Source organism: Salarias fasciatus, unplaced genomic scaffold (genome assembly GCF_902148845.1).
Source record: "Salarias fasciatus unplaced genomic scaffold, fSalaFa1.1, whole genome shotgun sequence".
NCBI lineage: Eukaryota > Metazoa > Chordata > Actinopteri > Blenniiformes > Blenniidae > Salarias > Salarias fasciatus.
Genome location: NW_021941253.1, coordinates 1 through 141512, shown reverse-complemented (window position 1 = coordinate 141512; position 141512 = coordinate 1). Strand labels below are relative to the sequence as shown.

The 141512-nt window shown below is 46.4% G+C and overlaps 6 protein-coding genes, 2 long non-coding RNA genes and 1 other non-coding gene across 13 annotated transcripts; 3 read left to right on the top strand and 6 right to left on the bottom strand.

Annotated features, from left to right (window-relative positions):
* Positions 1–68432: 68432 nt before the first annotated feature.
* On the bottom strand, positions 68433–71237 carry LOC115384552 (GTPase IMAP family member 7-like). The gene is made up of 4 exons (XM_030086813.1): positions 71204–71237; positions 70638–71068; positions 68665–68942; positions 68433–68523 (listed from the first exon to the last, which is right to left on the bottom strand). The coding sequence occupies exons 1-4, from the start codon at positions 71235–71237 to the stop codon at positions 68433–68435; spliced, it is 834 nt and encodes a 277-aa protein (XP_029942673.1).
* Positions 71238–80476: 9239 nt separating this feature from the next.
* On the bottom strand, positions 80477–85258 carry LOC115384560 (GTPase IMAP family member 9-like). The gene is made up of 2 exons (XM_030086821.1): positions 85081–85258; positions 80477–82512 (listed from the first exon to the last, which is right to left on the bottom strand). Exons 1-2 carry the CDS (start codon positions 85199–85201, stop codon positions 81416–81418), a joined length of 1218 nt encoding a protein of 405 aa, XP_029942681.1. The 5' UTR covers positions 85202–85258; the 3' UTR covers positions 80477–81415.
* Positions 85259–87192: 1934 nt separating this feature from the next.
* On the bottom strand, positions 87193–89634 carry LOC115384556 (GTPase IMAP family member 4-like). The gene is made up of 2 exons (XM_030086818.1): positions 89547–89634; positions 87193–88643 (listed from the first exon to the last, which is right to left on the bottom strand). The coding sequence occupies exons 1-2, from the start codon at positions 89566–89568 to the stop codon at positions 87625–87627; spliced, it is 1041 nt and encodes a 346-aa protein (XP_029942678.1). The 5' UTR covers positions 89569–89634; the 3' UTR covers positions 87193–87624.
* A 1583-nt stretch (positions 89635–91217) lies between these two features.
* On the bottom strand, positions 91218–98878 carry LOC115384554 (E3 ubiquitin-protein ligase pellino homolog 1-like). 2 transcript variants are annotated; one of them, XM_030086816.1, is made up of 8 exons: positions 98743–98878; positions 97813–97901; positions 94725–94844; positions 93945–94074; positions 93770–93871; positions 93155–93358; positions 92879–93067; positions 91218–92810 (listed from the first exon to the last, which is right to left on the bottom strand). In XM_030086816.1, exons 3-8 carry the CDS (start codon positions 94754–94756, stop codon positions 92232–92234), a joined length of 1236 nt encoding a protein of 411 aa, XP_029942676.1. In that variant the 5' UTR covers positions 94757–94844; positions 97813–97901; positions 98743–98878; the 3' UTR covers positions 91218–92231. The 2 variants fall into 2 exon arrangements, with proteins under 2 accessions (XP_029942676.1, XP_029942677.1); XM_030086817.1 differs by lacking the exon at positions 98743–98878 and having other exon boundaries at positions 97813–98050.
* On the top strand, positions 91393–112831 carry LOC115384558 (uncharacterized). The gene is made up of 3 exons (XR_003930901.1): positions 91393–91403; positions 92176–92188; positions 112752–112831. It is a non-coding gene; the product is annotated as an uncharacterized LOC115384558 (long non-coding RNA).
* On the top strand, positions 103470–108804 carry LOC115384557 (galectin-related protein-like). Of its 3 annotated transcripts, none has more exons than XR_003930900.1 (7): positions 103470–103534; positions 104709–104839; positions 105716–105799; positions 106145–106233; positions 106526–106709; positions 106814–107540; positions 107624–108804. XR_003930900.1 is itself a non-coding variant. In XM_030086819.1 (6 exons), the coding sequence occupies exons 2-6, from the start codon at positions 104804–104806 to the stop codon at positions 106955–106957; spliced, it is 537 nt and encodes a 178-aa protein (XP_029942679.1). In that variant the 5' UTR covers positions 103470–103534; positions 104709–104803; the 3' UTR covers positions 106958–108804. The 3 variants fall into 3 exon arrangements, 1 of the variants encoding a protein (XP_029942679.1); XR_003930899.1 differs by having other exon boundaries at positions 106814–107999; positions 108067–108804; XM_030086819.1 differs by having other exon boundaries at positions 106814–108804.
* On the bottom strand, positions 111769–134503 carry LOC115384553 (E3 ubiquitin-protein ligase DTX1-like). Of its 2 annotated transcripts, none has more exons than XM_030086814.1 (12): positions 134298–134503; positions 132695–132921; positions 122916–123130; positions 121907–122796; positions 117770–117831; positions 117512–117673; positions 117056–117117; positions 116792–116958; positions 116552–116705; positions 114033–114122; positions 113857–113955; positions 111769–113779 (listed from the first exon to the last, which is right to left on the bottom strand). In XM_030086814.1, the coding sequence occupies exons 1-12, from the start codon at positions 134375–134377 to the stop codon at positions 113648–113650; spliced, it is 2340 nt and encodes a 779-aa protein (XP_029942674.1). In that variant the 5' UTR covers positions 134378–134503; the 3' UTR covers positions 111769–113647. The 2 variants fall into 2 exon arrangements, with proteins under 2 accessions (XP_029942674.1, XP_029942675.1); XM_030086815.1 differs by lacking the exon at positions 134298–134503 and adding an exon at positions 133152–133548.
* Positions 134504–137580: 3077 nt separating this feature from the next.
* On the top strand, positions 137581–137652 carry trnat-ugu (transfer RNA threonine (anticodon UGU)). Its single transcript has one exon. It is a non-coding gene; the product is annotated as a tRNA-Thr (tRNA).
* A 2472-nt stretch (positions 137653–140124) lies between these two features.
* On the bottom strand, positions 140125–141157 carry LOC115384559 (uncharacterized). The gene is made up of 2 exons (XR_003930902.1): positions 140773–141157; positions 140125–140663 (listed from the first exon to the last, which is right to left on the bottom strand). It is a non-coding gene; the product is annotated as an uncharacterized LOC115384559 (long non-coding RNA).
* Between the last annotated feature and the right edge of the window lie 355 nt (positions 141158–141512).

Here is a 141512-nt window from a genome sequence, read left to right as displayed (position 1 = left end):
GGCTGCAGTTCGCTTGGCCTGCCGGTACCCGTCAGCTGCTTCTGGAGTCCCGTGAGCCAGCAAGGCTCGATAGGACTCCTTCTTCAGCTTGACGGCAGCCCTTACTTCCGGTGTCCACCACCGGGTTCGGGGGTTGCCGCCACGACAGGCACTGGAGACCTTACGACCACAGCTCCGAGCAGTTGCTTCGACAATGGAGGTGGAGAACATGGTCCTTTCGGACTCAATGTCCCCAGCCTCCCTCGGGACATGAGAGAAGCTCTCCCGGACGTGGGAGTTGAAAGCCATGCTGACAGAGGGTTCCGCCAGACGTTCCCAGCAGACCTTCACAACACGTTTGGGTCTGCCAAGTCTGTCCGGTTTCCTCCTCCGCCAGCGAATCCAACTCACCACCAGGTGGTGATCGGTCGACAGCTCTGCCCCTCTCTTCACCCGAGTGTCCAAAACACGCGGCCGGAGGTCAGATGACACGACAACAAAGTCGATCATCGACCTCCGACATAGGGTGTCCTGGTGCCAAGTGCACTTATGGACACCCCTGTGCTCGAACATGGTGTTCGTTATGGACAAACTGTGACTAGCACAGAAGTCCAATAACAGAACACCACGCGGGTTCAGATCGGGGAGGCCGTGCGATCCAATCACCCCCTTCCAGGTCTCACTGTCGCTGCCCACGTGGGCGTTGAAGTCCCCCAGTAGAACAATGGAGTCCCCAGTCGGAGCACTGTCCAGCACCCCTCCCAGGGACTCCAAGAAGGCCGGGTACTCTGCACTGCTGTTCGGCCCGTAAGCCGAGACAACAGTGAGGCACCTGTCCCCGACCCGAAGGCGCAGGGATGCAACCCTCTCGTTCACTGGGGTGAACTCCAACACATGGGGGCTGAGCTGTGGGGCTACAAGCAAACCCACACCAGCCCGCCGCCTCTCACCGCGGGCAACGCCAGAGAAGTGGAGAGTCCAGCCCTTCTCGAGAGGTTGGGTTCCAGAGCCCAGGCTATGTGTGGAGGTGAGCCCGACTATATCTACCCGGTACCTCTCAACCTCCCTCACAAGCTCGGGCTCGACACTAACAATAGTTGTGATAACAAAATAAAAAGCTATAGTGGGTTACAGGTGAATCCTAAATACAGTTGAATTAACAATGAAGCGGTACATGAGATTAAATTGTGAAAACATGATAATAGTGACATCTAGTGAGAAAATAGAACCAAATATATTAAAAAAAAAAAAAAAGTGGGGACTGAGGGGTTGATGGGGGGTAAAGGATTGGGGTTAGCAGTGGGCAAGGGTGTCAGTCCGGAGGTAAGGGGTTTGTAAAGAATTGAAATAATCTATAAAAGGTTTCCATTTTTGATCAAACTCAGCGGTCTTCCCCTTTACAGAAAATATTTTTTTCCAGTTTAAGAAAAGATGTAACGTCTCTAAGCCAGCGGGCAATTGATGGGGCTTTTGGGGATTTCCATAGGAATAAAATACACCGTCCAGCCAACAGACATGTAAAGGCCAGTATATCTGATTGTAAAGAGCTTATATTAGGTGAAGAGAGTCACATTTTAGAAGGAATTCCAAACCTCATCTAATCAAAGATGTTCTCAGGGAAGCTTTTCATTTTTGTTTTTCTATTTATTATTTTGTTATTTCACTCTTGGGAATGTGAAACCATGAAGCATCAGGTTTAGAAAAGCTTTAATCCAGTGTCCTTCATTCCACTAACCTCTCGTACGGAGGAAACACTGTCCAGGTCAGGAAACGTTCTTTCAGCTCTCCCTGCTCACTCCGCCATCTGGCATCTCTCTCCCAGGAAGCTGAGGCACAACTGCAGTTCCACACTTCACACAGGAGGTCAGAGGTCACGGCGCTTCACAGGGAAGGAGCCCAGTCGCCTTCCTCACACACCCGACCTGGAAGGAGAGCAGAGACACGGAGAATCATGTATCAGCAGAACGGTTCTAATAAGAGAGCAGTTCTGAGGGAAAGAGGAACCAGTGAGAACAACTGCAGCAGAGCTGTTCACCTGTCAACCTGTGGAACAGCTGTGAAGAACAGTTGAAAGTGTGGCGCCCCCGAGTGGTGCCAAACTGAAATGGAATGTGTTTGGTCTGCCCTGAGGAGTTCTCCTCCTCCGCTGGGGGAACAGGTCAGACTTCCTGTCTGGGATCTGTGTTCCACTGCTGCCGGATGTGCGTTTCTGACCTGCGCTGAAGTCTTGATGGTCCTGGTGTCTTCTGAGGCCGACCCACGGCTGGCCTCACTGGGGTTCAGGCTGTCCTCCGTCCGCCACTGGTCCGGCTCGCAGGGTTCAGGTTTCCACTGGTCCAGTGTGATCCACAGGAAAAACCAACCCTCTACACACACACACTGCAGAAAGCATCCATTACAACCTGATCTCTCTGTTCGTCGTCACATCTCAGTTAAATTCATCAAAGCCTCTTTCAGGTTTAACCAATGATTCAGGTTCTAAAAGTCCCTGTGGACTGAACAGGCTCCGTGAACAGCCCGGGACCAACTTCCGGTTTTCTCCAGTTAGTTTCTGGTCCACTTCCTGCTCTGGCGGCGATATGAATCCACATCAACACTTTGAAATATAATGTCGAGGATGCTTTGAAGTTTCAGTAAACGGAGGCTCGTTCTGCTGAGCTCCGTCCTGTTCAGCTTCACACCGTTTCAGGTGGTTTTAACGGCGGACGGAGCTTCCTTGGTCCAGCAGGAGCCAAAACCAAACGGCAGGAAACAGGAGGAGACAGAACAAACAGGATAGAGTCTGTTTAACACTGCTCTATCGCCACGTACATTGTTCTAACACCGCTAATGCTGTTCTAACAACACTGACGCTGTTCTAACATCATTAACACTTGTCTAACACCATTCACGCTGTTCTAACACTGTTCTAACACCAGAAACAATGTTTTAACACTGTTCTCATACCATTAACAACTGTCTAACACCACGAACACTGGTCTAACACATTAACGCTGTTCTAACACCATTAATTCTGTTCCAACACTGTTCGAACACCACAATGTTCTAACACTGTCCTCACACCACAAACGGCGCCACCGATTCAAGCCGAAGAGAAAGCGCCGCAAGACATTGGCTACAACGAGTGATATTGTACTATTCACGCACACCACAGCTGGCCGTCCTCAGCTCATGCTACACGCTATGGAGAGCAGAGAAATCCCCCGATAGTTTCCACATTCAGCCCTGTTCCCCTTCTTGAACATGGTAATGATGTTGGCATCTCTGAGATCAGCAGGGAGTGTTTCGCCCTCCCATATCTTTTGGAATAGATCCAGAAGATTTGGAGTGAGTTCAGCTCCTCCATGTTTGAAGATCTCAGCAGGTATTCCATCAGGGCCAGCCGCCTTGCCTTGCTTGGCCGTCTTAATTGCTTTCCGCAGTTCATTTGTGGTTGGTGGTGGAGCCAGACTTTCCTTTGTCTGGATTTGGGGTATTTTTTCCAGAACATTTTCATTAACTGGGGTTTCTTGGTTGAGTAGCTCGTAGAAGTGCTCGCCCCATCTGGCTTTGATCTGTTCCTTCTCCTTACAGATGGTGCCATCTTTTGCAGCTATGGGTCGTGCTCCGCTGGAAGAAGGTCCATATAGCTTCCGAGTGGCAGCAAAAAATTCCCGGGTGCAGTTCTTGTCAGCCAGGCTTTGGATCTCCTCTGATTTCCTGACCCACCAGTCATTCTTCAGTTTCCTGACTTCTCTCTGCACTTCACATCTGACATTGTGGTATTGACTTCTTTTCTGTTTGTTTCTGTCGTCAGACTGCCAAACTCTGAAAGCTGAGCGCTTTGCATCCATCAGGGCTTTGATCTCTTCATCGTTGTCATCGAACCAATCTTCACTGTGTCTTGCCAGCTTGCCCAGCTCGGTGCTGCATATCTTGGTTATGGCCTCTCAAAGTTCAGTCCAGTTGTTATTCACAGATTCACAATTAATGCACCAACAAGAATTCCGTGTACATTCACTGTATAATGACAAATAAAGTACCCTACCTGTTCTACCACCATTAACACTGTTCTAACATCACAAACACTATTCTAAAACCATTCACGCTGTTCTAAAGCCATTAACGCTGTTCTAAAACTGTTCTAACACCACAAAGTTCTACCACCACAAAAATGTTCTAACACCATTAAGACTGTTCTAACACCATTAACGCTGTTCTAACACTAAAAAATACTGTTTTAACACTGTTTAACGCCACAGACACTGTTCTTACAATATTCACACTTTTGACTATGACTGGCTTACTATTTACAAAGATATTTTCTGAAAAAACACTCAAGAAAGCATTACACAAATCCAAATAAAAGCACTGCGTGTTTAATTTTGCAATCCTGCTGTTAGCAAAATGGCGCCCGTGAGTGTTGCTAACGATTTCTGAGCTGGGAAACAAATCTAAATCGTAACTTAAGACTTCACTTTAGGATTTATTATTGTGAGTCAGTTGGACTGGAGTCCAGAAATCACACCCATTTTCCAGAAAGAGTTATGGTCGCATTGAAAGGGCTCATTGGAGCGCCATTAGCTTTCAATTATGGCTGCTAGCCCCAGAGGGATTTTCACCGCGACAGGCCTCAGTCAGGCTGTGTGTTGACTGCGTCTCACCTGAAGCGCCAGGAGCCTCTCAGGACTGGAATCTCCACGTCTCTGTCTAGATCCTGTCCAGTTGGTGCTGTTCAAGGTAGACATTTCTGCTAGAAAGCTGAATTTCTCCCTCCCAATTCGAAAGTGTGTAGCTATCTGCGCAGGCCATTGAGAAATGAAGCGAAACCAGTTCAAACCAGTTCAAACCAGTTTGTATGACGTCACTCCATACCTGACGGCAAAACGCTGCGTTCACGCTGCAGCGTCTGGAGCCGACGTGCCGACGTAAGCGGCCATCTTGTGGAGGTGTAACTCACTCCGCTGACTGGGGCCGACACGGCGGCCATCTTGTGGAGCTTCCCCTTGCTACCGCAGCACATGAAGTCTGGAGGAATTACATGTTTGAAGAAGAGAAGTGATCAGAAATCCATCGGTTTTCAACTATTATTGAAGATTGTTAAAAACATCAGACATGGAGGACACACAGACATAAATACAACAACCCACACGCAACTGCAGTTGCGTGTGGGTCTCTATCAATTATGAAATACAATTAATTTTGAAGCAATATGTGTCGGCATCAGTCTGCCCCCCAACCCCCAACCCCCTCCCCCTCCCCGTGCCACTGCGCACCACCGCCCTCCTTGCCAACCTCTGCAGTCGCTCGTTATGATAATGATATGACAATGGCAACATGACAATACAGTAAGTAAAATATAAAACCAATCTTAATAAAAATCTCAATCAGCGTGAACACTTTCGGAGTTCCTTTTGTTGTATTTATGTCTGTGTGTCCTCCATGTCTGATGTTTGTAACAATCTTCAATAATAGTTGAAAACCGATGGATTTCTGATCACTTCTCTTCTTCAAACATGTAATTCCTCCAGACTTCATGTGCTGCGGTAGCAAGGGGAAGCTCCACAAGATGGCCGCCGTGTCGGCCCCAGTCAGCGGAGTGAGTTACACCTCCACAAGATGGCCGCCGTGTTGGCCCCAGTCAGCGGAGTGAGTTACACCTCCACAAGATGGCCGCTTGCGTCGCAGACGCTGCAGCGTGAACGCAGCGTCTTGCCGTCAGGTATGGAGTGACGTCATACAAACTGGTTTGAACTGGTTTCGCTTCATTTCTCAATGGCCTGCGCAGATAGCTACACACTTTCGAATTGGGAGGGAGAAATTCAGCTTTCAAGCAGAAATGTCTACCTTGAACAGCACCAACTGGACAGGATCTGGACAGAGACGTGGAGATTCCAGTCCTGAGAGGCTCCTGGCGCTTCAGGTGAGACGCAGTCAACACACAGCCTGACTGAGGCCTGTCGCGGTGAAAATCCCTCTGGGGCTAGCAGCCATAATTGAAAGCTAATAGCTATGGCGCTCCAATGAGCCCTTTCAGTGCAACCATAGCTCTTTCTGGAACATGGGTGTGATTTTTTGGACTCCGGTCCAACTGACTCACAACGATAAATCATAAAGTGAAGTCTTATGTTACGATTTAGATTAATTTCCCAGCTCAGAAAACGTTAGCAACACCCACGGGCGCCATTTTGCTAACAGCAGGATTGCAAAATTAAACACACAGTGCTTTTATTTGGATTTGTGTAATGCTTTCTTGAGTGTTTTTTTCAGAAAATATCTTTGTAAATAGTCAGGTAGTCATGGTCAAAAGTGATAATATTGCAAGAACAGTGTCTGTGGCGTTATACAGTGTTAGAACAGTGTTTTTGGTGTTAAAACAGTGTTTTTGGTGTTAGAGCAGTGTCAAACAGACTCCATCTGTTTTGTTTGTTTTGTCTCCTCCTGGTTCCTGCCGTCTGCTACTTGTTCCTGCCGTTTGGTTCTGGTTCTTGCCATCTGGTTCTGGTTCCTGCCGAGTCCTCCTGGTTCCTGGTGAGTCCTCCTTATTCTTGCTGGTCAGTGGTGTTAGAACAGTGTTTGGAAAGTCTTTGAGTTGTTTGAAAAATATTAGGACAGTTTTCGGTTCATTAGAACAGTGTTAATGTGTTGGAACCGTTTTAGAACAATATGCGTGGCGTTAGAGCAGTGTTAAACAGACTCCATCGGGTTTGTTCTGTCTCCTCCTGGTTCCTGCCATCTGGTTCTGGTTCCTGTCATCTGGTTCTGCTTCTTGCCGTGTTTGTTGTCTTAAAACAGTGTTAGAACAGTGGCAGTGGAGTTAGAATATTGTTAATGTTGCTAGAAGGGTGTCTTTGCTGTTAGAACAGTGTTAGAACCTTGTTTGTGGTTTTAGAACAGTGTTAATGGTGTTAGAACAGTGTTAGAACAGCATCAATGGTGGTAGAACAGTGTTTGTGGTGTTACAACAGTGCTAGAACAGCGTAAATGGTGTTAGAACGAGGGGTGTACGATTTTGACAAATAACCTATTTCTGATTTTTCTGATCAATAATGCGATTGTGATTCGATTTGCGACTTTCACATTTTATACTTTCAAATGCAGAAAAACCGCTAAAATTATGGTAAAAAATACCGTATTGACCCGAATATAAGACGACTCCGATTATAACACGACCCCTATTTTTCAAAGATCATTTTGTGAAAAAAAAAAAAAATTGCTTAAGACAGTAAGGTCACTCATAAAACAACTTTTTATTATACAGTTATTATAAACTCAAAAACTAACAACTGAGATAACAATTCACGAGATACAAAATGAAAAAAATATTACTACAGTATTGAATAAAAAATATTTTCTCTCTCTCAAAATAAGAAACAATGAACAACAAATAAGAAGCCTCAAGGGGTCAAAACTGCATAAATGATGTAAATAACTTTCCAGTGCCTTCAGCTGAATCAGGCTCTGGTGGTGGACATTCCGTCTTTCCGTCTTTCAGTGACGTATTCACTCACCCTTCTATCAGTCTCTCTGAAGCGTCGCTCTCGGGACCACGGAAAGCTTTTCTCTTTTTTTCTGTGCTCTCCAATAAGAACGAGGCTCTGCTCCACCAGACCTCCTGGCAGCTTGGCAGTAGTTTGATGACTCTGCTGCGTTGATCACCATCAGTTTAAAGTTGGTATCATAACTTCGCCTCTGTTGTTTGCTCAGTTGTCCAGCGTTCAGCCCCTTTGTTCCAGATGATCCGCCATTTTTCATCAGATCATTTGATCTCATTTCATCGCTCCACTCGCTCTCTGGTCAGTGATACTTTGGCTCCATCTAGTGGTGCGGATGTGTATTGACCATCTACCGTAAGTCCGCGATTATAACACGACCCCACTTTTGAGGACGCAATTTCTGGAAAAAAACATCGTCTTATATTCGGGCCAATACGGTAATTCTTGTTACTTTTACATGGTCTTGCTCAAGTTTACACATAAAACAACACATAATGTAAACTAACTCGACGAAGCTTCAGGCAGCGGCAGCCAAGACACCACCATGCATGTCCGCATCACGTTTGGAAAAAAAGGGTACGTTCTTTTAATGAAATAAATAACAAAATAATCTAAACTCATTGCATTTGAAATTGTAATTCAACACTGGTCTTGCTTTCATGGTTCCCAGAACATTACTTAGACAACAGTTTTCAATGCGAAATAAATGGAAATTAAAAACCAGAACCGGAAATAGGCACCACTCAGAAACCAACTTCAACTCGCAGAAAAAAAAAAAAAAAAGAAACTCGCCAGCCTCTAAAGATAAAGAGTAAAAAAATAATAGTTGTTGCTGTAATATTCATAGATCGCACTCAGTTTAGTAGTCCTACTGTGGGTCATCCTCCCTCACATTCTTGGGCTGCGCTTCATGTTTTCATGGAGAGAGATGAACCCATCCACATGCTGGATGAAGGCTGAGCTGTCGGGGGATCGGGTGAGAGAGAGAATAACCTACGAATTGTCGGCATTTCTGTTGATCCCCTATTGTGTAGAGGTGAGTCATCAGGTGTTGGTACAAATTAGACATGTTTCCTCTGGATCTGGCTGCTGCACTACGACACAATCTACATTTGGCTCGCTTTTGTTCCACGTGGTTTTTTTCAAACCCAAAATAAGTCCAAACAACTGAACTACAGTTCTTATCTGATACCAGCTGCTCCGCTCCCTCTTCTGTTGCCATCTCAGCCATTTTCACACCGTGATGGAGTCACCCTGAAAACGTTTTGCTCCTCACGACACCGCAAAGCACACATGCAGGGTTTGTTGTCAGCAACCTGACGCTAGTTAGCTGCAACAGTGCAGTGCATACATACTTGCTTCCTATTGTCATTTCTGATTGGCCGGTGGCCTGGAACGCGAGACTCGAATGTTTTGATTGGCGGATAGATCTGTCAATCAAATGCCTGGAAAAACCTCTGCCCTGTGCGGTTCGGTTACCGCGGTAGTTAAAACCTCAATTTCGATGCGGTGTCGGTGATCGTGCAGCCCCAGTTAGAACAGTGGGAATGGTGTTAGAAAAGCGTAGGTGGTGTTACAACAGTTTTTGTGGCGTTAGAACAGTGTTAAACAGACTCCATCTGGTTTGTTCTGTCTCCTCCTGGTTCCTGCATCTGATTCTGGTTCCTGCCAACTGGTTGTGGTTCTTGCCGTGTTTGTGGTCTGAAAACAGTGTTAGAACAGCATGAATGTTGTTAGACAAGTGTTAATGATGTTAGAACAGCGTCAGTGTTGTTAGAACAGCATTAGCGGTGTTAGAACAATGTACGTGGTGGTAGAGCAGTGTTAAACAGACTCCATCCTGTTTGTTCTGTCTCCTCCTGGTTCCTGCCGTGTCCTCCTGTTTCCTGCTGAGTCCTTCTGGTTCCTGCTGAGTCCTCCTGTTTCCTGCTGAGTCCTCCTGGTTCCTGCTGAGTCTACCTGGTTCCTGCTGAGTCCTCCTGTTTCCTGCTGAGTCCACCTGATTCCTGCTGTCTCCTTCTGGTTCCTGCTGAGTCCACCTGGTTCCTGCTGAGTCCACCTGGTTCCTGCTGAGTCCAGCTGGTTCCTGCCGAGTCCTCCTGGTTCCTGCTGAGTCCACCTGGTTCCTGCTGAGTCCACCTGGTTTCTGCTGAGTCCACCTGGTTCCTGCCGAGTCCTTCTGGTTCCTGCTGAGTCCACTTGGTTCCTGCTGAGTCCACCTGGTTCCTGCCGTCTCCACCTGGTTCCTGCTGAGTCTTCCTGGTTCCTGCTGAGTCCACCTGGTTCCTGCCGAGTTCTCCTGGTTCCTGCTGAGTCCACCTGGTTCCTGCCGAGTCCTGCTGGTTCCTGCCGAGTCCTCCTGGTTCCTGCTGAGTCCACCTGGTTCCTATCGAGTCCTCCTGGTTCCTGCCAACTCCTCCTGGTTCCTGCTGAGTCCACCTGGTTCCTGCTGAGTCCACCTGGTTCCTATCGAGTCCTCCTGGTTCCAGCCGAGTCCACCTGGTTCCTATCGAGTCCTCCTGGTTCCTGCCATCTCCTTCTGGTTCCTGGTGAGTCCACTTGGTTCTTGCTGGTCAGTGGTGTTATAGCAGTGTTTGGAAAGTCTTTGGGGTGTTAAAAAGATATTGTGACAGTTTTAGGTACCTTAGAACAGTGTTAATGTGTTAGAACCGTTTTAGAACAATATACGTGGCGTTAGAACAGTGTTAAACAGATTCCATCTGGTTTGTTCTGTCTCCTCCAGGTTTCTGCCATCTGGTTCTGGTTCCTGCCCTCTGATTGTAGTTCTTCATGTGTTTGTGGTGTGAGAACAGTGTTAGAACAGTGTTAATGGTGTTAGAACCCTGTTCGTGGTGTTAGAACAGTGCTCATGGTGTCAGGACAGTGTTAGAACATGGTTTGTGGTGTTAGAACATGGTTTGTGGTGTTAGAACAGTGTTAATGGTGTTAAAACGGTGTTTGTGGTGGTAGAACAGCGTTCATGGTGTTACAACAGTGTTTGATGTGTCAGAACAGCATTAATGGTGTTAGAACATTCTTTGTGGTGTTAGAACAGTGTTAATGGTGGTAGAACAGCGTTAATAGTGGTAGGACAGTGTTCATGGTGTTAGAACAGTGTTTGTGGTCTTAGAACAGTGTTTGTCATGTTAAAACAGTGTAAGAACATTGTTTGTGGTGTTAGAACAGTGTTTGTGGTGTCAGAACAGTGTTTTTGGTGTTAGAACATTGTTTGTGGTGTGAGAACAGTGTTCATGGTGTCAGAACAGTGTTTGTGGTGTTTGGACAGTTTTAGAACAGCATGAGTGGTGTCCAAACAGTGTTTTTGGGGTTAGAACAGCGTTTATTTTGTTAGAGCAGCGTTTATGGTGTTAGAGGAGTGTCAATGGTGTTCAAACAGTGTTTGTTTTGTTAGAACAGTGTTCATGGCGTTAAAACAGTGTTAATAGTGTTAGAAAAGTGTTAATGGTGTTGGAACAGTGTCAGAACATTGTTTGTAGCGTTACAATAGTGTTTGTGGTGTTATTACAGTGTTAATGGTGTTAGAACAGTGTTTGTGGTGCTAGAACAGTGTCAGAACAGTGTTTGTGGCGTTAGAACAGTGTTTATTTTGTTAGAACAGCGTTTGTGGTGTCAGAACAGTGTCAATGGTGTTAAAAAAGTGTTTGTGGTCTTAGAATAGTGTTTGTGGTGTCAGAACAGTGTTTTTGGTGTTAGAACAGCGTTTATTTTGTTAGAACAGCGTTTATTTTGTTAGAATAGTGTTTATGGTGTTAGAGGAGTGTCAATGGTGTTAAAACAGTGTTTGTTTTGTTAGAACAGTGATTGTGGTGTCAGAACAGTGTTCATGGCGTTAAAACAGTGTTAATAGTGTTAGAAAAGTGTTAATGGTGTTGGAACAGTGTCAGAACATTGTTTGTAGTGTTAGAATAGCGTTTGTGGTGTTATTACAGTGTTAACCCCTTAAACTTAGACCGACCCGCCGGCGGGCCGGTCAACTTCTCCCGATCATTTATTAATTATTTTGCATATTCCACAGACGTACTATGTACCGTTAGAAAGCTGATATTCTCATGAATCCGCTGGTATAAACCACTTTCAGATGTGATTACCACAGCGGGTAATATAAACACATTTGTCCAACATACAGCAAATTAAGTAAACAGTGCAACTCACCTTTGGAGGCTCATAACTGATCACAGACGATCCATAATCCAGATAATCCAGCAAAAACTGCCACAGTACAAACGTATGCATCCAGGCAAAGCTAGAAAGTATAGCCTTTTGTCCAAAACATGTCTTGAAATAAGCAAATAATCCAGAATTAGAAGCGCCACCGTGCGCGCACGCGGCGCGTCTGATAATAATCCATTTTTTTATCAGATAAAAACATCCAGACGTCTCTCCCTTGTGCTGAGGATATCCAACATGGCGACTGATCTGTTTCCGTTGTTTATTCGTCATATTTCAACCAATCAAGTGACTCATCCCTCCCTCCGATGGCTAACCAGCCAACCGCTGCCGAAACTGATGGACCCACGTCATCGGTCGTCAGCACTCGTAATCAATGTATTCTGAGCCTATCACGTTGGTAGAAACGTTTCACTGACAGGGCTGGTAGCCAATGAGCTTGCTGAATGGCTGGCTGGCCCGCTGGCGGGGTTTTGTGACTTCTCAGACATCTGCTGAGGGATGCACCTGCTGTCTGTCCCTGCTCCTCTCAGTCTGAGGGCCTTATCCCACACTGAAGCCTATCTGAAGTGATTTTTTGAGTACTTTATGAGTTTTTGGAGTGAAAATAATGTAAAAACAGGCCAAAAACCAACATATACCATTGTACCGAGGGCATCCAGAGGGTATACAGAGGATGTCCAAAATTGACCCCACCGGGGCATAGCAGTACAAATACATGTGTGAAACACTCTTTTCTTGAATTACTGCTCTGACATTTTGACCTGAACTATGTAAGACCCCAGGCTTTAGCAAAACTGTGTTTTCAAGCTCTCACAGTGCTGCCACACTTATTTCCAGGTGTTTTATGAGGGAAAAAATTCAGGCGAGAATGAAATTCATCCTAATTCAGTGTGCTGCAACATAAATAAATCTGTGGCAGTAGCACCTAGAGTAATTCTGACTGCACTGGGTGAAAATACAGGTTGTCAGCTTTCAAATGAGACCCCAACCATGCATGTACTCCAAACAGTTCAAGAACAGCATTCAGTTTACTTTGGGGACGTCTTTAGTTGAACCTTTAGGCGAAAATGGCCCCGAGCTTAAAGGTTTAATGGTGTTAGAACAATCTTTGTGGTGTTAGAACAGTGTCAATGGTGTTCAAACAGTGTTTGTTTTGTTAGAACAGTGTTTGTGGTGTCAGAACAGTGTTCATGGCGTTAAAACAGTGTTAATAGTGTTAGAACAGTGTTAATGGTGTTAGAACAGTGTCAGAACATTGTTTGTGGCGTTACAATAGTGTTTGTGGTGTTGTTACAGTGTTAATGGTGTTAGAACAGTGTTTGTGGTGCTAGAACAGTGTTAGAACAGTGTTTGTGGCGTTAGAACAGTGTTAGGACATTGTCGGCGGTGTTAGAACATTATTTGTGGTGTTAGAACAGCATGAGTGGCGTTCGAACAGTGTTTTTGGTGTTAGAGCAGTGTTTGTGGTGTTGGAACAGTGTTGGTGGTAGAACAGCGTTAATAGTGGTAGAACAGTGTTCATGGTGTTAGAACATTGTTTGTGGTGTTAGAACAGTGTTCATGGTGTTACAACAGCGTTTTGGTGTTAGAACAGTGTTAGAACAGTGTTTGTGCTGTTCGAACAGTGTTTGTGGCGTTAGAACAGTGTTTGTGGTCTTAGAACAGGGTTTGTGGCGTTAGAACAGTGTTAGGACATTGTCGGTCGTGTTAGAACAGTGTTTGTGGTGTTCGAACAGTGTTTGTGGTGTTGGAAGAGTGTTTGTTGTGTTAGGACATTTTTAGAACAGCATGAGTGGTTTTCGAACAATGTTTTTTTTTGTGTTGGAACAGCGTCTGTTTTGTTAGTACAGCGTTAATGGTCTGAGAGCAGCGTTTATGGTGTTAGAACAGTGTCAATGGTGTCAGAAAAGTGTTTGTGGCGTTAGAACAGTGGTAGGACATTGTCGGTCGTGTTAGAACAGTGTTTGTGGTGTTGGAAGAGTGTTAGAACATTATTTGTGGTGTTAGAACAGCATGAGTGGTGTTGGAACAGTGTCTTTGGTGTTAGAACAGTGTTTGTTGTGTTAGGACATTTTTAGAACAGCATGAATGGTTTTCGAACAATGTTTTTTTGTGTTGGAACAGCGTCTGTTTTGTTAGTACAGTGTCAATGGTGTTAGAACAGCGTTAGTGGTAGTAGAACAGCGATAGTGGTGTTAAAGCGGTGTTCATGGATTTAAACATTGTTAATAGTGTTAGAAAAGTGTTACTGGTGTTGGAACAGTGTCAGAACATTGTTTGTAGCGTTAGAATAGCGTTTGTGGTGTTATTACAGTGTTAATGGTGTTAGAACAATCTTTGTGGTGTTAGAACAGTGTTAGGACATTTTTGGTGGTGTTAGAACAGTGTTCATGGTGTTACAACAGCGTTTGTGGTGTTGGAACAGTGTTTGTGGTGTTAGAACAGTGTTTGTGGTGTTAGAACAGTGTTCATGGTGTCAGAACAGTGTTTTTGGGGTTAGAACAGCGTTTATTTTGTTAGAACAGCATTTGTGGTGTCAGAACAGTGTTTTTGGTGTTAGAACAGCGTTTATGGTGTTAGAGGAGTGTCAATGGTGTTCAAACAGTGTTTGTTTTGTTAGAACAGTGTTCATGGCGTTAAAACAGTGTTAATAGTGTTAGAAAAGTGTTAATGGTGTTGGAACAGTGTCAGAACATTGTTTGTAGCGTTACAATAGTGTTTGTGGTGTTATTACAGTGTTAATGGTGTTAGAACAGTGTTTGTGGTGCTAGAACAGTGTCAGAACAGTGTTTGTGGCGTTAGAACAGTGTTTATTTTGTTAGAACAGCGTTTGTGGTGTCAGAACAGTGTCAATGGTGTTAAAAAAGTGTTTGTGGTCTGAGAATAGTGTTTGTGGTGTCAGAACAGTGTTTTTGGTGTTAGAACAGCGTTTATTTTGTTAGAACAGCGTTTATGGTGTTCGAGGAGTGTCAATGGTGTTCAAACAGTGTTTGTTTTGTTAAAACAGTGTTTGTCATGTTAGAAAAGTGTTAGAACATTGTTTGTGGGGTTGGAACAGTGTTTGTGGTGTTAAAACAGTGTTAGAACATTGTTTGTGGTGTTAGAACAGCGTTAATGGTGTTAGAACTGTGTTAATGGTGTTTAAAAAGTGATTGTGGTCTCAGAATAGTCTTTTTGGTGTTACAACAGCATTTATTTTGTTAGTACAGGGTTATTGGTCTGAGAACAGCGTTAATGGTGTTAGAACTGTTAAAACAGTGTTTGTGGTCTTAGAACAGTGTTTGTGGTGTCAGAACAGTGTTTATTTTGTTAGAACAGCGTTTATGGTGTTAGAGGAGTGTCAATGGTGTTAAAACAGTGTTTGTTTTGTTAGAACAGTGATTGTGGTGTCAGAACAGTGTTCATGGCGTTAAAACAGTGTTAATAGTGTTAGAAAAGTGTTAATGGTGTTGGAACAGTGTCAGAACATTGTTTGTAGTGTTAGAATAGCGTTTGTGGTGTTATTACAGTGTTAACCCCTTAAAGTCAGACCGGCCCGCCGGCGGGCCGGTCAACTTGTCCCGATGCATTTATCAATTATTTTGCATATTCCACAGACGTACTATGTACCGTTAGAAAGCTGATATTCTCATGAATCCGCTGGTATAAAGCACTTTCAGATGTGATTACCACAGCGGGTAATATAAACACATTTGTCCAACATACAGCAAATTAAGTAAACAGTGCAACTCACCTTTGGAGGCTCATAACTGATCACAGACGATCCATAATCCAGATAATCCAGCAAAAACTGCCAAAGTACAAACGTATGCATCCAGGCAAAGCTAGAAAGTATAGCCTTTTGTCCAAAACATGTCTTGAAATAAGCAAATAATCCAGAATTAGAAGCGCCACCGTGCGCGCACGCGGCGCGTCTGATAATAATCAATTTTTTTATCAGATAAAAACATCCAGACGTCTCTCCCTTGTGCTGAGGATATCCAACATGGCGACTGATCTGTTTCCGTTGTTTATTCGTCATATTTCAACCAATCAAGTGACTCATCCCTCCCTCCGATGGCTAACCAGCCAACCGCTGCCGAAACTGATGGACCCACGTCATCGGTCGTCAGCACTCGTAATCAATGTATTCTGAGCCAATCACGTCGGTAGAAACGTTTGACTGACAGGGCTGGTAGCCAATGAGCTTGCTGAATGGCTGGCTGGCCCGCTGGCGGGGTTTTGTGACTTCTCAGACATCTGCTGAGGGATGCACCTGCTGTCTGTCCCTGCTCCTCTCAATCTGAGTGCCTTATCCCACACTGAACCCTATCTGAAGTGATTTTTTGAGTACTTTATGAGTTTTTGGAGTGAAAATAATGTAAAAACAGGCCAAAAACCAACATATACCATTGTACCGAGGGCATCCAGAGGGTATACAGAGGATGTCCAAAATATACCCCGCCGGGGCATAGCAGTACAAATACATGTGTGAAACACTCTTTTCTTGAATTACTGCTCTGACATTTTGACCTGAACTATGTAAGACCCCAGGCTTTAGCAAAATTGTGTTTTCAAGCTCTCACAGTGCTGCCACACTTATTTCCAGGTGTTTTATGAGGGAAAAAGTTCAGGCGAGAATGAAATTCATCCTAATTCAGTGTGCTGCAACATAAATAAATCTGTGGCAGTAGCACCTAGAGTAATTCTGACTGCACTGGGTGAAAATACAGGTTGTCAGCTTTCAAATGAGACCCCAACCATGCATGTACTCCAAACAGTTCAAGAACAGCATTCAGTTTACTTTGGGGACGTCTTTAGTTGAACCTTTAGGCGAAAATGGCCCCGAGCTTAAAGGTTTAATGGTGTTAGAAAAATCTTTGTGGTGTTAGAACAGTGTCAATGGTGTTCAAACAGTGTTTGTTTTGTTAGAACAGTGTTTGTGGTGTCAGAACAGTGTTCATGGCGTTAAAACAGTGTTAATAGTGTTAGAACAGTGTTAATGGTGTTAGAACAGTGTCAGAACATTGTTTGTGGCGTTACAATAGTGTTTGTGGTGTTGTTACAGTGTTAATGGTGTTAGAACAGTGTTTGTGGTGCTAGAACAGTGTTAGAACAGTGTTTGTGGCGTTAGAACAGTGTTAGGACATTGTCGGCGGTGTTAGAACATTATTTGTGGTGTTAGAACAGCATGAGTGGCGTTCGAACAGTGTTTTTGGTGTTAGAGCAGTGTTTGTGGTGTTGGAACAGTGTTGGTGGTAGAACAGCGTTAATAGTGGTAGAACAGTGTTCATGGTGTTAGAACATTGTTTGTGGTGTTAGAACAGTGTTCATGGTGTTACAACAACGTTTTGGTGTTAGAACAGTGTTAGAACAGTGTTTGTGCTGTTCGAACAGTGTTTGTGGCGTTAGAACAGTGTTTGTGGTCTTAGAACAGGGTTTGTGGCGTTAGAACAGTGTTAGGACATTGTCGGTCGTGTTAGAACAGTGTTTGTGGTGTTCGAACAGTGTTTGTGGTGTTGGAAGAGTGTTTGTTGTGTTAGGACATTTTTAGAACAGCATGAGTGGTTTTCGAACAATGTTTTTTTTTTGTGTTGGAACAGCGTCTGTTTTGTTAGTACAGCGTTAATGGTCTGAGAGCAGCGTTTATGGTGTTAGAACAGTGTCAATGGTGTCAGAAAAGTGTTTGTGGCGTTAGAACAGTGTTAGGACATTGTCGGTCGTGTTAGAACAGTGTTTGTGGTGTTGGAAGAGTGTTAGAACATTATTTGTGGTGTTAGAACAGCATGAGTGGTGTTCGAACAGTGTCTTTGGTGTCAGAACAGTGTTTGTTGTGTTAGGACAGTTTTAGAACAGCATGAGTGGTGTCCGAACAGTGTTTTTGGGGTTAGAACATCGTTTATTTTGTTGGAACAGCATTTGTGGTGTCAGAACAGTGTCAATGGTGTTAGAACAACGTTTATTTTGTTAGAACAGCGTTTATGGTGTTAGAGGAGTATCAATGGTGTTCAAACAGTGTTTGTTTTGTGAGAGCAGTGTTTGTGGTGTCAGAACAGTGTTCATGGCGTTAAAACAGTTTGTGGTGTCAGAACAGTGTTCATGGCGTTAAAACAGTTTGTGGTGTCAGAACAGTGTTCATGGCGTTAAAACAGTGTTAATAGTGTTAGAACAGTGTTAATGGTGTTAGAACAGTGTCAGAACATTGTTTGTGGCGTTACAATAGTGTTTGTGGTGTTATTACAGTGTTAATGGTGTTAGAACAGTGTTTGTGGTGCTAGAACAATGTCAGAACAGTGTTTGTGGCATTAGAACAGTGTTAGGACATTTTTGGTGGTGTTAGAACATTATTTGTGGTGTTAGAACAGTGTTCATGGTGTTACAACAGCGTTTGTGGTGTTGGAACAGTGTTTGTGGTGTCAGAACAGTGTTTTTGGTGTTAGAAAATTGTTTGTGGTGTTAGAACCGTGTTCATGGTGTCAGAACAGTGTTTCTGGCATTAGAACAGTGTTAGGACATTTTCGGTCGTGTTAGAACAGTGTTTGTGGTGTTAGAACAGTGTTTGTGTTGTTGGAAGAGTGTGAGAACATTATTTGTGGTGTTGGAACAGCATGAGTGGCGTTCGAACAGTGTTTTTGGTGTTAGAACAGCGTTTATTTTGTTAGAACAGCGTTTATGGTGTTAGAGGAGTGTCAATGGTGTTAAAACAGTGTTTGTTTTGTTAGAGCAGTGTTTGTGGTGTTCGAACAGTGTTTGTGGTGTTGGAAGAGTGTTTGTTGTGTTAGGACATTTTTAGAACAGCATGAGTGGTTTTCGAACAATGTTTTTTTTTGTGTTGGAACAGCGTCTGTTTTGTTAGTACAGCGTTAATGGTCTGAGAGCAGCGTTTATGGTGTTAGAACAGTGTCAATGGTGTCAGAAAAGTGTTTGTGGCGTTAGAACAGTGGTAGGACATTGTCGGTCGTGTTAGAACAGTGTTTGTGGTGTTGGAAGAGTGTTAGAACATTATTTGTGGTGTTAGAACAGCATGAGCGGTGTTCGAACAGTGTCTTTGGTGTCAGAACAGTGTTTGTTGTGTTAGGACATTTTTAGAACAGCATGAGTGGTTTTCGAACAATGTTTTTTTGTGTTGGAACAGCGTCTGTTTTGTTCGTACAGTGTCAATGGTGTTAGAACAGCGTTAGTGGTAGTAGAACAGCGATAGTGGTGTTAAAGCGGTGTTCATGGAGTTAAAACATTGTTAATAGTGTTAGAAAAGTGTTATTGGTGTTGGAACAATGTCAGAACATTGTTTGTAGCGTTAGAATAGCGTTTGTGGTGTTATTACAGTGTTAATGGTGTTAGAACAATCTTTGTTGTGTTAGAACAGTGTTAGGACATTTTTGGTGGTGTTAGAACATTATTTGTGGTGTTAGAACAGTGTTCATGGTGTTACAACAGCGTTTGTGGTGTTGGAACAGTGTTTGTGGTGTCAGAACAGTGTTTTTGGTGTTAGAACAGTGTTCATGGTGTCAGAACAGTGTTTTTGGTGTTAGAACATTGTTTGTGGTGGTAGAACAGTGTTCATGGTGTCAAAACAGTGTTTCTGGCGTTAGAACAGTGTTAGGACATTGTCGGTCGTGTTAGAACAGTGTTTGTGGTGTTAGAACAGTGTTTGTGGTGTTGGAAGAGTGTGAGAACGTTATTTGTGGTGTCAGAACAGCATGAGTGGCGTTCGAACAGTGTTTTTGGTGTTAGAGCAGTGTTTGTGGTGTTAGAACAGTGTTTGTGGTGTTAGGACAGTTTTAGAACAGCATGAGTGGTGTCCGAACAGTGTTTTTGGGGTTAGAACAGTGTTTATTTTGTTAGAACAGCGTTTATGGTGTTAGAGGAGTGTCAATGGTGTTCAAACAGTGTTTGTTTTGCTAGAACAGTGTTCATGGTGTCAGAACAGTGTTTTTGGTGTTTGAACATTGTTTGTGGTGGTAGAACAGTGTTCATGGTGTCAGAACAGTGTTTCTGGCATTAGAACAGTGTTTGGACATTGTCGGTCGTGTTAGAACAGTGTTTGTGGTGTTAGGACAGTTTTAGAACAGCATGAGTGGTGTCCGAACAGTGTTTTTGGGGTTAGAACAGCGTTTATTTTGTTGGAACAGCATTTGTGGTGTCAGAACAGTGTCAATGGTGTTAGAACAACGTTTATTTTGTTAGAACAGCGTTTATGGTGTTAGAGGAGTGTCAATGGTGTTCAAACAGTGTTTGTTTTGTGAGAGCAGTGTTTGTGGTGTCAGAACAGTGTTCATGGCGTTAAAACAGTTTGTGGTGTCAGAACAGTGTTCATGGCGTTAAAACAGTTTGTGGTGTCAGAACAGTGTTCATGGCGTTAAAACAGTGTTAATAGTGTTAGAACAGTGTTAATGGTGTTAGAACAGTGTCAGAACATTGTTTGTGGCGTTACAATAGTGTTTGTGGTGTTATTACAGTGTTAATGGTGTTAGAACAGTGTTTGTGGTGCTAGAACAATGTCAGAACAGTGTTTGTGGCATTAGAACAGTGTTAGGACATTTTTGGTGGTGTTAGAACATTATTTGTGGTGTTAGAACAGTGTTCATGGTGTTACAACAGCGTTTGTGGTGTTGGAACAGTGTTTGTGGTGTCAGAACAGTGTTTTTGGTGTTAGAAAATTGTTTGTGGTGTTAGAACCGTGTTCATGGTGTCAGAACAGTGTTTCTGGCATTAGAACAGTGTTAGGACATTTTCGGTCGTGTTAGAACAGTGTTTGTGGTGTTAGAACAGTGTTTGTGTTGTTGGAAGAGTGTGAGAACATTATTTGTGGTGTTAGAACAGCATGAGTGGCGTTCGAACAGTGTTTTTGGTGTTAGAGCAGTGTTTGTGGTGTTAGAACAGTGTTTGTGGTGGTAGAACAGCGTTAATAGTGGTAGAACAGTGTTCATGGTGTTACAACAGCGTTTGTGGTGTTGGAACAGTGTTTGTGGTGTTAGAACAGTGTTTGTGGTGTCAGAACAGTGTTTGTGGCGTTAGAACAGTGTTAGGACATTGTCGGTCGTGTTAGAACAATGTTTGTGGTGTTAGAACAGTTTTAGAACAGCATGAGTGGTGTCCGAACACTGTTTTTGGGGTTAGAACAGCGTTTATTTTGGTTAGAACAGCATTTGTGGTGTCAGAACAGTGTTTGTGGTATTAGAACAGCGTTTATTTTGTTAGAACAGCGTTTATGCTGTTAGAGGAGTGTCAATGGTGTTCAAACAGTGTTTGTTTTGTTAGAGCAGTGTTTGTGGTGTCAGAACAGTGTTCATGGCGTTAAAACAGTGTTAATAGTGTTAGAACAGTGTTAATGGTGTTAGAACAGTGTCAGAACATTGTTTGTGGTGTTACAATAGTGTTTGTGGTGTTATTACAGTGTTAATGGTGTTAGAACAGTGTTTGTGGTGCTCGAACAATGCCAGAACAGTGTTTGTGGCGTTAGAACAGTGTTAGGACATTTTTGGTGGTGTTAGAACATTATTTGTGGTGTTAGAACAGTGTTCATGGTGTTACAACAGCGTTTGTGGTGTTGGAACAGTGTTTGTGGTGTCAGAACAGTGTTTTTGGTGTTAGAACATTGTTTGTGGTGGTAGAACAGTGTTCATGGTGTCAGAACAGTGTTTCTGGCGTTAGAACAGTGTTAGGACATTGTCAGTCGTGTTAGAACAGTGTTTGTGGTGTTAGAACAGTGTTTGTGGTGTCAGAACAGTGTTTGTGGCGTTAGAACAGTGTTAGGACATTGTCGGTCGTGTTAGAACAGTGTTTGTGGTGTTAGGACAGTTTTAGAACAGCATGAGTGGTGTCCGAACAGTGTTTTTGGGGTTAGAACAGCGTTTATTCTGTTGGAACAGCATTTGTGGTGTCAGAACAGTGTCAATGGTGTTAGAACAACGTTTATTTTGTTAGAACAGCGTTTATGGTGTGAGAGGAGTGTCAATGGTGTTCAAACAGTGTTTGTTTTGTTAGAGCAGTGTTTGTGGTGTCAGAACAGTGTTCATGGCGTTAAAACAGTGTTATTAGTGTTAGAAAAGTGTTAATGGTGTTGGAACAGTGTCAGAACATTGTTTGTAGCGTTACAATAGTGTTTGTGGTGTTATTACAGTGTTTGTGGTGTTAGAACAGTGTTTGTGGTGCTAGAACAGTGTCAGAACAGTGTTTGTGGCGTTAGAACAGTGTTTGGACATTGTCGGTGGTGTTAGACCATTATTTGTGGTGTTAGAACAGCATGAGTGGCGTTCGAACAGTGTTTTTGGTGTTAGAGCAGTGTTTGTGGTGTTAGAACAGTGTTTGTGGTGTTAGAACAGTGTTAGTGGTGGTAGAACAGCGTTAATAGTGGTAGAACAGTGTTCCTGTTCTTAGAACATTGTTTGTGCTGTTAGAACAGTGTTCATGGTGTTACAACAGCGTTTGTGGTGTTAGAACAGTGTTTGTTGTGTTAGGACATTTGTAGAACAGCATGAGTGGTTTTCGAACAATGTTTTTTTGTGTTGGAACAGCGTCTGTTTTGTTAGTACATCGTTAATGGTCTGAGAGCAGCGTTTATGGTGTTAGAACAGTGTCAATGGTGTCAGAACAGTGTTTGTGGCGTTAGAACAGTGTTCCTGGTGTTACAACAGCGTTTGTGGTGTTGGAACAGTGTTTGTGGTGTCAGAACAGTGTTTTTGGTGTTAGAACATTGTTTGTGGTGTTAGAACAGTGTTCATGGTGTCAGAACAGTGTTTTTGGTGTTAGAACATTGTTTGTGGTGGTAGAACAGTGTTCATGGTGTCAGAACAGTGTTTCTGGCGTTAGAACAGTGTTAGGACATTGTCGGTCGTGTTAGAACAGTGTTTGTGGTGTTAGAACAGTGTTTGTGGTGTTGGAAGAGTGTGAGAGCATTATTTGTGGTGTTAGAACAGTGTTCATGGTGTCAGAACAGTGTTTTTGGTGTTAGAACATTGTTTGTGGTGGTAGAACAGTGTTCATGGTGTCAGAACAGTGTTTTTGGTGTTAGAACATTGTTTGTGGTGGTAGAACAGTGTTCATGGTGTCAGAACAGTGTTTCTGGCGTTAGAACAGTGTTAGGACATTGTCGGTCGTGTTAGAACAGTGTTTTTGGTGTTAGAGCAGTGTTTGTGGTGTTAGAACAGTGTTTGTGGTGTTAGAACAGTGTTAGTGGTGGTAGAACAGCGTTAATAGTGGTAGAACAGTGTTCATGGTGTTACAACAGCGTTTTTGGTGTTGGAAAAGTGTTTGTGGTGTTAGAACAGTGTTTGTGGTGTTAGAACAGTGTTTGTGGTGTCAGAACAGTGTTTGTGGCGTCAGAACAGTGTTAGGACATTGTCGGTCGTGTTAGAACAGTGTTTGTGGTGTTAGGACCGCTTTAGAACAGCATGAGTGGTGTCCGAACAGTGTTTTTGGGGTTAGAACAGCGTTTATTTTGTTAGAACAGCATTTGTGGTGTCAGAACAGTGTTTGTGGTATTAGAACAGCGTTTATTTTGTTAGAACAGCGTTTATGCTGTTAGAGGAGTGTCAATGGTGTTCAAACAGTGTTTGTTTTGTTAGAGCAGTGTTTGTGGTGTCAGAACAGTGTTCATGGCGTTAAAACAGTGTTACGTAAAGCAGTGTTAGAACAGTGTCTGTGGTGTTAGAACAGTGTTTGTGGTCTTAGAACAGTGTCTCTCATGTTAAAACAGTGTTAGAGCATTGTTTGTGGTGTTAGAACTATATTCATGGTGTCAGAACAGTGTTTTTGGTTTTAGAACAGCGTTAATGGTGTTAAAACAGTGTTTGTGGGGCTGGAACAGTGCGAGAACAGTGTTTGTGGTGTTGAACAGCATGAGTGGTGTTAAAACAGTGTTTGTGATGTTAGAACAGTGTTTTTGGTGTTAGAACAGTGTTAATGGTGGTAAAACAGTGTTAGTGGTGGTAGAACAGCGTTAATAGTGTTAGAACAGTGTTTATTTTGTTAGAACAGTATTTGTGGTGTTAGAACAGTATTAGCAGCTTGGATCCGGGCTCTGTGATGACCGCCGGCTGTCTGGGCTCTGAGGGCCTCTCTGGCCATCTTCTGGCCTTCTCAGGGGTCAAAGGTCATATATGCATGATCACTGTCACCATCACTATCACCATCATATTTGCATGATCACGCTGATCTTCAATCAGTCTTCACACACTTGGTTACCTTGTCTTCTTGCAGTGGTTAGAATAATGGTGATCTGTAGTCGACCTCTCTTGATGCACGCCCCGAGTCTACTACTAGTTACTACTGGCTATGTTCTCAAAAAAAAAAAATAAATAAATAAATAAATATATATATATATATATATATATATATATATACATATATATATATATATATGCACATATATATATACATACATACATACATATATATACATACATACATATATATATGTGTGTGTGTGTGTAGTAGGGGTGTTGAAAAAAATTGATTCGGTGATATATCGCGATATGACGTCTCGGGTTTCTCGCATCGATTCAAAATACGTCAGAATCTGGACGCACTTTGGCTTTTACAACCAGGACGGAGGGACAGATAAGAGCCACGCCATTTGTAAAATGTGCTTTGGAAAAGTCAAATACCGCGGAATCACACCCACCTGCATTTGAGCAGGATGTCCCCATGCAGGACACCCTAAGGACCCCGGGCAGCGGTGTGAGGGACAGGCTGCGTCCCCCCAGGTGTGTGAAGGAGCGTTGCCTCCTCAGCAGGTCCTTCCTCCCTGCTGCTATCAGATTCTACAGCCAGCACTGCTCCAACTAGTCCAAACACACACCACACACTGTTCTAAATGACACTCCTGTGTATTTGTCTTTTCATGTCTCTCACATTTTTCTATAATATTGTACATGTGCCTCTGTCCTATATGTATATTTAAATAATATGTAACTCATATCTGTTATTAATATTATAGTTTACATATATGTTCTGTCTTAAATATACATTTAATTTTTATTTGATTTATATCTGTTAGTGTATATCTGTCATTTCTTTATATCTGTCTGAAACTTATGTTTAAACTATATTTAAATTATGTCATATTTGTATCTGTTATTTAATAATATTTATCCTAAATTTATATTTAATTTTTCTATGTATGGGTGGACCTTGTAAATTCTCATATTTTGCATTTCTTTTCTCTGTGCTGCTTAACATTGCAATTTCCCCCTGTGGGACAAATAAAGGAATTTCAATTCAATTCAGTTCAAGGTTTTACAATGATTGCACTTTATTTTCTCAAAACATGTTACATTATTGAAGGTATATGTAACCTTTATTTTTATTTACTGTTTAAATGAAAAAGTAGCCTGCAACTTGTTTGCTGTTAAATATAGTTGCCTGAGTGCTTCTGTTGCATTTGGGATAAATAAAATGTGTTTCATACAAGTTTTCTCATGAAGTACTACTAGTTTACAAAATAGTTGTTCCTAAAGTATCGCAATAATCGTCATGAACAGTGGTATCGCGATATATCGAATCGTGACCCATGAATCGTGATACGAATCATATCGCCAGATACTCGGCGATACACACCACTAATATATATATATGTGTGTGTATGTATATATATATATATATATATATATATATATATATATATATATATTAGGGGTGGGACTCGATTAAAAAAATTAATTAATTAGGGCCTTTGTAATTAATTAATCTCAATTAATCGCATATCGATATTTGACCCGAGATCAGTGAGAGCCTTTTCTTTTCCTAATGGATTTTGGTATAGTGAATCAATATATACATAAGCTTAAGCAACAAAACACTGTTCATTTTTTCAGCAAGGAAGGAGGAATTTAACCAAGACAAAAAAACCAATACACATTGATTAGTCGAAGTCGCTAGATGAGGTCGTTACCTAATTTGCAATTTACATGTAATTGTAATGGATGCTGTAGGAGAGAGGAATAACGTCATGGGAGAAGCAAAATGTGAGTTAAAAAAACACCCTAAATATGTTTAGAACTACAAATGAATTTTCCTCTGTTGATTCTTGGTTTGTCAGCGAGTGAGCAGCAGCGTATTTGCACACACACGATTCATTTGAAGTGTGGAGGAGTGGTGTGGGTCTCCTCTCTGCTCTGCCTGCAGCAGGGGGCGCTGCTGAGACTGGCCGCCTGTGAGTGCTTTGGGACGGGGGAGGGGCTCACGCAGCACCGCAGCTCATTGAGGACAGCAGCTGCAGAACAAGACGTCCTGTCACGTCTCCAGAGCTCCAGAAAAAGTCGCTAAATTTGTTGCTCGTCGCTTTTGACAAAAAAAGTCGGCAGGAGGCTTTGGAAAGTCGCCAGATTTAACGAGAAAGTCACCAAGCCGGGAGCTGTTTCGTTGTTGTGTCACAGCGAAATATGTCCGGGTGAAACTCGTCCGGTGACAAACGTTCCGCAACAATTTGCGATAATTTTTTTATCGCGTTAAAATTTCTGTAATTAATTAATTGTAACTAACGCGTTAAAGTCACAGCCTTAATATATATATATATATATATATATATATATATATATATATATATACACACACCCCCCTTTATCTCTCTCTCTGTCTCTCCGTCCCGGTCCTGTCCGGCAGCCATGCCGGATGCCAGCTTTAAATAAAGGCAGCAGCAGGAGGAGACTCAGTCTCGTCCTGCTGCTAACAATAAAATCTGTTCGGATAGTAAAAGGCTACAATCATACAATATTGCACGCCCCAACTGGACAAGGAAAAAAAAAAAAAAAAAAAAGAACAGTGTTAGTGGTAGTAGAACAGCGATAGTGGTGTTAAAACAGCATGAGTGGTGTTTAAACAGTGTTTTTGGTGTTAGAACAGCATTTATTTTGTTTTAACAGCGTTTATGGTATTACAACAGCGTTAATGGCGTTAGAACAGTGTTCATGGTGTTAGAACAGTGTTTGTGGTGTTAAAGGAGTGTTAATGGTGTTAAATCAGTGTTTGTTTTGTTAGAACAGCGTTTGTGGTGTTGGGACATTGTTTGTGGCCTTAGAACAGTGTTCATGGTGTTAGGACAGTGTTTGTGGTATTAGAACAGTGTTAGAACAGTGTTTTTGGTGTTAGAACAGTGTTTATTTTGTCAGAACAGTGTTCATGGTCTTAGAACAGCGTTAGTGGTGTCCGAACAGTGTTTTTGGTGTTAGAACAGCATTTATTTTGTTGGAACATTGTTCATCGTCTTAGAACAGCGTTTATGGCGTTAGAATATTCTTTGTGGTGTTAGAACAGTGTCAATGGTGTTAGAACAGTGTTAGAACATTCTTTGTGGTGTTGGAACAGTGTTCATGGCGTTAGAACAGTGTTAATGGTGTTAGAACAGTGTTTGTGGCGTGAGGACAATGTTACTCCCCTCGAGTTCAAAATCAAGCCTCCAAAGTTGTTTGGGTTGAAACGGGCATTTATTGAACACGTTGCTTTGCTTAACCGCCTTCACAATGCCGTCAGAACTGAGAAAACAACAGAAACTGACATCAATAACTTTACACTTCCACATGAAATAAATGAAACAGCAACATGAGATCCAAAAACGAATCTCCAGTCACAAACATTCATCACATAAGCTTTAATACAGGAAAACAAAGGAAAAACTTGTACCTCATTGGCATCATTAAACTCATGAGGGGTAAAGGTGATCCTTAAATGGCTCCTTCCTTAAAGAAAAGACGCTTTTTGTCTTTAAACAAACTTATTGAGCCACCGCCTTCTGCAGACTTCTCCCACACAGCACCGCCTGTCGCTTGAAATGCGTACGCCCTTTAATGTGGTCCGACGAGCAACAGTACACGGAACAAAAAAAAGGTTCCTAATTAATTTACAAGATCCTTTCAACAAAATAAATGAACTTTATCTAAAGGAACTTACGGATTTATTTATTGTGTGTATTTTTAAGCCTCTTTCACCTAAGTGATTGAATAATAAACCAAAAAATATACCAACTGTCTGACGGCAGCTACACACAGTGTTAGAACATTCTTTGTGGTGTTAGAACAGCGTTAGTGGCGTTAGAGGAGTGTTAATGGTGTTAAAACAGTTTGTTTTGTTAGAACAGTGTTAAACAGACTGCATCTGGTTTGTTCCGTCTCCTCCTGGTTCTTGCTGGCCAGTGATGCCAGAACAGTGTTTATTAAAATAAAAAAATTAAAAAAAAAGAACAGTATTTGAGCCATTTTGTGGTGTCAGAACTGTTGGAATCCATCTCCTCCTGGTTCCCGATTTCTCCTTGTTTTTGCCCTCCATTAGACCCCCCCACAGCTGGGTCTGGTCAGGACCCTCCATTAGACCCCCCCACAGCTGGGTCTGGTCAGGACCCTCCATTAGACCCCCCCACAGCTGGGTCTGGTCAGGACCCTCCATTAGACCCCCCCACAGCTGGGTCTGGTCAGGACCCTCCATTAGACCCCTCCAGAGCTGGGTCTGGTCAGGACCCTCCATTAGACCCCCCACAGCTGGGTCTGGTCAGGACCCTCCATTAGACCCCCCACAGCTGGGTCTGGTCAGGACCCTCCATTAGACCCCCACACAGCTGGGTCTGGTCAGGACCCTCCATTAGACTCCCCCACAGCTGGGTCTGGTCAGGACCCTCCATTAGACCCCCCACAGCTGGGTCTGGTCAGGACCCTCCATTAGACCCCCACACAGCTGGGTCTGGTCAGGACCCTCCATTAGACCCCCCACAGCTGGGTCTGGTCAGGACCCTCCATTAGACTCCCCCACAGCTGGGTCTGGTCAGGACCCTCCATTAGACTCCCCCACAGCTGGGTCTGGTCAGGACCCTCCATTAGACCCCCCACAGCTGGGTCTGGTCAGGACCCTCCATTAGACTCCCCCACAGCTGGGTCTGGTCAGGACCCTCCATTAGACCCCCCACAGCTGGGTCTGGTCAGGACCCTCCATTAGACCCCCCACAGCTGGGTCTGGTCAGGACCCTCCATTAGACCCCCACACAGCTGGGTCTGGTCAGGACCCTCCATTAGACCCCCCACAGCTGGGTCTGGTCAGGACCCTCCATTAGACTCCCCCACAGCTGGGTCTGGTCAGGACCCTCCATTAGACCCCCCACAGCTGGGTCTGGTCAGGACCCTCCATTAGACCCCCACACAGCTGGGTCTGGTCAGGACCCTCCATTAGACCCCCCCCAGCTGGGTCTGGTCAGGACCCTCCATTAGACTCCCCCACAGCTGGGTCTGGTCAGGACCCTCCATTAGACTCCCCCACAGCTGGGTCTGGTCAGGACCCTCCATTAGACCCCCGCACAGCTGGGTCTGGTCAGGACCCTCCATTAGACCCCCCACAGCTGGGTCTGGTCAGGACCCTCCATTAGACCCCCCACAGCTGGGTCTGGTCAGGACCCTCCTTTAGACCCCCCCACAGCTGGGTCTGGTCAGGACCCTCCATTAGACCCCTCCAGAGCTGGGTCTGGTCAGGACCCTCCATTAGACCCCCCACAGCTGGGTCTGGTCAGGACCCTCCATTAGACCCCCCCACAGCTGGGTCTGGTCAGGACCCTCCATTAGACCCCCCACAGCTGGGTCTGGTCAGGACCCTCCATTAGACCCCCCACAGCTGGGTCTGGTCAGGACCCTCCATTAGACCCCCACACAGCTGGGTCTGGTCAGGACCCTCCTTTAGACCCCCCCACAGCTGGGTCTGGTCAGGACCCTCCATTAGACTCCCCCACAGCTGGGTCTGGTCAGGACCCTCCATTAGACCCCCGCACAGCTGGGTCTGGTCAGGACCCTCCATTAGACCCCTCCAGAGCTGGGTCTGGTCAGGACCCTCCATTAGACCCCCCACAGCTGGGTCTGGTCAGGACCCTCCATTAGACCCCCCACAGCTGGGTCTGGTCAGGACCCTCCTTTAGACCCCCCAACAGCTGGGTCTGGTCAGGACCCTCCATTAGACCCCCCCACAGCTGGGTCTGGTCAGGACCCTCCATTAGACCCCCCCACAGCTGGGTCTGGTCAGGACCCTCCATTAGACCCCCCACAGCTGGGTCTGGTCAGGACCCTCCATTAGACTCCCCCACAGCTGGGTCTGGTCAGGACCCTCCATTAGACCCCCCCACAGCTGGGTCTGGTCAGGACCCTCCATTAGACCCCCCCACAGCTGGGTCTGGTCAGGACCCTCCATTAGACCCCCCCACAGCTGGGTCTGGTCAGGACCCTCCATTAGACCCCCCACAGCTGGGTCTGGTCAGGACCCTCCATTAGAACCCCCACAGCTGGGTCTGGTCAGGACCCTCCATTAGACCCCCCACAGCTGGGTCTGGTCAGGACCCTCCATTAGACCCCCCTGCAGTGTGAACCCCTCATCACTGACCTGCTCATGTTGTTGTTCCTGGTAAATAAATAAAGAAGTGTAGAACTTTTAAAGCGTGTCATTTTTAACCTTCCTGACGTTTCTGTTTCTGTTGCAGTTTGTTGAATGAGCTCCAGACTTGCTCTGTCGGAGCCTGTTGTGTCTCGGTTCTTCACAGTGGAACACTCGGACGTGTTTACTGAAGAGAGCTGAGCGCTGCTCATGGTGTTTCACTCTGGAATGTGTCAGACTGGTGTAAAGAGCAGACGGAGGACGGAAGGAACACCGGAGAACCGGCAGTGGAACCATCGTCCTGCAGAAAGAGGTGATCGGCTGCTTGATCCTGAGCTCAGTGGCTGAAGGCTGCAGGAGGACCGGAGGCTGCAGACCGGTGGCAGTGACTCAGGAAGCTGCAGAAACACAAACTGGAGCTCATGTTGCTTTCATGAAGTTTAACTCCAGCTCAGAACAGAGAACGTTTTATTACACGGAACCTCTTTTTGTTCCTGATTTGAACAGGTTTGTTCTTTTCAGGCCTTCAGTTGGCAGTTTTGAAATTTCAGCTGTTTTAGCCATTTTACCTCTTTCTGAACAGTTTTCTCTACTTTTTCCTGCAAATTTCATTTTCTTATGTTAGTAATTGGTGACATCTCAGGATTTCTTGGGGTTTTGCTGTTTTGCCCAATTTTACTTGAGCCTTGTTAAAATCCCTTGTGAAGGAAGAGTGACAAATCATGGAATAATTTAAAAATAAAACAGAGTTTTTCAAAGAAGACCACCTTTAGTTTTTCAAACAATGACAAACGTCTAGTGCTGCCAATAAATACTGGCAAGTGAACATTTATACAGTCTGCATGTCTCATAAACCATAAAACCACCATTAAAACGTTTAACTTCAGCATTTAAAATGAACTCAAAATGAAAACTCATTTTAATATAAATGCTGGGAAACATTTTTGTCATGAAACATTCTCAATAAGTACTAAAACCCTTAAACTGAACATACTGGAATCCTTTCATCAGTGACATTCATGAACATGTTTACGTCCACACACTGAAGGACAGCTGGGTGCCAGAACAGCATGCAGAATATGTGGAAACACTCACAGTCGGAGTTAGTTTTGCAGCGGCCGTACCTTGGGAGAAGGTTTCAAGACATTCAGCTGGAGAAACGCTTTCTGAGAAACTTCAAAAGTGTACTTCTGTTGAGCTGAGCAGCTCAGGTTGATGGCATCGATTCGGCCAATGAGAGGAAGGCGAGCCTTTCCACCGCTCTGTGTCCGTCCAGGACGTCCTTCCCTCCGTGGTGATGGACGCTCGGCAGGACTGTGGTCTTCCTCTGCTGCATTTCCAGTGACCAGGACCTCCAAGATGTGTTGTGCAGAGTCTTCTTCACCTCCATCATGTGAAAAACGAGATTCAGGGTTCAGGAGTCATTTAATACACATTTGTGCATGCAGGAGTTAATTCATCATGTTGAAACAACCCAGATAATACAGCTCACACACACAGACTAATTCACTGGCTTAATACTGGGTAAGTATTTAACAACTGATTTTTAAGCTTTTTTTTTTAAATCCTGAAATACTTTTCACATCTTTGTCTGGGTCGCCCCTGGTCTGTGCTGTAATGTGTCAGTTTACACTGAGGCGGCCATGTTTTTTTTTTGCAACAATTATCAAAAACAAAAACCATCCAGGTTGTTTTCAGGACTACTTTACACTTTTAGAATCCTAAACAACTCTTGAGGTTCTTACTCAGTGACCAGCTAATAAGACAAACTCAGATATGTGACTAACAACCCGATACATTCTCTGTTCAAGCATTTCATATTCACAATCTTTTGAAAATCAGAGAAAAATGTGCATCAGCAGCCAAATTAAGCAAGTTCTCTAATGTTAATTTGAACATGTTTTTCCTCATAGCATGTGTGACTTCTCAGCAAATACACTGACACACAAACAGTAGAGTTTTCATTATTATGTCGGAAAATAGAAAGTTACGAAGGTGGGAATAGCAATAAAATCCAAATTTTGAAAACCTATCTTGCAGTATTTCATAAGTTCCTCTTCCGGCTCCCCGAGGAGTTCCATCAGGCATCGCATGACGAGTCCCTTCTGCCTTCAACATGTTGCTGTGAAACAGGGAAGCACATTTACTGCAGAGACCAGGAAACAGCATTTCCAAGCAGATACACATTTTGTGATGCCATCAGCGATGTGTATGAATTCTATTCATTTAGTTTAATCACATTTAATTAGAGACAGAGACATAGACAGAGCGAGGCAGAAGGACAGACTGATAAAGAGACATAAAGGACAGAGAGAGATGGACGGAGGGACACAGACAGACGGAGGGACACAGAGAGACGGAGGGACATATATGGACAGAGGGACAGAAGGATGCAGAAAGAGTGAGTCAGACAGAGAGATGTTCTAATAGTAGGATTCTTTTTTAAAGTAATGTGTCAGCAGAGCAGGGTTCACATCACTCCATCAGAAGATACCTGACATTTACTGTTATCTTTCAGTCAGAGATTCAAGTCTGATGTATTCTCAAAACATCAAATGGGTGAATAGTGATGTGCAGATGAGGCCTCATGAACCACTGTCTTTATTTTCTGAGGCCACTGCATGAGCTATCTGTTCAAGAAATGTTTGAAAACACACTTCATTATCAGTCCTTCAGCCTCTATTTCAAACCAAGAGTGCCATCTAGTGTTGTTAAGAAATAACGACAGCAGTTCAGAAGGCCTCATTTGCACATCACTATTCACCCATTTCATGTTTTCAGAATACATCAGACCTAAACTTCTAACTAAGGGTGATGGAAAAAAGTCGGTATCGGCATCGGCCCTAAAAAATCCATATCAGTCTATCCCCAGTCTGAAGTATTGATTACTGATCCAAAAAATCATTTTTCTGAGTGCATGAGAGAGAGGAGTTCTATAGTCTGAAGGCCACGCACAGGAGAGGTTTCCAGTGCCGCTCTGTGGTGTTCTGGTGATCAGTCTGGTCCTGAATACACTCCTGCCACTGAGCAGCACCTTGTGGACTGGATGGGACACATCGTCCAAGATGACCTGCAGCCTGGACAGTGTCCTCCAGCTTCACTCCAGGTCTCTGGCTCTGCGGATCGGTGTGTTGGCATCAGCTGTCCTCAGCATGCTGCCCAGGACAGCACTGGCCACCACACACAGGGTTGCCAGATCGGACTCTGTTTCCGCCCAAACATGACGTGAAAGCCGCCCAACTCAGGAAAAACCAGCCCAGATGTCAATCGCTGTTGGAACTCATGTTAAAACCATAAAAATCTTATTTATGTCATGAGCACAGAGCTGCAGTGAATAAAGAAAGACAAAAGGCAGAAAAACAGGATCCAAAAACAACAGTCAACACAGATTCTCTTGTCTGCACCGACTCCTCGCAACTGCAAAGACAATGATCCAATGCTAACATGAACCATAACGGTGTGTTTCCACCGGATGCAACGTGAATTTTTTGCGCGATGAGGTTACATACAAAGTCAATGTAATGACGCGATTGTCGCTCAATCTTGAGCGGCGGGCAGCGGACGGCGGTGAGCGTTTCCAGTGAAAAATTGACGTGCACTGCCACTTGGCCCCGCCCACCGCTCGCCGATCGAAGTCCGCCTCTTCATCACTCGTTGCTCATCGCTCCAGTTGAAATTAGCTCGCATCGCTTGCTTGAACTTTTCAAGCCAATTGGCGCCAGGACAGCCTATCAGGATGGAGGTTTTCACGGACGTGCTGACGTAGGGCAGCAGGGCTCCGACTATGCAAAACAGTTGGCGTGATGCCAAGGCGAGCGGCGAGCGGCGTGAGCGATCTCAATTGTTCACTGCTGCTGGTGGAAACCGGGCATCAGCCTGAAGCAGCGCTGGAACTCGCCGTCCAGGCGCAGCTCCTGCAGAAGACGGTGGAACTCAGACCGCCACCGGAGGGCAGCATGCAGCCAGAAGCGACCGCAGCCGGAGCTAACTTCCGCATGCCAAACACAGAGCAGCCATGGTGGTGGGCGGAGCATCTCAATCTCAATCTTTATCTGTAAAAACACTTCTCATATTCATAAAAACAACGCAAAGTGCCGAACAGTAAAAACAGTCATAAGAACAAAAAAGAACAAAAAACCGAACCATCGATCAGTATTCGCCATAGCGCACGTGCGCGCACACACACACACACACACACACACAGCCGGGTGCACACAGGACTGTGGGACCAACAGAAGAATCCTCCCACTGCTGCTGTGCAGGAGACGTGATGAGGAGCTGTGATGTTTCTGCAGGATGTTCTGTGTTGCATATTTGTACCAGCGTGACGCGTCGTGCGAATGAATTCACACACCAGCGATAAAACTCGGGCGTCTAGCGCAGCGCCATTTGTCGTGCGAATGCAGTCGCGTGAAATGCGTCTGGTGGAAACACACCGAGAGAACCAAACACCTCAATCCAACTTCCTGCAGTTAAATTACTAATTAAAAATTACACAGACTGCCTGGCAATAGCTTCTCTCTCTCGCTGAACCTAACCCATGCACACACACATGAATAAAAACACGCACGACACAGAAACCAACCAATCACATCAGTGAATGCAGTGAACTCTAGCCAATCAGAGCCAGAGGAGGCTCATGGCGTTACCATATGGTCAATATGGCTCATCTGTCATGCAGAGTGGCATTGGGGATTTGGAAATGGGTGTAAATAGTTTCTAACAACCCGCCACACGTTGTGAAATCAGCCCAAATGTGATCAACCCGCCCAGTGATGTTTTTTCTAGCCCAACGGGTTCAAAAGAAGCCCAATCTGGCAACACTGACCACAGACTGACAGAACACGCTGAGCAACATCCTGCATCGTCCTGGAGCAGGAAGTGACTGTTGTTCTACCAGAGCCACGGAAAGAGCCTCAGCTCTGCCGCTCATATGGGCCTATTTCAGTTCTATCCAGCAAATATAGTTTTTTTCTAAAATCCTTGCATTACGACTTCAAAAGTTCTCCTGGATATTATCGACACGGACTAAACAGGACTTAGTCAGAATAGATCATTATTGACAGTGTGTGATTACTTCTTAACCATCTGCAGCTGCAAGTCGAATGAGAACTGATGCATCGCAGGATGCAGAAAAGGCGTTTGAACATGTAGCGTGGCAGGACTCGTTTGAGACGATTGGAAGAGTTAATATAGGTCTCAGTTAAACCGGTTTGGTCAAACTCCTTTACAAACACCTAACAGCACAAATACAGACCAACAAAGACATCTCATCCAGATCTGTTCCATCACGCAGCAGGAGACCAGGTCCCAGCTGAGCCACCAGCTGCAGCCGTGAGCTCTAATCAGCCACTCATGTCTCTGTATGCAGACGATATTGTGACTTATCTCCCAAATCCAGAGGAAACATCCCAGCTCTTATAAAAACACTGACAGTATGGTGTATGGTAAAATATCCGGCTATAACATTAATATAAATAACATTGTTGTCTTGTCTCTAAACGCCAAAGCTCAGCCTCCTGGTGCCTTGTTTCAGTGGAGTCCCAGTCATCTTACCGGTCCTGGACGTACAATTTCAAATGAAACACATCATACATTCTCACTTAACTATCTATCATGAATAAAAAAGACAGAGGAGGACTGTAAGAGATGGAATGAGTTTCCACTATCTCTAACTGGGCGGATTATTTGCATTAAAATGAATGTATTACCAAAATATTTAGATCTTTTAGAGATGTTTCCAGTTCCTGTTGCACAGTTATTTTTCAAACAAGGTAATCTTTGCATTACACAGATTATATGGAGGAACAAACCACCCAGGATAAAGATGAGCATACAGCAAAGCCCTCCTGACAAAGGTGGGCTGAACGTCCCCGTTTGGAGCTCTTCTACTGGGCAGCATTAAGGACCTGGCCGCCTGAGAGGAAACAAACTGAGCAGTTAACACTGAAGTCAGTCCCGTATATCAGCTCTGTAATCACCCATACCTACAAGATCTGGCAGCAAATTGGGAAGAAAACAGGCTGTATTCAACCTATCCATAGGAAATCTGCTTTCCAGTCCAATCCCTGCTGACCTGAAGCCCCGAGAGACGACAGCACAAACCAGGGGTTTCAAAAAGATGTCACGACTTTTGGGAATCGGTTTAAAGATGGAACTCTTCAGTCCTCTGAGGAGCTCTCATGGCAGCGTGGGCGACCGCACACCCAGTTTTCAAATACCTCCAGGTACGACACCATGACCTCCGGCAGGGCGGCCGTCTGCAGCCAGCAGCCTCAGATACACCTGTGAGTCAGAAACAAGAAGTGGGGAGTTAATAATCTGTTTTCACTCAGGACCCTCACAGATTACAGGCTGGAAGAACTGAAGGTGGAAGGTAAAAGGAGAGAAGACCCGGAACATCAGTTTGTAGGAGGGGAATGGGAGTCAGTGTTCTAGTAGTCAGCATTTCTCCTCTCATTCCAGACATATAACCACACAACACAAAGTTCCTCACAGAACGTATCTACCCTGGACAGATTACATCAAACAATGCCTCAATACTCCAAGTTCTGCCCCAGATGCTAATCTGTTCCAGGAGCGTTGCTGCCTGTGTTTTGGGCCTGCCCTTGTCTTCATTCTTGCTGGATGACGGGACTTAAACCGTGTTTCATGATGTTATAAGACTTAACGTTCCTGTGGAACCGAGAGTGACGCATATCTACACTGAATGTCAACAAAAACCAAGTCACATTTATCAGAGTTGCCCTTATGCAACTGCGAATTGCCAACAAATGCATGTCTCTGCTGTGGAAAGATGTTTTACCGCCTGAATTTGCGAGAAGGATGAACGAGCTGACGTCATGCAAACTAAGTGAAAAGATGATGCATGATTTGAAGAGTAAACCTGAAGAGTTTCAGAGAATTTGTAGTGGATTTTTAACATATGTGGACTCAGAATCAGCAATACAGTAAACCTTCTACATTAAAATATTAGCTTTGAATGTCAAGTTTAACGTTCTTCTCGCTTCTTTCTCCTTCTATTTTAATTGAGCTTTTTTCCCCTCTGGTTCCAATCTCTCAAATGTAAGATGTGACGTTCTATTCAGTGGCTGTCATTTATTCCCCTTGCATCCTTCAGCAGCAAAGGGTGGAGCTCTCCCTTACATAGACGCCCTCCCTGATGAGGGCGTCTATGTAAGCTGACCTCTGACCCCACCTCGGCGCTGGAGCGTAGCAGCTGCTACAGATAGAAGTGACGTGCAGGAGCTGGTTGGTGGCTTCAGCTCTGTGTCTCAGTCTGAAGACCCGCTCAGCCGCCGCCTGCTTCTGCTGCTTCAGTTCTGATCTGTTCTGCTGTTCTGGTTCTGTCAGCGTCTGCAGGACGTCAGTGCTGGACCGACCTGGCTCTGGATGCTCCTGATCCCATCTCTTCTCCTGACCAGTGTTGGTCATTTTACCTTAAAAAAGTCATGAGTTAGCATTACAAATTACTTCTCCCAAAAAGTAATTCAATTAGTAACTCAGTTACCTTGTTGTTACTGAACAAAGTAACTGACGTTATTTTTCATGTTCTACACATTACCACATTCTATAACATCTATAACATCAAAGATGTTTATATCAACTGACCGAAGAATAAAAACACTTGACACAGTATTTTAGAACATTTGGTATTTATTTCAACTAAATTGCAGCCTGTTAAGAAAACACAAATGTAAACTTCTGGCCATTAAGTAGTGTAGATCTCTGTAACTGTATATCAATCAATCAATCAATCAATTTATTTTTGTATAGCCCAGTATCACAACAACAGCTGCCTCAGAGGCTTCAAGATGTTACATTGGTTGGTAAAAATTTCAAAGATTGACAAAGACTTTGATAATAACAATGAATCACAGTGTAGTGTCCATATAAACAGTCACAGACAGAACAGAGTGAGATGTTGACATCAGACCAATAAACATGGTGGCATGAACAGTCCACAACAGCTCGTCAATGACTGAACTCAGTAATGTTATAATGTTAAAACAATAAAAACAGTGAATAAGCATAATGTTAATATGTCAGATTCACAGTAACGAGACAAAACGAAGCAACCACCGCCTTAGACCCTCACATCCGGTGAGAAAAAACTCCAAAAACAGAGCGGCTCTGTCTTAACCTCGTAGACCAGCCCCGCCCACTCCACGTTTGGATTTCGGAGCTGGGGTGGGTCTGGGGAGGGCTAGGGTTCATGCAGGGGGTGTCGGTTACTCCTTTGACTGCCAGCGCACTTCAGCCAATCAGCGCTTCAAAACAAAAACGTCATCAAAATGCGTTCGCTTCTCTACACGCAAAGACTCATAGGAGTTTCCTTGGAAACAGCGTGGATACTCGTCAGCAAGTCAAGATAATGGCTGAAGCCAGTAGTGTAGAAAGCATAAACGACTTTTGTCTCCTTTGCGAGGACAACTGCCACAAAGAAGGCCGCCTGACACACACGAAGGAGATTTATGGCGGATATGAAAATGTGTTTGACCGTCTGGCGGCGTGTGGACTTTGCTTGGAGCCACAGATCAACAAACCTTTGCACATTTGCCAGAAATGTTTCAGGCAAATTAAAACGATAGAGACAGCGATTGCCACATTGAATGAGTAGAGGGCATCTGAAGGTACTACATCAGAAGCGCAGACGACGCCTTCGACACCACAACAAGGTCAGATGGAAAAGAGACTGAGAGAGTCGCCTTTTAAACAACCTGGACAGCAAAATGATGAAAATACCATGCCTCAACACCCAGTCGCAAGTCTACGCCACCCAAACCCCCGGACAACGCAAGAGGAAAACTGTGGTGAAGGGAAGAAGGTTTAATTTTTTTTTGCCTCTTTCTGACTTTAAGTTTTCCTAGTAGTTATTCCACCCTACCCACCGAGGGTTAAGTGAAACCCTAACCCTAAATGTGATAACTTTTGCCCTATTTCACAATTATGTTTTCTCTATTCTGCAGTTAACCTTGGCCTTCTGAACTTCTGTCATGTGTGCACTGCATGTGGATATTTCTGTGTGTGTGAAAGTAAAAGTCTGTCCCCAGTGAACACCAGCCACCAGGAACTTTGCTGATATCAGAAGTTCCATCTGGTTTGTCTACTTTCTTCTCTATACAGCATTTCCATTTCATTGTGTGTTTGGGAAAAACATATAATTTACACGAGAATAGATTTCTAATAATATCCATCTCTACGTAATTCTAAAGATGCAGCACTGCAAAGAAGGGTCCACATGCGGCTTTTAATGCCTACAAGGAGTTTGTGGATAAAGACACCGAGGCTCTTTTCCTGGCTGCTGTAAGGACTCATTTCAAGCTGAAGGATTTCACAGGTATAACTCATCCATTTATTTGTTTCATTCTAATCGTTTGCCGTGTATTTCAAACATTGTGTGCTTCTTTTTTTTTTTTTGACCATATGTTGACAGAAAGCCCAGATGGATTTGTCCCTGACAACATAAGAAATGAAGATGAAAAGACGACCTGGCTTCATGACAAGGTCGCTGTGGTTGTGGACAACTTCATCAACATCAAACAAAAGTAAATTACTTTGGAGTCCTTAAAACTGCTGTTGATGAGACCCGTTCAAGTGTCTTTACCAGGAACACGATGGTGTTACTGTACAAGGGGGGACCCAAAAGAAACCGGACTGTGGTTATAACTTTTTATTTTTTTATTTTCACATTTAATCAAAACCGTCCCCTTCACAGTCCTCTCCTTCGGCTTGAATCCAGCGCTGCAGCCGGGATTTCCATTGCTCAGAACAGTCAGCATGCTGCTGCGTAATGGTCCCTTTAAGAGCTTCCTTCAATTTTTTTTGCACCTCGTCATCAAATATCCGCCTCTTCAGTTCCGTGATCATTCTTGTGAAGGGACAGAAGTCGCAAGGTGCTAAATTGAGGGGATATGGCGGATGGAGCAGCAGGGCCATGCCGTTTTTCATCAGGAAGTATTTTACCGCAGAGCCCTGTGGGTAAAACACTTCCCAGTCTCCTACAGCGCCGCCGCTTCAGCCTGACCGCCTCCCGGAGCGCCGCAGCAGTGATTTTCTTCCCAAACAGCCTCCATCGTCCTCCAGCTGCTTCAGTTCCTGGCACATGTCCACCCAGCCTGGTTCTGCTCCGTGGTTGAGAGGCGCCGGACCTTTTTCGCATTTTTCGAAGGAGGTGGGACTGTCGTAACATAAACACTGCCTGTGAGCTGCCTGTGTCTTTGGGAGGTGAAATTTTTCACAGTTATGCTCAAGGCTATGCTATAGCGACATGTAATGGCCAAAAGTCTGAAATCATTCTTGGGTTTTTTTTTTTATAACCACACTCCGGTTTCTTTTGGGCCCCCCTCGTATGTACAGATTCTTCAGTGGCATTATATGTCATAACAACAACTTCACAACTGCTCAAGGGCACTTTCAGAAGGCTTATAGTCAACTTGCATTCAATATATAATAATGAGTCTATCACTTTTGTCTTCACAGACACTTCTGTGTCGTATGGAAGGCTGCACCAGGGTCTTCAAGTACCGGAAGCTCGTGACACACATGAAGCGACATCCCACAGCCTCAGCCGTCAACACATCAGCCGTCTGTCCAGACCAGGCGCCAACCTCCGCTCATAAGACATGAAGATAATGCGCAAGTGCAAAAAAGCTGTAATTCCAGAGAGATTCCAGCAGGGGGCGATGAGCCCCGGTCTCATTGGAACCCATTCAAAAATGCCGATTTTCAGAGTGCAAATAAATATATAAAGCACCCGGTTTCAGGACATATTTTGGTCTCTGTCACTAGTTTCTAGAACCTGCTGCTTCACCAGACTCTGATTTTCACATAAATCATCTGTTGATTTTATATTACAAGTTAAAGTTCTGCATATATCGCCCTATCACAGCGCCTCCTCTGTCCACGTGATGTGGTCACGTGACGGGCTGGACCAATCACATTTATATCCGGTTTCAAATATTCAATGTGGAGACGTCCTGCTGGACTCGCTGAAGTCTTCAGAACGGCGGTTGGGAACTCTATAGGTGACATCACGAAAGGTCTGTCCATTTATTTCCAACCTATGGTCCAGACAGCATCCACCAAGGACCGCATGAAAGAACATACTGTCGCAAGGTTAAGCTTTGGCTTTTTTTTTTTTTTTTTTTGCTTGGCTTCCGAGATGCTGTAAGGGAAGGGGGCGGTGAGAGATTATTAAGACTTTACAAAGTGGCCCTGCTGATTTTTAAAGCTTATAACCGCACTCAGTATGCCCTAAGCACTTTATTGTTATCTGTTCAAGTTGGCTACACTCTCTCACCAAAGTTGGCTCACAGCCTCACGTGGAACAGATTCTGGAATGGCAAAGGTGGTAAAAGAAAGAACATCAGCCTTGATTTGCATCTTGAACACATGAACAACTCTTTCAAGTCCTTCCTGGGAGCCTTGGAGTGAACCTGATAGAGACCTGACCAAAGAAGTGACGTTCGAGTTTTTGCAGCGGTTCCCCTTGAAGGACAGCTGATGGAAAGTCATCCTGGGAGAGAATTCACAGCTTTCCCAGGCTTTGAGCAGGACCTCTTGTCCACATTAAACTATCTGCACTTCAGATTGTGGATGAAGGACAAACTGAGAGAGTGGGGTGTAATTCAAAAGTAAAACTACACACTTTTGTGTGCCAACAATATTTCTGGAGTATTTGCTTCCTGCTGAAGAACAGTCCAAAAAATGCAGTACCACCACAAGCTTGCACTGTTGTACATTGTTCATCTCAGTAAATATTGCTTTTGTGTAAATTACTTTTTTTTAGCTTTAAGTATTGTGTACAGATGACTTAACCTATTTGCAATAATGAAAACCAATACTTCAGCACAAAGACGTGCTTGAGTGTGTGTTTGTGTTACAGCTGTTCGATAAATCGAGTTCACATCATGATTTTAATTTTTTAGGTAGTTAGAAGTTTATAAAAACACAATGAGAAGCATTTGAGCTCCAGAGTCTTGTTGGGTGTCGTGTAGTGCTGAATGCAGGTGTTGTGGACAGCTTGCTGTATGTTTCCTTTTCTTTTCCTGTATTTTAACCAGAATGAAAGTGACTTCAGTGAAGAGGAGGCTCCAGATGATGCCTGTGATCCAGAATATGTTCAGGCTCAGAAAGTGACAGGAGATGAGGAACCAATAAACAGCTTGGCGAACTCAACGCTGCAGTTTGCTGAAGAACCTCGTACCTCTATGAACTGTGTCACATGACACCCTTGACCGTCTTCCCCCAACACGGTACCTTCAGCCAGCGTTGTAAGAGCAGGACAAAATGTCTGCTTCACCTGAAGAGTTTCCATTTCAAAATAGCGCAACTTTTCAAAACTCACATCAAAGAGGATTCTGACATTGCACACGCCCTTCGTCTCCCAGCAGGCTCTGAAGCGAGGAAGAAGCTTCTGGAGAATCTTCGCCACAGGGGAAACTTCCAGCAGAACAGAGTTCTGAATCAGGGCAGCGGTCAGCTTAAAGTGAAGCGGAGAGCTAAAAAGACTGAATGTAAAGAATATGAATATTGGATGCACTGCAAAGGCAGGTTTTTGTGACCAGAACTGTGGAGACACATGAGAAGGTGCTCCTCCAGGACAGATGACCAGGAACATCCAGGAAGAAAAAGGCTGCTTGGCCTTGCATCTGCATTTTTTTTTTTTTTTTTTTGTGTGTGTGTCATCAATTTTTTATAGACAAAAAGATATTCAAAGTATACACTACACATTAAGCATTAGAACAACTTTTTTTTTTTTTTTTTTTTTAACATCTAACATTAATTCCCAGTCTGGTTTAGATTTGTCTGTTGAAATTTCTTCTTCCCAAGATTTCATCCCCCTTGATGGCACCACATTTTGTTTAAATAATTGATCATAGAAAAATGATACGATCATTTTGGGGGCATCTAATAGCAATTTCACAGAGGGGTGGTCCCTTAGCTCTGATCCCCAGGGAACTCCAAAGGCTTTACACGCCGACCGTATCCTGAAACAGAAAAATAAAGAGTGCTTATCAATATTGTACTTTGACACCAAATCCGGAAAGCTAAGAACTGACTCTTCCCCATTAATATCTTGTAACACCAGAATACCTTTATTCCACTCTTTGTTTGTAAATTTTCCCCCCAGAAAGAAGATTATTATTATTCCACAATGGTGATAGTTTCTACCAGTTGGGTTGACTCTCAAGATACCTAACCCTATACAAAAAAAAAATAAAAATTGACCTTTCCACTGCTCTCAATACTACTAACATATAAGACATAATTGAACCATATTTTAAATTAAACTTTTTTGTTGACAATCCCAGGAAAAGAAAATCCTTCAGCCTTAAAGGTTCAATAATACTACTTTCAATGGATTCTATGCTGTTTTTTTTGTTATCATTCACCCAATAAGACAGACCTCTCAGCACGAAAGCCCAACGATACAGTTTAAAGTTGGGACATGCACATCCTCCATTAGTTTTTTTCATCTGTGACACTGACCATTTGAGGGCAGATCGCTTACCATTCCAGATATATTTCCTAAGTAATGAATGTAATTTATGCCAATACCCTGAAGGGGGAGGTAGAGGAATCACTGAACTTACAAAATTGATTCTAGGCAGTATATTCATTTTAACAGCCGATATTCGAGCTGGAACCAAAGCAGGTAGGTGTGTCCATCTACTAATGTCTTCCTCAATTGTTTTTGGGATGGAAAGGTAGTTGTTTCTTGCGGTCAGTGTTACATTAGGACAGATCTGAATCCAAGTATGTTGTTTCCTGAACAGTTATTATCTCCAAAGGAAGTGATACATCTTGTTTATCAATATTCAATAACATTAAAGATGATTTTATTTGGAGTAGTTAACCTTATATCCCGAGAGACAACCAAATAATTTTAGCTTCTCCAAAACAACAGGAAGGGAGTGTTGATCATCAGTCATATAAATCAATGAATCAATCGATGAAATGAACCACTATTGGTTGCATAATTTATTGCTCCAAGCCAAATTGGACCAAGAAGGTCCCATAAAACGAACTGTCCTCAACATTGTCCTAGGCTTTACTTCTTATTGTCTCATGCTAGCTGTTGCCAAAGCTGTCCGTCCCTGGGAGAGGGATCCCTCCATACTGTGGTTCTCCCCAAGATTTCTTCTTTTCCCACTGGGTTTTTGGAGTTTTTTCTTGCCGGATGTGAGGGTCTAAGGCGGTGGTTGCTTCGTTCTGTCTCGTTACTGTAAATATTGACATATTACCATTATGCTTATTCACTGTTTTTACTTTTACCGACAAATGTAACATCTTGAAGCCCTCTGAGGCAGCTGTTGTTGTGATACTGGGCTATACAAAAATAAATTGATTGATTGATTGATTGATTGATAAATGTAGATATAGTTCAACCGGAATCCCATCAGTTCCCGGTGTTCGGCCCTTCTTGGAGCTTTTAACTGCTTTCAGCAGTTCCTCAAGTGTTAGAGGCCGATCCAGATTTTTGGTCTCCTCTGGTGTCAATGTTGGGAGATTCAAGCCAGTGAAAAAAATCATCCAAGTCATTCTTCTGAGCAATCCCCTCACAGTGTATAATTTTTTTAAGTAATTCTGAAAGGCATTGTTTATATCTTCAGTGGACGTTAGCATTTCTTGTTGTGCAGATCTTATAGCTGGGATGGCTCTTTCAGCCTCTTGTTGTTTTAGTGTTAAAGCAAGGAGATGGCTTGGTTTGCTACCCTCTGAATAATATTTTGATTTTGTTACTTGCATCATGCACTCAACTGTGGTCCTCAATAAATAAATTCTGCTTGTTTAGATTTAAAGGTGCATTAAGGAGTTTTACAACCTTAAAAATACTTATTTTCCACCATAAATATGTTCCACATTTTTAATGATGTGTACAATGAGCCCTGACATATTCATTACCAGTACCTCTAACAGCACTAAATTGACACTTGAAAGTCACAGTGCCGGTCCGGCACCAGAGTTTTTTTGGGGAGAATTTGAAAGGAATGACATAATGCGCGCTCCGGCTGGTTAGGTTTCATTTTGTCCGCCATTACTCCGCCAGATGCTTAGTGAGCAACAACTGAGCAGGATCTTCCAGAAAGTAAGAAAAGACTGGCTTCTAGCACTGCCACAGCTCCACACAGACTCCACCAGGGAAAAGAAACTTACATTTTACTTGAGTGCTACTAAACGAGCAAGGAGTTCCCCTCTTCTGTGCACGCGAGCCACAGGGACGAGTTTTTCACTAAGCTGCATTACGCCCAAGGCCTGCAGGGGGCGCTGTTTCACATAAAACGTGCAAACTCCTTAATGTAGCTTTAAAAGTATTTACTATGGCCATACTGCGATCTTTTTTAAAATCTTTTTTGCTTTCATTTTCCAAGTTTGAAATTTTTTGTAATCTACGCCTGTGAAGACACCTTGCTTCTGCATTGACGTCAGCATGTTCAAGCGGAGATGTTCAGCCGTATGCATGACAATGACATTGCTACTGTAATTTCTAATGACTTCTGCCTTCTTCGAAATGCTGATACCCTTTTCTGTAAGCATGGACATGACCATTCCAAACACGATTATAATCACCAGAAATAAGTCAGCTGGCAAGATTCCTACAAACCATCTGCAAGAGGTCTTCATTCCTAACATTAGAGGATGCTCTAAAACCAGGAAATCTCATGGAGGTGACTGAAGCAGTAAAGGAAGCAGCAGGATTTGATAAAGATGCGAACCGTGACCAAACCCCAAGCCTTGCACTTAAAATTGTTCACTCACTGCTGAAAGTCGCAGACATTATTCACTGTCATGCACTCATGTCTGGAGACGACAGCTCGATTAAATCCTCTAAAGCTTTTCAGAAGTTTTATCATGTGAAATGGTCGAGTACATTTCCCATTGTGCCTTGAGTACTATTAGCGACTTGAAATATAACAAACCGGCTAAACTGCCTCTCACTGACGATGTGCAGAAACTAACAAGCATCTTGACAAAACTGCTGAATCAGCAGCTGCTGCACTGAAGAAGGAGTCCACAGTGCAGAACTATTCAAGCCTTGCAAAAGCTGTGTTGATCAAGATTGTCCTCTTTAACAGGAGACATTTTGGGGACGTCTCAAAAGTAAAGCTGAGGAATTTTCTGTAAATAAACAAAGAACCAAACCCTCTTGATGAATTTGGGCTGTCGGAGAATGAAAAGAAACTCTGCAGATATTTTGAGCGGGTTGAGCCGAAAGGTGCTCTTGACACCTGAAATGACCAATGCCCTCAACATGATGACCGAGAAGAGGAAGGAATGTGGTGTCCCTGACCAAAATGACTCACTGATTACAGAGACACGAGTGTCTCAGAACACTGGCAGAGCAGCGTGGCGCCAGGAGGCCAGAGTATCTTCCATCTACTCAACTGCGGACCGACATAGCGACCACATCTCAAATCCTAAACCTGAAAAGCAATGAACTAGATCAGCTTGTGGGGTTTATGGTGCACAACATCTCGGTGCACAGACAGTTCTATCGTCTGTCAGAGCCGACCTTACAGAGTGCAAAATATCCACGTTGCTCCTTGCTCTGGAAAAGGGAAAGAAGCATCAGCTGAAAGGAAAATCTCTTCATGAAACTGAAGGTATTTAAATTCTTATGTTATTAATGTAAAATGCAAAATACGCTTTAATGTGGTTGTAAAACAATCAACGTTATATAGCATGATGTACTTTCCCATTATTTGTCCAGATTTCCCAGATGATGATGATGATGACGATGATGAAGAAGATGACAGTGAGGAGGAACAAACCATGGATGATAACAGAGCAGATGTATATTGTCCTCGTGAATTTAATGGAATGTGTTTTGAAAGTGATGTAGTGTGTTGGTACACAGTACATACTACTGGAAACTAGCTCTGGACACTTCCAGTAGGGATGTGCCGATCAAGTTTTTTTGCCTCCGAGTCCAAGTCCCAGTCATTTCATTCTGAACCAATACCGATACCGAGTCCCGATCCGACCAGACATGCTCGCGCTACTAGCTTCACGCTGCTTCCTGTTTACTCCCGCTGTGACCAATAGCGTCACATGTACATAATAAGTATGATTCTGATTGTGAAACAGAAGGGAGATTTTCCTTTGTTCTTACTGTATGTTGATAAAACCATTCTCTTCATGTTTGAAGGGCTGCGGGGGAAATGTATGCCGTTAGTCTAGCACAGGGTTTCCCGACCCTGGTCCTCGGGGAACACTATCAGGCTTCTGCAGAGCTTGATGCCGAGCTGGTCCTTTGAATCAGGTGTGTTGGAAGAGGGAAACATCCAAAACATGCAGGATAGTGTTCCCCGAGGACCAGGGTTGGGAAACCCTGGTCTGGCACACGGAGGACCAGCACCACAGTTCCTCTAAAAGTGGTGATATGACACTATCGTTTCTGGCAGTCCTTTATCCGATGACGATGTCCACGACACAACCTACTCACCAGTGATTCCAGAGGTAAGGAGAGATTTTAGATTTTTTTTTACCATATGTTGTACCGATTCCAAATTTCATACTGTCTTTACGTGCTTCACACAAACTACTTTATACTGGATTACAGTCAAGTCGGCATCAATCCAAGTCGGCCCTGGTCAACTCGGCACCTCCCCGGGATTCAGTCAAGTCGGCTTCAAGCCAAGTCGGCATCAAGCTGAGTCGGCCTCGCAGGGGGGCCCTCAAGTGGCCGAGTTGGTTGGTGCTGACTTCACTGTAAGCTGCTTACCAACTCGGCCAAAAGCCTCTTTTTTTTTTTTTTTTTAATCACGATGCGGCTGCGGCGCGACGATTTGCACAGTTTTTTGATGATCTGTTTGAACCCCCGCGAGGCCGACTTGGCTTGATGCTGACTTGACTGTATACCGGAGGCGGTGCCGAGTTGACCAGGGCCGACTTGGATTGGTGCCTTCCTGACTGTATCCCCTTTATATTAGTGCTGCATGATTATCGCAATGTCAACACCTGCGATTACGTAACCGCAAAAGGTGTGTGATTGTGACATTATTAAAAAAGAGTGTAAAAAATGAGTGTGTGTGTGTGTGTGTGAGAGAGAGAGAGAGAGAGAGCAAGAGTGAGCATGAGATGACTAATCAGTCACTGTTTCAACTGGTCATGTGACTACTTCCCCCCTGGTACGGCAGTTCAATCAGACGAGGAGCCCGAAGAAGAAAGTGAGGCGCTCGTGGCGAAAAGAAACTCGACCTCTGTTATTTGGCGTTATTTTGGTTACCAGTTGAATGACACTGAGCAAAAAGGTGTAGTTTGCAAAACATGCAAAGCAAAAGTGGCTACCGTACGTGAAACGCAGCTGAAACAGCACAGGGAAAAATATGAGGAGTTCCAGCAGCTCCGAGTTGAGGCCACTCCGAGCGAGCCTGCTACTTCCTGAACAAGCCAGCAAAGCACGCTTCCACAAGTGTTTGGGAGCATAATGGCGTAGGAAATTCATGTTCATGTTCATGTGGAAAATGTTTGCAGACAGCTGGGTTTTTGCTGTGCAACACTGGCTGAGGTTAAAATAAAACAACCTAAAAGTAATCATGTACTTGACTGCTTCTTCCAGTTGAACGATTGAGACTTTTAATTTTTATGCTGTCACTGTCCGATTGCTATTTCGAGGGCACACAAGTAGATGTCCCGACCAAAAGAGCAGGACTCTGTTGTTGGGTTTACTCGTTGCTGCAGTCTAACAAGTCTTTCTTGTGACAGCGGGCACTGTATGTCTGGAGCAACATTTCCTTCCTCACTGTTTTCTTCCTCGGATTCCTCCTCTGCTTGCTGGATCTGGAATGACGAACACATCCATGGATCAGAGATGTATTACTAGCAAAGATAATAATCATGTACACACACAGATCAGAAGTCTTCATGTCCTGTTTGACACTAATGTTTTCACATTTTGTTTTCATTGCACATCATATTTCACATGTTACTGTATAAATACCTCTGAACCAGATCTGGTTCTGGCCCTGGTGCCTGCATCAGCCCAGTGTTCCAAAGCTGATTTGGTGAAAGATTTCCTCTGTTCGCCATGGATGACAGTTCCAGCTTTCTGTGAAATGCTGCAGGTCAGCTTTCAGTCTTGGGATGAAGAAACAGCCCACACAGAAGAGGTGAATAGCATTGGCCAGGTCAGTAAATCCCTCTTCATCCAAGCTGTGGAGCAGATTATAGTACTGACATGTGACCGTCCACACGTCTCTCCACAGGCGATCGATCCTAGAAACAAGCAGCAAGGGGAAAGAGATGAGCCAAAACTATGAAAGGCTTTGCACTGGATAAGAGACAGAAAAATTACTGTGGGAAGTTAATGTATAGAGATATTTATGGTCATTTGTAAAGGGCCACCTCTCTAATATTTCTTTTATGGCATTGCAGTACTTTTATAATTTCTTTACATTAGTTACTGAGCGCTAAGTGCCTCCAAAGCAGTTTATGCTACAAAGACATACAGCAGAAGCAGAGTGCAGCAATTCTGTTTCGCCACAAGAGAGAGAAACCCTTATGTGAGCGCAACAGCGTAGAGAGCATACAGTGTTTTAAGAACATGTCATGAAGACGCTGATGATGACTGAATGAACGAGTGACGATGTGCTGCAGCGACGGTGATTTACAGTAAACAAAGAAAATCTACACCCTGAGTCATCGTTGTTATTCAGGTGAGCAACATTACTATTAAAGGTTATTAGATTAGGTAACATTTTTAAACAATGACCATAAGTGTCCTTCTTAAATTGACGGATAAAGTAAAACTGGCTTTAGAATTTTTTGGCAAATTTGGTGTTTTTTCCTCCGACCCCTGGTGTTTTGGACCCACTGCTGATCCTCTCTGCCCCGCGGACAGCAGGTGCTGTCGACTCCGCCGCTGGCATTACGTGCCCGCCAGAGAGCAGAACTGTGTGCTCATGTAACAGGGGGGGATGATTCCAAACAGTGATTGCTGGGGTGTAAATAGATATCAGTGAAGTTACGAAATTGGATGAGTGAGAGCACGATGTGACCAAACAAAGAGACAACCAAGTAACGGAATACGGGATGCAGTTTTTGCTCTAAAATATTATAAATTCAGCTAAAACTATAAATAGGGTTAAAAGAAGAATAAAAGGGTTACAACAATACAATGGTCAAAACCATTCTAAAAGTGTCTTTAAAATACTGCGCGGGAAGTCCAAACACTTCCAGTATCAGTTCCTGGGCGCTGCTCCGGGGGCAGGGCTTCTCCACCCTGCGTGGATGGAGGCTGGATCCCCAAGGCAATCCCAACGCCGTCTGGTGCGGGGTGTAGTTCCTCCTTCCCCCGTTGCTCCAATCACCAGAGGGACGTCCGGACAGCACCTGCAACGTACACAAACCGGGCCAGCGCAAAGCAGGAACCACGCGACTCCAAGCTCCAAGCTCCAAGCAACACTCGTTTCAGTGATTTCAAAACTAAAGCCACTCCACAGCTGGTATTATCCCTCACAATTAGTACATTTTTAAAAATGGGCAGACGGACTAATCTGGGGAATCGTGGTAATAAAGTAAAGAAAAGTAACTGGGTGAAGAAAGTATAAGTAAGAGTAGTCATTGCTGTAAAGTGTCAGCCTTTCAAAATTACATATGCTTTTTTGGATTACTGTCAATCCTGCATGAGTGTGCACATGCTTTTGTACATTTAAATCAATAATAATGCATCATATCCTAGAGGATCACATACAGGACCTTCCTGTTCTGTGAGTAGACACTGCACAGTGACAGCCTGTAATGACAGCTGATCAGTTAGCAGTGTTAATAAAGGGAGATGGAGCCAGGAGGGTAAAATGGAGAGTGGATTAGGGTTAGCTGTGCTGCACAGTTTGCACTATTTCAGCACCATGGACAGCCTCATGGATTTATCATCATTTGATATAAGTGCACTGTGTGGTATTTTTTTACTCATAGACAGCAGAAGTTCAACAGATCAGAAGTGTCCATGTAAGATCAGTTGGTTAGGCCAGTATTGATCATAAACCCTCTACACCTGCAGATATCATTTAGATTGAGTCCAGTTAGGATTTGTCAAGAGATGTGATGCTGCTTCATAACATAAAAGTTGCCTGGAGTTTAAAGTAGCCGCTGTAATGTTTGTACCTTCCCTGTGCGCCCACAGCTGAATGCATCTGGATTATTTCCGTACCACCACCCTCCCTGATCTGGGAGGTGCTGGTGTGCGGTGTCGCTCTGGAGCAGAACACACACTAGCAGATTCTTCATCAGAGAATCAGCTCCTCTCTCTTCCAAATCTGGCGTCGTCCAACGTGACTTTGTGCACTTTCCCCTCATTCCTGTGTTTACATTCATCTCCACTTTTAATAATAAGCGGAGAGCTCATCCCTCAGTCATTCATTCATAGCGACATTGCTCCTTCAGCGCAGCGTGATGGTTAATAATGGAGATGAGTTAAAACACTGGGATATCTGACAGCTATTGCTGGACGGGCGGAGATGCAGATAAATGTATTCGATCGGAGTTTGGGTCTGAATGGAGGAAATCCAGTTCATCCAGGAGCGATCCAGTTATTGAGGATTAACCACTCACTTTCTGAAATGCTGAGTTTAGGAGCTCTTTTCTGTTTCAGTCATACAGTGAATATATTTCACAGACATATATTCATGTCTCCAGCTCTGACAGCTGAGACCGGATTTTTTTTTTTTCTTCACAGCAGCGCCTGGTGAGGCGGAGCTGCCAATCAGGGAGCTTTATTCCGAGGGTGTGGACGGGTCTACTCGGAGCTGATTTTCTCCTCTCAGAGCACCACTATGGCAAGCCGTTTTAACATTTAATGCCCTGACTGGATATTCGCGAAAGATATCTGTAATTCAGTTCTTCCTAGTCGAAAAGAACAATAGAGATATCAACAACTCTATTTCTCCTATCCGAAACTATCATTTCAGATATCCACAAATACATTCTTCCTAGGAGAAATGACGTCACTTTTGCCATTCATGTGAATGGGTTACGTCATTTCGCCTATCCATAATTCAGTTGTAGATATCTGCAATATGAGTTACAGATATCTGCAACTGAATTACGGATAGGCGAAATTCCAATTCGAGATATCTCCAACCCCTCCTCAATTACAGATATCTACATGTTTCTTTATGGATATCCATAACTCAGTTTTGACTCGGCGGAATTCGTGGTAGATATCTTAAACTAAAGTAACGCCTAGTCAAAATAATGTAGATATCTCAAATGGGAATTACGGTTGGGGGAAACTTGATTGTAGATATCTAAAATTATGTTAGAGATATCTTTAATTAATGTTGATAGAGATATCTAAAACATGGAGATACCTGTAATTACAATTCTGCCTAGGTGAAATGTAATTAAAGATATCTTGAATTACAGTTTTGACTAGACGAAATGACGTTGCAGATATCCATAATGTCGTGCAATTACTCCTCCCACTTTCAGGCGGAAAGCGGGGAAATGCTGATTTGAACCGAATGTGTAGCGTGGCACGAGGCCAAGTGGCACTCCACTACACATTTAACTTGAATTTCGTTTATTTTGGTTCTGTAAAGAGCAAAAATATGTATTTTAACACCACAGTTGATACATTCAGGGCTTCCTTGTGTGTTCCCGTTTTCGGAGTGTAATCACGCTACACTATCCCGACACCCGAACACACCGTGTAGCGAATGTGCCATCTACTGGTCAGAGTTAGACACTGCTTTATATAACAGTTCTTAATCCACTAATGGCTCTAAATGCCACAAATGTGCCTCACAGAGAAACCTCGGTTTCCCACGGCCGCTACATTTGTGTAAATGAGCGTTCGTAGCTCATCTGAGCAGGCTATAAGCGCATTGTTTGTGTCCGGCGACAGCAAATGTTCAATTCGTTCCACATTACTTTGACAGCTTTGGACAGCACGACGCTCTCTCTCCCCACAAATGCCCTGACTGAGGGCTCGTTCTACTCCGTGGCATTTTTGTACAACATTGTTTAATACTGCCGCCATGGAAAAGCTTCATTTGCCATAAGCTTCCTGTTTTTTCTGGCGGGGTTGGGAAGTTACGCATTTGTGAATGTCTAAAATAGAGCAACGTCATTCCGACACGTCATAGTGACGTTTAAGATATCTTTAACTTACATTTCACCTAGTGGAAACTGAATTACGGATATCTGTAATTGTCATTTAGGATATGTGATGCGTTTCATGACGTTTCAGTGATGTCATTAGAGATATCTAAATCTCAGTTTCGACTAGGCGAAACTGAGATTTAGATATGTTATGTTACAGGTGTGGCTTAGTGATGCTGTAGCCCCCTGGGATCAGCATAGCACCCCAAAGAAATAACATTTTAATTAAAAAAAAAAAAGGTTGATTATTTAGACTGTTTTGTGTGAACAATTTGTTGTCTGGTTAATTATTCAATTCCTAAAAAAACCCAAAAAACATTCATTGAATGAGTTCTTCAACTTTCAACTTACTTCCTGTTTGTATTTAGTGGCGTTTTAAGGGGCTTCCTCATAAACCTTCCATCTTGATCACTTCAGCTGAATATCTTGTGTGTTATGTGGCATAATTATGTTTTGTACCCCAGGGCATCTGCTTCATGTGTGCATCTGCTACGTGCACGGTGCAGTGTGCACCGCATCGAACACTGCTCTTTGAGGTGTGCTGGTGGAGAAAACAATGTCACCATCCTGAAGGGACGAGGTACCTTTTGTCAGTTTGATTTTCTGTTAAATTGACATAATCACATTCCAATAAATGACTCCCCACTAAATGAAAGTAGTTAAAAAAAATGACCAGCAGGGGTCGCCCTGTATTGCTCTCCTCATCATCTGTGATCAGTGGAGAAACACAGTGGAGTTATCCAGATTATTGTTACATTATTTTCATGTTTTTATCTTGTAAGTATCATAAAACCAGGACACATGCAGGCTCCAGTACACATGTCAGACGGTACTTCTGACAGAGACGCATTATAATTTATTTACACATATGACATGAACACTGAAACTGGAGCCATTACAGTCAGAATGGTCTTATCATTGTTGCTGTTGTACAGCATGGGTTTATTTATTGTTTGCATGTTTTTAATCACGTAAACATTCAACAAATCAATAAATTCTCTGTTTTCTCTCACTCCTTTGGCGTATTAGTTGCGTGCGAAAGGAGTTTAACTCCTTCTCTACAATCTCATTGTACACTGTGTAAATTCGGAGTGATGAGGAGAGCAATACAGGGCGACCCCTGCTGGTCATTTTTTTATTCACTTCCTCCCTCCGGGGCTGTAATAAATGTGATTTCTTTTAATTTTTTTACCACTGTTGGAATAAATATCATGCAATACATACAACAGCGTCCAAGCTTCTCATTACAATGGCTGTATTGTATAATAATAGCCGCATCGAACACTGCTCTGTGAGGTGTGCTGGTGGAGAAAACAATGTCACCATCCTGAAGGGACGAGGTGCCTTTTGACAGTTTGATTTTCTGTTAAATTGACATAATCACATTCCAATAAACGGGCCAAATTCAACTCGTTTTCCCGTCCTGACCGACAAAATGGATTTTCCACTCATTTCCCGTTTGACAGGTGGGCGGGGCTTCACTATGATTTTTGATACCACTTCGGGGATTCACTATGCTGTGGAACACCAACAAATAATATTGTAGCGTTACGACACTGAAGCAAATACTGGGAACTACTTTTTCTTTTGAGATCACTACGCCCAGACGCCATGTTTAGTAAGTAGTTCCGTCTTAGCAATCTTCGCATAAACAACTCAATCTGGTAATTTAGCATTAATATTTCACAGCGTAGTGAGTGTGTGGATTATAACGTGTCCACCAAAGTGTTATGGGGTTGTTGGATTGTGTATTTGATGAGTTTGACGAGGGGGAACAAAAATACCATCCACTTCCATTGTGTCCGTCCCGAAAACCTTCCCCGACTCGCCTCTGAATAAACAACAGCTAGCCCTCACAAAAAAAGTAATACAACTATTTTGTGTGTGTTGGTGTGTGTGTGCGTGTTTATCAGGGAAACGAGTGCGCGGAGTGTGAGAGATGACGCTGCGCAAATGCGCACTGTAAAAAGTTAAATACATTTTAAAACCTGATTTGAGGCATTAATAAAGCAGATATGCTCAAAACTTTCGGAGCGGTAGGTGGGCCCCTCCGGTAACATCAGCGGTGGCCGAGCGTTTACGGCGTTGCTTTAACGGAGGCCCACTTCTGTTAAACGGTGGTGAGCGGTTATGAGCGGTGATGAATTTTTTTCACCGCTCCAGGGACGCTCCAAAACAGTTCCGGTGGTGTGACCGGGCCTGTAGCAAGCTAGGTGAGCCCTTAAATTCGTTAATGCTCCCAAATGGGCGAAGTAACTTTTTTTTTTTTTGCTACCAGTGTAAGCACCATTGTTCCCTGCTCAACGTGGTTGTGGCAATGCGGTGTTGGCGATGGCCCATCATGCACCGCGGTGGGCTTCGTGACATTGCGATATTTCATTTTTGCAATGACCGCGACAGCCCTAAAAGTAAGTATGCTGTTCGAAATGACTAAGGAATTGCGCTAAATGGGTCAATTTGCCAAAATGTTGAAGTATCGCTTTAAGTGCAGAGGCAAGAAGACAGCAGAAGGGGAGGACAGAGTGAGAAAGGAAGAGAACAGAACTGAAGAGAGAATGATGATGTGAGAGACAGGACTGAGAGGTTTGTGAAAAACTGGAAGACAAAGGAGCATGGAGGACAACATGGAAAAATACTGCAGGGGCCTCATTTTTCAAATGTGTGAACACAGAAGTGTGCTACTGAGTGTGTGCGAGCATTTTCAGGCAAATTGTGGGATTCGTCAACTTGGATTTGTGCTGTTTGACATGTGAAAATTGACACACAACTCAGACCAGGCGTACAAACAAACTCTAGTGGTAGAATAGTGAAATTACAAATAGAAAGCATGAAGAAAGTCACGGCAGGTGCAAACGCAGCATGTGTTCTCTGTTTGCTTTAATTCAGCTTCGACAGCTGATTAAAATGTTTGTTACATGGAAGTTTTGAGGAACAGTGCGCTCTGTAGAGAAGAAGTTTTTAAAATCTCTTAACTGAGTGGCTTTTCAATAGGGACATACACTGATTGGTTTATTTATTGTTCCTTTGGAGAATTCTACTGGGTCCTGTGAGTTCAGTGAAACGCTGACAAAAGAATAAGGACTGAGATGACAACTGTTAGTCCAGTGGCAGAATCATGTCGTGAGGAAAACTAAGTATCAATTCACAACTGGGAATTATTCTTTTGCTTATTTTTTTGACAAAAATAAATTAATAATAATGGATTCATGCCACAATTTATTGGAACTATATCAAAACCAGAGACGAGAGGAACCAAAGCCACCCCAGAGCTCATCCAGCTCCTGTTCACTGTGGGATTTTTGACAGAACTTTAACGGCAGACCATCTTTTTTCCCTCTGGCGATCTCTCTTCTGAGCATTAACTGCAGTGGTTACCTTATCAGGCAGAATTTCTCTAATGATTAGTTTTCCCAACAATCAAAGAACATTTCTTCAGGGAGCCAGAGACTGGGAAATGCGCGTTCACTTGGACCACCGTTTCATATTTCCATCTGAGATTGCAGCAACCAACCTACAACCAGATTTGGTCTTCTGGTCAAAGTCCCGGCAGCGCGCCTTTCTCATAGAGCTCACTGTCCCCTGGGAGGACGCCATGGGAGAGGCCTTCGAACGGAGAAAGCTTCATTATGCTGACCGAGTGGCTGAAGCTGCAGCAAGAGGTTGGAAAGCTGAGGTGCAGCCAGTTGAAGTAGGATGCAGAGGCCTTCGTAGGCCACTCTATCATAGAACTCCTCAAAGATTTTGGAATTACTGGGCCAATACAGAGGAAAACCATCAAGCCCTGGCCAATACAGCAGAGAGAAGCAGTCAACGGCTGTGGATGAAGAGGAAGGATCCTGTCTGGGTCCCAAGGTAACAGAGGGAGGAACCAACCTGTCGACACACACCCAGGTATGACCGGCCCGTGGTGGGCCTTCCTCAACAGAGAGTATGTTGTGATGAATGGCCGAAGCTCTCAATGAAGTTGAGGGACACAACTGAAGACGAGTCAAGGCTTGGCCTCAGTCTGTTACCATGATCGAAAGCAGTCGCTGCCAAGAAGTGTGCTGAAACTTAGGGGTTGTAAGATCAAGTCCTATTCATGAATCTAGCTTGCTTCAACCTGCTGAGAAATGTTTCAGTTTGAGAAAAGTCCGCCGTTTTCACTGTCGTCGCCATTTTTATGAACGGTAAGGAAAAATAAATATGAAGAGGCGTGTTGATTCCATATATGTTTAATTTGAGGTGTTTGTAAATGTAAATGACTCTTAGAACCGTTTCGATTCATCAACACCTCTGCTTAGCAGTGTGCATATGACACGCTTTATGAATACACATTTGTTGTGTATGTTCACACATTCTAAATTTAACTCTAACAACAGAATTTAGAGCCTCTTCTGAGCACAGTGCTGTGAAGAGACTTGAAACCGGACTGATACAATGGGGTATTTTCACAGCTTCACTACTTCCTGAAAATAGCTGTGCACATTCATTTCCTGTCTTACATTATTGGCCAAACTGATTAATCCAGGTGTGTCTTGTTTAGACTGCTGCAACAAGACACACCTGGATTAATCATTTTGGCCAATAATGCAAGACAGGAAATGAATGTGCACAGTTAATTTCAGGAAGTAGTGGAGCTGTGAAAATGGCCCATTCACAGGCTTTGGCCAGTTTTAAAAATTCTCTTGGTTGGTTAAGGTCAACGTTCTCCAAAAGCTTGGAAACCTGCGCTCCTTGTTTAACAACCACAACTTTCATATGATTGACTCAGGAACCAGGAAGTACTGATGGTCTGCACTGCCCACTGAAGATGTTTTTTTTTTTTTTTTTTATTTGCTGCCCACCGAAGCTGCTCGACTCAGGACCTCCCAGTCTGAAGGAGAAAACCTTGACCAAGACGTTGTTGATGGAGAAGACAGATTGTCCAAAAGGAATGTTTCTTCCCTACTGGACGACAAATGGAAACGTTTTTAATTATTTCTATAGTTCAAACAGTTCTAACAATAGAACAAATCAAAGTTTGGTGAAAAATTTATGGCCCAGCCTGAAGTGGGAGGAGAAATCTCCCTTGTTTAGATGTTCAGATTCTGCATCCTGTGCTGCTTGGATGTCACTTAACAAAATAACAAATTAACAACCTGGGTTTGTTTACATTAGCAAAGCGGTGGTCTCGCGGTATTACACCGCGAGCAGTGGAAGGTCCTTCCAGTCTCTCTGCCCCCTCTCTCGTCACTGGAATGCCGAGCCTGTCAGATCTCTGGCCCCACTCCCACAAGCATTGCCACTGTCTACCGTCCCCCCAAGCCTCACACCGATTTTTTTAATGAATTTTCCGCCCTTCTCACCCACTTCTCCACTCTCTCTCCGAATGTGATTTTGCTGGGTGATTTCAATATACAGATGGACAATCCTGCTCTTCCCCTCACCAAGGACTTCTCCTCATCACTCATCAGTTTGCAGATTTCCCCTCTCGCGTCAAAGGACACACCCTGGACTTAATCTGCTGCTCCGGTCTCACCCCGTCTGACTGCACTGCTGCTCATCTTCATATTACGGATCGTTTTCTTCTCTCATTTAATGTCTCCCTTCATCTTTCCATGTCTAAGACCCCCCCTTATCATTTCATTCCGTAACATAAAGGATATTAAAATGGACTCCCTCTCCTCCTTCATCTCCACCCTGATTTTTGACTCTTCCTCCACCCCGATGACCTTGTTTCCCTTTACATTAATGGACTCTCACATCCTCAGCTCCTTCGCTCCTGTAAAATCTCGCTCTGTTTTCTTTACCCGGTTCGCTCCCTGGTTCACTCCTGATCTCCGCACCATGAAATCCAAAAATTGTCAGCTTGAAAGACTCTTTCGGAAATCTGGACTCAACATTCACAAAGACATGTATACTGCTCATCTATCTCTTTATCAGGACTCCATTTCTCATGTTAAATCACATTATTACACTGGTCTCATCCGCTCCAATGCAAGCAGCAGTAAGACACTCTTTTCCGTATTCAACAGCATCATCCAACCCCCTGACTCTACGCCCCACCTGTACTCTGCAGAGTCCTGTAACTCTTCCTCCAGTTCTTTAATGACAAGGTCATGAAAATCCACCAACACCTTGGGTCCACTGCCTCACCTCTCTCCTCTTCTGAACCTCTCCTGCCATCTCATCTAAGTTCTGGTCAAATCCTGTCTCCTCTCTGTCCTCCCCCTCATATCAGCCATCATTCACTCCTCGTTGTCCTCTGGAATTGTTCCTGTTCTTTTTAAATCTGCAGCCGTCAGCCCCATCCTGAAGAAATCTGGTTCAGATCCCAACAACGTCAATAAGCTCTGACCCGCAGTCTTTAAGAACGGTTCCAGTCCGGTTTCCGTCCCCACCACAGCACCGAAACCAATCAATCAATCAATTTATTTTTGTATAGCCCAATATTACAACAACAGTTGCCTCAGAGGGCTTCGAGATGTTTCATTGGTTGGTAAAAATAAAAACAGTGAATAAGCATAATGTTAAAATGTCAAATTCACAGTAACGAGACAAAATGAAGCAACCACCGCCTTAGACCCTCACATCCGACAAGAAAAAACTCCAAAAACCCAGTGGGAAAAGAAGAAATCTTGGGGAGAACCACAGTATGGAGGGATCCCTCTCCCAGGGACGGACAGCTTTGGCAACAGCTAGCATGAGACAATAAGAAGTAAAGCCGAGGACTATGTTGAGTACAGTCTGCTGGACGGTCCAGCACAAGAACCACAGATCCCAGAAGTAGAACCGAAGCCAGTCCGCGGGCAGCACCGACAGGAGTGTCCTCCCGTTCCGGCCGGAGCTTAAACAGCACTAAAAACAGCACTAAAGATCACAGATGACCTTCTAATGGCAGCTGATTCCGCTTTGATCTTCATCCTCATTCTCCAGTGTGGCCTTCGACACCGTTTCTCACTCCATCTTGTTCAATAGACTCTCCTCCATTGGCATCACACACTCCCCCTTTCACTGGTTTCACTCCTACCTCACTGGCCACACTCAGTTCATTCAGCTTAAGTCCTTCACCTCTCAGCCCTCCCCCGTCACTTCTGGTGTGTCCCAGGGCTCTGTCCTGGGGCCCCTCCTTTTCATCATATACCTCCTTCCCCTCTGCCATATTTTCCGTAAATATGGTATTCATTTTCATTGCTATGAGGATGACACCCAGCTCTATCTCTCCAGTAAACCAAACTCCACTCCCCCCCTCCTCCCTCACCCTCTGCATCTCTGAAATCAAATCCTGGTTCACCTCAAATTTCCTGAAATTGAACAGCGATAACTTCTACTTGTTGGTACCAAGTCCTCACTCTCCAAATCCGACAGGTTTTCCCTCACAATCGACAGCTCCTCAGTGTCCCCCTCCCCTCAGATTGAGTCTGGGTGTCGTCGACAGCTCACTTTCTTTCCACTCCCACATTAATAACATCACTCAGTCTGTATACCTTCACTTACGCAATATGAATCGTCTCCTTCCCTCTCTCACCCCTCAGACCACTGCCATCCTGGTCCACAGCCTCGTCACCTCCGGCCTCGACTACTGCATCATCACCAAAACCCCTTCCTAACACCACATCACCCCGTCCTCCAGCAGCTCCATTGGCTCCCTGTCAAATTCCGGATCATTTTGAAGACACTTCTGTTTACATTTAAAGCCATCCACAACCTCGCCCCCCCCCCCCCATCTGTCTGATCTACCCCCTCATGTTCCCTCAGGTCCTCCTCCTCTCTCCACCTCTCTGTGGCCTCCACCCGCCTCAGCATCATGGAGAGCAGAGCTTTCAGCCGCTCTGCCCCCCAACTCTGGAACTCTCTCCCACCTGACATCCGCAATGTTGACTCTCTTCCTCAGTTTGAAAACAGACTGAAAACTCATCTGTTTCAATCTGCCTATCTTCTGTAATTTCACTTTTTTATTTCACTGATACGTTGTCTGTTGTTTTATTTATTTGTATTGTGTTTTTAATTTATTAAGTGTCCTTGAGTGTTTTGAAAGGTGATATGAAATAAAATGTATTCTTCTTCTTCTTCTTCTTCTTCTTCTTCTTCTTCTTCTTATGTCTTTCCCTTTTGATTTTTTTTAATGCTACTCTTTAGAAATTGTGGTTGTCTGTGGTTGTTGCCCTGAGATAGTTCTATCAGAGTCCGGGAGAACTGGGAGTCCTCGACACAGAGTCAGTTTGTGTTTGATCAAAAATCAGAAGTTGGAGCTGATTTAATCCACAGAAGAGCTGTAAGATCTGAAGGCTCTGTCAGGAAAACTTCCTGCAGGACTCCTTCCAAATGTCTCTGCAGGTTTAATGAAAAGCAGTGGTGCTCTTGTCGGTGCAGAAGCTGTTCTCACTGAAAACTCATTGTTTCTTTGCCAGTCTCCTGTGATCTGTCACTGGACCTGAACACGGTGCACGAATCCCTCATCCTGTCCGACTGCGGCAGGACGGTGAGCTATACCGAGGAGAAGCAGCCATACCCTGATCATCCGGAGAGGTTCAGCACATGCCCTCAGCTGCTGTGCAGGGAGGCTCTGACCGGGCGCTGCTACTGGGAGGTGGAGTGGAGCGAGTTATCGAGTGTCGGCGTGGCCTATAAAAGTATACCGAGGAAGGAACAGCTGAGCTCGAGTATTGAACGTAGCAATAAGTCCTGGTATCACGTCATGGGGCGACAGTAGCTCAGTTGGTAGAGCGGGTCGTCTTATAACCGGAATGTTGGCGGTTCGATCCCCGCTCCCGCTGGCGTTGTGGCGTTGTGTCCTTGGGCAAGACACTTCACCCACCTTGCCTAGTATGAAAGTTGTGAGAGTGAATGGTTGGTGGTGGTCGGAGGGGCCGATGGCGCAGATTGGCAGCCTCGCTTCCGTCAGTCTGCCCCAGGGCAGCTGTGGCTACAATAGTAGCTTACCACCACCAAGTATGGTGTGAAAGGGTGATGTGATATTGCAGTGTGAAGCGCTTTGGGCTCTGTCATGCAGGGTAGAAAGTGCTATACAAGTGTAGTCCATTTATGTCAGCACCTCGTTCGAAGGGTTCTTCTTTGATTACAACACCAAGAGCACGTACATACCACCAAAGCATTCTGGTCCAGAGTCAGGAGACTGGGACTGTTTCTGGACTGGCCGGCCGGCACGTTGTCTTTCTATCAGCTGTCAGGAGAAACCAAAACTCTCATTCATACCTTCCACACCACCTTCACGGAGCCACTGTACCCAGCATTCCTTGTGGGTGATGGGACCTTGACTCTGTCCAGTGTGGGGACGCCGACTGCGGACAAGGTGAGTGTTGGTAACACTTTACTTGAAGCAGCCGGTGTAATACATTCTAAGTAGTTATAAACACTCATAAATGATCACAATGCTTTATAACCCACTATACAGCATGGGATAAGGGTTAGGGTTAGGTCCTGATGTTATAAAGCATTGTGATCGTTTATGAGTGCTTATAACTATAGTTATACAGTGCTATAATGTACTTATAATGTGTTATGTCAAACATCAAATCAAAATACTAACACAGTCGAGAGAAAACATGGTGGAGGTGTGTGGGAATAAGATTCAAAGCATGGAAATAGAGAAAAGCACAAAAAACACAACAAAAGGAGTCATGATGTGTTAGGCTCAGTTATTTGTCGTGCTCTTCTATGTGTGATCTTACAATCATTTTGCTCAAAGTTTGTTTAATATTCTGTTATTGAAGTATTATATTTATGAATTCTGATGTGTTTTCTTAGTTACAGTTTGGACAGCTTGCTGGAGTCATTTTCTGATTTTTCTAGAGTCCCATTTTGTAGTTGTGAGCATGCATTAGTCTCTACAGAGAGACATTTCTACAGCCTCCTATGTAGGGGAGAGTGTGTGTTTATGTGCATGTGTGCATACTGATATGTGTTTTCATGTGTCAATTTTTGATTGTATTCAATTTGCCTTGCAGTGTTTTCTCGCTGGTTTGAGTGATTTGAATAGTAAAAGTATCTATTTTCAAAATATTTCTCTTTAAAGGGGCTGTATCATGCTTTTTTAGCTTGTCCAAACCCTAGAAATGGCATTAACATGGTAATAGTTTATTTTTGGCTCAAAGGAAAAGTCATTTTGTGTGAAATAAAAGATTTTCTGGGGCTAATTCTGAAACCCGGAAGAGAAAACGCTCTGTTTCACTTAAATCCCGCCTCTCCCCCTGTGGACTTTGACTGACAGCGAACTTCAGCCAATCAGCGCTTCAAAACAAATACGCTGGCTCGCTTTAGCTCTTTAGCTCTAGCTTCTCCACACGCAAAAACGTCTTTTCCTGTGAGAAACTCAACAAGCGCAGACCCTTCAGACCCTTCAGATCCTTCAGACCCTCCAGACCCTCCAGACCCTCCAGACCCTCCAGACCCTCCAGACCCTCCAGACGCTTCAGACTCTTGCTCTTGCTTGACTGTTGCTTTCAGACGATGGTCAAAGTTTATCCTCGAAATCGGAGTTACAAAAAGCAGCAACGCTGATTGCCGAGGGCCTGCGGGAGGAGGAGGAGGGGGGCTCAGGGGAGCCGTCTTCACAGTGTGACGCGAACGTGGGAAAACAGTGTTTTCACGGCGGGAGGGGCTGCCTCTCTGAGCAGCACAAATACTAGGAAAGCTTCAACACGCAGGCACGAAGAAAAAAAATGCTTTGGGGGTGTTTTCGGTGAGTGCATAACTATGTAACAAGGTTAAAACATACAAAAAGTGAATTTTGCATGATACAGCCCCTTTAATTGGTGCTCTTTGGCCTCTTTTCCACCAAACTGGTTCCCGGGCCAAATCGGGGCCGGCACCCAAAATTGAACCGGTTCATCTGTTCGCACCAACCCCGGCCCCGGCCCCGGCCCCCAAAAGTCGGGGCTTTTCAGGAACCAGTTTCTTCCTGGTGCAGATCAGGCCCCGATCAGGCCCCTGCCACTCACCGACTAAGCCCGGCCCTGGGGGCGGAGTTACGGCGACTGCTGATCTTCGAACACAGTCTGGCTGGGGTTGGGGGGGAGGAACTGCAATGCAGCACGGGGCTCGCAGCAGACTGGGGGGGGGGGCGGGATTGCAACGCCATTATTATTATTTTTTTTTTTTTTTCTCCTGTTCGATGTCCGCGGGCTGCAGAATTTAGCGCGGGTGGGGCGCCCGGACTGAAAAGGTCTGGCGGAAACCTGTGTACTGACCTTCTGCAATGACGCGATGACGTCGCTCCACCTCCGCCTCCACCTCCCCCTCCGTGGCCGCAGTGCGGTGGAAAACCAAAGCAGGATTTTTCAGGCCCTGGATTTGAACCAGTTGGGCCCCAGGCTCCGGTTCGGCCCGGGAACCGGTTTGGTGGAAAACAGGTATATGTGGGGCCTACGTTTCCATGACAACTGGATATGGGACCATCAACGTCAGGTGGTGACAGAACAGAACCTTTTTTGCCCTCATGCAGCACTGTTTTATAGACTGTTCAAGGTTCCTCACGCTGAGACCAGCTGCACAGTCTGACACACCTCCACCACACTAAAAATACATTCATCTGTAATTGAGAGGAGTGTCTTCTTTGGTCCTTGTGTTTCCTTCCTGATATCAGTGCACAGAGTCACTAACTGAATTTGGGCCTGCTTGGATTTCAGGTTCAGACAAGTTTCACTCCAGAGGTGATAAAAGAGAAGATGGGATTGTCCTACAGGTAAGACTGGTCGTCATCAATCACACCAAAAACTGCTAAATCTGTATGTGGACAATACAAAAATAACATCATGCCTTTCCAATTAGTTCATGAGAGAAATCATTGTAATGTTACGTTCCCCAGTTTAAACACTGTCTTTAGTCATGGCTTAAAGTCTAAGAAATGTACCAACGTAGCTTCAGTAGCATGAGCAGCAGCAGCTGTAGCAGATGGTTGGTTTGTGGTGTTTGTACTCCGTGGGAAACCTTCGCTCATGTTTTCATTCCTTCTGTGGATTGAAAACAATATTTTGTGTGATTGTAAATTCTCCAGTCTTTCTGAGAACGATCTCCACACTGTGCCGTTGCCCTCCGGGGTTCAGGTTCAGGTTCCCCGGTCCTGGTCTGTTCCACTGCTCGCTGACTGATCTGGTCTTCAGTGTGACTCACGAGAGCGAAGCCACCTACGAGATGATGATCTGGGATGAGATGCAGCTTCAGTCGGCTCAGAAGGTTCCAGGAGGAGCTCTGTTCAGCATCACGTGTCCAGATGAGTCCATCCGACAGCTGCACCTCCCTCACTGCGAGCCTGAACCCGGTGAGAGCACTGACAACCTTCAGACCTTCAGAACCTGTCATAAGACTTCAGAATCCTCTGAAACCTTTCTGCATAATTTAGAGCCCTTCAGAACTGAACAGTTTAAACCCCTCAGAAACCTTCAGGAACTTTTCAGAACAACCCTTGAGACTCCTCCATGAGCCATCAGAACCCCTCAGAGCTGTTCAGGTCGTAACATGTGAGGTGACGTTGATCTTCTGTCCTCCCAGCGCTGCTCTCTGACTGCCTCTCTGTGGCTCACATCACTGATGAAGGCATGAGCTTCATCCAGCCTCTGGAGGTGACCGAAGCCCACGTGGTGGTGGATGTACCACACCTTTCAGCCCTCGGCATCGTCTGGGACTTCGTCAAACGCTTTGTGGATTTCATGATGAAACCGATTCGCAGTCAAATCCTGCTGTTCCTCAAACCGATGCACAGACAGGGTTTCATCCTGTGGGTGATTCTGCTGCCCAGCAACGTGCCGCTGAACGAGGTAAGAACCAGTCCACTCAGACAGAAGAATCTCAGCTTGTAGACATACAGACACATTCAACAAGAGAAAGTCAGGGAGAATATGTTTGCTACTGATACATGCTCCATAAGTTCTCTCTCTACATGTTCTTCCACGTTCTCTTTTACTTGTTTATGTTTGCTTCCACGTTTCTCAAATTAACTTGACGAGCTGTTTGCTGTGGTTGAAGGTGAGAGCTCAGCTGCTGGACTGTGAGCACATCCAGGCTCCGTCCTTCTGTCTGCTGCACACAGGCCAGTATTACAGCCTGTGCAGCGAGCCGCAGCCGCAGGACTTCAACATACAGCCCGCAGTGAGTACCAGCATCTCTCCGCTCAGTCAGCGGTGACTTTTGAACTCACAGCTCTGCTCTCAGGGGAGCCATCTTCACAGTGTGACGTCAACGTGGGAAACGGAGCGTTTTCACAGGTGCGGGAGGGGCTGCCTCTCTGAACAGCACAAACGTGAGTGGTTTGGGGGTGTTTTTGGTGAGTACATAGCCATATAACAACGTTAAAACATACAAAAAGTGAATTTTGCATGATACAGCCACTTTAAGTTTCCCTTTGAACTCATAGTTTTGAGCATCAGTTTGATTTGGATTCAGGACATGTGTGTATTGTTTATCCTGGAAAAACTGTAGCTCATGGAAAGCTTCCCAAATTCCTTCAAGTTCACTGAATTTGAATCATTCTGAACAAGATGTGCTTGAGTGAACCTTGAAGAAAGATGTTGAAAAACCATCTGGAGGTCTGCGAGTAGGACAGCAAAGAATCAAAGAAGCAAAGAATATTTTCGTTTAGCACATCTGAGAATTTTCTCCGTCATTTAATACAGTTAAACTGTTGTTTATAATATGTTTTTTTTTTTGGTAATTTTCAGTGAAGTAACAGATGGTAACGTGTCACTAGCTGACCTGATCCTGCTGTTTGTGGTGTTTATGGAACTTTTCCTTGTTTGGCACACCTCTAGAGTATCTCATGGAGTGTGGATGCTCCCAGCTTTTAAAAAAGCTCTCTCGATTGTGTTCACACTAAGGCTGTCAAAAGATTATAATTTAATGGCAGAATTTTTGTAGTTAATCACGATTAATCACATTTTTAATCACATCTTTAAAATTCTGTTATGTTTGCATTTCCAGGTCCATAATGTAAAGCATTTCGATGACACTTTACTTGAAGCCCCCCTGTATAATACATTATAAGTACATTTATAAAGCATTATAATGCCATTATAACACGTGTAGCTATAGTTGTAAACATTCATAAACGATGACAATGCCAGGACCTAACCCTAACCCTCAGCTGTATGGTGGGTTATAAAGCATTATGATCATTTATGAGAGTTTAGAACTACTTTTAATGTGTTACACTGGGTGCTTCAACTAAATTGTTCCCAAAATATATTATTGAATTATTCCCGGCTCGCGCTGCTGCTCTTCTGCTATTTTGCTGGAGATTCGCAATGCACCATAGGTAATATTGAGCCGTCTGGGGACCATCGATGCTCACTACTTTTCAAGATGCTTTGTGGGAAATTTCTAGTGCCCTATATAGGAAATAGAGTGGACATTCAGACACAGCCTGATTGTCTTTTTCCTTCCTGGTTAATTGATCTGGACTTTGATTGATTGATTACATGTTTTTTTTTAACAGTCACTGTCTCGGGGCACGTTGATTTGTTTAAGGTTTTGCATCCGTAACTGAGTGAGGGGTTGATGTTGTGGGACAGTGGATCAGCTTGGAAATGGTCGCTGACACCAACACCGGGTTCGGGGGTTTGAGCCACAGCAGCACCAGAGACCTGACGACATCCCAGCAGCTGCTTCAGCAATGGAGGTGGAGAACATGGTCCAGCCTCCCTCAGGATCTGGAGAAGCTCTCCTGGAGGTGGGAGTTGAAAACCCTGCTGACAGAGTTCTGCCAGACGCTCCCAACTGGGACATATAAGAGAAAAAAAACCAAAACATTTGAAGGTATTGTTTTTTATTGAAGTTGATGGAACACATTTATTTTGAAATATGACAAGAATGGAGGCTGAATTTACTTTGTCTGACATTTTTGTTTGCAATTTAGTTTCTTTTCATTTATCATACATATAAAAACAAATCACTTCATCAATACTGAACAATTTTTACTTGCATGAATGAAAGGGAACTGAAAGAGAACTGAACGTATCTGCTCGGCCCCTTTATCAGATGGTCTTATTATTTCTAAATTTAAAAAAATATTCTAACACTGAAAATCAACAGCAAACATCAAAAACCAATACATTTCATTAAGCATAGCGAACAATCAGCAGACAAGACAGCAACACTAAGTTACATTGTTTAAATTCTAATTTATTTTGTCTTTATTTTTATTTTTGTCTTTGGAATGTTGTGACTTCAGGTTCCCTGAAACACTGTGGGAAAGTCGGATTGTTTTGACTCATGAACCAACATCTGATTGTCTTTTTAGACTGAGTCGACTGAAATTACAGGAGAGTTGACTCACAGTTCTACTCAGAGCAGCAGCTTTCCTCTCAATCAGCTGATTTGTGTCTGTATAAACGAAGCCTCCTGCTGCAGCGTCGACTCCCTGTCTCCTCATCTGTGGCTTTATTCTCACATGATTTGACAACAGGAGCTTTCTGACTCCTCTCTGGCTTCGTCTTCATGCTTTTTCTGGATGTTGTCCAGTTTCTCCTTCAGCTCTCTGCCATACTGATCCTTCATTCTGTTGATCTCCTTCTCCTTCTCCTCCCTCTCCCTCCTCCTCTCCTCCTCTCTCTCCTTCCTCTCCTGCTCTCTCTCAGCCTGCAGTTCTTGGTGGATTCTCTGCAACTCTTTTTCATACTCCTCCTGCAGCTTCCTCTCCATCTCTTCTTTTTCTTTGCGTATTTTCTCCTCTTTCTCCTCCAGGATGCGTCTCTTCTTCTCCTCGATGGCCCTCTCAGCCTCCTGGAACATCTCGTTGGTGTAGTGGCTTCCTCCGTTCTTCTGCACCACGTTTCTGATCTTCTGCAGCAGCTCCTGGACCTGAGAGGGATCTTTGTTCTTGTTGTCGAAGACGTGATACTGCTTGTTACATCTGGACACCAGTTCCTGCAGCTCTGGGCTTTCAGCCAGGAACTCCTTAAAAGGAACCCCGACTATAATGATAAATTTGCTCTCTGTGGTTCAGCTTGCTGTCAGTAACATATCTATGAATAATTTAAAAAAATATATATATTCAGTTAACTATATTTTAACAAAGTTTATTTCGCACGGAGGCCGCCATTGTTGTGCACGTTGCAAAGCATTCTGGGTAGTGACGTCACAAAGTTGTTTCACCTCTCAGCAGTGTTTTTAGGAGTGATCTGTTCACAGCTTTATAAGCATGAGTGTTCAACCCTTTCAATTCGAACCAACACGAAACCAAATACAGAGCGAGGACGAAAATGAAAGTAACAGAGGAGATGACGATACAAATGGTAGCTATCAAGAGGAAGAGAGAGTCGGTCACAGCCGCTGGTGCCTTTGTGGATGCTGCCTCTCAGTGGCGACCGAGAGAGAGTGTCTGCTGCAAAGAGCTCAATTTTCTTTGTGTCGCTGTTCATGGTACTTATTTACTTTATATCGTCACGATTAACATAATTAACACAAAAATGACAAACGGAGATGGTTGCTCTCTCTACTTTACCATAGATCTCCCCTGTATCACAGCGCATCCAAACTTTCAGGCTGTCTGCATAAACCCGGACGTCTTGTGGGCCCCGGCCAGCAGGGCCGGGGTGGGGCTGAAATTCAACCCGGGAGCGTCGTGTGGAGACGCGTTTTATCTGAGGAGCGGGCGGGGGGGGGGGGGGGGGGGGGGGGGGGGGGGGGGGGGGGGGGGGGGGGGGGGTCATACTTCGGTTTGCGGAGCGGGAGCAAATATATAACATACCGGAGAGCGGCCACGCACACGGCCGGGAGAGCACACACAAATCTTGTGTTATCATTTAAAATCTGGCACGGCGGCCTGATAACAGACAGTGTTCTTACCATATTTAACAGTCCAGAACACTCCACATCAGGCCATGTCCGGATTCTCCTCCTCCTCCCTGTTTCAGCTGAGCGTCACTTGCTGGTGTTATTCGAACTCGTTTTGAGTCATCATCGCGTTCCCCTTCCTTCTTTTTAAAAAATGACAGTAAATTTAACTGTCTTTTAGACATGTTTGATTGGCCCTTTGCTTACTCTCTTCATGAATAATCTCAGATGCAACAACTTCCTGTCAGAGGCGGGTTTGATTCACTGCGTCAGCAGATCTGCGGCTCTTTTAAATGACTTATTTTTTTAACCTTTAATTGTATTAAACAATCTGAAATTAGTAACAGTTGTTCTGTGAATTAATGTTAGAATATTATTATTTTATGCAGTTAACGTGATTTCTGAGCACAGGTATGGGGAGCTGAACTCTCCCACAGGCATCTTCCCACTCTTTTCTTAATTTTCTCTCCTTAGGAGAGCTGTGGATGCTCACCACACTTCTTTTAATTCCCTTGTTTTCAAAATTACATCCAAAAGTGACGCAATGTGGCATTTTGTTCAGTTGTAGCTGACGAGAGAAGTACTTTGTGAGTAATTTGTGGCTTTGCTCGGTGAACAGACAACTACCTGACGTCATCACTCCCAGAATGCATTGCGCGGCCAAAACATGGCCGCCACCATGTAAGCAATAATCCTATAAACGAGTGGCATTTTATAACTTATGCATTATGTTTATACTTTTCTAACAACGTATTTTAAGTGTAGACATCAGCGACAACATTTGTAGAGCTAATAGACATTTTAATCGGGGTTCGCTTTAATAGTGGAACCTTCCAGAAGGTCTTCTCCTGTAAAGAGAACCATGCTGTATTTGTCTGCAGCCTGGCCGAAGATTTCTTGGATCCTTTGCACCGTCTGCTGCTCCTCCTCAGTGTATCTGCCCAGCCTGATGACCACCAGGAAGATGTGTGGTCCAGGAGAAGCATAAGAGATGCACTGGCAAATGTCCTTGGTGGTTTTGTCCACGCCGAACCTGGTGTCAAACAGGCCTGGAGTGTCAATGACCGCCACCTGCTGACCAGACACTGTGGCTTTGCCTTTGGAACAGTCCACCGTCATGGACTTGGCACTGAACTTGGATTTAAAGCAATTGCGACCAAGAATAGTGTTTCCTGTGGCGCTCTTCCCGACTCCAGTCTTCCCCACCATCGCGATCCTCAGCTCATTGTTGTTGGTGAAGTTAGAATCTGTGTGGAGAACAGAGAGAAAGAAGGACGAGTTACATCCTGCTGGACATCAAACACAGGGTTGTTTCTGCACAGATGAGAGAAGAGAAGTTTCCCGTCCACTCAGCATCAAAGAAAACGATGTGGTGCATCTGCCAGACCTGTAGGTGGAGCTGTAACTCTGCCACATGTAGCCCGTTGGGAGAATAAAGGGTTAATTCGGAGAAGCTATTTCATGGAGAAAAGCGATGTTCAAAAGCTCTAAATGGAATTGATTTGTAATATTAAGTATTTTGATTTGATCTTGTTTGATTAATACATGTTTCAGTAATTCATAAGTGTTTCATCAATGCGTGTTTGGGAGTAATCATTTCATAAAGTTCATATTGTTCATGTTGTTTGGATCTGTCTTGTGTTCTATGTTTAAATGCATCTGCTGGCGTTTTGTTTGAGTCTGTCATTTTCATTGGTTCCTATGGTTGTCAGTCATAGTCAGTTTCTTTATTGGCTAGATTGACTGGAGAAAAATGAGGGGGCGGGTCAGGACTGCACACCGGAGAAGGACAGAAAAGAATGGTGACGAGTCGGAATAATGGTGAAAAGTAAGTCTATTGCACATAGATATTACGGACAGTCATACTCAAAGTGAGCAAAATAAGAGTACGGTGTGTGGATTGGGTTTTGCTGGTGGACTGCTGAGGAGCACGGACGCTGGAAGCCGCCATTAGCACAAGGCAGACGTATGCCAAGAGAGGACTGCGCCTGAATGCCTCGCACTCGGCTGTGGACTCGGAGGGGTTGGGAAGGGTGGGCAGGCGGGAGGTGGGATGGATGAGTGGGGGGGGGGCACGGGGGGGCTGTGGGGGCGTGGGGGTTAGGGGGTTGTGGGCGGTATGAATGAGGTGTGTGTATATGTGTGTGGGTGTGCATGTGTGAGTATGTATAAGTGTGTATGTGTGGGTGTATATGTGGGCGACTGGACAGGTATGTATGTGAGGAGAGAGTGTGGTGCCCTGTGGGGGGTGGCCATGGTGGGCCGGGGGGTGGGCCCTGGGTCTGGCACCGCGCCATTGGGGCAGCATTTCAAACTGACAACGAGAGGCGGGACTATTGAGCGGAGAGAACCAGTCCAAGAAACAAGGCTGTGACGCAAACACACTGCGACGTACGCAGCGCTCCATTGTGGTCGTTCTGTCGTCCAAAACATGGGATCATGGCAGGTAGTCAAGACAACTGTTCGGTGAGTGATTTATGCCATTTTTGTCATACAAATCTACGAGTAGGGAGAGTGTCAAATACGTCTGTTTTACCCCCAAATTCCACCGGATGCAAAAGTGCCACGCCGCGCCGGCGTCTTGTTCCTGAAGTCAACGCACACTGGGAGCGCAGCGCAGCGCTGTTTAGAAGCGGCGGTGCACAAAATAGACCTCACCTGAAGCGAATCACCAGCGCCGTGTCACGCGCCGGAGCTTCTGGGACGCGGCGCGGCGCTTTCGCATCCGGTGGAATTTGTCTCTTAGTAGAAAATTGGTTCTAAGTGCTGCACAGTGCATGTGTTGCAGCCGCCATCATGATTGTTTTGGTGGAGGTGCACAGGTGTTTCATGGGTAATCGGGGCACTGAATATGACACCAATTAATTACGGCATAATAAACTGTTTAAAGTGAAGCACCAAGTAATTTAACCCAACATCAATTATCATTAATCAGAATATACTCTTATTTATTCATTAATAATGTCAAATAATCAGCTATTTGGGGATGAGTAGACCACAGAGTGATTTAACCATCAGACGAGGCCCAGTCTCAGCTCGTGGTGCCGAAGACGAGACTTAAAACCAGAGGGGGCAGAGCCTTCTCTGTGGTCGGTCCCAAACTCTGGAATGCTATGCCCCCCCCCACGTCCGAACGGCCCCCACTGTGGACTGTTTTAAGCCTGGTCTTACTATTATTCTTTGGCTTTTAACACGGCGTGAGTTTTGTGGTCCTCTGTGTCTTTTAAATTATTTTTATCTCATTTATTATTTTAATTCAAGTTTTTATTTGATGTTTTACTCGTTTTATGGTTTTACTTTTTGTATTTGCCTTTAATTTGTTGTTTTTGTGCAGCACTTTGGAGACTTTAGTCTGTTTTAAAACTGTGCTTTATAAACAAAATGGATTGAAAGTGGATTGGGTTAGATCATTGATTAACAAGGTGTTAATCAATAATGTCACAAATGACCAACTACTGGAAATGGGTAGATTACAGAAAATGAGCTTATAGAAGTTGTGAATTATGCATTAAATAAACGTGTGGGTTATTTAATCAATAATTCCATAGAGAAACAATTACCAACATTCAGTCTCAAAGTGGAAAGTTAATTTAAGCTGGTCAGGGCCGGCTCCAGGCACAGGCGAACTGGACGGCCGCCGAGGGCGCAGTGTACAGGGGGGTGCAGTGGCGCAGTGTACAGGGGGGCGCAGTGGCGCAGTGTACAGGGGGGCGCAGTGGCCGTGCTCGTGAGCACCGCACCAACACCCCCACCCCCCCCACCGACGTTTGACTGGGGGCGCTCGTCTCAGGCTCGTCTACGGCGCCCAACAAGCCCGGGCCGGCTCTGAAGCTGGTAATGGCGGTGGTATTGCACCAGGGTGTCAGGATCCCTGGTGCGAGGAGCTGAGAAACAAGCACCATCTTCCCTTTGTCTGGAGGGACAGCGCTGGCCACATGGCGGGGGGGAAGGGGGCCTCCTTGGTTCTTCATCTCTGAGGACACCAGGGCCTGGATCCATCACGCCTGATCATGCTGAATTTAGGTTGTTTAGAGGGATATTTCCATCCATGTGTCCCCCAACAAGGGTAAGTAAGTTCAACCCAAATTGGTAAACCCTTCTGGTATCTACCTGTTGAAACGAACCCTGCCACAGTCTTCAGATCTCAGATCCTCTAACTTAAATAGGATCTTAAAGTAAGCAGCGCTGGGGTGCTATACACAAATATACAACAAGAACTGAGAGAAAGATAGAGATTCAGCACATTCCGCTTGTGCACTGTAAACAAACATGGGTGTATGAGTTGATAGGGAGTGGCACCAGCCCTTATTGGCAAAACTGTGTAACTACAGCCTTTTGCATGTCGCTAATTCCTCTTCTTCTTGCTCATGTCAGTGTGTTACAGCATGACCTGGGTCCCTGACATCCCTCTACGTTCTCCTGATGAGGCCCGTCTCTCTCAGATCTTGAGCAGATTGCCACTCTCATCAGTCAGTAGTTTCTTCAGCTCCATTGAGGCTCTCTTAAGCCCTGGGAAGGGAGGAGGGGGGGGTGACTAACCACTACACAGAGAGCAGTCATCCCCCTCATCTCACTCTCCTCCCCAGCCTGCTCCAGCTCTCCCTCTCCCTCTGCCATGCCTGCAAGCCCCCCCCCCCCCCCCCCCCCCCCCCCCCCCCCCCCACCACCACCACCACCACCACCACCACCACCACAGTGTTCATTGAGATAGATCTGAAGATGATATGGAGAGATATCTCGGACTCCACACTGATAACACTCTTTTTGTAAAATGAACGACACTGAGAGAACTAGAAGAACACAAGACACCTTGCCCTCCCTTGACCAGAGGGGCTCGATCCCTGAGTTTTTATTTTTTGTTCCAGGGAGTGTCTCAGTGAAGCTGCACTGCTCTCTGCTTGTCCTGTTTACAGGAAGCTGCAGCTCCTCTGAAGCTGCTCCGCCTTCAGCACTGATGTGAAACAAAGGTCTTTCCTGGAAACGCTTCTGCTAAAAAACTTCATGAGGTCGACTTCACACCACAGCCATGATTTCAGCTTTACTTCCTTTCTTTAGACTTGTTTTTTTATTGATGATGAATGAAATTTCCTCTTGTGGGACAAATAAAGGCATAATTCATTCACGTTTCATGTAATTTGCGATCCTTTTGTGCAATATATTCACTCCTTAAATATTTCATATGCTTCAGAGGGTGATTAGAGGTTAACCCCCCCCTTTTTTCTAATTATTATTCAATTTAATTTATTTATTCTACCTTTTGTGTGTGTGTGTGTGTGTGTGTGTGTGGTGGTTTAGCCTCATGGTTTTATGGTTGGGGTGGGGGGAGGGCTGGTTGGTGACATGCAGCAGAGTTTTCTTAATTGCACTACTGTGAATATTTTGTTGTGTTGAATGTCAGGTTTTCTTATAAAATGTTTAATAAATAAAGTTGGGAACAAAAATAGATGCATATACACGACGCACAGATAGAGCCAGACAGTCACCAGGCGCCTGATGCCTGGTTACACTTTAATAAATCCCAGTTCACCTGGAAGGCTGTGAAGGTGGAGTCACCTCATGTTCCCCTTCGACACGCCAACTTTTACCATGAATGTTCAGTGTAAAGGAGCGTTTTTATATCTAAGTGAAACAGCTGTGCTGTCCAAACGTCTGCACCATGTGAAGCAGCTGGGATTACTGACATCCCAGACCGGAGGACATCATTTAACTGCATGATCTCAAACCCAGGAGGGCCTTCAGGCAGAACTTACAACATCACCTCATGTCAGTATATCAAACTCAGAGCAGTCCTGCTGGAACTGAAAGAGGCAGGACTCGTGCTTAATGAGAACAAACGCCACTTCAGAAAGCCTTCACTAGGTTACTTTACAATTACCTCACGTTGCGTACGATTCCAGATGGAATCTTTCCTGACCAGGAAACACGTGGATGCTGTTCTGAGAGCCCCACCCCCCTCAGATGGTGTCGCCCTCAGATCCTTTCTGGGCCTTGTGTCTTGGTACTCCAAGTTTTTGCCCAACTTTGCAACTGTGGCAGCACCAATGTGTGCGTGTGCTCAAGAAAAGAACACATTTGCATGGACTCCTGCAGCACAAGCAAGTTTCAGAGAAGTAAAGCAATGTCTTACTGATAGCTCCGCACTTGGTCTTTCCAATCCTTGTCTTCACCCTGTAACTTCCACAGATGCAAGTGACAACTGGCTTGAAGCTGTTTTTGCACAAATACAGCCTGATGGAACAGAGAAATCAGTTGCTTTTGCCTCCCGCACACCAACAGAAACAGAAAGAAAATGCTCCACAGTTGAAACAGTCGGCCCACACCTGCAGATTCACCAGGTCCTTCCTCCCCAGTGCAACCAGAGTACTGAACACAGAACTCTGTGAAACTGTCCACTGTCAGTGTAAATATACTTACTTCTGCATAGATAGACATATATTTATTTCTCCACTGTACAGTGTACAAATACATATATTTTCTCTGTGCAATATACATGTACATATATTGTTTTCCAATTGCTGCTACCGGGCTCTCTGTTGTACATCTGTACATTTGTACTTTTTTTATATTGTTACATCCCTTGCATTCTTGCTGCCCTTTTTGCATATACTTATATTATTAAATTTCTACTCTTTATTTCTTTGCTATCTTTCTATTCGCACCAAGGAGTTGTTTTCAGTTTCATCATACATGTATGATGACAATAAAAAGCATTCTATTCTATTCTATTCTATTCTATTCTAAAGAGAAGCACTACACAGCTGATTTTCTGTCACGCCTGCCATTATCTGAGCACTCTGACTCTTCCCAGGATGCTGAACCAGTGTTGGTGGATTTCGACCACGCTGAGCGCCTTCCCAGTAACTGACTTCCACGATGCCACCTTAACCTGCCCTGAGCTTTTTGCCCTGCACTCACAACTAACAAATGGCTGGCCTTCTTCAATAAAACCAGAAAGTGACATGCTGACTCCATACTACAAAATACGAGATGAACTTTCAGTCAAGGATAACTACATCCTCAGAGGAACAGGGCTAATTGCACCAACCTCACAAAGACATACACTGATCATGCTTGCTTAAGAAAGTCATCAAGGAATTGTTCCTACTAAGCAACGCCTGCCTGACCTCTGCTGGTGGCCAAAGATTGATTCACAAGTTCAGTCCTGCATGTCTTCATGTGGACCTTATCAGTTAAATGACGAGACAGCCTGCACTCACCCTGCTCCCCTGCAACCCATTCCACTTCCATGGAAGAAACCAGGTCTTGATATTGTGGGACCCTTTGACTCAGCCACTCCTGCCTGCAGGTTTGCAATCACCCTGACAGACTATTATTCCAAGTGGCCAGAACTTGCTTTTTCACAAACTGCTGCCACTGCTGATGTTATTCACTTTTTGACCACTGTCTTCAGCCGTCATGGTAATCCAGAAACCAACGTCACAGATAATGAATGGTCCACAAGTCACATCAGGAGCTTTTGCCACATTCCTGGAAGCCAGAGGAGTTTTGCACACCAGGACATCAGTCTACTACCCTGCTGCTAAAGGAGCTGAAGAAAGATTCCACCGTTCACTCCGGAGCTGCATTCAGTCTGCAATTCAACAGTCAGAACCATGGCAAGAGACTGTAATGAACTGGCTTCAGGTATATCGTGCAACACCACATACAACAACCTCCACTAAGCTGGACATTCTTCCCCTGCAACCTGCCACGTCAGTGGATGCCTCTGCTCGTCTGTCAGCTCAGAAGCAACAGAACAAGATGAAGCATTACGTGGATGCAAAACGTGGCGCACAGCCACCTTCTTTTCGACCGGGATAAAGTGTGAGGGTAAAGAAACCTTACCATGTCCCAGAAGCACACCCCAGGTTTACTGCACCTGTGACCGTAAAGAGAAACATCGGTCCAAACTCTTTCCAGCTGAGCGATGGAGAAACATGAAATGCTTCTCCTTGCGCACTTCCCCTCCGTGGCTGAACAAAACTGTGATGCGCCAGAACAGAACATTCCAATGTTCATTTAAACTCTTCTCAGAAACAGCCCAGAGCCAAAAACTGGCCAGCATGGCATAAGGATGTTTCAAAGTGACTTCAAGACCTGATGCGAGTTTGAGATTTGTGAAGCCAAGAAGTATGTCTTAAAGGTGCTTTAAAGCTGGGGTAGACGATGTTGTCCAAAAGCACTTTTTGTCATACTGAGTGAAATGCTCCTTGCCCCCTGGGAGAACTCAATACATTATGTGGACGGAAAAAGGTGCAGAAAAACTCTGACAACTGTAGCGGCCAAAGGACTGTAAAAACTCCGACCAATCGTAAGGCGCGGACCAATCAGGTCAGCTACGTCACATCATCTCAAATTCTCCCCCAAAAAATTCTGGTGTCGGACCGGCACTGTGACTTTCAAGTGACAATTTAGCGCTGTTAGCGGTGCTAGCAATGAATATGTCAGGGCACCTTGTACACAGCATCGATTATTTGTAATATATTTATGGTGGAAAATAAGTATTTTTAAAGTTGAAAAACTCCTTAATGCACCTTTAAGTCAGACACACTGCTCTAGTTACAGTTTCTGTTTAAAGAGTTTGATGAATAAGAGTACTTGATAAGGTTGAGTAACTTTGCTATTGATACTGATGTTGCTGCTGTTTGTTGTATTCAAATATACTGTATTCTTTTACAGAGAGAGGAGATGTTGTGTTCAGTAACATTTATACTTTACGCCACAAGGTGTCACTGTTAATGATGCTGACTCTGATGCTGTAAAAATGCAGAAGTGTGTTCAAAGATGGCGACTACCTGTTACAACGTTACTGCAAGCCCTGGAGTTTTACACCGCTGAACAGTGAAGTAAAATGCTGTTCTACATCTTGCTACCATCTTCATTTTTCAACCTAAATAACAGTATGGGCAAAACCAGATGTTTCTTTTAGTCAAACCAATTCCCCACTCAAATATGTTTATCTTACTATCATATTATTGTTACCTTCTGAACTCAATAATACACCCATTCCAGACATGGAGCATCCTCTGGGCCACATATTAGTTGACCAACCACACCTGTCGGTACACAAACCTAAATTTAAATAAATAAGTAATGTTGAGACTTGAGCAGAAAACTGAAGAAAAGAGTGATTAAAAATGCTCGAAACGTTGAAGTCTCTTGCACAGGATCTTTAATTCAGTAGAAAGTTGATCAGACAGGGAGATAACCTGAATGCTAGCAATAAAAGATAAACAGGAGTCCTGGACCACGTCCGTGAGATCTGACAGCGTCAGAGTCTCCAGCAGAAAATGGCACCGATCTCTCCTCTGCTTGGGAAGTTATACTACTGGGTTTGCATATGATTGATAGTTACATTCTGATAACACTCTGACTGTCACAGGGTTGTTTTTCTCGAAGACCAACAGACAGTAATTGTTTCATGAAGGTCACACGTACTTTGAAGGAAATAATCAGGTCTTTTCTCATGAGACAAATAGGGAGTCAGCTGGAAGAGGGTCGGAAGTATGAACTACTCCTTGCTTTGACCCTGGCCGGCCTCGAGCAGCTTCAGGATCCACAGAGAGCTTTCAGTTACAATCTGCTGTACTGGAGGCCTTAGAATCCTGAGACAGTCATAGGATGCATACAAGAAGAATAATAATATAGTCAACAGTTGAATTAGTACATGTTCATTAAATGTGAATAAAATTGTATATAAGTGAATCAAAGCATACTGAGTTAGAATGTGATTAATACAATGGATACATGAGTGATCACAACATAGTGGTTAGAATGTAAATGCATTATACGACAGTAAATAAATAAGTAAATAAAATGGGAACTTGAATGACAGACAAAAATGAATATATTCGAATCTAACATACAGAGAAACAAAGTGCATGAATGTAATTCACAACATTAACATAATAAATTTTGTGTGTGTGTGTGTGTGTGTGTGTGTGTGTGTGTGTGTGTGTGTGTGCATAGTTGGTAAGAATCTGTGTATTTTGTTTTATCTGTTTGGAATTGTCGTCTTGCTGTTTTATTCATTGCTGATTAAATGCGAATGAAATTTCAACCACTTCTGTCAAGAACTCTGAAATTCTTCAGCCTTCACTATTTTCTGTGGTGAATTTCATTCTTTTAAAGTGCTATACAAATAAAATTGAGTTGAGTTGAGGAATTCAACTGTTATCGAAATTCCCAATGAAAAGTTAAAAGTGTGTTTTAGGAGACAGAAAACCAAATAGTCTGTCACGTTCTGTTCAACAGTTGGTTCCCCGAGGTTCTCTGGTGTCTTATTAATCATTATCGTGAGCTAAACTGACCATAAGTTGATTCCCAACATGTCCATATTTCATCATATATTCCCGTTCTGGCATGTCAGTCAGTGTCTTTGCACTTATCCCAGTTTACAAGGAGTCAAGTAAAAAATTATTTTCATAGAAGAGAACATTTCAGAAAGCTGTCTTTCACACTTCAGCTCTAAGAAGTGGAGTCTGTACCTTTACCTTGTGAGGTGTGAGATCTCCGGTCAGCTCTGATCATGTCTGGGCTTCAGTGTTTCGACATGTTTGGAGGAGAAACAGTGTTTTTGCACAGCTGGTTGAGACTCACCGTCCAGACTCCTGGAAATGTGCTGAGAGCTGAACACAGATCACAAAAGACTCATCTTATTGACACAACTTTAATTCAGATAAATACAGCAAGTCACTGATCAGCACTACGCCTCATAACACACAAGATATTCAGCTGAAGTGAAAAAGATGGAAGGTTTATAAGGAAGCCCCCTCAAACAAGCCACGAAATGCAAACTTTAACAGTCCTGTCTGCACAGAATCAGCCACAAGCAAAACACACAGCAGGTTTGGGCTTCATACACAAATCAGACTCGTGCTACCAGAACCAAAACCTCCACTGAAAGAATAATATTGTGTTTCATACATGTGATGATATATTAGTAAGGACTGGATAGAGATAACTAGAAGGAGTCAGAATCTGGGTCTCAACCACAAAGATATTGACAGTATACTATTATGATGAGAATACATGCAGACATTTTAGCTGTTTTCATTTTTAACACTAATTTACATTCATTGACTCCAGTACAAGAGCGCTGGTTAACAGGAAGTAAGCAGAAAGTTAATGGATGTGCTGTACTCACTGGGCTGAATCAGATTAACCAGACAACAAATTACTGTTCACACAGAAACAGTCAAAATAATCCACTTTTTTTAAAATTATTATTAAAATGTACTTCTTGGGGGTGCTATGCTGATTCCATGGGGCCACAGCACCACTAAGCCACACCTGTAACACTAACTGTAAATTAGACTAAAAAGTAAACAAAGAAATCAGACGAAGAAGATTAAAATAACTTCATAAAAAAAGAACAAAGTGTCAGAGACATCTGAGAACATTCCTTTTTCTGGCTATTTGAGAAAAAGCAAACAGTAATATTGAGAGAAAGAGAGGTGTAACAAACATCAGCCTGCCTCCATGATAAACATCTGCTCAGACTTCCTTCTATGGACACCAGGGGGCAGTGTGATGATCTGAAGGAACCTGCAGGAGCTCCACCTCCACTCTCTCAAAGCAGGACTCGCTCCTTCTCATTTGAACAAATTTCCAATGGCCTTTCCCAGAAGTCGAACCCCTCCGACAATCTTCTTCCCTGCCTTGAGAGCGAGCTCTCCAGCTTGTACCAGAGGATATAAAGGATTGAAACCCTCTGCGTCGTCTCTGGCTTCGTCTTCATGCCTGGTTTGGATGTTGTTGAGTTTCTCCTTCAGCTCTCTGTCATACTGATCCCTCATTCTGCCCAGCTCCTTCTCCTTCTCCTCCATCTCCCTCCTCCTCTCTTCAGCTCTCTCCTCCCTCTCCCGCTTCCTGTCTTCATTCATCTCCTCCCTCTCCCTCCTCCTCTCCTCCTCTCTCTCCTTCCTCTCCTGCTCTCTCTCAGCCTGCAGTTCTTGGTTGATTCTCTGCATCTCTTTATCATATTTCTCCTGCAGCTTCCTCTCCATCTCTTCTTTTTCTTTGCGTATTTTCTCTTCTTTCTCCTCCAGGATGCGTCTCTTCTTCTCCTCGATGGCCCTCTCAGCCTCCTGGAACATCTCGTTGGTGTAGTGGCTTCCTCCGTTCTTCTGCACCACGTTTCTGATCTTCTGCAGCAGCTCCTGGACCTGAGAGGGATCTTTGTTCTTGTTGTTGAAGACGTGGTACTGGTTGTTACATCTGGACACCAGTTGTTGCAGCTCTGGGCTTTCAGCCAGGAAGCCCTCGATGGTTCCTTCGATCAGGTCCCCTCCTGTAAAGAGAACCATGCTGTATTTGTCTGCAGCCTGGCCAAAGATTTCTTGGATCCTTTGCACCGTCTGCTGCTCCTCCTCAGTGTATCTGCCCAGCCTGATGACCACCAGGAAGATGTGTGGTCCAGGAGAAGCATAAGAGATGCACTGGCAAATGTCCATGGTGGTTTTGTCCACGCCGAACCTGGTGTCAAACAGGCCTGGAGTGTCAATGACCGCCACCTGCTGACCAGACACTGTGGCTTTGCCTTTGGAACAGTCCACCGTCATGGACTTGGCACTGAACTTGGACTCAAAGCACTGGCGGCCAAGAATAGTGTTTCCTGTGGCGCTCTTCCCGATTCCAGTCTTCCCCACCATCACGATCCTCAGCTCATTGTTGTTGGTGAAGTTAGAATCTGTGTGGAGAACAGAGAGAAAGAAGGACGAGTTACATCCTGCTGGACATCAAAGACAGAGACACAACAGGTTTGAACAGTTTCTGCAGAGACGGGATAAAAAAACTACCCTGAAATACTCTAAAACTACAGTGGAAATACTCTGACAATGTTCTAAAAACACTCTAAAAGTTCCACTAAATCTACTGGATGTTGTTGGGGAGAGTTTGGATGCCATGTCCTACTATCCGTGGGGCTTCCGGGACTCGTAGCCGCCCTGTCCTCCTCCCTCCCCCTACTGCTTCCTGCTCTGTCGTCACCTCTCTTCCTGCGCTGGGAGGTCCTTCACTAATTCTCAGTGTGGGCGGGTGGCTCGGAGGCCAGGGCACCCTCTGTTTGCTGGCTCTGGCTTTGGCCTCGGGGGGGGGGGGGGGCGCTATGTGGGCGCAGGCCTGGACAGGGTGGGGGCTTGTTCGGAGTTCATGTGATCTCCGTTGGGTCCTCCTACATGCTTCCTCTGTTGAGTCCCTGACGCATTGGGGTCTGGGGGCTGTGGATGCCCTGCTGCCAGTGCCATTGGTGCTGCCCCTGGGCCATTCCAGGTGGCTGTCCACAGTGATCTGGCCTGGGTGGGCTCCAGGGGGGCTGGTGGGCCTTCCTTGGACCTCTGCATCGAGTCAGATCAGGGTGCAGGGACTTGCTCGCTGGTACGGCATGTGTCGGCCCCTCAAGGAAGTTTCAACCACGTTGGACTCGGGGGTCCCTGGATGCGTGGGGACCCATTTCTAAACCTTGTTCTGACCCGCTCACTGGGCTGGGCTGCCCCCAGTGGCCTGCTGTACTGGGTCATAAGCTTCCTCTGTCTCTCTGAGGGATGGGGGGGGGGGGGTCAGGGGTTGCGGGCAGTGGGTGGACTGCCTCTCTACCCTACTCCCTCCAGTTCGGTGCTGGATGCCTGGTTGGGCGTCCTGTCACGGTTGACCCTTCAGATCTCTGAGCATCATGTCATGGGTCTTCCATGACTTGGACTTTGCTGATCAAGGCGTCTCTATCATGACTGGACCTGGTAATCCCACCTGCATTAGTGCAGCAGATAAATGATTCTTTTTTTTTTTTCAGATAAATCATTCAAACAAGCGCCAAACTTGGCAGAAATACTCCATAGGGGTTACTTTTTGGACAAAAATACGCTGGCCACCTGAAATTCAAGATGGCTGCCATTTTTCAAGTTGGCCATCTTAATCAATTGCGGAATATTACTTTTTGTAATAAAGATGCGCAGACTTGACCAATATGGATGATTGTGTTTGCCAAATCATACATTCTCCACCATGAAGAATGTGATTTTTGAACTTCTGAATCCCCAGGAACCTTCCCTTTCCCTTTACAGAGTCCTGCTGACTGGGGTTGGACAAAGAAGGGTGATCAGTGGCAGCTCTTCTGGACAACACTTCCTCCCATTGCAGAAAGTTGCCAACAGCTGGCCAAGTGTGGATGCAAGTCAGAATGCAATGGAGGAAGATGAAAATGCTACCGCTTTGGTCTGAGCTGTACTGCACTATGTAACTGCAGATGTGAGGATTTGGCCCACTTCTAGCTCATTTGGATTTTAAGCACAAAGAAAATAAAGTACAGAGAAGACTGTACACCTCATACTACACACTCTCATTTAGCAACTTCCAGGGCCAATGTGTGTGTACATTTTGACATATTTATAGTTATTTACTAATCTGACTCTGGTTTGGACATGGAAATGATATTTGACAGCTAACATATACAGTTAGTTGTGCTCAGTGCACATACTAAATGGAAATGAATGTTGCAGATGTGCATGTACCTCTCTAAAAACTTTTCTTTTATATCGTTGCAAATGCAATGTTCCCCTGTTAATTTTTTACATTTTTGGCTAGAAATGGTAGAAAGAAGCTTCAAGTTTATCTCAGAATTGTACATTAGGGTTTCCTTGTCTTGAACACCTCCTTTTCAACACCAAGATTAACTAAATGTGTTACTGCGATGAGATTCTGTGGTAAACTATGCCAGAATGGCGGCCATCTTGAAAAATGGCAGCCATCTTGAATTTCAGGTGGCCAGCATATTTTTTTCAAAAAAACAACCCCTAAGGAGTATTTGTGCCAAGTGAGGAATTGTATCACATTTTGAACGATAGTTTCATTTATCTGCTGCACTACATGAGTGAAACACCAGTCCAGGACTTCAGTGAAGCCGCTGAAGGTTCGAATCTCTCCAGGACACGCTGGTTCACAGTGACAAACACCGCTTTGCCTCTGTCATCGTAGATTTTAGAATTCACTGATAATACAGTAGTATACCCCACACCGCCCCTCACACACACACAAAGTGGTACACTGCCCTCCCCGATTCTCACAAGATAGATCAGAGCTGAGAGAGAGGGGGGGGGGGGGGGGGGGGGGGGGAGAGAGAGAGAGAGAGAGAGAGACTGCAGCACTTACAGGAAATGGCCTCTTTTCCCCTGAAATGAGCTGCACTGTAAAAAAAAAAAAAAACAGCCGCGCACACACACACACACACACACACACACACACACACACACATCTGGAGACTTACCATAGCTGGTTGCCATGCCTGGATTAAAGAAGTTTGCAGCCATAGCTGGGTTGAAGAAGCCTCCACCCATGGCGGGGTTGAACAGGTTGCCGGCCAGGTTTTGGTTGAAGTTCTGGTCCATGCTGAGGTCGAGCAGAGTCTTGGTGAAGGTTGAGCTTTACTGCAAACTGAGGAGGGAGGATGTGTCTGCTGCTTTTATTCAGCTCAGGAAACCCTCCCACTGCAGACTCAGTCACAGTGAAAGTGAAAGCATCCTTCTCCGGGTGCTTTCAGTTTCAAAATGACTTTGACTTTATATGGATGAAAAATAGAGACAGTCCATCATCAACCAGCTGAGGACAGAATGAACTCATTCAACTCATTTATATTGGATCCTTCAGTGTTAATCTTCAGACAGACAGGGTCTGTAATAAGGTTTGTTGTTTTTTTGTTTTTGTTCCAGGGAGTGTCTCAGTGAAGCTGCACTGCTCTCTGCTTGTCCTGTTTACAGGAAGCTGCAACTCTTATGAAGCTGCTCCCCCTTCAGCACTGATGTGAAACGAAGGTCTTTCCTGGAAACGCTTCTGTTAATAAACAACTTCATGAGGTCGACGTCACAGCACAGCCATGATTTCAGCTTTACTTCCATTCTTTAGACTTTAATGTTTCTTCCTTTTTGATGATTGAAGTGAAATTCTGTGTGGAGTTTGCATCAGGGCCGGCGATTAGGCTGGGCATCCGGGGCAGTTGCCCAGGGCGCCGAGCCATAGGGGGGCGCTTGATGTGGCTGTGAGGCGCACCGCCCAAGTTGCGCTGCTGTGACGGCTGTTTGAGCAGTGCACTGCTTGGTTCGCTTGCTCGCGCCCGTCGACAAATATTTCCGACCCCCCCCCCCCCCCCCCCCCCCCCCCCCCCCCGCTCAACAACTCGACACTACCACGGGGCGTCAGTTTTGCCCAGGGTGCCTGACAAGCCCGCGCCGGCCCTGGTTTGCATGTTCTCCCCGTGTGTGCGTGGGTTCTCTCCGGGTTCTCCGGCTTCCTCCCACGGTCCAAAAACATGCACGTCAGGTTAATTGGTCACCCTAAATTGCCCCTGGGTATGAATGTGTGAGTGAATGGTTGTACGTCTGTATGTATATACATGTCAGCCCTGCGACAGACTGGCGGCCTGTCCAGGGCATACCCCGCCGTCGCCCATAGCAGCTGGGATCGGCTCCAGCCACCCGCCACCCCGAAAGGAAAGAAGCGGAAGATAATGAATGAACGTTTGTTGATGGTCAGGATTTGCTCAAGATGTCAAGGTGGCAGAATTGAATTGAGAGCACAAAAGCCTCATTCATAAAACATCACGGAGGATCCAGTCTAAAAGTGTACATGCACACAAAAGCAGAAAATGACGTGCTCCAAAAGTGATCAGATTTATTAAAGTGTTCATTCACAGATCTGTGTTCATGCTTCCTTTAATAAATCACAGTTCACCTGGAAGGCTGTGAGGGTGGATTCCCCTCATGTTCCACCTTCAACTTTCTACCATGACTGTTCAGTGTGAAGGGCCTCAGGAGTGTTTTCATAAATAAAGAACCTGCTGATCGCTGGAGTTTTACACTAAATCATGGCAGAGAAGATGGTCAACGTGATCAAAAGGGGAGGAGACAGACTTGGTGGAGCCCACAGCCGAAACCGTGAAACTCCAGTTTTATGTTATGAAATATTCCAACAGGGACGAGTGAAAAGGCTCAGAGGACTCATGTTGTCCTGAGAGCCTGGTGCTCCTGGAAGAGAAGCTGAACAAACATGTGGAAACACTCATAAGTCATTTATTTATTTACTGATGTTCTTCTCCATGCTTGTTTTCTTTGGTTTATTGTTTACCAGATGAACATTTGCATCATTTTCAGTAACATCTATCTATGCAATATGTTTTGTGCCTTTATTTTCCAACAATCACCCTGTCTCAGATGGGTTTCTGTTCAAATGAAAAAAGAAATCAAAATAAAAAGTTCTAAAAAAAAAAGGTGCACAAGTCAAACTAAAGGAGTGAAATCTAGAAGAGCCGAGCAATAAAAGTCTGTTTCCATCTTTCGTTCTGACCAGAATTCTTCTTACTCTTTATAACTTTTATTATCTGACATAATGTTGCATCAATAAAAGTCTGTTTCACACAGAGCAGTGAGGTGACACATTACGTTTATTCAATTAGTGCACACACATCATCTTCATCACCATCATCTTCATCATCTTTCAGTCTCTTCAGTGAGTTTCAGGAGGAATCATCAGTGTTCCCTCTTCCAGCCTGATGGTCAGTGTGAAGCTAAACACTCATAATGTGCAGAATTCATCCAGGAACTAAAGAAGCTGACTGTAAAGGAGCGGAGTGATTCCAGTCTGAATGGTCCTCCCTCCTCCACCTGCTGCGAAGCTGCTGGAGCTGTGTGAACTCAGAATCAGAGGATGGAGAGAGGCGGAGCTCTGAGCTCCCGTCCCGGCGGTCTGCCTGCAGGACCAGAGCAGAGCGCCGGCTTTAACGCCACTGCAGGATGAGACGCTGCAGGATGTGGTCAGATCACAGAATGGTGCAGCTCTCCTCCTCCTCTCGTCTTCTCTGCTCCTCTCGTCTTCTCTGCTCCTCTCGTCTTCTCTGCTCCTCTCTTATCTCTCTCTCCATCTGCTCCTCCAAACGCCTCTTCTCTCTCTCCACCTCCCTCTGCCATTCTTCTTGCTCCCTCCTTCTTTCTTCTTCTCTCTCTTGCTGTTCCCTCCTCCTCTGCTCCTCCCTCTCCCGCCTCCTCCTCTCAGTTTCCCTCCTCTGCTCCTCCTCCCTCTCCCTCCTCTCAGCATCGAGCTGTGCTCTCACCCTCGCCATTTGTTCTTGTAATTGCCTTTCTCTTTCCTCCTGTTGCCGGCGGCGTCTCTCCTCTTCCTCCCTCAGGAGGCGTTGCTTCTCCTCCTGGATGCGTCTCTTCTCCTCCTGGACGGCCCTCTCAGCCTCCTGGAACATCTGGTTGGTGTAGTGTCGTCCTCCGTTCTTCTGCACCACCTTTCTGATCTTCTGCAGCAGCTGCTGGACCTGGGAGCGGTCTCTGCTCTTGTTGTTGAAGACGTGGTACTGGTTGTTGCATCTGGCCACCAGGTCCTGCAGCTCTGGGCTTTCAGCCAGGAACTCCTCGATGGTGGAACCTTCTAGAAGGTCTCCATGAGTGAAGAGGACCATGCTGTACCTGTCTGCAGCCTGGCCGAACAGCTTCTGGATCCTTTGCACCGTCTGCTGCTCCTCCTCGGTGTACCTGCCCAGCCTGACGACCAGCAGGAAGACGTGCGGTCCAGGGAGGGAGTAATGGATGCACTGACTCATGTCCTTGGTCGTCTTATCTTCACCGAACCGGGTGTCGAACAGCCCCGGAGTGTCGATGACGCTCACCCGCTGGCCGAAGAGCACCGCGCTGCCTTCGGAGCAGTCCACCGTGATGGATTTGGCACAGAACTTGGATTTGAAGCAGTCTTGGAGCAGAATGGTGTTTCCTGTGGCGCTCTTCCCATTTCCTGTCTTTCCCACCATGACGATCCTCAGCTCGTCGCTGCGCTCTGCAGGAAAGACACAGAACAACATTAATGGTCAGCTCAGTTTGATTTGGCCACAGGAGGAATCATCCAGACAGATCCTGTTCTGCTGGACCATGTTTGACATCCTCAGCATGTTGGAGTTCTTATGTTCCCTCCACACAGTGGAGAACCTCATGTCTGAACTGAGGAAATCAGCAAATGAAGCAGAACCGAGCACACAGCCGCTCAGCCACACATCAACCAGAAAACACCACATTTCATTTCACATTTAAAACCATGAGAGGACTCATGGTGATGAGTTCAGCTTCAAACCAAAGCTTCACATTTAACACTTTGCTGCCACTAAAACTTTTAATTGTTTGACTTAACGGACGTGGGACGTCAGAAAATGTGAAGATGAATTCAAATCAAATCAAATCAAATCAAACTTTATTTCTGTAGCACTTTTCATTTTCAGAAAAAAGAACACAAAGTGCTAAACAGGAAACAATCAGTATAAAATTAAAGCTGCACCTTCATCAACGTCACGCGCAGCACACACACACACACACACACACACACACACACACACACACACACACACACACACACACACACACAAACCCACTGTGAAGGACCCTCCCAACTCTAAAACGACAGCAGCAGACAGCAGTAATTGACAGAAAGCCGGGTGATGTGGAACCTAAGTCAGGCTCGTGAGGGAGGGGGGGGGGGGGGGGGGGTGGCAGTCACCAAATACTACAACACCGGACCCCCGGTGAGGGTGGAGTCAAAATAAAGACAGGGAACAGAAACACCCCAGGAGCACACCGTGTCCCTCCGAGTGAAGACATCAGAATGAGGAGAAGTGATGAAGTGATGAAGTGATGAAGTGGTGAAGTGATGAAGTGATGAGCTGCAGAGGGAAGGAGCTCCAGGACTCACCGGTGAAGCGGGTGCTGGCCATGTCCCCGAGAGGCTGAGAGCTCTGCTGTCTGCTGCTGATCACTGAGAGAGGACGACACCCAGCAGCACTCTGACTCACAGTGAAACTGAAAGTGAAAGAACAGCACCCTGACATTCACAGCTCCTACACGGAATATGATCCCTTGTTTCAGTCACATCACTGCACCCTGGAGTCCAGACCTCATCACAGTGAAACTGAAAACACTGATAAAACCATTTACAGCAGAGCAGTCACTCATCTTAGTTCAGGGGTTCACAAGAGTTCATGATAACCTGCAGTCTTTCTCTTGAAACATTTCCTCTGTTGTGCCATTGAGCAGAAGTTTTAGAAAAATGAGTTTTTGCAAAATGTTTCACTTGATGCTAAATTAATTTCACCTACATAACACTTTTCATCATTAATCACATCCCCCGTTCATTCACACAGCAGTAGAGACTGTACAGGTGGAGGTTCAGTGTCTTGCTCAAAGACGTTTTGACATGTGGACAGATAGGGAATGGAACCTGAGATGGCTGTAGTAAGTCACATTCACGTTCTGATAAACTTTGGTGAAAAGTCACTTCCTGGACCGGATTGGAGAACCTGCCCGGCCGGATTTGGCCCACAGACCTTATGTTTGACGCCCCTGGTCTGTATCCTCCGTTGGGTCTGAGTGAACTGAGTCCTCTGTAGAGTCTCCATGAAGCTTTCAAAAGGCCGTCGTTTACAGATTACATTCTGTTTTAATAGAGACGAGACTCTCACAGCTGTGACGACATCATGGATGATATGAAGACTGAAAACACTGAGAAGAGGTTTCATGCCGACTGGCTGCACTGCTGAGCCAAATATCAGGTTTATATGAGTTTAATATGAAGGAAAGACAGTCAGGGAGGAAGAAACGCCACTTGCACAAATCCTGAAAGGAGTTCAAGACTGTTACTGAAGTTTCAGCTTTACAGGCACAAAAAATTCCAACATCAGGTTCAGGTAAAATCTGAGAAAGTAGATTTTATCTGTTGTCCTTTCAACAGACCACACTGACATGGTGAGTGACTCCTGAGCTTTATTTTCCCCGGGTGTGCTGCTACAGGCAGAGACCGGCTGTTCGTGTCTCCAGGAGAGCGAGGATCAGGAATGTGGAGGTGTGGCCTGCAGAGAGCTGTATGTAGTTACTCAGTGATTTCACTGGATTTATATCACATGATAAAATGTGACAAACGGTTCCATGTATCCACGTGGTGACTGAGCTTGTTTGAATTATGTGTAAAGAATTCTGAAGTGATGAGATGAAGGCTATATCTGAATGCTGTCCAGATAAAGAGCGAGTTGACGGGTGGAGCTGGTGGGTGGAGTCCTGAGATGAAATGGAGCTAAAGGTCGGGTCGTCGGACGCCGGGTGAGCCGATAACGAGGTTTACGGCGTTTGTTCTGCTCCCCTCCTTTTCCAGGAATCAGAGGCGTTTCACAGCGATGAGCGGACTGGAGCCGTCTGGCCGTGAACCGACCTCCTGAACGGACGGAGAAGCCACAGCTCTGACCATTCAAACATTTACTTTAATCAGACGGAGCCTCTCCCATCATCCCTCACTCCAGCAAACCCAAATCCAGACAGAGAACCAGAAATACTCCATTTAAAAACACAAATAGGTTTAATGGTATGAGGTAGATGTGAAAAATGTCCAAACCACAATAAATAGTATAAACAGTAAAACCACATTAGTAAAGTCAAGAAACAGGACTCCAGTCTTCAGTCTGTTCAAATGTTAATTTCTCTACACACAACATATTTTATTGATGAACTCTGTTAGAGAGTAACATAAGTGGTTCTTAGGTTGTATAATTCACATTTATGAGTATTTCTTTACAAAAATCAATCAAAAAAATAAAGATTACTGCACTGTAAACATAAACAACAAAAATTCAATGAATGCCACGTTGTCATGTGAACAAACAGGATGTTGACACAAAACTCACATGGAAGTTGTGAGTGATCGATTGGTTTCTTTCACACACGACCTGCTGGGTCCATGAAGGATTTAGAGAACTAAACTGCGTTCAAAAAGAGGCTCGGATCAATAAATACTCAAGAGGCTCAATAAATACAGCAGAGACGTCCTGATCGCCGTTTTCTGCCCCGAAACGATCCCATGAGTCATATTCCAGAATCAGTCAATGCCGATACTTTCTGAATCTGATAGGTTCATTACTAAAGCTATATTACAAATATAGCAGAAAAAAATAATAAATAAAAAGTTTTATTTGGAAAATGTACATTTAAATTACTGTAAGCCTGCATTGACTTTTATTGAGAAAAGTGCGACTTTTCATTCACCGTCCTGTTGGGAAAGTTCCGTTGCTTACATGGAGCACAGCTCTATGCTGGCTGGAGGGTAACGTCTCAAACGGTTCTCATGTGATCCCAGGTCAGGTCTGGATCTGGAGGCAGGACTGGACCTCCAGACTGCTGACATGTTAGCCTCTGGATGCTAACGCTGCTAATGCGCTGGCCGCTAATCATCCAGTGGACGGCAGCCGATCGGTGAGGTGATCAGCCGGATTTGCTGATCAATCAGAAATCGCCAAATGTTCCGATCGGATTGGGACATCCCTAAAAAACAACGGCAGAGCCTGGAATGAGGTTAAACTCAGTTAGAGAGACCTGGGATCAGGTCTGAGGGGTCTCAGTCCAGCGGGCTCTGGAAGATGAGCCTGACGCCGCCGGGGCGCTCGCTCAGCGGCGCGATGCAGAACGGACAGGCGGCGCGGAAGGCGTGCGTCCCGCACGGCAGCGGGACCCGGCTCCAGTAGGCCGCCGTCTTCTCCGAGCAGACGTGACCGCAGGGGGCCAAGGCGTGGGTGGGGGGCTCGGCGTCTACGTAGAAGGCGGCCTCGCAGCCCAGCCACAGCGGCACGTAAGGGCCCCTCGCCCGGCACATGGGGCACTCTCTCACCTGGCGCTCCGCCTCCACCTGCGGGTCCCGCCGCCCCCCCCAGCCGTGGTAGCCGTGCACGTGGCCGCACGCCAGGTAGGCCCAGGGCTGCCGGTGGTCCGGGACGTCCCTGCGGCGGAGGCTGGGGAAGGCCAGCGTGCTGAGGCCCACCGGGCACTGCGGCCGGCCGGCGTTCAGCTCCTGCCGCAGCGCCTCCAGGTGTTTGACGGTGGGCGTCAGCGCCAGGCCCTCGGCGGTCCGCCACAGCAGCGTGGAACCGCAGAGGTCGATGAGGGAACCGTCCACCAGCTCGTTGGACTCGGAGTCCACCTGAAGACCGGGACACGTCTCAGTGGAAGCCCGGCGCACAGAGCCCGACCCGGATGAACCCGACTCACCGGCTTCCCGCTCTGCTGAGCCGACCGGGTCTCCCGCAGGGCGAAGACCCCCCCGCAGACCGACACCTCCCTCCAGACGCCCGGTCTGGAGTCCTGGCTGAAGCCGCGGAGAGGATGCATCACCAGGACGCCGTTTGTGGTCAGAGCGTCCATCCGGCCGTCCTTCGTCCTCCACTTGGCAGCTTTGTCCTGCAGACGGAGCATCAGAGGCGTTTCTGGATCGTTCCGGACGATACCGCCGCCTCCCCTCCTCCACCTCCCGCTCCATCCCCTTACCCCGAGGAAGATGTTCCTGGAGGAGTCGAAGGCGGCGGCGTAGATCCGAGCGGCGTGCGGCGGGTCTCTCTGGCAGATGATGCGGCAGGCGAAGCGGGAAATGGTGCTCTGGAGCGCCTGAGCATCAGACCGGCCCTGTTCCTGAACCACTGGAACCGTGTCCGTCACCACAAGGTCAATGGGGTTCTCCGTAGAGCGACCGATCTGCGATCGAACACAGGAGTGGAGAGGGAAACATTATATCTGGTCTTTATGCACATGATTGAGTTTTATAATTGAGTTCATCTGTTCAGCTGCCAGTAGAAACCCTTCTGTTCTTGCTGTTTCAGTGTTTTTATTCTCTCCTCTGTGCGCAGAAACAAACATCATCAAGTTCTACGAATCCTAGATGGAGATCGAAACCACACACCCATGCCGAGAAGCAAAGCGTACTGACGCTCTGACGGTTGACAGGAAGCACCTGTTTGTGTTCGGGGTGAAACAGATCCACCTCTCAGGAAACTGTCTCAGGTTTCTTATGCCGGTGCAAATTTTCCACGACGGGAGGTTCTGGATGACTGCAGTCACGTCTCAGTCCGGATGTGTTAATGGCGGCGTGCGGTGCCGTGCACACACCTGGAACATGTCGGTGGTGCAGTCGTGAGCGTACTCCACCACCACGGTCTGCGAGCCGGACACGCTGTACGAGATGCTGTGCTGCTCCTTGCTGCTGACCGCCTTCGGAAACACAAGAGACCGGCCGTTGAGAGAGAGCCTTCCGGGGGTCGTGGGGTCAGGTCTGGGCCCTCACCTTGGCGGCCTGCGGTGTGCACGACGGGTGCACCGCGCCGGCTTTCACTCCGTTCGCCTTGCTCCTGCTGCACAGGGCCAGGCGGCTCCTCCGCCTCCCCTTCTCCCCGCCGGGCGGAGAGCCGTTAGACCTTCACGCCAAACGAGACGAGAGACGTTACTGAAGGAAGGAAGTCTTCGACAAACACCGTGCACAGCGTGACAGGCCTGCCTCCATTCGCCAGGCACACACACTTTCTCTCCAGTCCATCAGCGATTCTTTCCTGGACTTGACTCCATTTCAGATTGTTGTTGTTTTTGTTGTTGTTCTTTTTTAATCATCATTGATCCCTCATTGAGTGAGTACTTGTTGTGCATTTGATAAGTGCCTACAAGTTGACTTCTCACAAAATAAAAAACAACCTTCAAGATCGTGTTCCTGTTGTGACTTCATTTTAAATTCAAGCAGCAGTCTGTTCAGCACAGACAGCCAACTGATTGAAGCATATTTATCCAAACAGAGTATGCTTCAGTTTTGATGTATTTTCAGCTGGTGTAGTTATTTTATGCTCTTTTCATATGTTACCCATGAGCAGAGGTTTAATTTACTTGATTTTCCACACTGCCCATGCCTGGAGGTGAAGTAGACCATCAAAGCTTGTTTTATGTAGGACAGGATGTGCATGTGTTGTTTTGTGAACAGTGCTCTAGATAAAGTGGCTCCAGCACAGGAAGTACAGCAGGTTTTTGACTTCTGGTTCACCACATCCAGCTTGGAGGCGGCCTGCCGAGGGGATTTTACCCGAGAACGATGAGCTCTCCGTATCTGACCATGGCTTCGGAGGAGATGATTTCTCGGCCCACTGAAACGGACGTCCTCCGTCAGCGTGGCGGCTTCTCCATCAGCACGGGTACGAACCACCTGCAGGCGCAGTCAGAGGAAGGCAGTCAGCTGACTGAAGAACACCGATGGCCGTCTGAGGAAACAGCAGGCCCACCAACAGGTCCTCAACGCCGCGACGCGTTCTGACTTGAACGTGAGACGATGAGAACGGGGGACTCACGCCAGATGTCTGTCATCAACCTGAAGTCTTTGGCCACTCAACAACAATCTGTTGAGCTGGTGACACTTTTCTCTCTTTCTTAAACTTAAAACTTTACTTCTCTAATTAGCGTGATGAAGGTGTTGAAGGTGTAAACCGGCAAAAACAGCACTTTCTGGGAACACTGGCTCCGTCTGCAGGAGACAGTGGAGGTGCTGCTACCGTGCAGGTGGTCCACCGGTCCACTGCTGGTCCTCCTGTCCCCTGCCGGTCCACCTGTCCACTGCTGGTCCTCCTGTCCCCTGCTGGTCCTCCTGTCCCCTGCCGGTCCACCTGTCCACTGCCGGTCCTCCTGTCCACTGTTGGTCTTCCTGTCCACTGCCGGTCCTCCTGTCCCCTGCCAATCCACCTGTCCCCTGCTGGTCCTCCTGTCCCCTGCCGGTCCACCTGTCCACTGCTGGTCCTCCTGTCCCCTGCCGGTCCTCCTGTCCCCTGCCGGTCCTCCTGTCCCCTGCTGGTCCTCCTGTCCCCTGCCGGTCCACCTGTCCCCTGCCGGTCCTCCTGTCCCCTGCTGGTCCTCCTGTCCCCTGCCGGTCCACCTGTCCACTGCTGGTCCTCCTGTCCACTGTTGGTCTTCCTGTCCACTGCTGGTCCTCCTGTCCCCTGCCGATCCACCTGTCCCCTGCTGGTCCTCCTGTCCCCTGCCGGTCCACCTGTCCACTGCTGGTCCTCCTGTCCCCTGCTGGTCCTCCTGTCCCCTGCCGGTCCACCTGTCCACTGCTGGTCCTCCTGTCCACTGCCGGTCCTCCTGTCCCCTGCCAATCCACCTGTCCCCTGCTGGTCCTCCTGTCCCCTGCCGGTCCACCTGTCCACTGCTGGTCCTCCTGTCCCCTGCCGGTCCACCTGTCCACTGCTGGTCCTCCTGTCCCCTGCTGGTCCTCCTGTCCCCTGCCGGTCCTCCTGTCCCCTGCCGGTCCTCCTGTCCCCTGCTGGTCCTCCTGTCCCCTGCCGGTCCACCTGTCCACTGCTGGTCCTCCTGTCCACTGTTGGTCTTCCTGTCCACTGCTGGTCCTCCTGTCCCCTGCCGATCCACCTGTCCCCTGCTGGTCCTCCTGTCCCCTGCCGGTCCACCTATCCACTGCTGGTCCTCCTGTCCACTGTTGGTCTTCCTGTCCACTGCCGGTCCACCTGTCCCCTGCTGGTCCTCCTGTCCACTGTTGGTCCACCTGTCCACTGCCGGTCCTCCTGTCCCCTGCTGGTCCTCCTGTCCCCTACTGGTCCACCGGTCCCCTGCCGGTCCTCCTGTCTACTGCTGGTTCTCCTGTCCCCTGACGGTCCACCTGTCCCCTGCTGGTCCTCCTGTCCCCTGCCGGTCCACCTGTCCACTGCTGGTCCTCCTGTCCCCTACTGGTCCATCGGTCCCCTGCTGGTCCTCCTGTCCCCTGCTGGTCCTCCTGTCCCCTACTGGTCCACCGGTCCCCTGCTGGTCCTCCTGTCCCCTGCTGGTCCACCGGTCCCCTGCTGGTCCTCCTGTCCCCTGCTGGTCCACCGGTCCCCTGCTGGTCCTCCTGTCCCCTGCTGGTCCTCCTGTCCCCTGCTGGTCCTCCTGTCCCCTACTGGTCCACCGGTCCCCTGCTGGTCCTCCTGTCCCCTACTGGTCCACCGGTCCCCTGCTGGTCCTCCTGTCCCCTGCTGGTCCACCGGTCCCCTGCTGGTCCTCCTGTCCCCTGCTGGTCCACCGGTCCCCTGCTGGTCCTCCTGTCCCCTGCTGGTCCTCCTGTCCCCTGCTGGTCCTCCTGTCCCCTGCTGGTCCTCCTGTCCCCTACTGGTCCACCGGTCCCCTGCTGGTCCTCCTGTCCCCTACTGGTCCACCGGTCCCCTGCTGGTCCTCCTGTCCCCTGCTGGCCCACCTGTCCCCTGCTGGTCCTCCGGTCCCCTGCTGGTCCTCCTGTCCCCTGCTGGTCCTCCTATCCCCTGCTGGTCCTCCTGTCCCCTGCTGGTCCTCCTATCCCCTGCTGGTCCTCCTGTCCCCTGCTGGTCCTCCGGTCCCCTGCTGGTCCTCCTGTCCCCTGCTGGTCCTCCTGTCCCCTGCTGGTCCTCCTGTCCCCTGTCCCCAGCGAGCTGGTCTCCTCCTGCGGTGGACTGCAGCTCAGTGCCAGGAGCAGAGCGCCACAGCGAGCGGCCGGCTGGGAGACACTGTCTGTCTGTTTGTCTCCACATGAAGTCATGATCCTCTGCAGCAGGGACAGACCCGGGCTTCAGGCAGCAGCTCGGTTCACGTCATGCATGTTTTCCACACACAGCTCTCAGGATTCCCTCACACACATAATGAACACCAGCTTTCAGCTGCAGGATGGAAATGATCAAATGTTTGCTTGAAGAATATATATAACTGATTGTTTTGATGCTGCAATGCATTAAAATTGTTCAATGTATTCCTACTGGATAAATCCTCAGTGCATGTGATGGAGTGCATGTGCACAGACAGTGCCTGTAGGGGGCGTGGTCTCAGCCCTGCAGTCAGCTGTGTGAGATGGGCAAAGAAACTTAACTGTAGTTGAATAAAATATGGTAGTTTTAGTCAGAATTATGCTGAAATATATTTTTCCAACTTCAGTCTCGTGAGCTCCTGGTGAATTCCTGTTAAATCCCACGGAAATTTCAAAATTTTTATGGATAAAATTCAACTGAATTAAAGCTTGTTGCTGCATGATATCAGATGAACAGTGAATTAATTCGATCAAGTCAGTAATAATGTCTTTGAGCTTTAATTCTCTTTTCGTGACTGTTTGCAGCAGATTTGTCCAGCTGGGTGAGCATGCCGTCTTCCATTGTGTCCTCACTGACCTTGCTGTTAGTTTCTGTGGACAGAGGTTGGAGACGTCAGTCAGTCTCTGAGCGGGGGACAAAAGCAGCGTCTGCTGGGACAGATGCTCCTGTGGGACGGTGCATGCTGATCAGTGTGGTCAGGACAAAAGAGGCCAGCTGGGACCAGAGCAGCGACATACACACACACACAACAACAACAACAACAACAACAACAACAACAACAACAACAACAACAACAACAACACAGTTGTTGCATCGTGACTGAAAACAACTCCAGACAACATCTCCAAGTTTATACTGTCCCTTTACTTCAGTTGCACAGTCTTACAATCATTGTTCTCACGAGCTTCTGCTGAATATTCTACCTCATCTCTTCTATTCTCCAACACACAAACTTGTGTGCCCCCTAATGGGCAAACTCCTGAATAAAATACCAACTCTGAACAATTATTATAACTCAGTATACCACAACAGTCTTCCACAAACAAAGGTTCAACAGTCACCAACAGTCAGGACAGAATGACTGCATGTCAACAAAACACAAGAGAAATAAAAGTTCCTCCAAATCAAGAAAACATCAACAAATATCTGGAATCAGCTTAAAATATGACTTTTAGCACTAAATCCATATTTATGGTGATTAAAAATGTGTCAACACAGATCATGATGTGAAGACACAAATGAAAGATTAGATGTATTTCTTGTAATGTAATGTAGAGCTTCAGTCTTATTCTTTCATACTTGTCTGTGAACAGAGAATAAACCCTGCATGTCTCTGGGCTGCAGGTTAAATGTTAGAGTAGATTATCTGAACATACAGTAGATTATAAATTGATTTAATTTAACTTTAAATTAAGAAGGCTGAGAATCCAGAGTTCAAGCTCAGATCAGAGGAAAACCTCCCTCGATGTCCTCCAGAGAACTTTGATCCGACACAAAACAACTCACCAAACCTGCGCGGCTCGCTGAGTCTGAGAGGAGGAGCACGGTCCGGTTCCCGTCAGGACCAGAACCCAGAACCGCTCCAGAGACCCTGGAGTACCGGACTACCCGGGGACTGAGCAACAAAGTAACTGAACAACAGACTGACTGGACGAAAAAGAAGAAAAACATCCACAAACTAAAGTAAACTGTGCCGCTCCGACCCCTCTCTCATTGTTTCAGCGCAGCTGGAACACAGACACACACAAGTAGAATCACAGACACACACAAGTAGAATCATAGACAAACACAAGTAGAGTTACAGCCCTCCTCAAGTAGAATCATAGATATACACACGTAGAATCGTAAACAAACACAAGTAGTATCATAAACGCCTATGTAGAATCAGACATACATAAGCAGAACCATAGATATTCTCAAGTAGAAACAGATTTACACAAGTAGTCATAAACATCTATATGGAATCACAGATGCACACAAGTAGAATAACAGACATCCACAAGTAGTTTCATAGTTACACAAGTAGTCATAAGCATCTAAGAGAATCATAGACACACAAGAAGGAACAGCAAAATCTACAAAGAATCACAGACAAGTATACAAGTAGAACAGAGGCAGAGCGTGGGTCTCACTACAGATGCAGCCTGACAGGCGTCAATCTCAGAGCGTCCGCTGTCCATGGTGCTGAAAGCTCAGATAAAAAGTCACGGGCTACATCTGGACCGTCTTTGATACAGCCTAAATATAAAATGAACACAGCTGGTCTAAAATTACACAATCTATTCAGATAGATATAGACACCGCTATCTATATCTTTTGGAATTCATGTATATTAGAAAAAAAAATAGACTCTGTGTCTCTTATAGTAGAGAGCAACACAAGGCACATTCAGATAGGCAGGTGTTTAAGACCACAGCATTCTGATAAAGATATTATTTTTGAAGGTTTCACTGATTCACCAGTGGCTCTGATGTAAGGTTTTGGGTAGTACCGCTAGCGGCTAGCATAGTGTTTAGCATACTGTTTAACTTCCCTCCAAAGAGTTCAGATCAAGTGCAAAAGAAAAATCTCGTTCATGCCGCACAGCCAATCAGCTGGCTTACAGCTCTGATGCATTCATGGACAGTAAGAAGGTAAGAATTGGCAAATTGGAGCCCACACTCATATGGTATACCTTCTGGCACACACTGCACATTTTATTATAATAATTTATTTACGAGTAAATGTGAACACATCACATAAAACGGGGCCCTGTGACCTTGTGGGCCCTGGGGCGACCGCCCCCTTGCCCCCACTCTGGCTCTGCTACAGAAGTAGAATCATAGACAAACAGGTAAAATCATAAATGTCTATATAGAATCAGATATAAATAAGCAAAATTACAGATTTACACAAGAATCACACATTTACACAAGTAGTCATGAATGTCTATATATAGACTCATAGACATACACAAATATTGATTTACACAAATAGGGTCATACACAATATAGAATAGACTGCACAAGTAGAATAATAGATACACACAAGTAAATTCATAGTTACACAAGTAGTCATAAACATCTGTATAGAAGCATAGACATACACAGGTAGAATCATAGTTTTACACAGGTACAGCCATTAACATCTATTTAGAATAACAGACATACACAAGTAAATTCATAGTTACTCATGTAGTCTACATGTGTAACTCTGTGTTACAGATGTACCTCTATATAGAATCAAAGACACGCACAAGTAGAATCATAGACACAAAAGTAGGATCATAAACTATCAACACAGAATCATAAACATATGCCTACTAAATTGTCATGTGTCCTTGATCTGGTCACAAGTGGACATATAGTCTGCTGAGGATGGCATCAAACTCTTCTCAAAGGGCAGCACCCGGGTCATTGAGGTTCTGGGTGCAGAGTTACCAGCCTCTACAGGGTCATTCAGCTGATCCAGGGGTTTTCTGTGGGATTCAGGTCTGGATAAAGTCCAGGTCTCTCCATCTGAGCTCCCCCAGTCTGCAGCAGCAGTTCTCTGATGATGCCTCCTCCATGCAGCCGGAGCTTTGTGGTCCATGGAGATGAACTGGTCTGAGCTGTTCCCGCAGGACTCAGGGACTGAATGAATGATGCTCTTCAGGTAGTCTGGGTCCCTGGACCATCCAGCTCTGGACTGACCAGACACACCTGGCCACACTCCAACCCCACCTCTACCCACACTGTTGCACCTCTACCATCATCAGTGGGTGGTGCAGAGCGCTCAGCTTCTACATCATGAACAGACTTTCATCAGAGAACAGCTCTGAGGCCCACTGGTCCCTGGTCCCTGAAGACCATTAGACCCACTGGTCCCTGGTCCAGCTAAATGCTCGCTGGTCCATGAAGGCCATAAGGCCTGTGACTGGTGGTGTGTTCAGGGGCCTTGCAGGTGGTCTCACACAGTCTGTCACGGAGCCAGCTCATGAAAAAGGTCACATTTTGGACCTTCATTTGTCTCATAGGTTGAATGTGAAAATAACAGAAGTCTGCCACACACCTACATCTGACCATCTGCCAGTTTCATTTCCCCTCTCACTGCCTGTTCTTTTCACCACAGACTCTGCGCTGGCTCGCTGTATCCATGTTTTTAACTTGATGGTGGTGATGGTGCTGTCTTAATCCTGCTTGATCGGACTGCAGCGCTCGACACAGTGGATCACTCCACCCTCCGCTCACCCCTCCAGCGCTGTGGGGGCATTAAAGGCACTGCTTTGGACTGGTTTCAGTCCTACCTCACTGGTCGACCCTTATGAGTAGAGTTGGGGCAGTTTTCCTCCTTAGTGGCCCCTCGAAACCTGTGGAGTCCCCCAGAGGTTGGTTCTGGGCCCCCTACTGTTTTCCCTTTACATGCTTCCCCTGAGATCAATATTCAGGAAACATGGCGTTCTCTTCCATTGCTATAAGACTCATTGAAACCAAAACTGAAACTGTTCTGTTTGGTCGCCCTGACCTGGTCCAGGTTCTTCCAGCTCTCTGACCTGGTCCAGGTTCTTCCAGCTCTCTGACCTGGTCCAGGTTCTTCCAGCTCTCTAACCTGGTCCAGGTCTTTGCTTGCTCCCTTGGCCCACTGACACCCTACATAAGACCACAGGATAAAACCTGGGTGTTATTATTGATGGGGTATTCAAACTTGATAAACAGATCAGCCCAGTGGTGAAGGCTGGCTTCCTCCAGCTTCTTCCAGCTTCTTCCAGCTTCAGCTCCTCGATAAAGTCAGTTCATATCCAAGCAGGTCTGATCGAAACAAAGACACTCAAGCTTTCATCTCATCACGCTTGGATTATTGTAACTCCTTGTGTCTCGGCATGGACCAGTCTGAACTGAACCACCTGAAGCTCAAAATGCAGCCATTCGTCTTCTAACCAGAACAAAGAAACGGAGCACATAACTCCGGGGCTTTCCTCGCTCTAGTGGCTACCGGTTAGGTTCATGATTGATTTTAAGATTCTTCTATTTGTTTTTAAGTCACTGAACGGACTGGCGCCAGATTATTTATCAGACCGTGTCAAAGTCCATCAGTCCTCCAGAGCCCTGAGGTCAGCTGACCAGCGGACCCTTGACACTCCTCCCTCCTAAAAAAACCAGAGGAACTGGAGCCTTTGCAGTCGTGGCTCCCAGACTGTGGAGTAGTTTTTCCTCTCAGTGCGGTCTGCGGACAGCCTTATGCTTTTAAATCCCGGCTAAAAACCCACCTGCTCACCCTGGATCTTAAAACCCACCTGTTGACCCGGGCCTTCAGCTGAGCAGAGCCTCTTCTGGACAGCACACTTTCTCTTTCACTGTTACTGCATTGTTTTTTTCTTGTTCTTTTACTGTTTCATTTTTGAACTGTGAAGCACTTCAGCTGGCCTTAGGCCTTTTTAAATGTGCTGCAGAAATAGAGTTGACATTTACATTGGTCGAGCTGTCAGACCACGCCGATGGAAACGGTTTCCGATGGTCTGACAGGACACCCAGAGCACCTTCAGTATGTCCTTCACCATCCAGGTCCACAGGGCTCTCTTCCTCTGTGTGGGATGAGGACAGAGGACAAAGTCCACTTCTCGTTCTGGACTCTTCCAGTCTCTGTGGATCTGTCTTACACATTCATAATCTTAAAGAATTCAATCTTTGTTGCATTGTTGGGTAAATCTCCTGCATTATTTTGTCACAGTGTGGCAAGAACCTGTTGTTGGTGTTTTATATTCACTACTGTTCATCAAGCAGAGCTTCTTGAGCTGAAACAGAAACAGCAGTCACTCTTCTTGGTCATGTCCACACACTGACGGGTCGTCCTGCAGACTGAACTGGACCCTCTACTGGGCCGGTTCTGATCCCAGAGCCACATGTTTGACACCTCTGCATTACAGCTTTGACTGTTTACAGTGAAAACTGGTTTAATGGTCCTGACGCTGACCGGTTCGGGCAGCGGCTGAGATTTTGACCTTGTCAGCTGCCTCCTGTTGTTTCCAGAATTTCCCAATTTGGGCTCAATAAAGTAACGCTCTGCTCTGCTCTGCTCTGCTCTACTCTACTCTACTCTACTACACTCTACTCTACTCTACTCTACTCTACTACACTCTACTCTACTCTAATACACTCTACTCTACTCTACTTGGTTGTGGGCTCTCTGTGTTTCCTGGTGCTGAAGCTCAGGCCTTTCTTTGAGCTTCCTCTCACTTCCTTCCATTGTTCCACTCCAAGAAAAACAGAATTGAAAGTGGCAGCAGGGCGACCGGCTCGTTCTAATACCGGTCAACAGACAGTTGTAGTTCAGCTTCAGACTGGTGAGTCTTTTCAGCGTTTCTGGGGTCGTTTACAGGAGCAGAAAAAGACGAGATGATTCTGTGTTGGTTGCAAAAATGCTGGATTTAACAGTCAGACAAGCTCCGATCTGTAATTCCAACTGGACTATTGACATTAATCTGGGATTAAACAGTCTGAAAGTCTCTCACCTTCTAACTGTCTCTCACCAAAAGTCTCTCCCCTTCTTTAACAGCTTGAAATGTTTGGACAGTTTCATGCTTACTGCTTCTGTTGATCATGTCTGTGTTTATCTGTAGTGTTTCTGAGCGTCACAGATGAGGTTGTTTCGTTGCTCAGTGTTCTCCCTCCACATTTTCCATGTGAAGGCGCCTTTGCCCTTAAAGTCAGTCCTTGAGTTTTAAAGTTAGTCTTTGGTGGGTTCTGAGGTCAGACCTAAGCTATGTTTCTCCAGCTGTTGAGATCTGTTCACAGTGAAGATGTTGATGGTTTGGAAAATCAGGTCCTGTGTTGAGAAAACATCACATGTTGAGGTTGGTGGAGGGTTGATGGAGGGTTAGAGGAGGGTAGAGGAGGGTAGAGGAGGGTAGAGGAGGGTAGAGGAGGGTAGAGGAGGGTTCCACAGACCCTGGTTTGACTCGTGTTTTACCACCAGAGCCTGGAAAAGCCCCAGAGGGGGGCAGCTATCAAATAACCTGCTGATCCTCTCAGTCTCTCAGCGTTCCTTTATCCCGACAGTAAACAGTGACACACACACACACACACACACACACACACACACACACACACACACACACACACACATGTCTATGTATTGTGAGAGAAAACATGAAAGCCGAATTCTTATAACTGATTGGATTATTTGGTTTATTTTGAAGTTTTCTGTGCTTGAATTCTAAACGTGGAGAGTATCTACAGACGCTTCACAGTTTTTGACTTCATCTGATCTGTTTTGATCCTTCAATCAGCACAACTGTTTGCATTAGAATAAAAAGAAAGTCTGAAAAGCTTGTTTTGATCTGCTGCAATGAAACTAGGTGCACTGACCTGAGAAGGTGTTTAGTTTTTTGGGTGTTTGCCTGCAGCTACAATCTCACAAAGAGTCTGATTGTTGTTGACCCAAAGGCATGCAGCTGATTACAGCTCTCTCTCCCTCCCTCTCTGTGTGTGTGTGTGTGTGTGTGTGTGTGTGTGTAGCAGCAGGTTGAAGCTGCCTCAGTCCTCTGCAGGCTCTGGAGGCGGACTAACAGGCTCTGCAGCTCGGTTCTCAGCTGGACTTCCTGCAGGTCGACATGGCTGACAGTCAGAGCGTGACGAGGGGCAGGAAGGTAAGAACTCCTCAGGTCGAGGGTGGGGGGGAGGTGGGGGGGGGCAGCACCCTCCAGACGTGTTGAATTCCGCCGTTTTCCTGCTTTTGCTCATGTCAGAAACAATAAACAGAACATCCAGCCAGCACTTCCAAAGTAAAAGTCTCATTCACCTGTGCTGCAGGTTAGAAGGAATAAAAGGAAGAATGAGCTAAATTATATCTGTTAAATCTGATTTAAGGTTGTTCGAGATTTTTGACAAAACGTGAAAACAGCAGTACTAGTGTAGGTAAAAGTAATTCCATGTGTTCAGAGTTGTTTCATTCCTGTGGTTTCACATTCTTTAAAAAAAATATCATTTTGGGAAAAACTTGGTGTATTTTTTAAAACATATTTATTTATGTTTAATCTCAACTTCAACACGCCTGAAGCCACTGAAATGTTTCCCGTCAACTGTTCCCGAAAGTTCTGCCCATGAAAGAAAACTCGATTAAGGATCAAACTCTTGTTTTGAAGTCTGAACACAAACTTTTCAACTTCCGGGATTTGCTCCGCGTTCGGGTCACATGACGCGTGACGTCACGCTGCGAACGTGAAAAACGCTTCTGTCAGTGAACAGAAGGAAATATGATCCTGACAGAGCCCCGTTTACTGTGGTTAAATTATATATTATGCAGAAACGAAGCGTGTGTGTGTGTGTGTGTGTGTGTGTGTGTGTGTGTGTGTGTTGAAAAAGTATTCAGAAGAAGCATGGAGGTGAAACTTTTAGTTTTTGCACAATAAAAAAGTGAAAAAGTGACAGAAGTTGAGTTCCAGACTGAGACAAACCATGAACTTGTGATCAATACCTGCTGACTGTGGTCAGAGTTAGAACGTGAGGTGTGTGTGTCCTTTCAGAAATGGAGCGTTCCACAGCGAGCTGTGACGGATCAGAGCAAAGCTCCTTCTGGATCTTCTGACAGAGATTCTGGAACAACCCTGGTAACGTTCCCTCACTGCATCTCACGGACCAAACACTGAACTGAGGGTGAAGGACAGTTTATCTTCTCTCCAAGTAGAGGAGAGACGAGCTTTGGATGGAATTAATAATAGCTATCCACAGCAGGTCCACAGTGCAGCATCATGTTCGCAGATGCTGAATGGTTCTTCTCTTTAACCGAGAACATCCATTCCCTCTCTCTTTTCTTTTAAACGAACTTGCATCAAGTTTCTTTGGAGGTTTTTTTTTTTTTTTAGCATCACAAATCTTTGTCTTCCTTCATTCTTCTCTTGGAGATGTTTCATTTTTTTCCTCCATTTGAAGGATATTACCGTTTGTGTTTTCAGTCCGTTCCCTTCAGAGGTCACATCAGCGGTGGACTCCGGCCTGGGAAGAAGCTGGTGGTTTTCGGCATCGTGAGCTCTCGTCCTGACAGGTAATCCGACCCGTCCTGCTTCCTTTATGAGGCTTTTCCTGCAGCTCCTGCTCTGTTCCACGAGAATCAGTTTTTAGCCTTTTCTAATACATGGTAGTACCTGGAAGTGGAACCAGGTACTTTTCTAGTTCCTGTTCATCCAAACGAACCGAGTCGAGCTGAAAACGAGACGCTGGCAGACGGCAGCTCCTGACGGGTCTGCAGCAGCCTCGAGACAACAGGCGGATGTGAAACACTCACAGTGTACGTATCTGAATCCCGGCTGGATGATGGCGGTCCTCGTCCCTGCCAGGTTCTACCTGGCCCTGACGTGTGGCCGCGGGGTTTCTGGGGAGCCCCCGCTGGACGTGGCCGTGGAGCTCTGCGTCCAGTTCAGGGAGCAGCAGGTCCTGAGGAGAGCGTGCAGGGCTGGGGCCTGGACCGAGGCCGAGAGGACGCTCCCCTTCTTCCCCTTCATCAGAGACCAGCCTTTCAAGGTACCGGCGTCCTCTCAGACGACTACGTTGAATTTTCCCAGATTTATTTAGAAACACCCCCCCCCCGGATCTGAGTGTTCTGTCGCTCGCGTTGTGTCCTGCAGATGGAGGTCCAGTGTGAACAGAGCAGACTCCGCGTGTCGGTGGACGGACAGCAGCTGTTTGACTTCAACCACAGAGTGACGGCGCTGGGCAGCGTGGACACGCTGTGGATCAAAGGCAGCGTCTCCATCACCAAACTGGCCTGAGAGGAAGGACTCCGCACTCCTGTCGGACACCGGCAGAGGGGATCACCGCGAAGACTGACGTCCTTCTCAGGAAGAAGCCTTTAATCCAGATCTACACCCAGAATCAGGGCTGTAGGTGGTCCGCACCAGACTCTACAACAGACTTCAACCTTATACCAGCAACACTCACCAGGCCTGAAGAAGCATTAGATACTGCCTCTGCATTCCAATAACCACCGAATGTGTCTGAACATCAGGAATTGAAGTACTTCACCAAACCACACGAGGACTGCTTCAGGATAAAGGGACTGTAAAGGCTGAAGTTCAGGACCAAGGCGGGGTGTGGAGAAATACGCTGTGAATCCAGTGTTGTTGGATCTCTGACACCTCGGTGAAATGGTTGAAGAACTGCTTAATGTGGGACTTTTAAAGAAACAGAGCAGGGATCAGCTGACTGTATCAGAATAAAGACATCCAGCCCAGAGACTATCCTGGAACAACTGGAACTCCCTCTGTGGTATTCATGACTGTATGAGGAAGAAGACATCCACAGAGGTCGATCAAATACTTCCTGTTGAAGAAAAAACCGAAACAAACCTGACAGGTCTGCTGACTCAGCATCTTCTCAGCGCTCTGTTGATCTTTGTTGTGTCTTCAGATTCAGATCTCTGTTTCTTTTGTTGTCAGTCAGGAATCCACCTTCAGCAGAGGAGTGTTGCTGGTCTTGTTTCTGTCGCTGGAGGAATTCGTCTGCAGCCCAGATTTAGAAAGAGCATCATTTCCTTACTCTGGCTGCATTTCAACAAGCAGGAACCATTTCAGAGAAATAAGTCAATAAAAAAGAAGCAAATCAACAAGGAAATACAGAACATTCTGTCATCCATCATCCATCATCCATCATCCATCCATCCATCCATCCATCCATCCATCAGTCCATTCTTGCATACTTGGGGATCATCCAGTCAGTGTTAGTTGTTTAAAGTATTTGTATTTGTAATAAAGTGTATGAAAACTGCACAATGTAAACAGGTCTGTCATTAGATCCTGATCCGATCCGGTCCAGGTCTGTCATTAGCTCCGGATCCGATCGGCTCCAGGTCTGTCATTAGATCGGATCCGATCCGGTCCAGGTCTGTCATTAGCTCCGGATCCGATCGGGTCAGACTCTGGACCAGGAGGAAGTTTAGACTTCGCTTTCTGAAGAAACACAACCAGCGTACAAATCATCTTCAGGATGCTGGATCGATTGATCATGTCTCAAAGCATGATGGGATTGATCCTGTTCTTGGTGCAGATGAATCTGAATCTGATCACTTTATTCAGTCTTCATGTCAACGAGACGATCTGATCTCAGTCTGAGACAGTCCAGTCAGACGGCAAGACTTGAGACTGAAAACCTCTCTCTGGAACAGGGTTCGAGACTTTCCAACAGGGTTCTAGATTTAATAATAAGGTTCTTTATTTCCTAACAGGGTTCCAGACATTCCAGCAGGGTTCGAGACTTTCTGACAGGGCTCTAGACTAAACAACAGGATTCTCGACTTCCCAAAAGGGTTCTAAACTTTCTGACTGTGTTCTAGACTTTCTGAAAGGATTCTACACTTAATAACAGGGTTCTGGACTTTCCAACAGGGGTCTAGATGTTCTAACAGGGATGTAGACTTAATAACAGGGTTCTTTCAGGCCAGGGACTTTCTCACGAGGCGTGCAGGTCATCAGGATCGTCACACTGAGCACAGGAGCTCCTGTTCTACCTGCTGACCTCCGACTGTGGAGCAGCCTCCAGCACCCAACCCCTCCTGTGGTGGAGCTCTTCACCACCGCCACTCTGCTTCAGCCAAGTTACACATAAAACACTTCTACTTTCCTTGTGGGTTTTTTTTTTTATTAATATTGATTTTATTTAAGTGATCTTGTTTCTGTCCTTTTTAGATCTGTGGTTAATAAAGAGACAGAGAGAAATATGTCTTGGACTTGTCTTTAAGACATTCAGAGAATGCATTAAAATCAGTTCTGATTGTGAATCTGACATTGTCCCTGCTACTCTTCACTATTGACACACTGATGCAGACACATCAGAGGACATTCAGGCCACGAAAAAAGGTTTTTCACAAAACATCCTGACTCCAAAAAGACCAGTTGAGGAGCTGATAGTTAATGGAAGCAGATTTAGAGTTGTTTTTTTTCTAAATATTGATTGAGATTCCTCAGGAGTTGTACCAGAGGAAGACTCTACAGCAGGAACTAACGTGCTGTTCTCCACTCTGACCACAAGAGGGAGCTCCTGCTCCTCTGAGAAAAGCATGCCAGACCTCTTTCACCTCCACTATTTCACATGTTCTACATTTGCTGCCAAATGATTGAGTTATTAGGAGGAATTTCCAGCAGGCGCTGAAGCCTCAGACAGTCCAGAAGCAGAGTCATGGCAGCTTTTAGAACGAGAGACGAGCATGATGATTCAGGTGAAGCAAAGCTGAACCAGTGAAAGACCCTGAAGCATCGGACATGTTGAATATTTCCTGGGTTTAATAAGGTCTGCAAAACACAATCAGGAAACAAGCCAAAAACTTTGCTCCAAATGCAGCACTGTGTGTGTGTGTGTGTGTGTGTGTGTGTTTGTGTGTTCGTGTTTTCTCCCAATGGATCAAGTACTGAAGTACTGTTTCTTACTTCTAACTCCAAGCTAGTACAGCCAAAAATCCCTCTCAAGTCTCACGCACTGAGCGTGACAGTCACGCTTTTCGGTGTTTTGTCATGCGCTCATGCCACACATTGTATTTCTCATGCTGAAAAAAAAAATACTGGTGAATCTGTCAGGTGCAGCGCTGCTATGGGACTGGGAGGACTCAAACACGTCTGCAAGCCTCTCACTGACCTATCAATCAAAAAAGGAGGGGGGGGGGGGCAATCATTCATTATCATCCATCATCCGTTCAGCTCTGTGAAACTCCTGTGTATTTTTTGTTTCTCACATTTTTCTATTATATTGTACATATGTGTCTGTCTTAACTGTATATTTGAAATATATTTAATTTATATCTGTTATTATTATTATAGTCTACATATGTACCTGTTTTAAAAGTATATTTGAATTATATTTAAATTATATCTGTTACTGTATATCTGTTATGTATTTAATTATATCTATCCTAAATTTATATGTAAATTATTAATTTATATCTGTTAGTTTATATCTGTTATTTAATTATATCTATTCTAAATTTATATTTGAATTATATTACATTTTTTTTATTTATGGTTGGGCTTTGTAAATTTCCCATTTCTATTCCATTTCTATTTCTTTTCTCTGTGCTGCTGGAACACTGCATTTTCCTCCTGTGGGACAAATAAAGGACTTTCCATCAATTCAAATCAATCTAAACTATTCAAATGTCGCTGTGTGGTAACATGAGACAAGGCACCAGTCACATTTGATTTGTAACTGTAGATAGCATTTCTACATTTGATAATGAATAATGAAACACAATAGATGTGTGACCATAGATATCTGTACTTCCTTTTAAAAGCTGCCTTTGAATGATCAGGACTCTGGCTGGAGCTCTGTCACTTCACGTGACTCACTTTGCACCAATCAGGTTCCTTCTTTCTGTATGAAGACGTCATTTAGAACCTTCCTGACTGAGGAGTTTGCAACAATGTATCGTTTTGAATGACGTCATCATCTAATTTGACCGAGATATGCAAATGAACCTCGATGTGTCAGTTTTAAAGGTCTTTTGTTTTTTTTTCAAAACTCAATCAAGTGCATCATATTTAAGTCCGATTCCAATTCCGAGCGATCCATGCCGGGATACAGTCAGGTCGGCACCAATCCAAGTCGGCCCTGGTCAACTCGGCACCGCCCCCGGGATACAGTCAAGTCGGCATCAAGCCAAGTCGGCAGTTCGACACGCTGTCATTGCAGCGTCTAGTGTAGCGCCTTTACTTTGTCATTGAAATTGACTGAGGTCAGCCGTCCCTCAGGACCCTGTGTGTAGCGGCGCCTCTGGCCGGAGAGAAGCAGCTGCTGCGCTCACTCTGCCTCGGATTTAAACAAACAAAAAACAAACACAAAAATCGTTGGCAGTGTGGTGGTGGGACAGGATTCCTACACAAGAGGGCCCGTGGGTTTTCATAACCCACCAACCCTACGTAAATTATGCCTGTGAGTGGGGCCCCATTAGGTAGGTTCCTGACGTGTCATTGTAATGTATCCGGGGGGGGGTCAAGTTGTGTCGCTGATATCGGCCGTCTGTCGGGGCCTCCTACCAGCAACTAACTGGTGAGTACTCGGAAAAGGGCCCCATGGGGGGGATTTTTGACACGCTGTCATTGCAGCATCAAGTGTAGTGCCTTTAATTTGTCACTGAAATTGACTGATGTCAGCCGTCCCTCGGGCCCCCTTCAGCTCGGGGCCCTGTGTTGCCTACCCTGTAGCGACGCCTCAGCCTGTCTGAGTAAAGAGCAGACACATCGGTTCGGTTTCATCCATTCTTTATTTTGTTTTCTTTGTATTAATCATTCACACTCCAGCAGTTATTCTGCAGTATTTACACTTTGCTTTTCTCGCCACATTTCGATGCTCCCCGTACCAAAACCTCAGGAACCCACAGGAGGTTTGGAGCCCAAATATCTGATGAGTAAAAAAAAAGAAAAAAAAGAAATTTCAAACTGAAAGGAGGCAGTTTGCGGCACGCGGCCTCTGAACGGGGCTGAGAGGCAGCCGGTCAGACAGGAAGTAACAAAGGTAGTGGTGATATTTCACTTAAAGGCTTCGTGTTCAGAAGAAAACGCCTAAATCACATCGGGCTGATGTGTCTTACTTTTTTTACGTGCAGCTTTTGAAGAAAAGAGCAACATATAACAGCGGTAATGTGACTTCAGTAACGTTTAAAAGCTTTAAAACTGCTTTCATTTGCTGTGAAACTTTAATGTTTGTCTACAAATTGGCTATAAAAGCTTCTCAAAGGTCACAGGCCTCGGCTCTCCATGCACAACTGATGATATGTAGGAAAAAATAGTCACAGAAAAGCAAGTGTACCGTTTCTAATCATAAACTTAGATAAAAGCCTACCGTCAAAGTCCTTTTCCAAAGAAAAGACCACATAAACCAGCTTAATGTCTGTACATCGAGTGAAAAAAAGACGGAGTATTTCATAATACTGTCTTTGTAAACAAATGAAACATCATTAAAACAATGAAAATGTACAAAATGAGAAAAAAGGCAGTTTAATCTATGATAATGTGATGAGAAATGCTATAGAAATAAAAAAGTGACTACACTTTATTAAAAAAAATACAGGAGAATAAAAGAGTACCCTCTTCTCTATGAAGAACCTAAATGAAACCTTCAGCTGGAGTGTTGCTTCAAGACACACACACACACACACACACACACACACACACACACACACACACACACACACACACACACACACACACACAGCTTCTCCCAAAGCAGCCAACCAGGTGTCAGAGGGGGCGGGGCCACGAGGAGCGTCTTTCCGTTGAAGTGGAGCACTTAAAGCTCACGTTTTTACATCTTTTCACCAAAAACAGCAGAGACCGTTGGCGTTGCATAAATCTGGACGTCCAGGTCAGAGAACGACGGCGCCCTCTGGTGGGCGGAGTCCATCTGACGCTCATACAAGTTCAAATGTACCGCAAACTTGCAGTGACCCCCCCAACACACACACACACACACACACACACACACACACACACACACACACCGTAGCCTGTGTTTCTGAAGGTCAACTCGTACCGGGGAGCGAGTTCTGTTCGTACCAGATTATAATCTGAAGCCCGGGCCGAGGCGGAGCTAATGCTAAACTAAACAGGAGGGCTGGGGTTAGCACAGTCACATGACCTCACGGCCAGAGCCAATCAGGCTCCAGCTTCACTCTGCTGGTCTGATACAGCCGTACCTACGAGTGGGAGCCGGAAAAACCCAGAAACCGCATTCCCTCAGGGCTTCTCAACAGGTCGGAGGTTAAACCCACAGAGGTCAAAAGGTCAAATATGAGATGATTTCCATGAGGATTCAAATAAAATCAGAAGCCAACATCAGGTTCGTTCGTTCAGGCAGCTCTCAGCTGCTGTTCACTGGAAACGCCACAAGGGGGCGGGGCAGCATCACCGTGAACCCTGGAGGAGCAGGTGGTTTGAAGGAAGCTCCCCCCCCCCCCCCCCCCCCCCCCTGCCTCCAGTGTGGAGGAGAAAGCACCTCACAAGTTAGTTTTACTCTACCGCTATGCTAAGCTACGTCCGGCCTCCATCATGTCTCTTCCTGCTGCCCTCTCCTCCTCCCCTCCCCTCCTGTCCCCCCCCCCCCCCTCCTCCTCCTCCTCCTCATCCTCCTCGCTCTTCGTCCTTCTTGTAGACAGTTGTGTTTGCACTGCTCTAATGTTTGTCCATCTCTTCCAGCCTCTCTCAGTAAAGCTAACTTGTTTTTGTCCTAAATGTTAGTACCGACTCCTTCGCCCTCCAGACTTGAAGTCCCCGGCTGGTGTTTCCCGCCGCTGGCCCCGCCCCCCCCCCCCCCCCCCCCCCCGCCCCCGCCCGTCCCTCCATCCTCCTCCTCCGGTTTGGTTTGTCGTCCTCGTTTGAAAAGCTGTTTTGGAGTGCTGGCGTCCCGCTCCGCCCGCTGCTGCTGTCTGTGTGTGAAGTCTGGTGCTTCGTCCTGGTCGGGAGCGTTGTAGCTCCGCCCCCTCACTTCTCCACCAGCCCGTCGTCCTCCGTGATGCCCTGAGCTCGCAGCTCCTCCAGCACGTTGTCCAGGTGTCCCGGGTCGGGGAAGCCGTGGCCCGTCAGGTTGGAGCCGAACTCCGTCTTGTGGTGCACCTGAGACGGCGAAACACTGAACGTCAGGCGGGCGGCGGCGCCGAGAGCGAGAGAGCAGGGCGAGAGACGGGCCTGACCTCGTTCCAGATGACGGTGTCGGACTCGCCCGTCGTGCTGGACGTCCCCACGGAGAAGATCAGCCTGCGGTCCCACGCCACCAGCAGCAGCCTGAGGACCTGCGGAGGAGGAAAAGCTGACCGGACCTGGGGGAGCCCAGCTGGGTCGGGGGTCGGGGGTCAGGGGTCGGCCTTACCTTCCGCCCTTTCTCACTGTCGGGGAGGTAGCAGTGCCGGGGGAAGCCTCTGGCAGTGAAGGGCTTCCCAGGGTTCTGATGCTCTGGACCCTGAAAGACCATCAGCGCTCATTTAGAGAAGACCCGAGAGAGCGAGATGGACAGAACGCTCGGAACCGCCTCGGCTGTGTGAGACTGCGATTTAAATAAAGTTAGACTGAAGGACAGTGTGAACGCTGCGATTTAAATAAAGTTAGACTGACGGACAGTGTGAACGTTGTATTTTAAATAAAGTTAGACTGACGGACAGTGTGAACGCTGCGATTTAAATAAAGTCAGACTGAAGGACAGTGTGAACGCTGCGTTTTAAATAAAGTTAGACTGAAGGACAGTGTGAACGCTGCGTTTTAAATAAAGTTAGACTGAAGGACAGTGTGAACGCTGCGATTTAAATAAAGTTAGACTGACGGACAGTGTGAACGTTGTATTTTAAATAGGGATGTGCGAGTACCGATACCAGGTATCGGTATCGGGCCGATACTGGCCTTATTTCAAGGTATCAGGTACTCGTGAAGGCTACCGATGCCAGCCGCCGATACTCCCGGCAAGAAAACCCCACGCGTAGTAAGCCCTCCTCACCAGCAGTTGGCGGTAGTGCAACCGAATGGGATGCAAGCTGCCGACACACATGAAAGAGGAAGAAGCTCCTCTCTGGAGCTGACAGGCGCAGGGCTGCACTGCAGCGGGTTGACTCTCCATGAGTCTCATCCAGAGCAGAGACAACAGGATGAATCCAGAACGGCTGCTCGTCTCACCAGAACTCCGCCGGTGTGGAAATTCTGTTATATAAGTGAAAACGAGCCGAGCTTTGCAGAATGCTAACTCTGCAATGCTAAAATTGCTAAAGGAGGTGGCCGATGTTGTTCATTTACCACTAGTAATCTGTTTAAACACCTCAGGGCGAAGCTTGTGGACGAGAGTCTGACGCTGTTGTGCTGGAAAAAAGAAAACTCCTGCAGCAACTTGACGGCAAACTCTGCAGAAGACCGAGAAACTGAAGAGCAGAGATCCGAGAGCAGCACAGAGAACACGAGCAACTCTTTAAACTCGGGGGTTGTTCTATCTTTGACTTTAGTTCATAAAAAAATCATTAAAATTAGTACATTTAAAAACCTTAGTTTATGTAAAGTGTAAAACTCAGAAATTGTTTTATCTTGCACTTAATTTCATTTAAATAAGTGCAAACTCAGTTGCTTGTTTTATTTTTCAGACTACTATTTTGGACTTAAACATAGTGGCTGGGCTGCCTTTTTATTAGAAATAAAATTCATTTTCAAAAATAATCTCATTGCATTATTTTAAATTTTATGTGTATAAAGTATCGGTATGCAAGTATCGGTATCGGTGAGTACTGAAGATGAAGTACTCGTACTTGGTATCGGTCTGAAAAAAAGTGGTATCGCACATCCCTAATTTTAAATAAAGTTAGACTGACGGACAGTGTGAACGCTGCGATTTAAATAAAGTCAGACTGAAGGACAGTGTGAACGCTGTGTTTTAAATAAAGTTAGACTGAAGGACAGTGTGAAGGCTGTGATTTAAATAAAGTTAGGCTGAAGGACAGTGTGAAGGCTGCGTTTTAAATAAAGTTAAGGCCTCAGTATACTTCCCCGTCGCCGCTACGTCGTTCCTACGACGTAGACGTCGTAGCCCTACGACGGGCTACGACGTCTACGTCGGGGCTTGACGTGCGCCTCCCGAAAATTGTGACTTCGCGTCGTTTCGACGCGTGGTGACGTGAACGTCGAGGGCTGTGATTGGTCCGCTTTCGCGTTCTTTATAGAATAAAGTAGAACTCACCCGAAATGCTTTTCTGATCCGAACAGTGCTTCGGGAGAAATTGAGATCCAAAATTGAGCGGCGCACATCCCGATGCTGTTAGCAGTGTTAGCACTGTTAGCAGACGGGGCTATGTGTATAGCCGCTCCTCAAACGGCTTTAATCGTCCAAAAGCTCATTAGTTTCACCAATATTTCATCACAGTCCGCTCATGCCTCTCCTCCACGACAGCTCGGTGTCGCCAGATATGTCATATATGCAGATATATGTTCGGTAAATGCACGCGTGTCTAGATACGGACGTCTAGAAATCTATTTCTATAGATCTATGTCTAGGTAAAGCCGGAGCTACGGAAGCCGCATTGTTGTTGTGACTGCTAGCGGCTTGGCAGAGGAGGGCGTTCCCTTGACGCAGGAGCAAGATATGTTCAGTAGCGGCGTAGGGTTGTCGGCGTAGGAACGCCGTGGCGGCGACGGGGGAGTATACTGAGGCCTTTAGGCTGAAGGACAGTGTGAAGGCTGCGATTTAAATAAAGTTAGACTGACGGACAGTGTGAACGTATTTTAAATAAAGTTAGACTGACGGACAGTGTGAACGTATTTTAAATAAAGTTAGACTGACGGACAGTGTGAACGTATTTTAAATAAAGTTAGGCTGAGTGTGCAGGCTGCGTTCTGAATGAGGCGGCGCTGGGGGCGGACCTGGATGCCGGGGGGGATGTTGTAGATGATGCGGATGGTCTTGCAGTCGGGGTGTCCCGGCAGCGAGTGCGGGATGACGTGGTACTCCATCTTCCCGGCCGGCTGGTTGCCCGTCTTCACGCCGTAGATGGTTTTACAGGTGGGACACTGCAGGCTGCGGGGGGGGGGGGGTTACAGAGGTCACCTCTTCTTCACGTGTGGTGGGAAACGGCCGGGGCGTGGCCTGCGCGGGGGACCCACCTGCCGTCCTTGTTGCCGTTGTTGTACATGGCGAGCAGGCACTGGAAGTGGTACTGGTGTCCGCACTGGGCCAGCCGGCCCACCGCCTCCGCCCGCGCCGCCGGGCCCACGCCCGGGCCCTTGTACCCCGACGGGCCCCCCAGGGGCTCCATGCAGATGGTGCAGTCCTGGAAAAGAGAAGGCATGAGACCCCGGCCCCGGTCCTGGTCCTGGTCCCGATCCTGACCCGGGAGAGGAGCGGGAAGTGGGGGTCAAAGGTCGTACCTCCTCTGGAGGGCTTTTCACCTTCTGCAGGTATTTCTTCACCACCTCCTCCGGAGTTTTACCTGCAGCGGGACACAAAACCTCACAGCTTAGAGCTGACGATGGACTGTTGTTTATGTCCAACAAACATTTTACAGCCACAAACAACCAGCAAGTAAACAAATGACGTCATATTCAAATCATAAACAAGAAATAGAAATAGAAAAATAGAAAATAGAAATAGAAAAAAAATCACATTTTACATCAAATGAATGAATGAAAACTACTGATTATTCAAAATATGAAGAGATTGTTTCTTGAAAATCAGAATCAAAAGTACAATATTAAAAGTGATATAATACTGAATATGAGTTTAAATCTGCAAAACGTGGACCAGAGCACGGTCCACATCAGACCAGGACTACAGGTTGGTCCACGTCAGACCAGGTCCCGGCAGGACTGGATCTGGAGGCTGACCTTTGCGGGCCTGCTTCTTGGTGGTCTTCCTGCAGCAGTGTCCGAAGCCCGGCACCGGCTTGATGTCGCTCTTGCTGACGGGCGGGGGGTGCAGCACCAGCTTGGGGGGGCGGGTCAGGCAGACGGGCAGAGCGGCGGCGCTCATCAGGATCCCGGTGATCCCTGGAAGACCCGGAGGAGCCCTGGTCACACTGTGACCCCAGTGTGTGTGTGTGTGTGTGTGTGTGTGTGTGTGTGTGTGTGCGTGTGCGTGCGTACCGGCCAGGGCGGGGTGAACAGGGCTGGACCCGTTGAGGTTCTTGACGGGGACGGTGGGCACGCTGCAGGAGGAAACTCGGGTCAGTCTTCAGAAACTCGTCACATTTTTCACAGAAAAGCAGAAACTCACTGCGAGAAGCCGAGGACGGTCATCTGACCGAGACAGAGACAACCACGGGACGAAGACACTCTGCTCCTCCACCTGTCTGAGCTCTGAAGAGGTGTGTGAAGAAACACACCACGCTGTGTGTGAGTGAGTGTGTGTGTGTGTGTGTGGTGCTGAGAGTTAATCCAGGAGTTTCCATCTGCTCAGTGGGCTCAGAGACAGACGTCACACAGCGGCGTGTCAGGATTAACTGCCTCTTCCTCATCATCATCATCATCATCGTCATCTCTGGGAGAACTGACTCCAGATTAGAGCATCTTCCTCCTCTGTCTGATGTAACTTGAACTGGATTCATGAAGTGAATCATTAAGCGCTGACTCACACTCTCAGCTGATCCTGACACTCATCTCACATTTAAAAGAATCCCAGAGATTTTATGTTTGCATTGACTATCATTCCCTGCAATACCTTAAAAAAAAGAAAAAAAAAAGAAGTATTTTCGACTATCATGGCGTTCAGCGGAGCAGGACTTCAGTAACTTGCAGCTCGGTGCTCTTCATTATTCAGCAGTAGTATGCCAAGTAGCTTAGTTAAAAAATACTTCATTCATTCCTATTGTAAGTGTGTAACCGTCCTCTGAATCCAACCAATTAGCAGCCGTTAGCGGGAAAACCCTGGAGGCTGGGAGGAGATGAGCCGGCGTCACGTTTTATTGCATCAGCTTTCCGAGACGCTCCAGTCGAAGACGTTCACAATCCTAAAGCGGCCACACACACTTACTTATGACAGCTCGCCCAGATTAAAACCACCTGCTGATGACGAGCAGGAGACGCCAGCGTCAGATCGGATGGAATCAATGAGTGATGAATACATACATACAAACACACACACACACACACACAGTCTATAATAGGCTGCTGTGTTAGCAGGGACGGCGTTACACTGTGAGGTAAGACACGGCGGAGTCTAATCCGGGATAAAGCTCACATTAACACACTTCCAGCTGCCCCACTGATGTGGAGAGCCAGTGACCGGACCAAGATGGCCGCCCCTCGGCTCCGGAAGCAGCGGTCGAAGTGGCGTCTACTCTTTGTGTCCATAGTCCTGCTACACAACCCAAACACACACTGTGATTCCCGGTGACGGTTTGTCAGGTGGACCTCAAACTTGTGACGCGTCCGTCTGTCAGCGTAGAGCTGCAACATACAGAATGTTCCCTGCAGACGGTTCTACGGTCTCTCTGCGCTGTCAGACGGTCAACACGATGCTTCACGATGTAATGTCGGCGTCTCGCACAGCCCCGCTTCACCCTCTTCACCCCCTCCGGCCTCCAATACACACTGTTTCACACACTGCTGTCCCTGCAGCTCTAAAGGACATCAGCTGGACTGATTCAGACACAGACACACACACACACACACACACACACACACACACACACACACACACACACACACACACACACACCAGCACATCTGGCCTCCTCACCCAGCTTCCCTCCACCGACCCAAAACCCACTGACGGCCTCCGTCTCGTTCCCACAATCCCCCCTGAGCCCACATCCTCCACCGCGTCTCATGTGACGACAGTCAATATTTACCTGGAGTCAAAGACAGTGTGTGTGTTGGCCTTATTTCCTGCACCAGTGTGTGATCAGTCTCTGGCAGTTTGCTGACGGTCTTATTTGTTTGTTTGCGTCCTGACCCCCCCCCCCCCAACCTCTCTTTTCATCGCCATGGACCACAGCACTCCAGCAGCATGGAGGGGGCATCATCAGTAAACGGCTGCTGCAGACTGGAGGACTGGACCTGGATCCAGAGAAAGTTCTGGACCAGAACCTCAATGAGCTGAGCGTCACATGGAAAACGCCGTCATTCGCCTTTAGAATCTTCTGATTAAGAATCTTCTGATGAAGGTTGTGAAGCGTTCTGATTGGACAGGAGCAGGAAGTGATGCATTTACCTCTACAGGAAGTAAACAAACTCCACTTCCTGCTTCTCCCTTCTTCTCTCTTTTTCGATTAACTTCAATGCTACAGCTTTAAAAAGACCTGCAGTTTTATGCTTCTGTCCATCCGTTCATTTAATTATATCTGTTTCCTCTAAGGCTCCAACACATAAATCGTCTCCGGTGGAGTCTAACTCTTGTTTAGGCGGCCATCTTGGAATATGTGCATTGTTGCGACAGGACAAGAGAACGAGCAGAAAGGCCAGAGTTCATCTAAAGCAGAGGGAAGGTTTACATGAAGGACGGGTTCGTTGATTCAACTTTAGAACCAGAGTAAACCAGCAACTTGATTCAGAATTAAAACTGGAGCCAACTGGAGCGAGAAAAACAGCCTGTCAAAATCCAGAAAGACAAACATACCAGGACAGAACAGTGGGAAGGGAATATCAAAAAGGCTGGAGTGGGGGAGGGCGGGGAATAGAGGGTCAGCATTGTGCTGCTAATGCAGCCCAGGCTGGGCTAATCCAACAAAGGTTACTGTGGAGACCAACAATGAGGCAGCGAGGGGCCCAGACCACTGAGACGCCAAGGGCGAGGGGGAGGGGGAGGGGGAGGGGAGGGGGAGGGGGAGGAGGCACCACCAAAAATCTACATGACAAAACCGTCTGATGTGCAGGTCCCGGCACTGGGAAACGGATCACGGCCCGAGCAGAGCGTGTTTCAGCTGTGTAAACCAGACGGTGTAGCAGCTAACGAGACGCTGCGGCTAGCTGCTTCACATGCTAAGACCAACGGCGGCAGCACGGCCCGGGCCCGACGCTCAGACCTCTGCTGGATCGCAGCGTCTCGGGGGAAACGGGCGGCAGAGCGCAGGAACAGCTGGAGCTCTCTGCAGGTGTCTGAGCTGAAGGTGATCCAGGCTACAAGCTAATGACAGCCCTGTTCGCACACATTCCTGGTTACTATCTGTCGAAAACCTTTTCCAGGCCTGGAGATGATTCACAACTTTCCCGGGAGGTTGTCGTCCTCAGAAAACCAGCCCGAGCCTCCATGACGCGTCTTGAACTCGAGCTCCGTCTGCGTTTCCACAGACTCTGACAGCCTCCGTCAGCTGCAGGGTTCTGGAGCTAGCACAGTGTTAGCATGCAGCGCTATGTTAGCTCTCACTCTCTGAACTCTGCGTGTTTCCATCAGGCATCAAATCTCTTCAGAGAGCAAGGAGGCCCCGATGACCTCTGACCCCTCAGTGTCAAGCTGCAGCTTCGTTCTGTAATCAATTCCTAATCATTGTCATTCGGCTGTTCACGCTTTCCTCACATCTAACGGATAAAACAAGGCTCCTGGCTGAGCTAATGCTGCTACCATCCAGAGATCATCCAACAGCACCAAGTCTCTGGCGTGGAAAAAAGGAAACCGATTTAAGTTTCGACCAGAGGTTACGCTTGTAATCAATTAAGCTAACCAAACCAACAGATGTGAAGCAGCGACGGCTGCTCTGCTCGCTGTTAGGCCAGCACACACTGCAGGGGAACCGGGCCGAACTTTGCCCCCATCTTCTGGAGCGAAGGGAAACCGCTCAAAGTCACGTTGGACTACGCCACATCTGGAAGTGAGGAGCCGATTCTCTGATGGAGGATCTTCCAGTGTGTGTTCTGCTCCGTAGCGACTCCACACACTGGAAGATCAGGAGAGGCAGATCTGCTATAATCTGTCTTCTGTTGTCTTCCGGAGTCTCTCCTCCTGCAGTGTGGACCAGGCTTTAGCCACAGCTGATCTGAAGCAGCTTTGTCACCTGTAGCTCTGCAAGTTTTATAAATTAGCATTAGCATCATCTGACGCGGCAGTCTTTCTGGGCTCTTTGCATTTAGCTAACGGTTAGGTTTAGCATTTTTCAAAGCTAGCGTGTCTGCCTCACGAGCAGAGCCATTAGCATCATCTGAAGCAGCAGTCTGCGCGAGTCACGCTGCAGCTACACAGTCAGTAGCATCAGCACTGGCCTGTACAGGCAGTAGCTGTGATTAGCATTAGCATTAGCATTAGCATTAGCAGGCTGTGAGCGTCGTGTGTGGAGGTGGCGCACTCACCCCGAGGCGATGAGCGCTCTGGACTGAGCCATGGCGATCCTCTGCAGCGCCGGCCGGCTCAGCCCGGCCAGGCTGGAGCGCTGCGGCAGGGGGGCGTGGCACACGGTGGACGGCGTGCGCTGCGGCTTCATCACCACCGGCGACGGGGACGGCACGGGGGAAGGCGGCGTGGTGACGGCGCTGGCGGGGGTGACGAGCGTGGCGGTGGGCACGGGCTCGCCGGCGGCGGACGAGGACGACGCGGAGTGCTTGGGGGGGATGGACGGGGGGACGGACGACGGGGGCTGGGGGGGCGGCAGGGACGGCGGCGGCGGCCTGCCGGAGGACGCGGAGACGGCCATGGAGGAGGCGCCCGCCGTGAGGGCGGCCAGCGACTGGGCGAAGAGCTGGGCGTTGCGGCGGGGCGAGGCGGTGTTCCTGGAGATGGCCAGGCCGTGCGGCAGGGTCTGGTAGTAGTTGGAGTTGGAGTTGGAGTTCTGCTGCAGGCCTCGGCCCAGGGTGGCCGACTTGGACGGGCTCAGGGGTTTGGAGGCGGCCGGCGCCGAAGTCTTGGAGCGCTGCATGGTCAGTGAGCGGCGGCCCAGAGTCTGGATCCCTGCCCCGCCCCCGCCCCCGCCCGTGGTGTTGGTCTTCACGCTCAGGACCAGCATGCACTGCTGGCAGGAGCAGGGCTGGCCCAGCCCGGTGACCGCCACGCCTCCGTTGGGGTAGACGGAGCTTCCGATCCCCATGCCGGCGCCAGACACCCCGACCCCCAGCAGGGCCCCCGTCAGACCGCCCCCTCCTCCCAGACCGCCTCCTTTGGGTATGGGCAGGGGTCCGGAGACCAGAGGGTAGGCCACGTCCGCTCGCCTCTGGATCCTCCGACAGCGCTGGCTCTGTCTGTTCACCTGCAGGAAGCACAGAACAACAGAGTCACTCTGCTGTCGCCGTTTCATGGCTCAACTCCATTTTAACGACTCAGTTTTTGATAAAGGTCTGCGGCAAACGGAGCGGCCCAGCGGCGGACCTGCGTCATGTTCTGGAAGTCGATGAGGTAGCAGAAGCCGAGCGGCGTCAGGTCCAGGCCGGCCTGCTGCCGGCTGTGGGCGCACTCAATGGCGATGGCCACCTCCATGTCGTACGGCGTCCAGGAGCCGGCGTCGTTCTCCCACTCCCACTGCCAGCCCTGACCCGGGGCCGAGGAGGGGTCGTAGAAACTCCTCCGCACCGGACGTATGGTCCCTGAATCACACACACACACACACACACACACACACACACAATGAATTAAACGCTCCAGTATCAAACCAGTTCAACCAGCTGCTGTGTACTGGTTACCTGGAGGATTACCCCAACGCTCACCATTTCAAACCGGGTCCTAAACAAGTCCAGCACTTCTTAAAACCTGGTGACAAACCAGAACTTACCAGTTTTTTTCAGTAAACAAACAAAAATCAGAGGTCAGCTATTTAGGTTAATGTAAAAATCCGAAGAATGGCTGAAAGCTGCCGGGCAGCGGATTCTTTTTTCCGTCAGTCCTTCTGGTCTTCCTCGTGTGTCCAAGAGTGTTTTGCTGAAGAGCTGATCTTTCCCACTTCTATTTGTAGCTGACACAAAGCGAACGGACTCCTTGAGTGAATCCCACCCAAACCAGAATACTCCCAAACCCAGCACGAGCTGAAAATCACCCAGGTCATAACAAACTAGTCTAAACCTGCTTTAAAACTGTGCTGGAACTAGTTTAACATTACAGCCAAACCAGCGATGACGGCACCTCGACACCTGCTCTCCTCACAGCCCACAACTGGACTAAACTGGTCTGAAACTAGTCCTGAAACTGTCGATAACTGGTCTAAAGATAATGTCCAGGCAGTCAGAAACCCATCATACCCGTGTTTGATGATTCTAAAAGCAAGCCAAACCCAATCTACACTCACTCCTAAACTAGTCCTACATTAAACCAGACCATGACTAGCTAGCTCTGGGAGCAGGTTTAGAAAGATACGTTGGAGTTTTGAGTGAACCTTTAGACCATAGCGAGTCATAACGACATATTACCTGAAATACAGCCTGTCCAAGTCACAAAGCAGGCCAGGGCTACTTAAGAATTAAACTGTAGCAGCAAGAAGAAGAATTCATGTAAGTTGAACATTTGCGTCAAACGATTACTTAAAACAAACAGCTAAGAAATAACTGGAACTCAAAGGGACCACCACCCAGAGACAAGGCTGCCCTCTGAGCACGGCGCCGGGCTGCTGACAGGATCATGGGGGTCTGGTGGGAGAAAACCGCGGCCTGTCAAAAGGGCATGGGGGGTCACGGAGGACCTCCCTGTAGCCCCGGCCATACACTGTTCATAACTAGTCAGCCTCATGTGTTCACCGATGTGGTCCACAGGGCGGCAGCTCGTCCACACACACGGAACAAACCATGGAAGGACACTTCGTGAAGTAATGAATTACATACATGAACATGCAGCAAAACGATGTGAGCCGAGTGAACGAATGAAAAAACCTTCAGGGGGCCGAACGGCGGCAGGAGGGTCCCTGAACAACCAACCAGGAGCCACCGCTGTCTCCAGGGGCAACAGGCTATTCAGTCAATGCCAGGACAAGCAGTGTGTGTGTGTGTGTGTGTGTGTGTGTGTGTGTGTGTGTGTCACTGGCAGAGGGGGATGAGCACACAGACATCAGCAAAGGATGAATGTGAGGCTGAAAAGAGGCAGAATATAATCAGCAAGACGGGACGGGTGAGGAGAGGACAAGCAGGACACAGAGCAGGTGAAGGCAGGATGGGTGTGTGTGTGTGTGTGTGTGTGTGTGTGTGTGTGTGTTAAAGAGCTGACGGAGACGTCACTGTGAGACCAAAACATGGCCTGCAGTCTCACTGAGGAGGCTCCAGGGCGGCGTGTTGGAGACGTCTCCAAACCAATTCACCTGGAAGTCAACGAGGAAGACAACGAGGAAGTCAACGAGGAAGACAACGAGGAAGACAACGTCTCCGCAGCTTTCCGATAGGCTGCCGTGGATCTCTGCATCGTGGAGACGAGACGTCGCTGTAACTGATGGAGCCGCCTTCAGGGCCTACTGGAGACGGGAAAACGTCTCCAAGAAAATGTCTGAATTCCCTGCAACTCTCCAGGAGGCGTCGGAGACTGGAGTCGCCACCAGGTGGCGTCCTGGTCTCCGGGCCAGTGAGACAGGCCTGTAAGGCATCACTGGCTCATTCCATAGAATGACAACTCTTGTTTGGCTCATGAGCACTGAGGTTTCCACAGCACCACCCAGCTTTGTGGAGAACATCCTGGGCTCAATACCGGCCAGGACTTCCTGTGTGGAGTTTGCATGTTCTGTTTGGGTGGGTTCCTCTGGGCTCTCCGTTTCCTCCTGCAGTCCAGAAACAAGCATGAGCTCCCATACAGCCCTGTGACCGACCGCCGCTCGCAATAATCAGCAACTCGCCCTGAAGGGAGTCTGAGTGGAGGCACGTTTCGTGTGTGTGCACGTCCTGTTGCACGCAGTAAACAGGACCAGCTGGAATCAGGCTCAACGTGTCTGGGTGTGTCCCGCTTCTGGACCTCTGGATCCGAGCCCGGATCAGACCGCAGCCGTCACTCCACGAGGGAGGGACGACGTCAGAGATCACAGCGGAGGGGGTTCTGCAGGGAGTTCGGCTGGTGGAGCCCGATTCAGCCACCCAACGACGAGGGACGATTCAGACACAACCTCGTGGACGGACGGCGGGGGGAGGACAAGCATGTGGAGCCGTCAGGAGACAAACGAAAAAAAAAAAAAAACTTGTTTTATCATGAACTCATCCGGTTTGGGGCGGTGAGGGGAGTAAATACGACGAGTCGGCTTCAAAGCACAATGACATCAAGGAAGAGCGCACACACACACACACACACACACACACACACACACACACACACACACACACACACACACACACACACACACACACACACACACACACAAATAAGCAGGCTCTGTCTGTGCGTAGCAAAGACTTGAAGCCAAATGTCAATATGGTGAGTGTGTGTGAAAATGTGAGTGAAGTGAAAGTGTGTGAAGGGAAGGAGGCACAAGGCGGCCTGAAGCAGGTGGAAAAAGAGAGAGGCCATCTGCTCTTTATTGTTCTCACACACACACACACACACACACACACACACACACACACACACACACATTTTAAGTAAGGTAATAAGTGAAATACTGAAGCGTAAACGTGCGCTACAATGAAGAGCAGATAAAAAAAGAAACTTGCAGGGAAAAGCAATTTTTCAAAAAACAAAGAAAGAAAAACAACCCTGTTAACAAATTAACCTACAATAAATAAAAGTCTGGCCTGTTGTTGAATAATTAATGCAAAATTCAACCTATAATAATTTTTAAATAATTCATAATATAATGGATCATATCTAAGACTAATACTCCCAACTGAGAAGGAGAAGGTTGTGGTGCAAGAAAACACATCCTGTACACATCCTGTGTGTGTGTGTGTGTGTGTGTGTGTGTGTGTGTGTGCGTGTTCTGCTTTGAAGTGGTTCAGATCACAGATTTTGTGATTCACACCTCATCTGACTGGTTAGAGTCGACAGAGTGAAGCGACCTGACTGACTGATGGCTGACAGCACGCTCAGCCAATCAGAGTCAGCAGAATGCCGTCATGGGGCAACTGTAGACTACAGTGCCCCCCCCCCCGGTCCATAAGTACATCAGAAACGCCAGAATGAATCTAAATATAACATAAGAAAAAAAAACCTGTATATCGACAGATCAGTGGGGGAGAAAAAAATTGCAGATAACGCTAAAAATATGTAACACAGGCTCCGATATTAGCTGGGAGGGTTATCTGTAAGCCCCTAACACACACACACACACACACACACACACACACACACACACACACACACACACACACAGACACGCTCAGTCTTGTATTTCTATCCTTGTGGGGACCTTCCATTGACTCCCATTCATGTCCAGCCCCTAACCCTGACCCTTACCCTAACCCTAACCCACACCACAACAAAGCCTAACCCTAAAGAAATGTTTTTGACCTTTTACTTTTTTCAGTAACAACAACATGGTCAAGAAAACACTGTTTCTCCTACTTAGGACCGGAAAAAGGTCCCCACAAGGCACGTCGTTTCACGTTTTGCTATCCTTGTGGGGACATTTGGCCCCGACAAGGATAGAAATACAAGAACACACACACACACACACACACACACACACACACACACACACACACACAGACACACACACACACACACACAGGTCAGGTGGTGCTTCTTCACACTCACTTCTCATGAAACCTTCAGGGTCGGTAACTGTGTGGGAAAATCCGCCGTCCGGCATGAGGCAGCACTTCCTCTTCCTTCAGCCAATCACAGACGTCCAGGATTCAGCTGATGGTTCCACGCTCAGTGCTGCTGCGTCAGTGAGCCGAGATGTTTCCAGCACACTGCGACAGTGTTTCACTCTGTTTCTCTGGTTTTCAGCTGGTGAGTTATGAAAACCTGCAGATTCTAAAGGAGCGAAACGCTAACAGGCTCTCCAAGATGGCGGAAACCCACCCAATCTGGCAACACTGGCCTCCCTGAAGCGGGCCGGCAGCAGGCGTGGGCGGACATGGAGACAGAAACAGAATCCTCCTGATCTCAGGAGAAGTCACCAGAGGGACTCCGGCCTGGCTGAAGCTCAGGACCGAGGCTGGTTTGGGGAAACCCGACCCAGCGGCAGCCGCTTGACCCTGTTCCACTGCAGACACTTCCAGGCCTCCGCCTCGCTGTTTTCATCTCATCCATAAATCTACAGAGAAGCACGACAATACCTGCTGCAGGCATTCTGAGGTGGGAACAGGAACCCGAGCTGAGGCGGCCGGACGGAAACACGTCGCCTCATGACTCCTCACTTCGGACAGGAGGGCAGAAAGTGAGGAGACGGTCAGCGCCGACCTACAAGGACGCCGTCTGTAAAACTGCAGCCCAGACACCTGATCTGCTGACGTTCAGAGCTACGATACGAAACATCGGCGCTCCTGCCCAGAGAGGAAGTGAGAAGACCGATCCGTGTAACGTGGCAGCTCTCCATGCAGCCGTCCAGTCAGCTCTCAAAAACCCAGTATTCCCATCCTCCTGGCCTCGCGTCGCTTCTTTGGATTTGAGCAGAGACGATTCCGTTCTGGTTCTGGGTCTCGGACGGTTCTCCATCTCGAAGCGTTCCCAGCTTTGGTTTCTCCCTCAGAGTTACATTCACACTGGTTCTAGGTACACTAAAGCTTGTTTCTCTCAAACATTGTTCACAAACGTGTCTAAATCTGTCAGTGAGCACTTCTCCTTTCCCGGGACCGTCCCTCCACCTCTCCGGAGGAGCAGATCCACAGGCGGCCCGGGGTCCAGGTCCCGGTCTACTGGAACGCAGAGTTTTCCTGCTCAGCGCAGGTTTCACACCTTCCTTCACAACAAGCAGTGACATGTATCACTGGTGGCGGCAGAAGGAAACTGAATGATCCTGCAGTGACCGGATCAGAACACAGCCACAGACGAACAATGTCTGAGTGTGTGTGTGTGTGTGTGTGTGTGTGTGTGTGTGTGAGAGAGAGAGAGAGAGAGAGAGTGGTTCTACTGGCTCATCTCCAGCTGCCGTGGTCTTCACAGGGCTGGCAGTATGTTTTAGTTAATCTTGTGCATCTTGACAACTCTTGCTTTCAGTTTCATCACAACGTCTTTAATTCTCAGGTTTCCTGTGAAAAGACAGAACACCAGTCCAGGCTTCTGAGAGGAAAGATCACTTCTTCTGTCTATCCATTAATGAAGAACTGACAGTTCTACTGCAGAGCCTTCAAAGAACCTCTCCACCTTGTGTTTGAACGACCACACCCACACTGACAACTAACAGTGATGGACCTGCATATCTCTCTCTCTCTCTCTCTCTCTCTCTCTCTCTCTCTCTCCTCTCTCTCTCTCTCTCTCTCTCTCTCTCTCTCTCTTCTCTCTCTCTCTCTCTCTCTCTCCTCTCTCTCTCTCATCTCTCTCTCTCTATCTCTCCGCTCCTCGTCTCCTCTCTCCTCTTCTTGAGGCGTTCTTCATCTCTCTCATCTCTCTCTCTACTCTCATGTTGTTACAGAAACTGTTCAAGTGAGGAACATGATTTCATGGTTTCAGTTTACAGGATTTCATACAGGTCTTTCTTTTTTTTTGTGGGTGTGTGTGTGTGTGTGTGTGTGGGTGTGTTGTGGTGGGCCCCTCGGGGTACTCCTCACAGTAACCTGACTCGGCGATTGGGGTCGGATGCTCTGACCCTGCTGTTTTCCCTGACATGAGATTTATGACACATCCACAGAGCTGAGAAGCAAACAACTGGCGCCACCGCGCCGTCCACTCTCCTCTCGACTCACCACACACGTTTACACAAACAGTTTAAAATTCCCTTTAGCTCCAAATAAAACTTAACTCTGAATAAAAACAAAATCTTGTAAACACCTTAAAGCGATACTTCAACATTTTGGCAAATTGGCCCATTTAGCACAATTCCTCAGTCATTTCGAACAGCATACTTACTGTTTTTGTGAGGGCGAGCTGTTGTTTATCCAGAGGTGAGTCGGGGAAGGTTTTCGGGACGGACACAATGGAAGTGGATGGTATTTTTGTTCCCCCTCGTCAAACTCATCAAATACACAATCCAACAACCCCAAAACACTTTGGTGGACACGTTATAATCCACACATTCACTACGCTGTGGAACACCAACAAATAATATTGTAGCATTACGACACTGAAGCAAATACTGGGAACTACTTTTTCTTTTGAAATCACTACGCCCAGACGCCATGGTTAGTAAGTAGTTCCGTCTGAGCAATCTTCGCATGAACAACTCAATCTCGTAATTTAGCATTAATATTTCACAGCGTAGTGAATGTGTGGATTATAACGTGTCCACCAAAGTGTTTTGGGGTTGTTGGATTGTGTATTTGATGAGTTTGACGAGGAGGAACCAAAATACCATCCACTTCCATTGTGTCCGTCCTGAAAACCTTCCCCGACTCACCTCTGAATAAACAACAGCTCGCCCTCACAAAAACAGTAAGTATGCTGTTCAAATGACTAAGGAATTGCACTAAATGGGCCAATTTGCCAAATGTTGAAGTATCCCTTTAAATCTGAACGAACCAGATTATTCTGAATGAAGTGGATGGTTTACTCTGATTTAAAAGTGGAATTAAATGATTTCTCGATCATGTAAACCTTTCGTTCCTCTTTAGCCTAATTCCAGTCGTTCTGTTCAAGCTCATTTATTGACGCACATATTCCAAGATGGCCGCCCGGAGCGAGCGTCGGTCTCAAACGGAGACGACTTGTTTCACGGAGCCTCAGAGGAAATGGAAAAGAAAAGAATCTGGGTGTCATGACACCTCCGCAGCTGGACGACCATCCAGATGCTGCCTTCACAGAGCAGAGATGGAGTCGGTACAGGCGGACGTCGCACACCGCTGTCAGCGCTCCCTCCAGCCGACCAGCCGTCACACCACCTCCTGCCACAGGGTGGCGTCCAGCTTGCAAACGACAGCTGTGAGACTTCTTTATAAAGTTCTTTAAATGAACGCTCAGCCTCTGCTGTGCGGCTGGAGGCTCCTCCCTCCTCCCTGGTTCTGTTGGTTCTTGCTGTTTGTCGCCGTGTGGCGTTCAGGTTCTGTTTCCAGGTTTTCATCCTGTTCAGCGCGGCTCTGCGGTTCAGCTGCAGCCGTTCATAAAGCGCTGCATCAATAAAGTTGAGTCAAACTGTCCGGTCCCTCCTGTCCTCTGCGTCTCCTCACAGCTCCTGTTTCTGCCCAAACCTCACTTCCTGCTCCAACGACCACGTCTGTAGTGCGAGTAAACACCAGTCGGCCCCCCCCCAGCCCCCCCAGCTCCATTCAGCAGACCCACCCCCACCCCGGGTGTCTCTGGGGAGCGCCCCCCGCCCCCTGCCCAGCCTCCGCCGTGACCCCGGTGCCCCGGGGCATTGTGGGGGTCTGGGAATGTGTCTCCTTCAGCAGGAGCAGCTGGGCCCAGAGGAGCAACAGGCTGCGGCGGCGGCGAGAGAAAGACGGCGAGGGGCCGACAGAAAGGACCCGCTGACACGCCAGGCCTTTAAACGCCTCCTGAAATAAGGCCGTGTGATGGCGGCTTTCAGCAGCGCGCTTTAAAAACACATTTCAGCCCATCTTCTCCTGACGGCCGACGCCCCGGCCCTCCGGCAGCGCACGAGGAAAAATCCCAGTTTATTCACACTTCTGCTCACAGCGATCACTTTTCTTCCAAAGCTGCTCACATGAGTTTCTGATCAAACTCAGCAAAGTCGTCAAACATCGCTGTTCAGCGCTCGATTCAAGGCCCAGAGGTCCTGGAGCACAAAGGGACCCGTTGTTAGGAGCTAAACTCACCCTGTACCAGCCAAATTATGTGTTCTGCTTGGTGCGTCCCACATTCAATAGATGTGTAATAATGTGAGCTTCAAATGGAGATGGTTAGTATGTATTATATATCTATAGCTGTAGTGAAACACAACGTGAGAACATATGGCCTTCTGCAGCCAGACAGCATCAGGCGCGTCTGCAGCGCCGTCAACATGACGTCCAGCGTTTCCTCCACATCCTCCTCACACAAGAAAAAACCTGATGATCCTTTCAGTGAAGACGTAGAGATTTTCCAAAGAAAAGGACACACTGAGTGTAAACACTGACTAAAATATCAGATGAGGTGAAGAGTAACAAGCTACCGGGGAAACGCCGGAGTTTCACTCAACATGACAACAAGAAACCAGAAACAACACCTTATAATGATCCCACCTGGAGAGCCCACCTCCACTGGAGAGACCCTGCTGCTGCTCTGCTGAACCTCCACCTGCTGCACCTGCTGCTCTGCTAAACCCGCCACCGCTCTGCTCATCGGGCTGCTGCCTTGCTCAATGTGCTGCTCACCATCCTACTGCTCTGCTGAACCTGCAGGAGCTCGACACACCTGAGCCTGAGGCGCTGACAGAAGATCCACTTCAGAACCCTTCTGGTCGATAAGGCTGCTAGACTGAACCACGCATGACCTCCGAGGTCCTCAGGAGGAGGTTCACTCAGCCATCAGGACCTCTGAGGTCCTCAGTGAGGAGGTTCACCTCAGCCATCAGGACCTCTGAGGGCCTCAGGAGGAGGTTCACACTCCACACTCAGCCATCAGGACCCTCTGAGGTCCTCAGGAGGAGGTTCACTCAGCCATCAGGACCTCTGAGGTCCTCAGGAGGAGGTTCACTCAGCCATCAGGACCTCTGAGGTCCTCAGGAGGAGGTTCACTCAGTGATCAGGACCTCTGAGGTCCTCAGGAAGAGGTTCACTCAGCCATCAGGACCTCTGAGGTCCTCGGGAAGAGGTCTACTCAGTGATCTGTGTGTGATAATAATTTCTCTGCTGCAGTCAGACTGTGGGTCACTGGACAGACTGGATGGATCAAGCAGCTGCTGGGTCTCCTCACACACTCCTCACACACTGATCTGAACCAGAGAGGCAGTGTGAGCAGAAGACTGAGTAAAGCTCAACACGCTGCAACACAACAACATTCACATTTGGACTGATGCGATCATGCAAAGTGAAAACACACATGGTGTGTGTTTGTGTGTGGATTCACAACCCTGCATATTTCCCCCATGCTGACCCAAATAGCCCTCGTGCCAACATCTGGGCTGCTGGAGAGCCCTCCTCTGTGGGGACAGCTCCCTGATCCAGCTGCAGACAGAGGTGTGTCTGGCTGCGTGCCAGCCGTGCACGGCTCACCTGTGTCCTGCCTGAACTGGTGCATGGACTGGAGGTCTATGATGTAGGGCGAGAGCCGGCTGTCCACCTGGCCGAGGACCACGCTCCCTCCGCGGGGGTCTCCGCTCCGGATGGCCGCCTCGATCTGGTGGGACACGGCGGCGCTGTAGGGCCGCCAGCGGCCGTGCTCGTTGAGCCATTCCCACACCACCACGGCGGAGGCCAGGAGCATGTTGCTAGCGTTGGCCCTGCGAGGAGGACACGGGGAGAGAAGTGAGGGGAGGCCGGGGAGGGGGCGCCGAGCGGCGGCGCGGCGAGCCAGGAAACACCGAGGCTGCGGGCGGAGGCCCAGCCGCTCAGAACCACCCGCACATCGGTCCCCTGGCGGGGCTCGGCTGACCTCTCCGCGGCCACTCCGCCTCCTCCTGCCGCTAAACTAACGCAGGCCGGCGGGGTCTCTCCGGTGCGGGGGTCTTACATGGAGCCGCGGCGGAGCTAACGCCGGCGGGGGGGCGGCGCATTCTTCACCGGAGACCCGAGCTCCTCTCATGGCCGCGGGGGGAAGCAGATCACGGTCCTCGCTGAAACAAAGGCGCCTCGGTGAGGGCGGACCATGAGCCGGGCCCGGGCCGTCCGCTCGCTCCTCCGTCCCGTCCCGGTCCGTCTCCCGGCTGGAGGCGCGTCTCTCCCGGGTGGAGGCAGCGCGGAGAGCCGCTCCAGCCGTCTTCCTCCCGGCTCTGGGGCGTAGCAGACCGAGTGTGGAGCAGCCGGCGGCTTCCAGCGGCTTCCAGCGGCGTAAACACGGAGGAGGAACGGGTCGGACCGGTCTCGAACCCGCGACCCCGGAGTCACAGCGACGTCTGAACAAAGAGGCTGAGCAGAGCGGTCCGCTGCACACCTCCGACCGCTCCAGAGCAATCAGACACTTTATACCAGGACGGAGAACTGAAAGACTCAGCTCCAGTACACGTAGTTTTACACTTCTTTTTTAAATTGGGTTTAAAGGTAAACGAATTTGATGTTTTAAAGTAAAATAAATACTTCCATGGTGTCAGGAAACAGTAGTTTGTTCTCAGATACAAAGACTTTCACAGTTTTTAAACTTAATTACAGGCAAAAAGTTTTTCTTTTTTCATATTTTAGTTACTCAATTCCATGAGTATCCTCATAATACTAGGATACTAAATGAAAGTATTACATTGATAACCTGTAACTTCCAGATCTACTTATGATCACATTCAAATAATCATTACTGTAGTAATTACAACAGTTTTTTCTTTAAAGCAACATGCAGGATTATAATCATTTAATATTTTTCAAACTGGTTAATACAACTGATCAAGTACAATAAGGTTCAAGTTTCCCAACTATTAAAATCTAAATTTAAATCGTGTAATCTATTACCACAAATACTATTCATAGATAATGGTGTAACTGTGATTCATGATGAATTATTTCACATTTAGTTACAGTTCCTATTGAAAATCATTGGTATAAAGTATATTAAAAGTAATTTGCAGCAGTCAGACGCCTTTTCAGACATGAGATAATCCCTCAGATCAGAGTAATCAGACTACAGTCCGCCTGATCTGCCTCCAGAGCAGGAAGGTGTGCCCCCCCTCACCTGTTGAGGGATCTTCCGGGTCCATTCACCGAGTCCAGAGCCTTTGGAACCGAACCCAGAAGCAGAAGGAGCCTCCTCATGAAGGAAGTCTAGCCTTTGGGGACCCGCCATGGCTCCGTGGACCGCGGTCCTTCTGTCCCGCTGCTGGGACTCTCCTGCTGCTCTGAGGGGAGGGGAGGCCGGAAACTCCAGATCCTGCTTCTCTCTCAGACCTCACTCAGTTCCCCGCAGTAAAACCAACTCTTCCATCTCTCCTCCGCTGCTCTCACCTCCATCTTTGCAGAGCGGCAGCAGAACTTGTTGTGAGGCTGCAGAGGAGGGGACGGGGGACGGGGGGGACAGGGGGGACGGGGGGACGGGGGACAGGGGGGACAGGGGGGACAGGGGGGCCCATCACCCACATCCAGCCCTCATCAACACGCCCTGCGATCAGCTCCAAACACTCAGTCATTCCCATCAACATGAATCTCTACACTTCCACCGCACCTTGTCTTTATTATTATTTTTTTATTGACTGAGTGCACGAAACAGTCAGACCGTGAAATACGGTATTGTTTGCACGTGTGCAGCAGTCCGTGTGACTTTATCTGCGTTTGAACCGTCGGACAGTAGAAGTGATCCGTGCGCGTCTACTACATAGAACACGGTACAGACCAGCGCGTCGTGGTGCGTTCAAGGACAGCTCAGGCGCTTTTTATCTGTAGTGTTTATTTGCTGAAGTACAACTGTCACGACTTTTTGGGCCAGGGGTTTTTTTTTTTCCCTTTGGATTGCCATTAATCGTTCAGGTGGGATTGGGGTTATCATTTGGTTCAAAGAAAAGAAATAGGAGAGAAAATTAATTTTCCTGTCAATGACACTTTTTTTTGTTTCAGTGCAGTCCAGGTGAATAATGAGGATAAGATTCTTCATTTGAAGCTTGAAGATGTTACAAATGTCTCATTGTGGCCCTCAAAGTTTTCATTAATTTAAGAGAACATGGGCCTGGCCTTCCCTTGAGCATCTCAACTTTCAAGTGTTGGATGGTTCAAATTCCTCATTTCTAGTGTTTTCTGATGTTAAACTGCCCCACCTCAGGTAAAGACTTTTTTTTTTACATTGAATTGGTGATTTGTGTGTGTGTGTGTGTATGTGTGGTGTGTGTGTGTGTGGTGGTGTGTGTGTGTGTGTGTGTGTGTGTGTGTGTGTTGATTAGAAGTTCAGAAATGATGTAGTTAATCGTGATTAATTGTGTCCAGAGTTGTGACGAATTAGAAAAATAATTCAACCATCAATTCAAATGAGAAAAACGAAATGGAGAATTTGGTGCAGTTTTGCTGAAAACAATTTTATTTGAGTTTTTGCAGAATTAAAAGCATCCTGGGCAGTGATTCATGCATCAGTGGGCTGGTGGTTAACATCTCAGGGTGTCACCATTCATCAGTTCAGCCTGGATTCTGTGTGTTAACTGAATACGCTGTGTTCTAAATAGTATTGTAATGATGATAAAATTTAAACTCCATTGATTTTTTTTTTCTTACATTTTTAAAGGACATACGTGAGGTAGAGTATCACTAATAACCCTCCTTTGGTCAAAGATGCTTCTGTAGCAGTAAAGACTGGAAACAGTTTAAACTTGTGTACTGTAAACAGAAGTGTTTGGAAGCACAGTGTCACACATAGAATTTAGAATTCTGAAAGTGTGTGATGTGGTGTTTCCATTTAAAATTCTGTGTTTCACTGCGTCAAAGCAGAAGCGAGCAGGTTGTGAACTAAATGAAGCCTCGGATTACTGGATGAACCGCTTCAAGATGAATGAAATATTGTTTTTGTTATTTTAATAGTACTTTATTTCTAAAGTCTGGAGAGATTTGGAGAGGCCATCAGTTAACAGGCAGCAGCCAAAGGTTGGAAAACTCTTCTGTAGGCCTTGGAAAAAAATTCAAAAATGTTTCTCCAGAATCCAACCAAAACGGGACAAAACCAATAATGCTGTGACATCCTGTCCTCCGACGCTCCATCTGTCACATCGTGGAGAAACTGCAGCGTAACCCTCATGTCTGGGCCTTCAAAGCCTCAGAAGCAGAATTCTTATTGTCATGGTTTCAAAACTCTCCATTTCTGAATGCAAATAGTGCTTCATCTGCAAGTAAACAAAAAGAAGGACAATTTAGTTTTTTTTAGCTGATTAAATGATACAGATATTCTGTCTATGTAAAGATGATGGATGCAAAGCGAGCCCTTCTTCCTCCAGAGCTCATCGGACCGGTCCTGCTGGGATGGGAGACATGAAAGATTAAAGAGACTGCTGTCCAGAGGTCCACAGCTTGACGAACCGTTGGTTTGGGAATCTATGAAGTGTTTTAAAGTGAAATCCAGACCTTGTTTTCTCTCATTCACCCTGGGAAAAAGGATTTACCACAGCGCTACACTTCACATGCAGCCATGGAGGTGTCCCAGCTCCAGTGTTGGAAGCCCAATATTCAGACTTCAATACTGGTATTTCCTTTAAAACCTTGTGATTAGTCATTTGATAGGGGCATAAAATCGCCCTTTTGACCAGTTATTGTGCAAGCAGGTCATAAACCAAAATTCCCAAATTTTCCTGAAATATTTCCAATCAGTCTTTGGTGGAATCACTACTAAAACAAACTTTTAATCTGCTCTTTTATTTCCTATTATTTATAGAAAATGAAGCACATACATACGCTTTAAGTTTATTATTCATTATTATTACATTTTTTTTCAATTCAATTTCTGTTATTTCTTATTTACTTTTCAGAAGAACAGCCAAAGCACCGGAGTTGTACCTGAAACGCACCACGACGCCTTGTCGGCTTTACCGTAATAACCCATGTAGACACGCGGTCTGTTTTACAGCGTGGACGGCGCTCTACTGCAGTGACAGCTGAGCGGGGCGGTCACCTGCTGCCCCCTGGTGGAAAAACATGGCACTGAACTTCTGAAAAAGAAAGCAGAAATAAATGCAAATTTTTTTTATTAAAAAAAGACAAACGCACAAATAAATCAAGCACACAAAATTCCGAAAGAAAATGCAGTAATACATCTGAGTGTGTAAACGTGATAATAATGCTGTGAGACTTTACACCAGAGAAACCCTGTGGTTTCATCAACCCGCCAGAACGGGCTGACCGGTCAACATGGCGGCGGACGCGGTCAACCGTGAAGTTGTCGTTTAAAAAGAGCGATTTGTTTGTTGAAGCTTTGAAACTGCGATGGCACTTCGAACGACTCGAGCAAGGTGAGTTACGTGTTCGAAATGACGTCAGTGTTGTTCAGCACAGGCTCCATAGCTCAGGGGTTAGAGCACGGTCTTGTAAACCAGGGGTCGCGAGTTCAAATCTCGCTGGGGCCTGGCAGCTTCTTTTCCTCCCGACGGGCCCTGAAGTTTCACATGATGGCAGCGAGACGCAGAGGAAAGGTTTATTACAGGGACAATGTTTTCAACAGCGCAATGTGCGTGACCGTGACCGCAACCGACGAAAAGGTACTGCTTTTATTATTTTAAGTGCATTATTGTAATACAGTAATAATATAGTAATATATAGTAATGTAGTAATAGTAATAATGATACATTATTATAATTTTTCTGAATGCAGTCATCTGAAAATACCCACGTTCCCCATTCACAAGGCTCTCCTCCGGAAACGTATGATTAACGTCTGGGGCCCTCAAACACACTCTGCTGTTAGAAAACCATTGTGATGTGAATATGGTTTAAATGATTCACTGAACAATACATCACTTGAAAGCAGTTCATTAACAATACTTAATCTGAATGAGGTAAATCATTATTTGAAGTTAAAAATAAAAAAAGTTCATCAGGGGGGAAACAAACTGAAAAGATAAACTTTAAAAGGGGAAAAAAAAATCAGTTATGATATTGAATCTAACAGTCAACACAGAAAATGGACATGTATGAGAATCAGAATAGACTGTTAATGACATTGTGTTTATTCTAGATCTCCTTCAAGCTGTTGGATGAAATCATTTTGCTGCAAAACAAATAAATGTTTAACAAATCTGCTATAAGCATGATACCTTTTCCATGATGCCTTTAAAGATTTCTGGTAATTAATGGGGTTGTAAATATTTCCTGTTTATAAGGTGTTGGATGGGTGGATGTGAAAGAGTGAATAAAAACACCTGCTGGTCAACACGCTGACTTCAACACAGACGGCTCCCCCTGGCGGACCATGCAGGCCACTGCAGCAACAATCACTGCACGTCTCTACAGAGACGGAAAGCTAATGGCCAAAGCTTGTTAGAGCTGTCTGACTGTTCTCAGAGCTGTCTGACTGTTCTCAGAGCTGTCCTGACTGTTCTCAGAGCTGTCTGACTGTTCTCAGAGCTGTCGACTGTACTCAGAGCTGTCTGACTGTTCTCAGAGCTGTCTGACTGTACTCAGAGCTGTCTGACTGTACTCAGAGCTGTCTGACTGTACTCAGAGCTGTCTGACTGTACTCAGAGCTGTCTGGCTGTACTCAGAGCTGTCTGGCTGTCTCAGAGCCTGTCTGACTGTACTCAGAGCTGTCTGACTGTTCTCAGAGCTGTCTGGCTGTTCTCAGAGCTGTCTGACTGTACTCAGAGCTGTCTGACTGTTCTCAGAGCTGTCTGGCTGTACTCAGAGCTGTCTGACTGTTCTCAGAGCTGTCTGTTAACTGAAGGAGAACACTGAGGACTGAAGGAGGATGTAGAAGACAACGCATCGTATTTTGGCTGTCCATGGTAACAGTGGAAACAAGGCAGCCCCAACATCCTGCTCATTGTATTTATGGTTTTTGTTCCCAAAACCAAATGTTTTCTAGGAGTGCGAATCAGTAGTTCCACCCACATGGTCCAGTGAAAAGGAGAAATTCAGGGACGGTTTCAGACGGAGAGTAGAACATGGTTGAAACATGAGCAGCAACCTTTACTGAACCCGGTCTGACCTTCTGAGATGAGGGATGGCAGGAAGTCGCATGGGCGTGTGCCACAGCAGTCATCATACAGCTAACGCTGCAGTTCAAACAAGGAAGCAAACAATTCATAGAACTCTTGTGGAAATCTGTCAGACCCTAGGCTTTTTCTAGAAATAATCATTTAACAGCCACGCCCTCCTCCTGAGAAAGAGCTAATCTCGCCTCGTTTGGATGTAGGTATATTTAATGTGTCCAGGAAGTTCTCCATTGAGGAGCTGTGAACCTGAACATTCAGTAACTATGAGAGATCCATGGTAATTTCACTTTAACTTTGGTTACTTGTTGTTTGGCTCTGATCCCTTTTTAACTGGTTTGTCAGTAGCTTTCCTGATTTGTCATGAATAAAGAACCTGCTCTTGTATTCTAGGAATATGGATTCAGCTGAATGGGAGTTTGAAGGCTGTATTTTCTTTTAAGGATGAGTCATTCTTCAAGGAGATCTGGGTTTTTAGCTTCCATGAGTTGCTGATGGGCTTTGGGTAGGTGGGTGGGGGCGTTGCTTGGTAGTTTTGTTCCCGCTGGCCCTGGCTGGAATGCCACCGCACCCTGCTGGTCTGACCTGGACCTGGTTTAGCAGCTGAGGCTCCGGTGGGGAGGGACGGCCGCTCTCCGTCCACTCCACCGGGTCCAGCGACTTTAGCCGTTAGCTTAGCATTATTTTCACTCAAGCAGGAGCAGGGAACCGGAAACCAAATGATTATTTTCAAAGTGTGTTTTTAATTTGTGATGAAGTCGTGTTAAAAACAGATTTCTGTTTTCAGACAATAAAAGTTTGGGTTCTATTCTCTAAAAAGTGACAGAACCACATTTCAGTGTTGGACATTTTGAAGACAACATTGAAAACAGCACCAAGCAGTGGCAGCGAACACTTTTAAACGTCTATTTAGACACAACAGAACAAAAAGAATAAAAATACATGATGATACACAGAAAAGGCTTTTCTTACAGTGCAGGTAATAAATACATCCGAGCTGAAGAGGGTTTGTTTCTGTACTGAAATGAACAGACGGGCATCAGTTTCTGCTGTTTCTCCTCAGTTTGGTTACCAGAACCTTCAAAAACACCAGTCGTCGTGTCCGACAGCCTCCCGCTCCCAGCCTCAGGTTTCCATGGAGACCCCTCCCTCCCGTCCACAGATGGCCGACCGCTCTCTCAGGTGATGCAGTGAAGCTTTTCCACCAGCTGGGGGCACCAGGCGAGCGACGGTTCAGTCGTTTTGTCTTCATCTGGCTTCGTCAGCCGTCGGCTGTGACGTCACTGTGTTTGTGGGCTGGGCGGTTTGGGAACGGCGCCCCGGACGACCTGGAGGACGGCGTTGCAGGGCTGCAGGGGGTCGTACTCGGCGAAGACGTGGCACACGTTCTCCATGCCGGCCTCCGTACCTTTAGCCACGAAGCCAAACATCCTGCCGGCACAACGACGGGGAAAACATGCTGAATGCTGCTCAGAATAACCCGAGGACGGCAGAAGTTCCTCCCACAGCCCCGAGACGTGGAGCGTGGCGTGGAGCTTACCTCGCAGAGAAAGTGCAACCTTTCATCCACCTGAGTGAAGAAAAACAAAGATCGTGACTTTCTGCTCATTTTCCTTTCCTCCATTTCTCCATTCATGCTGATTTTGGGTGAAACTGAATTGTGTCCATTACAGGTCACTTTGTCAGTGAAGAGCGTTAGCCCTGAAAAAAAATTCAATATGGCAGCCATTTTTCAAGATGGCTGCCATTTGGGAGTCTCTTTTGTGTTCTGAAGCATTAGTGCAAATTGTGATGCAAGCTTGAAATTTGACAAGAAAGCTCCTTATACATCATTTTGTAGGAAAGACGGACGAGCCAAGAAAAAAACTTCAATTTGGCGATGTATTCAAGATGGCCGCCGTATGGGCCTCTGTCTGTCGTTTTGCTCAAAAACCAAAGAGCAAAATATGATACAAGATTGAAGTTTGGCTTGAAGGTTTCTTACAGTAGGCAGCAAAACAGTAAAAAAAAAAAAAACCAGACAAGCAGCTGTGAAAGGTCTGTCTGATGGGTTCCCTCTGAGTTTTAAGCCTTTATAGACTCTTGTGACGTATGAAGATCAGATAAATAGAAACTGAAAAATAGCAATTTTTTAACAAATTGGAAGAGCTTTTTGTCCATGTTTTAAGACGGACTTTAAAAAGGTTGCGGAGCCCCAATGTGATGAGATGCAGGCGTTCGGGGTGCAGATCTCCTGGTGGGGAGCCCGGAGGTGTCAGGAGGGATTCCTCGAGACAAAAA

Bases quoted from the DNA above. Each gene is read 5' to 3' on its own strand.
- LOC115384552 (XM_030086813.1), bottom strand. From the start codon at position 71,237: ATGTGGCAGAGTTACAGCTCCACCTACAGGTCTG. The intron at 71,069-71,203 runs GCAGATGCACCA...TTCTCCACACAG, and splicing joins CAGCTCCACCTACAGGTCTG to ATTCTAACTTCACCAACAAC. The intron at 68,943-70,637 runs GCGAACCCCGAT...GTTCCTTTTAAG, and splicing joins TGGAAGGTTCCACTATTAAA to GAGTTCCTGGCTGAAAGCCC.
- LOC115384557 (XM_030086819.1), top strand. From the start codon at position 104,804: ATGGCTGACAGTCAGAGCGTGACGAGGGGCAGGAAG. The intron at 105,800-106,144 runs GTAACGTTCCCT...TTGTGTTTTCAG, and splicing joins GAGATTCTGGAACAACCCTG to TCCGTTCCCTTCAGAGGTCA. The intron at 106,710-106,813 runs GTACCGGCGTCC...TGTGTCCTGCAG, and splicing joins TCAGAGACCAGCCTTTCAAG to ATGGAGGTCCAGTGTGAACA.
- LOC115384553 (XM_030086814.1), bottom strand. From the start codon at position 134,377: ATGAGGAGGCTCCTTCTGCTTCTGGGTTCGGTTCCAAAGGCTCTGGAC. The intron at 132,922-134,297 runs GTGAGGGGGGGC...TCCTCCTCGCAG, and splicing joins CCCGGAAGATCCCTCAACAG to GGCCAACGCTAGCAACATGC. The intron at 117,832-121,906 runs GTGAGTGCGCCA...TTCCTCCTGCAG, and splicing joins AGAGCGCTCATCGCCTCGGG to CGTGCCCACCGTCCCCGTCA.
- LOC115384556 (XM_030086818.1), bottom strand. From the start codon at position 89,568: ATGGCCAGCACCCGCTTCACCG. The intron at 88,644-89,546 runs GTGAGTCCTGGA...TCTTTCCTGCAG, and splicing joins GGCCAGCACCCGCTTCACCG to AGCGCAGCGACGAGCTGAGG.
- LOC115384554 (XM_030086816.1), bottom strand. From the start codon at position 94,756: ATGGTCAGATACGGAGAGCTCATCGTTCTCGG. The intron at 93,359-93,769 runs GTGTGTGCACGG...GTTCGATCGCAG, and splicing joins GCACCACCGACATGTTCCAG to ATCGGTCGCTCTACGGAGAA. The intron at 93,068-93,154 runs GTAAGGGGATGG...CTCCGTCTGCAG, and splicing joins CCAGGAACATCTTCCTCGGG to GACAAAGCTGCCAAGTGGAG.
- LOC115384560 (XM_030086821.1), bottom strand. From the start codon at position 85,201: ATGGACCAGAACTTCAACCAAAACCTGGCCGGCAACCTGTTCAACCCC. The intron at 82,513-85,080 runs GTAAGTCTCCAG...TTCTCCACACAG, and splicing joins AGGCATGGCAACCAGCTATG to ATTCTAACTTCACCAACAAC.